General features: G+C 38.5%; 1 long non-coding RNA gene and 2 pseudogenes across 3 annotated transcripts; 2 read left to right on the top strand and 1 right to left on the bottom strand.

The window, feature by feature from the left end:
* The first annotated feature begins 478 nt into the window (after positions 1–478).
* Positions 479–69,024, top strand: LOC309978961. The gene is made up of 3 exons (XR_014327170.1): positions 479–1,008; positions 65,827–66,420; positions 68,067–69,024. It is a non-coding gene; the product is annotated as an uncharacterized lncRNA (long non-coding RNA).
* A 22,866-nt stretch (positions 69,025–91,890) lies between these two features.
* Positions 91,891–109,310, top strand: LOC309978960 (RNA/RNP complex-1-interacting phosphatase-like; annotated as a pseudogene). Its single transcript, XR_014327189.1, has 9 exons — positions 91,891–91,991; positions 93,394–93,469; positions 94,460–94,591; positions 96,195–96,318; positions 99,865–99,925; positions 105,412–105,458; positions 106,072–106,147; positions 106,376–106,554; positions 108,856–109,310. The product of XR_014327189.1 is annotated as an RNA/RNP complex-1-interacting phosphatase-like (transcript).
* LOC309978957 (RING finger protein 11-like) lies at positions 101,403–102,352 on the bottom strand (annotated as a pseudogene). The gene is made up of 2 exons: positions 102,009–102,352; positions 101,403–101,785 (listed from the first exon to the last, which is right to left on the bottom strand). The product of its transcript is annotated as an RING finger protein 11-like (transcript).
* Positions 109,311–122,005: the final 12,695 nt, after the last annotated feature.

Genomic DNA, 122,005 nt, shown 5'->3' with positions numbered 1-122,005 from the left:
ACAATAAACCTTTCAGTCTCCTACTTTTCACTCTGATAGGGTACTTGGAACCATATTTTGTAAGGTTTAAGTTAGTTGTCATAGGGTACCTCTTTAATTAGAAGTAATTCTGAACTGTCTAGTTCCATGCAGTTTTATATACATATATGTATAATTATTGTTTTATGATTTATCAAACTCAGTTGAAAATTTGCATCACTGATATACATTAGAATTTAAGCATTTGCCCAGGTATTCAAGGAAAAAAATGTACTTGTCTTGTAATTTCCATAGGGGTACTTACTTTCACATCTTCCCTTCACTTTGCAATCGAAAACATGGCAGGGGAAATATTATCTTACTGGTCTTTGAGTTCCCCTTAGCTATCTGCAAGTCCTTAAACAGCCTTTGTGGCTTAACCAAAATTCTCTTCCATCTTCATTCCGCTAACAGATGTTGGTCTAAGCATGTACTTATACTAAAAAATGCATGACCACGTTGTCTCTACACATCTATAATTTTATGTTAACACTATCATTATGTAAGCTATACTTTAATTGTAATTATAACAGATTTTATGTCAACACACATCCATTTCTAGTGTTCATCTGGTGTTCAAGGGGAGAGCAGCATGTCGTAAATTTTATCAAAATATAACATCTGGAGAATAGAACAGAGGGTAATTGTGTAATTCTGTATTCACGCTAATTAAGTTCAGTGGAGTTGGCATAATAGAATTAAGATGAAAAAAAAAAAAGACATTGAGGTACCATGGCTCCCTCTCCTAACACACCCTTTTCGTATCCGAGAGCAGAGACTCAGCACCTTTCTGTACAGAAATGGAGACAGGAAGAGGCCAGAGGATGAATGACAGGCCCGAATGAGGTGGAACTTTGAAGAGCAACATGGAAATGAAATACTTCTTTTGTATTTGGTAGGTGGGGAAAATGTACCAGCGTGTATGCCTACTGGGACCACGTTTTCCAGAACAGTTAAGCCCAGTGTCAACTATGCTGTCCCACCTTCCTCGTAAGTAGGAACATACTGTTACTTGAATCTTTGCTTCCTGTTTCTTGATACCTGGTTGAGAAGATTATCACAGGAACTGCATCTTGTTAGCAAATACACTGTTTTGAAATGATTGACACTCACTGAAGAGTGGCAACTCCAAGCTTGCTCTCTCTTGATCTTGGACTATTTAAGTCTGGAGTGCAGGAGTGGGTTATGGGGAAAGACCATATGAAGACATATGAAAGACCATATGTCTTCAGCATAATGGTTATAGCATAATGGTTAGGAGTGTAGGTGCTGGTTCAAATCTCTGCTTTCCACTTGCTAACCATATGAGCTTGGGCAATTTACCTGATTACCTGAACCTCAATACTCCTGCCTATAAAATGATGTTAATAATATTTCATCCCCATAGACTTGTTTTCAATGTTAAAATGAAGTCACTTACACCAAGCACTTAATACAATGCCTAGAGCATAGTAAAGTCTATTATTATCACTATTACTACTACTACTACTATTATTATTATTACTATCACGATGCCAGGTGCTATTTTTCCTATGCCTTATTCCATTATCTTCTGCCCTGTCCCCCCATTTCTGTCTTGTTTCTGTACAAGGGTAGGTTTGTCACAGAGCATTTTCTTTCCCTAGTGTCTGACTCTTAGTCATCAAGGTGACTGGTCCACGACCCGGCATTCATTGCTGCTCGTTGAAGCAACCCATTTTGAGAAGGGGAGTTGGATATTGATGCCAAGTTGGGTCAAGGAGAGAGAATTTTCTCTCTTCTGCACTCAGAGAGCTAAGTGAAATATTCAGGCCTCAGAAGGAGAATCAGGCAAAGGGCAACATGCTTAATTTCATACCTTAGTGATTAAGAACAAGTCAGACAGGCTGGATTTGAACTCATTTCCGTCATGTACTGACAACGGGATCTTAGGTGCTTTTGTAACCCATCTGAGGCTCAGTCAACATCTGAAAGAGACGAATAACATTATCAGGACCTAGCGTATAGCCTCGTTGTAATAAGTGAGTAAATCCTTTCAAAACGTTCAGCACGTTGTTTGGCATATAAACACTTAATAAAATTTAGCTTCTTTGACTACTACCGCTGCTAATATTATTAAGTAGCTGAGCAGATCCGAGGCCCATTTTTTTCTTAGATTGCACATAATCATTTGGACAACCAGCTCACATTGATCAACCGTTGCTTATATATAAACCCCCATGAACCCAAAGGTGCTTTAACTCTCTCCCAGTCAGAGCCTGTTCTGGGGGCAGAAGCAACACCGGCACTACCCCCGTCATCTTTGCCTTTATTGTCACTACACTCGCCTGCCGTACTGAGCACTTTCTGTTTGCCAGGCACCAAATTTAGCCCTGCGTATGCACTATAGCATATAGTTCTCACACTCAGGTGGGAGACATTATCATCATCCCCAACTTTCAGATAAAGTCGCCGAGGTGCTGGAAAGGTAAGAAACTTGACCCACAGCAAGAGATGGAGCCGGAGTATTCAAACCCTTCTCTCTGACCTCAAGAACCCTTAAATATTAGCATACTACTACATCCTGGTAAGAAAATCTGCTTCCAGCCACTCTGGTGAGAGTAGAAGTGATTCTCAGTCCCCACATTCCTCTATTGCCCATGCCACCCTAGCCTCAGGACTAGGGGGGAAAGGAAGTGATCTCTTCAAAGAGCAGCCAAAGGGAACCTACTCCCTTCTGCCTTTTCGTAATCAACTAACCAATATTTTATTTCCTTCTTAAGAGTCCGCACATGTTCCTTTTGGTACTTAGCTTGGCCTTTTAGGATTCTGACATTCTGTACGTGACTCATCCACTGTATTTCATGTTAATTTATTGAGGTCAAGTATAGGGTCTTACTCATCCTGCAGTCCAGTTATCCCCTGTCGCATCTAACTCCGTTCTTTTCTTCTCGTAGGACATCTGCAGATATTTATTTGAATTTTGTTGAATTGTTCTCATCAATAGTACATTAAAAGTTATACAGAAAGTGCTTTCTTATAAGGAAAACCATCTAAATAGATTTCTAGCTCTTTACTTTTTATAGCACTGTTGTAGAGATTATAGATCTCCAGGTAATATTTTTTAGATAGAGTTCTTCATATCGTCTTATTTTTACATATAACGATAAATCTGAATTTTCTCTATCAAACCTCCGAGACTTCACCGGCTTGTAACTTAGCTTGTTGATTATGTGTTGCTGACTTTTCCACTTACAATGATATTTGATCCTGGTAAGGATGGGGCTGGGTGGGAAGGTACATCTTAGGGCCATAAATTGGTTTTGTAGAGAACTAACGTAAAGATCTAAAGTCTCATCATATTTCTGCAGAACTCATGAATCATTTTATTATAATTCCATTCATTCAGGGAGTATAAAACCATTTTCAAATTGTTATTCCTAATTTGTTCATCTTCTCTTCCTTAGTCGTAGTGAGAAGAGAGCAGGCTGAATGGACGAAAGTCATTATGACCACTGGGGCCACTAGGGTAGGCATCAGTCCCAGAGTTTTGTTTTCATCTCTCCGCTATTAATATTGACTAATGTCTTGAGTGCTTACTTGGTGCAAATTACTTAGCCGACCATGGCAAATGGATTGTGTCATTTCATCCCCTGATAGTCATACAATTAATGTATGTATTATTATGATATCTCATAATGCATACATGGAACAGAGCCTCAGAAGTAGTTATTTGCTCACGAAAATATGGTAGATGTGGAATTTGGGCTCAGGTCCGATAGACTCCTAAGTCACTCCTAGTGATTTTTACCACTAAATTAAAGTTGTATACCTCGGGAGAGTAGATAGTTTCTAAAATTTCCTCAGCTCTAACGTTTTATAATTAAATTTTTGTCTGATGGCAAGCTTAACAGTTAAGATGGGTAGGAAGGAATGCCAGCCTGTTGAATGGAATTTCCCTGAAATAAGCCTGTTTTATGACACCAGTTCACTCATTCATTCACTCAGCATGTATTGAATGTTTGCTCTGTGCAAAGGCATTTTAGGCATCACAGTGGAGTGAGCGCCCCTTCCATAGACTCTCCTGCAGCACTCAGAGAAGTCTTGGACTGGTTTGCCTGTTATGGAATGGGGCTTGGTGATAGAAGCCTGGTTTGTCCTCCACTGATAAAACTAAGACATACTCATATGAGTTTACAGGCATCTTGAAGCCGTGAGATAGTAACACACATGAATCTTACCATTTTTGCCTGGGATTAATGATATAAAGGCTTTGGATTTGGGTATGGAAAATGGGTGCAATTATGGGTGTGTTGGTTCTACATATATATGGACATCACGTGTCATCAGCCTGCAGCTACCTGCCGTTCCTCACTACTCCTTTTCACAAACCAAACAAGTACCTTCTTGTCTCTCCTGTGGATAAGCTCTTGACAGTGGCACTAGGGCCTCCCTCAATAAGTACATCATTGGCTAAACCAGTGGTTTCTCAGATATGCTCATTGAACAACCCTTAAGGTGGATTGACATTCCACTGCCTGGAATAGAATATGGTGTTCTTTAGAAATCGGGGGGAAAAAACAGGCCACCAGACGTACTTTCTTTAATTTAAATTGTTTTTATATATATATATATATATATATATATATATATGAACAGTTGTTATATATGTGTATGTATACTCGTTCATATATATGAATGATTTAAAATTGAAGAGAGATATATACACACACACACATATATATATATGTATATTTAAATTTTGGCTTCTGTTAGCAAGTAGTAAATTAAATTATTAGCAGATCCATACTGCAGGGAAATAACCAATCAGATTTCATTCAGTAGCTTGCTTTTTTGTAGATTTATGGTTGTGATTTTATATCTGCAGGTATGTTTGCTGAAGAAAATATTTCTACCACTTTACACAAAATTAAATTCATTTAATACCAATGCGGCATGTCTCAAATGTCTTAATACAGTTTTAATCTTTAATCGCATCAGAAGTATGAAATTAGAAACATACCCCAAAATCATTTGAAGATATAATTACTTTCATTTCCCTTATACTTTTGAGACTTTTGAAAAATAAGTATTTAGTTGTACTTATCTGTTTCTGTCTCTCTAAGGATAGCAAACACTGAAACACAATTCTTTTTAAAAGTCAATATTAAAAATATATTGTCCAAGATGATCAAAACTAAGGAAGTGGCAAAGAAATTCAAAAATTTAAACTTTCAAAGGGTGCTTTTTTTGTGAATGTGTAGTACTTGTTCTTCTGAAGGAATTAATCTTTTTAAAAATTTAACTTATTTTTTATTGACGTATACTTGGTTTATAGCATTGTGTTAATTACTGCTGTACAGCAAAGTGACTCTATTCTACATATGTATATACATTGTTTTTCATATTCTTTTCCATTATGGTTTATCACAGGATATTGAATATAGTTCCCTGTGCTATATAGTAGGACCTTGTTGTCTAGCCAATCTATATATACCAGTTTGCATCTGCTAATCCCAAACTCCCAGTTCATCCCTCTCCCACCTGCTTCCCCCTTGGCAGCCACCAGTCTATTCTCTATGTCTCTGATTCTGTTTCTGTTTCATAGATAGGTTCATTTGTGTCATATTTTAGATTCCACATATAAGTGGTATCATGGTATTTGTCTTTCTCTTTCTGACTTACTTTGCTTAGTATGATAATCTCTAGTTGCATCCATGTTGCTGCTGCAAATGACATTATTTCATTCTTTTTTTTATGGCTGAGTAGTATTTCATTGTATATATGTACCACATCGTCTTTATCCATTCATCTGTTGATGGACATTTAGGTTGTTTCCATGTCTTGGCTATTGTGAATATTGCTGCTGTGAAGATCAGGGTGAATGTGTCTTTTTGAATTATAGTTTGGTCTGGATATACGCCCAGGAGTGGGATTGCTGGATCATACGGTAGGTCTATTTTTAGTTTTCTGAGGAACCTCCACACTGTTTTCCACAGTGGCTGCACCAACTTACATTCCCACCAACAGTGTTGTAGGAGGGTTCCCTTTTCTCCACACCCTCTCCAGCATATGTTATTTGTAGACTTTTTAATGATGGCCATTCTGACTAGTGTGAGGTGGTACCTCATGGTAGTTTTGATTTGTATTTCTTTAATAATTGGCAGTGTTGAGCATCTTTTCATGTGCCTATTGGCCATCTGTATTTCTTCTTTGGAGAAATGTCTCTTTAAGTCTTCTGCCTCTTTTTTTGATTGGGTTGTTTGCTTTTATTGTCATCAAGTTGTATGAGCTGTTTGTATATTTTGGAAATTAAGCCCTTGGTGGTCGCATCATTTGCAAATATTTTCTCCCATTCTGTAGGTTGTCTTTTCATTTTGTTTATGGTTTCCTTTGCTGTGCAAAAGCTCGTAAGTTTGATTCGGTCCCCTTTGTTTATTTTCATTTTTATTCCTATTGTCTTGGGAGACTGACCTAAGAAAACATTGGTATGATTTATGTCAGAGAATATTTTGCCTGTGTTCTCTTCTAGAAGTTTTATGGTGTCATGTCTTATGTTTAAGTCTTTAAGACGTTTTGAGTTTATTTTCGTGTATGGTGAAAGGATGTGTTCTAACTTCACTGGTTTATATAAGGCTGTCCAACTTTACCAACACCACTTGCGGAAGAGCCTGTCTCTTTCCCATTATATATTCTTGCCTCCTTTGTCAAAGATTAATTGTCAAAGATTAACTGAGGTGTGTGGGTTTATTTCTGGGCTCTGTATTCTGTTCCATTGATCCATATGTCTGTTTTTGTGCCAATACCATGCTGTTTTGATTACTGTGACTTCGGAGTACTGTCTGAGTCTGGGGTGGCTATGCCTCCAACGTTGTTCTTTTTCTTCAGGATTGCTTTGGCAATTCTGGGTCTTTTATGGTTCTGTATGAATTTTAGGATTATTTGTTCTAATTGCGTGAAAAATGTCATGGATAATTTGGTAGGGATCGCATTAAATCTGTAGATTGCTTTGGGTAGTATGAGCATTTTAACGGTATTAATTCCTCCTACCCAAGAACATGTGATGTCTTTCCATTTCTTTGAATCATCTTCACTTTCCTTTATTAATGTCTTAACAGTTCTCAGCGTATAAGTCTTTTGCCTTCTTGGTGAGGTTTATTCCTAAGTATTTTATTTTTGGGGTTGTGATTTTAAAAGGCATTGTTTTTTTACATTCCCTTTCCGATATTTCATTGTTGGTATAAAGAAATAAAACCAATTTCTGTATGTTAATCTTGTATTCTGCTACCTTGCTGAATTCGTTTATCAGTTGTAGTAGTTTTCATGTAGAGTCTTTAGGGTTTTCTATATATAGTATCATATCATCTGCATCTAATGACAATTTTACCTCTTCCTGAAGGAATTAATCTTGAAGTTCTACTAAGACTTTTGGGGTACCTGTGTGGTTTTTTTTTGTTTTGTTTTTTTGTTGTTGTTTTTTTGCGGTACGCGGGCCTCTCACTGTTGTGGCCTCTCCCGTTGCGGAGCACAGGCTCCGGACGCGCAGGCTCAGTGGCCATGGCTCACGGGCCCAGCCGCTCCGCGGCATGTGGGATCTTCCCGGCTCGGGGCACGAACCCGTGTCCCCTGCATCGGCAGGCGGACTCCCAACCACTGCGCCACCAGGGAAGCCCTGGGATACCTGTTTTAATGAGCCACTACTTCCTGCCTGAGATTGCACTATGCACCAGAGATTCTAGAATTAGCATAATAAAACGAATAATGCAAACAACAGCAACAAATCTTCACAAACCTTCCTTGCAAGGAAGTAAAGTCCACTGGAAAAACAGACAAGTGAAACACACATTCAAAATGGCAGTGATTCTCAAACATTTATGTGCTGAAAAATCATGACAAGCATGATAACCGGGGCAATTACTAGAGCCCTTCTCCAGCTGGTCAGGTGTAAGGTCCTGTAACTCTATTTTTGGTGAATGCCTCCAGGAGAGTCTGAGACAGATGTTCTCAGTTGTCGTCAACCTTTAGTGTGCATCAGATTTGCCTGAGAATGTTGTTAAAACACAGATTGCTGGGCTCCAGTGCCAGAGTTCTAACCAGTTCCCAGGTGTGGCTGATATTGCTGGCCCAGGGACCACATTTTGAGAACCACCTTTCAAAACTCTGCAGTATGCGGTTGTGTGTGTTGTGAATGAGACGGGCCCAGAGAACCAAAGGAGGGCAAAGGGACTCTGCCCTAAATTAGTCAAAGGTAACAATAGCAGCTAGAATTGATTGACCCAAGAAAAAATTATAAGAACTTTACCTGCATGTGCTCATTTAATCCTTTCAGTAAGGTACGTAGGTGCTACTTAGTGTTCCTCTTTTACAGGGGTGTCCAGAGAAGGTAACCACTTTGCCCACGTCCTAAACTGGTAAGTAACAGATTAAGAATTCAAGTCTAGGAAGTCTGATTCCAGAGCCCACACCTCTACCCTTTCTGCATGTAGAGAGGAGTAAAGGGTTGTCAGTGAAGCCTTCCTGGGGGCCCTGGCCTCTGAGTGTAGATAGAAGGATGAGTGGACATAACGATCATTATTTGTGTGTGGTGGGGGTAGGGGAGGAAGTATGAAGGCTTCCAGAAGAGCCCACCCTCCCCGTGCATCTGCTATAAGCAAGTCTGATGATCAGGAGTCCGGAACATGAGTATGACTATGGGATACTGAGAAGGGTTCTAGAACCCTGAGGTTAGAGTTCTGGATCAGTTAGTAGGTAACAGAAAGTGAATGAGTGATTTACCTTACTTTCCACGGGTAGCAGGAAGTTTGGAGATAGACCCTCTAGCGTTAGTCCAGCTGCTGAAGGGCATCACCAGGGGACTGGGTTGCTTCGCTCTTACAGCTTCCACATCTCTAGCATGTCCACATAGCTTCAAAGTGACCCCAGAATCTCCAATAGTGTTCCAACAATTTGGGCAGGAAGAAAGAAAAGGAAAAAAAAAAAGAAATTAAGAAAAAAAAGGCAGTGTCTAATTCAGAGAGCAAATATTTTACCACAGATGGTCATTGGACTTGCACTTAGATCTCATCAGCTCGGATTTTAAACTGGCCACCTTAGCCTTAAGGATAATGGGGTCTCCTAAACCAGGCTCTGATAGTAAGGAATAAGGAGAGAGTGGTACTGCTTAGCAGTGCCTGCTGTCCCAAACAAATATTATCCCCAAACTATTTTTTTTATCCTATATTTTACTTTAAAGAATGGAGGGGAAACATTATGTATCTGTAAATAGCCTTTTAGAAAGGGTACAATTATATAGTTATACAACCCCCTGGAGGGCTCCTTTCTTCTAAAATCTCTTTAAAAACTGTTCAAGGTTAAGGACATTTTTATCTTAATTTAGTAACTTGCAGTCGATTATCTTGGAATGACATCCTCTCTCTGCAGATGTTCTGTCAGGCTTTAGAAAATTCTAGAAGTGGACAGAGAAGTCTTATGGTACATGTATTTGCAATATGCACGTCTTTGAAATGAAATCCATTTAGGGACCAAAAGGCATTTCATGTCTTTGCTATACATTTTCACGTATTTGCCTTTCCAGAATTCCTTTGAGCAAATCTGTTAGATGTACCCCATCCGTTTCTCCCATCTGAATTCTTTATTACTAAACATTCTTCAGTATGCTCTCACTCCCCTCTGTCAAAGGCGTTTCTCTGGGTCCTCACCCTTCTCATCTCACATGTGAATGCGTATCTTAAACTGAAGCAACAGTCTGCTATGACTTCTCCATAACTTGAAGAACCCGTCTTTGCGGGGAAAAAAGTAGACTTACTAACTTAAAAGGTAAAATGCGCACAATATTTCTGAGAATTAAAAACTAAGATAAAAACATAAGCAATGGAAAAAACTTAACAGTGGATCCTTTTCAAAGACTTTATTTTACAGAGAAGGCAACTGAGGTTTAAAGAAAAAATGCGTTAGTTAAACACTAAATAATAAACCTTAAACCTCAGTGGAGCAACACACGGACAGTTCATTTCTCACTCACTCAGGAGTGTAGTATGGACTTTGGTGGTCTGAGGGTCACTTTTCTGCTCAGTTATTCAGGGACCCACCACCTTCATCAAGTGGCTCTACGTTTGTCCTAAAGAGGAAAGGAGAGAGGAAGCTGCGAGCTACAATTATCAACTCGTTATCCTTCAGACATAAACTCTTCAGGTCACCTCTGGTCACATTCTTTGGGATGGAACCATACCCAGATGCGAGCGGAGATGGAGAATGTTGCTCCTATCTTGGTCCTAGTGATGCCTCTACAGGCTGGAGGAGCTAATTAAAGTGTAGTCAACAGCTCGTTGTTTCTGCCACAATGAGTGATTAGCCTAAGACTGTGGATTAATTATGTGTGTGTGTCACATATACATATAATACACACAAACATATATATGTGTGTGTATATATACATTTTTTAGCATGAGTTGACACATGGGGCTTCTGCCGTATCAAATGAGTACAAACTGCCTCTTGTTGCTTTTTCTTAATTGAAGTTGACTACTACTATCTATTTCCCTTCATTTTGCTACCTCCCCCCCGCCTTTCAGTATTATATGAAAATTCTGAAAGAAAGAATTTCAAAGTTTCCAGTGCTTTTAAAGGTAATAGAATACTCAGACCTTAACAATTTTCCTGTGTGAAACTTTTGCCAGACTAAAATAGTTAACTTATGAAAAGTAAATTTAGAAAGATACAAAAGAGAAAATAAGCTGATTTTTTTTTTTTTTACACAAATGCCCTGAGCCAGGGTGGAAAATAAATGGAAAACTGGAGGAATTTAGATCCTTTTGTTGTAAATTTAAATATTTTTAATTGTAAAAATAATACAGGCTCGTTGCAGAAACTCCAAAATTGAAAGGATTTAAAGAAAAAAGGAAAAATAACTCAAAATCCCATTTCTGATAAATCATCTCTGTAACATTTTTGAGGGTATCTTTGGAAACTTTTTTGTGACGGGGTGCATATAAATACAATGCAAGTATAAAATACCTTTAATTATTATATCAAACTACAAAACAGTTCTATAACATTTTTATTTAGTAATATAAGTATGGTTACTCATCACCTAATAAAAATCTGCAGCATCATTTTTCATGGTTGAACAGCATTCTATTATTTATTTAACCAGTCCCTACTGTTCAACATTTAGATTATTCCTGTTTTGCTTTGCAAAACAATGAGACAAGCATCCTTGTTCATATGTCTTTGAGCATTTGTTTATTTCCTTAGAATGGACTTCTAGAACTTGAATGGCTGGTTGTCAGTTCTGGTACATACTGACATATTGTCTTCCAGAAAGGTTACCGTGCTTTTTATTTCTACCAAGAATTTAACATCCAGTGTGGTTTCTTACACACACTCATCAGTACCAGTATTATCAATATCAATACCAGTATTATCAAGTTTCTTAAAACTTTGTCATTCTAGTCAGTAAAATATGACACCTGAATTATTTTATTTGTATTTCTTTGATTAATAACAGCAAGGTTGAACATATTTGCATATCTTTATTGGCTGTTAATACTTTTTAGTTTGTGACTTTATGACATCCATTTTTCATTGATGTATAACAACCTTTTATATATCAATGTGTTTATTTTGTTGTTTGTTGTAAATGCAATTTTTTCTCTTCATTTATTAATTTTTATTTTGTGTGTGTTGAACTGCTTTAATACTGTCAAGTCCATTCAAAAACCCTTTAATGAACACAACAAATGTGGAAAATCAGTCATTCTCCTGCATTTTGTAATCAATTTATTTCCTTTTGGGCAGTACGGAAATGTAAGTTCTTATTTCATCTTATGGTTGGAAAGAATCTATTCCCTCAGAAAGGGATTATAGTCTCCATGATGCAGTAATGGGAGATTTTATAGGGTAGGCAGGGTCTACAGAAGAAAAAACCCTAAATCACACTCCATTGGTGGTTGCCTTATTTATAAAAATGGCATTTGAGGTTGTGTGACTGCCATCAGGTAAGCAAAATTAATTTTTAGCATGAAGTACTCCTATCAGCAAGAACAGCCTAGGATAGGCTAGCAGTAAGAAGTGAGGGGTTATGGGATTGGGGCATAGCCTCTGTTTCCTCCAATGCAGCTGGAAATTTAAACTCTGGGGCTCCTGCTTGATCCAATCAGCCCAGCTATTATGTGTTGCCAGGTAGGGTGAGTAGACTCAGAAGTACAAGAGCTCATCCTTGGTTCCCTCTGGAAATGAGCAGAGAATACTGTGTCAAGCAGAGGTGATCAGTCCATGGTCTGGAGACTTGGATCTCCTCACATAGTCCTTAAAGTCAGGGTGAGACAAAATGCCAATACAAATCATATTGATGACAGTATCAATGAGGTGACATTGAGTCCTTTGACCCAACGTGTGTCTGCAGTGTGCCATCCGTTAGTAAATGGGCAAAGCCATTTGACAGATCTATCTGATACAATGAATGAATCTGACACTCATATTTTGAAAAACTGAAACTGTATCCATTTGTCAAGAACAGTGGCTACTTGTTCTGCTTTATTCCCCCTGGTAGAACTAGGTGACATTGCAGGCAGTAAGATGTTCCGGCATTTCACCCTGGAGTAGCCCCAAAACTGAAGAAGCTGTCTTATCAGTAGTTAGCTCCTTGTCACCAAGAATATTAAAGTAGATTTGTATGATTAGCAAATTAAAGAGACTGTAGTGCCTACCACTACTGTATTCACTAAGGCACCCAAGTTATTCTAAAGAAATCCTAATAATACATTAGGACCGTTTTGAATATTTTTATTTGATTAGCCGTAATCTTCTAGTTTATAACATCCATCACCATTTTGACCACTGAAACTTGGCCTTCTTTTCTTACAGCCTAGCCCTGTGGTCTTGGGCTAATCACTAACCCGCTTAGATACAATTTTCTTCTCTATGAAATAGAAACAATATTATATGCTTTGAAGGACCGCAGGAAGGTGAGCTGTAATGTTTATCAAGTGCCTAGTAAGTAACCTGGCCCATAATAAATACTTGGCTAATTGTAGATGTTAGTTTCATTTTTAGTTTTATTTCCAAACATTGCTCTTTACTTTTGGAACTCTAAAATTTGTTTTGAGAGTGGAGGACTTGTTGTTTGGATTCCTCCAACACTCTCTGTATATTCTGTACTTCTATCCCTACATCATTTATATTAATGGAATAAATGATCTTTGGTCTGGTGATTCCAAGGTGACGAGGAGCTAAGTGTAGGTTCAGTATACACCTGGAAGTATGGATTTTCATGCCCAGTGCAAATGTGGGAAAGGCATTATTCCCACATTATAAAGGGGGTAAAGACCTCCAACTTGAGGAGACTCTGGGTTGAGAGATGAGAGATTTACAGGTACTGTGTTTATCCTACAGGGTACCACAGGGGCTTTTATGTTCTGTAGCAAGAATTTGCACCTTATACCCTTGTAGTTAGAAGTAAAGCATACCACATAACTAATATCTAGTAAGCATTAGAGTTAGAATAAATACCATTTATTTAACGTTTCCTTTGCGTTAAGCATTTTACAGTTACAACATATGGATGGATACTATATTGTAATGGTTAAGAGTGTAGTTTTTTGAGCTGGATAATCCTGGATTGGAGTCTCATCTTTATTGCCTGTTTTTTTTTTTTCTGTTTTATTGAGGTATAATTGACAAAATTGTAAGATAGTCAAAGAGTATATCATGATGATTTGATATACATATCTGTTGTAAAAGGATCCTTCCCATCACATTAATTAATACATCTAACAGCTCATGACACCTTTTTCCTTTTTTTCTTTTTTTGGTGAGAACACTTAAGTTCTATTCTCTCAGAAAATGTTAGTTATACAATACAGTATTATTGACTGTAGTAACTATGTTATACAGTAGATCCTCAGACCTTATTCATCCTGCAGCTGAAAGTTTGTACCCTTTTACCAGTCTTCCCCTCTTTTCCCCACCCACACCCCAGCCCCTGGCAACCAGTTTTCTACTCTGTTTCTATGAGTGTGGCTGTTTTTCTTTTTAGATTCCATATATAAATGATATCATTCGTATTTATCCTGTCTGGCTTATTTCATCAGCATAATGTACTCCTGTTTCATCTATATTGTCACAAATGAAAGGATCTCCTTCATTTTTTAAGGCTGAATAATATTCCATTACCTCTTAAATGAGTGACTGTTGGTACATTGTTTACACTTTCTAAGCCTCAGGGTTTCTTTTCTTCTGTAAAAAAAAAATATATATATATATATATATATACTAACAGGTTATTTTCTGATATGTGGAATGTTTGTTGAATCAACAAATAATTAGTTGAGATCATAAATGTGACACTTAGCACTGTATTAACATTTATTAATACTCTCCCTGTTAGTTTCTACAATAAATTGTATAATAAGTAACAATAATAATAGTACTACTAGTAGTTTTAGAAAATGCATAGGATGTGCCAGGCATCATATACTGTACTATCCTCCTTCATGTGTACCACAAGTTACATGTGGATATCATCTTCCACGTTGTTTGCTTTAAAGAAAATTGAAGCTCGGCAAGATTGAGTAGCTTGCTCCAGATGTGAACTCAGGTCTGAATCACTCCACATATAGGTTCTTAATGACTCCATGTCTTTAATTCCACATCTGCATTTGTTTGTTGTTGTTGTTTTTAACTTTCCAAGTATCTGATCTGAAATTCCTTTCTCTTTGGGGAGTTTTCCACTTTGTGGGTCTTGGTGAGAAACAGAGCCTTCCTCTCGTTATATAAGCTGAACATGTCAGATACACTGTTTACTCACATGCTCAGTCTCCCTTACAGATGGAAAACAGTCGGGCGACCTCAGGTTGGCCAACTGCCCCCCTCTCTTGGATTTTGAATTACAAATAAATGATGTAAAGAAGCAAGGCCAGCAGTGCTGGGTCAACCTCCTGTTTCCTGTTCCTGCTTGGTAGCAAGGCCAGCTAGGACTTATAACATCCCTTTGGCCTGATCCTATAATTGCAATAGCGTAGCCTTGGCTTTCGGTTGTTTAGTCTGCTTCTAGTTACTGAGACCTAACCATAAACTTCCAAAAGTTTCCTTTTCTGCTCAAATTAGCCATATCTGGTTCCTGATGATTACAAATAAGACCCTTCCTGATATACAATAGTGACCTACTTATCCAGGCAGATGTAACATCGTCCTGGCAGGGACAGAGGGCAGGCAAGTTCCTTGAACAGGTGAACAAGAAGAAAAAGACCTAAGAAGGAAGAATTGAAGCCGGTTCTGCTTGTGTTATAATTCTACCCTCAGCTGCCTCTGTTTCACAGACCACATGCTAAGGACCATGTCCTTTCGCCTGTAACAGACGAGCAAAGTAGACCCAGGCCTTCCAACCCAGAGACCAGCTGAGCTGTACCGTGGACAATCTAGGATGTGAAAGACTTCACTCAATGTGTTTGTCACTTGACACATCGTCCCTCTCTTTGGGAAGTAGCTTCTTTGTGTGACAAGAATATGCTAAACCAACACTTAAGTGGACAGAGGTGAAAGATGCCAAAATTAGCTACAGAAAAAAAGGCGTAAAGACTTGTATTTTCTGTTATTTGAAGGTGTTAAGACCCCACATAGAATATGAGTCCTTTAAAGGAAAGTTGTGAATGGCCCAGGGAATGTTGAATTTCCATGTGGCAATATGTTCTTGATCGGTCATGATGATGATGATGGTAGCATCAGTAGCATTTATCAGTGTTTCCTGGGTGAGAGGCACTTTATCCTAATGACCTTTTATCCCCATGACGACCCTGTGAAGCAGGAAATACTGTTTCAGCATCTTCAGGGTTTTTCTTTTTCTTTTTCTTTTTTTTTTCATCAGGAATTTACCCTAGATCACAGTTGGGTGGTAGAACGACCAGAACTGGACACTAGCCTTTCCTGAATTCCCAGAGTGTGATCTTAGCAGTTGTATTGCCAGATGCAGAGCCATGTAAATGTTGCCAAAGCAATGAAACGTGTACCTATTTCTAACAGATTCTAAGTCAGAAGCTCTGGGGTTAAGTGCAGAGCAGTTGAGTGTGATTGTCTTTACAGACAGTAGATAACTTAAGAGAAGTTATTTAAAAGTATATTTGCATATTGCACTACACTGTCATATCTGTGACTGGTTAGCTATTGAGTAACTAACACAAATCCCAATCCCATCTCTAATCTCATTCATCTCTTGTATGATATTTGACCTAATCGAGGCAGTATTTTTTTTTGTTCTTTCCCACAAACACACATCGAACATCCAAAACATGCTTACCATTTGTGAGCATATTCTCTTAGTTATTTAGGAGTTGAGTAAGAGTGAGAGAGAAGGGCTTCCCTGGTGGCGCAGTGGTTGAGTGTTCTGCCTGCCGATGCAGGGGACGCGGGTTCGTGCCCCGGTCCGGGAAGATCCCACATGCCGCGGAGCGGCTGGGCCCGTGAGCCATGGCCACTGAGCTTGCGCGTCCGGAGCCTGTGCTCTGCAACGGGAGAGGCCACAACAGTGAGAGGCCCGCGGACCACAAAAAAATAAAATAAAATAAGAGTGAGAGAGAAAAAGACACATAAATATGAAATACGGTCATCATTTTTTTAATATCCTTTATGTTGTTAATCCCTCTTAGCATTTACTGCCATTCACTCATTTGTATTATTTGGGGTATAGCAGTTTATTCACACAGCATTTTTACATATGGCTTATCATTTGTATTCTATTTGAATAACACTAATAATTATAGACTATTGACAAACTCATCAGACCCTACATATTCATTTCAAAATCATGAAAATAAGGTGGAAAATGAGGTGTAAAGTGGAAAATCTATGTGTATGTTTTCATTGGTGGAATGAGGAGCTGCCTGAATATCACTCCTTTAGCTTTTCCTTCAAATGGTGCACTTTTTCCTCCATGCATAGGAGTCCCTTCCATTAGGTAAACAGTAGTCTTGAGGGCAAACCTCAGAAGTAGAAACAGGAGAACTTTTCAGTTATGGTAAAATCAAACATATTTTTCTTCAGTAGTGAAACAAAAATTCTTCATGAGAAGTTCAACCACCGTGAGTTCCATGGTGAAAAACTTTCCACTTATAGATGCAACTTCCCCCAGAATTCTGAGAAATGTCGGTTGTAGAGAGGGGTGTTGCATACACCTGTTTCATTTCCCTCTGACTTTTCCTTCTCCTTTCTCTATTGACATTAAAATCTATAGTGAAAGCACATAGTAAGCAGCCTAGGACAATTGATATGACATTTGATCTAAATCTCCAAAGTCTATTTTAGATGGGGATGCTATGAGAGTCACAGGAGGGGAAAAAATCTAGAATTATTCTTATGTGATCAAATGTACCAAAATAACAAAAGCAAATCTTATTTCTAGCGAATAAAATCACATTCCTTATATGATGTCATATTATGGCAGAAAAGAAATATATGCGTCTATTTTCTTCTATATTAAAACTGCTAAGGAGTGGGGACCAATGAACTAAATCAATTGTTTTGGGTTCAAGTTGTAGTTTTTAGTAGCCATCCTTCTTAGCAAGTTTTCAGAAGCAAATGTAGTTCGTTTACTATCACCACTAAATGTGCAATTGTGTAGATTTGTGGAAAAAAGTATTATCAAATATATATACTTCAAAATGATTTGTGTAAATTTATCTATTCATATTATTATTCTCCCCAAGTAAATCAAAATCTACTATATACTGTGTTTTTCTTCCATAGCTTAAAAGGGGAATGTACGTTGAAACTTATTCAAATATTTATTTGGTGTCTACTAAGTGCCAGGCACTCTGCTAGGCAGTAGAGACGTTGTATTAGAGGTGGAAAATGTCCTTGACTTCCAGAACTGATACCCTTGTAAGAGAAATACTGGGTCAAACTAAGTCAACAGTTTCTTTGCTACAGAGCTTTTTACGAGTCTTGTGAATTATGAGTCTCTGATAAGGAGATGTAGTGGACAACAGATCCCAAATTTATTTGAAATCTTTTCCTTCATGGACTGTCTCATAGGATTTATGATCCACTGAACACACCTTGAGAGACACTAGTATTCTGCAGTGGTTAGTTAATTGTTTTCTATTAAACAACTATATACTGAATCCATGATATTATTATCTGGATTTTTTTGGAGGATACAATGATGTACATGGCCACTGTGATGATAAGGGGGTCCAGTTTAGTTAAGAAGAGAAACCACAGGAGCTGTAACTTAATGTAACAAAGAAATACACACACATATACATATATTTATATGTAAATTACTATTTATATAGTATACAGTGTCTTCTGAAGGAGATAGAGTTGTTTGTAACTTGGGATCTCCCAGGAGGTTTCACAGAGAAGGTAGACCCTGAGCTGGGCAGAATTTCAGTAAGTTAATTTGGTTCTGACCGTATGATAAAATCAGGTATCTGCACTGGTCAATCTGACCTTGATGGAACAGCATTCCATTTGCAGGGAATAGTGTGATCAAACATGCAGTGGTGGAGATTGCCAGATTGTAATATTCCAGTACCTGGAAAGTGTTGGAACATCTGCTTTCTCCACGGTCTAGAAAAGTGAATCTCGAGTGAAATGCAAGTATAGTGGAGGCCAGTGCTCTTTGCTTTGTACACTGCTGTGATTCTACAGCATGCAACAATGTAGTGATCTGTTTCAGATTGTCATTATTCGAGAGGGTTCTTAGTAACAGGAGTGGAAAAGGAAGACCTCTCTTCCTGTGTTTCTGCCCTATGCTCTTAAGCCAGAAAAGGTACCAACATCACTGACCTGACCTTGTCTCAGGTATCTATCAGGATCTACTAGAATCATTCTAGTGAAAGGTAACTAGACGTCCAAAGGACTTAAAAGATACACTATAACCTTTGTATACTTTATATACCTGGTGAAACAAAAATGTCACCTGAGTGGTCCCCTTCCCTAGAAATACCGGTATGTTTTTCCAGTGCATGGCAGAACTTTGCAGGTAAAACTGGGATAAAGGTGAAGAACAGTCTTAAAATTCTAGTCCTTGAACAGCACCCTAACACACAACAGGTTTTCAATAAGCTTAGCAACAGTATTCACAAATAATGACCATCAGCGTAACTGCTCTTTTGTGCCAAAATACATTACCATATTACTTTTTTTTCCTTCAGCTTTACAACTTGGGTTCTATTATTGTTTCCATTTTACAGATTAGGAAAGTGAGGCTCAGAGATGCTAAGTCACTTGGGCAAGGTCACAGAGCTTGTAGGAGATAAACCTGCACCCTTACTGTTGGATCCTACAAAGCAGACCATAATTTAAGTCCTTCAAAATATACCTCAGAACATTTGAGTAAATTAATGAATAAATCCTCCTAGTCAGAATGACCAGATCATTATATTAGGTTCAGCTATAAATGGAGGAAAGTCATAATCATAGTTGGATGGTTAATACCGTAATTTACTTGCTTTGAATTTTCTAAATGATGTTTAGCTGGTAGTTTCATGATGATAACCATCGAATAAAAACAGGCATATTTTGGTGTTTGGAATAAGATCTCATATCGAGTAAAATACATATTGATTCCTAGACCTATATGACGTGAGTAACAGATGACATTGAGATGTCATCTAGAAGTACTCCTGTGCAGTTCATCATGTCAACCCAGCTAATAATTTTAGAATGTTCAGAGTGAATAATATATGCAACCATAATGCATATTTCTAATCAATGCAAATAGTATTTTTCCTATGCTAAACCCAGAGTTAAGTTATAACACGCATCATAAGATTAATGGGCCATTTTTTCTTCGTCACTTTGCTAAATGACTTAGTCTGGAAACCATTCAGAAGGTTGCGAATTGGAGCTGAGCAGTAGTAGTGAGACTGTGCCTCTGATGATGAAACTATTTCCACCCCGACCCCTACCGCTCCCTTCTTGGGAAAGAAGGCAACATTTCTCCTAGAAAAAGTCACAGGTTCATAAGCTGGCTTGTGTAATACGTTTGGAGGAATAGTGTGTCTTTTAAGCAGGGCCTATCTCGGCATATAAAATAATTTTTACCTACCATTTAATGAAATTAACACTCACTTTGAGGCTAGGTCTTTTGCCATTTGACTCCTGGATCACGTCTATGGATATATTTTTTTCTTGAGACGAAGTGTGAACCCAATATAGTATCCATCATTCAGTCTATCTAGCTGATGGACATCATCTGAAGCACAAGCTCCCTGAGGCCAGGCACTTTATCTGCTCTATCAGTGTAGCGCTGATGCCTAGTGTCTAGCTTTTGGAGATTCTTAATAAACGTTTGTACTGAATAAGGTATGTATATGGTCAACAAAAGTTGGCTTCCCATTTTACAGTCAAGAGTATCCTACTCATGGTCTGTGAACACTGGATAGCAGAATCTTACTATGTTATTTTTCTGTTCCCTTTGCAAGTTTCCTGAAAGGGCATTCCTGTCCTTAGAATGTCCATCTCCTCCCATCTTCCTGGAGAATAACTCTTCTTTCTTAAATACTTAGCCCCATTATTGACTCTTTAAGATTGAATGTATTACCTCCTTACAAACAGGAAAATGCAGTGCTTTTTTTTTTTTTTTCGACAATTTATCACCAGAAAATTATTCTGACACCTGAAATTCTGGACCGAAAATGCCTGGACTAGTGGTTCTCAAAGTCTGGTACCCAGACCAGCACATCAGCTGCACGTAGGAATTTTTAGAAGTGAAAGTCTTGGGCCCTGCTCCAGACCTACAGACTCGGACACTCTGGGGGTGGGGCCCACTACCTGTTTCAGCAAGCTCTCTTGGTGATGCTGATGCATACTCAAGTTTGAGACCCACTGCTTAGACCTAGAACTTAAGGTTTAGGCTTTGGACAGGTCTGAGTCCTAAACACTACTGAGACACTGGAGTGACCATGAGCAAGTTACTTCTGGGAACCTCTTAGCATCTGTGTGCCTTGCTTAGCTAATAGTGATTTAAATTAATTAGAATAATGCACACGGTGTACTCAAGAGAGTAACCAAAGCATGCTTTATGTTCCATAAATTCTAGCTGTTTACCCTTATCATCAGTCAGAGCTTACTGACACATCCTGAAGACATTCTTCTAATAAGTGTAATAATGTGGTTTGTAAAATTAACAGCTTAGAAGAGCATATTACGAAGTTCATCAGACAGGGTCTCAGCAGGAAATCAGGGGTACCTCAATAAGGATAAATTGAGCCCAATGTAGAGAATCAAGAGACAGTGTAGTGCCCTGTGTTCAGTAAAAGTGTGGCTACTTTACAGGAGATGAAAGAGAAAGGAAGCCTTGCTGGAGGGAGAGTCCTCCCCAAAGATGCTGTGATGCGCCACAGAGAAGCACTATACGTTAGTTGGGGGATGCAGCCAACTCCCAGCAATTTGGCAAGAATTAATACCCTAACTTCACTCCCCTCCTTCATTCCCTACAATCTTCTATTGGTTCTCTTCATTGGTGAGCCAAACAGAAGCCAGAGCAAGGACACTTACTAGGATAGGCCATGCAAGCCATCCACATAGAGTTGGGTGGAGAAAGGATGTGGAAGGGCAAATAGGACATATTTCCCGCAGGTGGTGAGCGAGCTGTAAAATCACTCGCCCTTCTGACATCATTGCCATTGCAGGAGCACGGAGGAGCAAGTGGTTAGTTCTGACTTGGCAGATCCAGGAGACTGCAGGACAGCACTGGTATATGAGTTGGGCTTTAAAGGTAGATTTGAATTTTAATGGAGAGTATGGAGTAAGAAATGGTGAAGAACCAAAGGAAAGGGAGATTCATTGCAAATGGAGAAAAGAAAAGTGGCATAAAGACAAGAAAAGTCAAGACTTATGGAAGAGATAGCAAATACTCTGCGTGTGACTGGAGCAGAGAATGGGTAGACGAAGGCTGGAAGTTAAGATGAAGTCATCCTTGAATAACATTAAAGTTTCCTCCTTTAACCTCAATTTCCACCTTCTACTCCCTTCACTAACATTGGAAAATTAAAAGTGAATTTGACTGGGTTGGTGGCAATGGCAGTATGAAGCAAAGAGGGGAGAATAAGAGTAAAAAATTTAGTAGTACCTTGGTGAAGCTGGGTAAATGATGGGTGGTGGTGTCACGTCAAAGCGTGGGCAAGTGATTGTGACAAATATAGGCTTATTTCTTGACTATATGACTTCAGTTAAGGTACTTAAGCCCTCTAGGCTGCAGTCTCCCAACCTGTAAAATGGGGATAAAACCTCGCTTCCTCCAAGGTTTCTGTGAGGATCTAATGAGAAATGGAAGTAAGAGTTGAGTCCAGTAATCTGTTTTTAATACATATAAACTAATGTGAGGATAAGGGTAAGAATACTTGCTATCATTTATTGAATACTTATTATGTGTCCAATATTGTGCTAGTCTATTTACATATCTTTTCTCACTTAGCTTTCTTTTCTCTTATCTGCCTTTCTATAGGCAAGCGATAACTGATGGCTCAGTTATGAGGAAACGCAGTTGTGAGGAAAATGTCGGAGGGAAAATGTACCAGAAAGTTAATTCCTAATGGATCTGTCAGCCTTAAACAGAGCATGTCTGTGCTAAAATGTGTAAAATATCTGGGCTAAAACTACTCAATTGGACAAGTTTTGATAAAGTATTAACTTAATGAATAGGCATAAACAGCTTGGAGCTTTTTGGAGGGTATGTGGTAATATTAGTATTGGTGTGATGACTTTTGAAAGTTCTATGGCGTATAGAAGTCAAAAAGAAGACCCGGAAAGGGGGAAAACTCTCTCTGAAAGTTATTGGGGAAGTCTGGCTAGTAAGACTCCAAAAGGGAGAATCAGTAAGAGGCCAGGTTATTCATAGGCCTTCTAAGAATGTGTCCATGAGAAATATTTACGATGATTGGATGCCGGAATAAAGGAGAACACTGGCTCCATAAATGGTAACTTATTTTACACAAACAGGCTAATGATAAAAATAATGAAAATCTGATGGATTTTTGAGAGTTTCATTGACCAAACTGAGACAAAAGTGCATAACAGCTAGATGCTCATAGTTTTGATCAGTTCACTTTGGAGTCAAGCCAAGATAGCACCTGAAATGGTAAGGGACGTTTATGCAAGGTCACAAAGATTTTTGGTGGTGCATTTGGGATATAAACCCATTTCCATAAGAATTCCTTCAGAAGTCAAATGTTTGCTTGTCAAAAATAGCATGAACTTACTTCCAGGAAAAGTTCTTAAGAAAAAATAATTTGAGTAATGAAGAACACTGATGTAACAGTTAATTTAAGAACCCAGAAATAGAGGTAAAGAGTAAAGCAATTATGGGTTAAGAGTCTGCATAAATTCCCCTGGAAGGGGGATATGGTCAGAGATGGCAATTTGAAAACAGTGAGTCACCAAGAGTAAAAGTTTAAATTACAAGCTGTTTTGGGGGGTCTTCAAGAGAGATTTTATAGATTGAACAACAGCCGCAGCAAGGATAAGGTATAACGCTGTCATGTAGACTGCAGCCTGAAAAGAAAGCATTGCAGAAAAGCCACATCACCCTGAATTTATATTTCCGTGCATTTGAACAGATTGGAGAGCAGTGAAGTTGCTTTCAGAGTGAGTGATGTAAGTCAGCCAGCTTGTGAATAATACGAGATATTTTTGCATTTACATTAACTTATGTCCGTAAATAATGAACTTTAACAATGAACAAAATCCATAATCCTGATAATGCTAAGAAAACTGGAAAGATACCTTTACCTTGAAAAGACAGGATAAAGAAGACAGCATAGAAATTTAGGGAGATTGCAGTTTTGGAAAAATTATATTAACATTTATTAGCTGCTACAGCTTTGAAATGTGATGATTTAAAGAAAGAAGTAGACTGTTGATTTCTAAAAGGTAATGTGTTGGCTGAAAGAGCAGAGGATCTTGTTGAGACCTAAAGTGTTCTTTTAAGGATATATTTCAATGTCATTTCAAAAAATAAACACACTTCCCATAACAAAACAGTGAGGTTAATGGAATAATGCAGGTGAAAGCTTTTTGGCCCGAAGGAGTTCCATCCTTTGGAACAAAGTTTTATCGTTGAACACACCATGACCCAGGCCTGTGAGTGCCAGCACAGTGGCTGTTTTTACAAGAGCTGGTACAATATTCACAGTAGTTCTGGCCTTAGCACTAGGCAAGGATCATTCTTTTTGTATCTTCCTGATTGCTTCCTCTACAGAAATGGGATAATCCCTCCTCTTCTAAACTGGAAAGTAGTTTTTTCCCTCAATAAAACTAGTTTCTTCTCCAGGTTGAGCTTTTCCAACTCTTAGAGGTCTAAAATGAATGATAGGAAACATACTATATTTGCATCTATTTTTATTTAAGAGTTATCTAAGGAGATTTATCTAATTAAATAGGAATTTCCTAAGAGATGCCAAAATAAACAATCAACAAGTTTTCTTTAAAGATCTTATATAACAAGATCCACCTAAGAGTTAAAATATAAGTAGGTATACAATTTAACTATTTGAAGATAATTTTTCTTCTTACCACTGAAGCAATAAGCAGGTAGTAGTACAATTTGGGGAAAACAATATTTCTGGCTTTTGTTTGTTTTATTTTAATTTGTGATATTCATGAGATCTTTTGTGAATCTTTTGGGTATATAGTAAAATTAATGGGTTTTTAACTTTGTATTGACTCGTATTTTTGTAGGTTTAAAATTTTTCTTCTGGCTTTAATTTATACTATCTCCTTTTACTTTTTCATTTAGAAATAATGTATTTTTCTCAGGATTGCAATCTCAGTGCAGTCCTCTACTTTTCTATTTGTTGGACGTTCTCTTAGACGTCTACATTTTTGTCTAGTTAGTACAGTTCTAGTTTTTTATACAATTGATAAGAACTCTTTAATCTTATGAATTCTTTATATTTTCTCTTTGGAGACAAGATTTATAGGGATTTCCTTGGGCTTAAACTAGAAAGAAAAACGAATTTGCATATGAAATGTTGAAGACTTTGTTACAAAGTGGGTTAACATTATATGTATGTTTGAAATAAACTACTTCAACCAGAGCATCTAGCTGTTAACCTCCAGATTAATATCTATCATAAAATATGTGCATGCTTCCAACACATGGCATTGCCTCCTATTACTGCATGTCCAGGAGAAATTGTTTTGTCTTGTAGCAAAAGGCATTAGCTCTTTGCACTTTTTTTTTTTTTTTTTTTAATGACAGCTATCCAAAAATCAAGCTGAACCCTTGTATGTGAGGACAGAAAAGGACAATTTTTAGACAGGTCTAATATCCAGTTGTACCTTTCAGTCACTTAGAGAGAAGGCTTAGACCCCAGAAGCCCAAAGTCACAGGTTTTTTAGGATTATGGTGGTATATACCTCCAGTTTATAGGAAAAAAATGCGTTGTAGAAAATCCAAGTTAAATTAGGACTAAAATCCAAGTTAAATCTAGAACTAAAGTTTTACTGCCCCAAATACTTGTAAACTCTAGGTTACTGCTCTGTTGTCCATTTCATCAGTTGCAGAATATTCAAGTTAGTCTTTCAATGCTAACAAGAACATAAAACTGCATTATGTCTAAAAGCAGAACATGATTGCCAAGCCAGATCTGCGCATTACCTGAGAGTTTGGGGGGCCACCCAAGCGGCATCTACTTGTTTGCTACTGACCTTCAGTTAGACTTGCTCAAGAATTGTTACAATGTAATAACATACACGCTTATGTACTCTTGAGTTTATTGAAAACACACAGCAAATGTGCACACACACACACACATACACACCAGCACACCCGCACGCACCTACTCTAGAGCCTAGAATTTTAAAAGTCAGAACTTTTTATTTGCTTCTGGATTAAGATGGACCCTGTATTTCCTCAGCATGCTAATTAGAAACTCTATAAACAATTCAAAACCAGCTTCTTAAAATTCTGTTTTACAAAAATTGATGTTAAATATTGTCCTCAGAGAGTTCTACTCTGACTTTTCAAATTGTTTTTTTCTCCCTTCATGGGATAAACAGTTAGGGTTTCTTTTTGTGTGTTTTTTATCTCTCATTGTAAAAAATCCTATCTTAAAAGCTGATTTATTATTTCTTCCTTAGCATGGGTGACATGGGAACAAAGATGATATTTCATCAGTCTTGTTTTTATTTAAGTTGAAAGGTTATATATTTCTACTATCTACTGCAATAATGCTAAATATTTTTATAGTGCTTGTAAATCTTATGACATTATATTTTTAGTTTGTATTTAAGGCATTTACTCAAAAGGGACCATACGCCTCAGTTCATGTTACTCTACCATCAGTGTGTACGGTCACTCTATTTTCTAATACTTTTAAGATTGGTTTTGGCCCCGACGTTCCTCTGCCAGATTTATTTCCTTTATTTTCCCCTATATAGCACCATTTGAGCCATTTAATATGTAATTTCCCAACTCACCTTTCATAGTTATTTTAAACATGTGTATATATTTGAAATACCGAATTGTTTTGTATTTTCTAATTTTTGCAAAAGTAGTATCGACTAAAAATCACATCCTATTCTTTTATTTTTTTCTACACAAAATTATTGTTTTAAAATTTGTCTGTGTTGCTCCATAGAAATTATTGCTTCTGGCCACTGTCTAATATTCCACCATATGTTAATACCATGTTTTGCTTATCCGTTACCCTGGTGATACATACTTAGGCTATTTTCAACACTTTATGTCCACCATAAAGCATTAATACACTCTTTCCACATGTCCCGTTGAGTAACAGTGCAGAGTAACAGTGCAGCCGTGGAATGGCTGAGGTAGAAGTCATATATATGCCTTATTTCACAGATTCCTCCCCAGAATAGCTGTACCATTTTCCCCTCACCAGCAATACTTGGAATTTCTCTCTTGCCATATCCTTTGTCACCACATGCTGTTAATCTGCATTTTAAAAAATTAATTTATTTATCTTTGGCTGCATTGGGTCTTCGTTGCTACACTCAGCCTCTCTCTAGTTGCAGCGAGCGGGGTCTACTCTTCGTTGCGGTGCGCAGGCTTCTCATTGCAGTGGCTTCTCTTGTTGCGGAGCACAGGCTCTAGGCGCGCGGGCTCAGTAGTTGTGGCTCCCAGGCTCTAGAGCGCAGGCTCGGTAGTTGTGATGCACAAGCGTAGTTGCTCCACGGCATAATTTGCATTTTAACTTCTGGAAATTTGGCATGTGTGGATTCATATGAAGTAAGGTGTTTTAATTCTGCATTGCTCTGATTCTAGAAAAGTTAGGTCTTCATATACTTTCTTGCTATTCATGTTTTCCATTCTGTGAATTGCCTATCATGACCTTCGCTCATTTTTCTATTGAGTATTCTGTGTCTTTAGAGATGTAGAAGTTTTTGTATTCAGATGTTGAGTCCTTTATTGGGTTTTAGATAATGTATATGTCTTCTACCCATCAACTGTTTTTCAGTCTGACTTTGGTATCCTTTATTGTACATAAAATTCTAATTTTTTATTAAAGTATAATTGATTTACAGTATTATGTTAATTTCAGGTGTACAACATGGTGATTCAATATTTTTATAGATTAGGCTCCATTGAAAGTTATTATAAAATATTGGCTATATTCCCCATGCCCTACAATATATCCTTGTATCTCATTTATTTTATACATAGTTGTCTGCACTTCCTAATTCCCAGTCTGTATCTTGTCCCTCTCGCTTCCCTCTCCCCACTGGTAACCACTAGATTGTTTTCTATATCTGTGAATCTGTTTCTGTTTTGTTGTATTCATTCATTTGTCTTATTTTTTAGATTCTACTTATAAGTGATATCATTACAGTATTTGTCTTCGTCTGACTTATTTCACTAAGCATAATACCCTCCAGGTCCATCTGTGTTGTTGCAAATGGCACAATTTAATCATTTTTTATGGCTGAGCAGTGTTCCATTGTGTATATATGGCACGTATTCTTTGTTCGTTCATCTGTTGATGGACACTTAGGTTGCTTCCATATCTTGGCTATTGTAAACAATGCTGTTATAAACACTGGATGTGGGTGCATGCATCTTTTCAAATCAGTGTTTCTGTTTTCTTCAGATATATACCCAGGAGTGGAATTACTGGATTATATGGTTGTTCTGTTTTTGTTTTTATTAACATCTTTATTGGAGTATAGTTGCTTTACAATGGTGTGTTAGTTTCTGCTTTATAACAAAGTGAGTCAGCTATACATATACATATGTCCCCATATCTTCTTCCTCTTGTGTCTCCCTCGCACCCTCCCTATCCCACCCCTCTAGTGGCTACATCAGTTAACATTCCCACCAACAGTGTACCAGGGTTCCCTTTTCTCCACATCCTCGCCAAGGCTTGTTCGTTTTGTTCTTTTTTATGATAGCCATTCTGACATGTGTGAGGTGATCTCTCATTGTTGTTTTGATTTGCATTTCCCTGATGGCTAGTGATGTTGAGCATCTTTTCATGTGCCTGTTGGCCATCTGTATGTTTTCTCTGGAAAAATGTCTATTCAGCTCTTCTGCCCATTTTTTTAAATCAGATTTTTTATATTAATAAATTTATAATTTTAATATAGTTAAATTCATCACTTTTGCCTCATACAATGTATGTTTCTTTATTTTTCAAAGATCTATTTCATCTCTTAGCCTGAAATCACAAATATATTCCCGTGCAATTTCTTCTGTTCTCTCTAGATTTTATTTTTCACATTTAGATATTAAAACTATTGTATTTTAGTTTTGTACATTAGGTGGAATTATATAACATAATGGTTAATAGAATGATTTCTGTGGGGTTTAAGTTCCAGCTCCACCATGTACTTCTTAGGCTAGCCATTTTATCTCTCATACCTCAGTTTTTCCACCTGTAAAATGAGGATAATAGTTTATGCCTTGTGGATTTTTTTGTGAAGATTAGGTGAGCTATATAGGACTGGGTACAACATAAGTGATATCACTAGGTTAAGATCCAGTCTCATATCTCTTGAAAATGAGACTGTTTCCCCAAAAGCTGTAATTCAACTTCCTCCATTGGACTATGATTCCATCTCTTTCATGTGCCGACTTCCTCTCTGTATACAGCTCTATTTCTAGGCCACCTGTTTGATTTGTTTTCTTGTTTGCTGTTTCTTCCAAGGGCATCACACAGTTCTTATCTATCATGACTTCCCAATATATCTTAATGTGTAGGGCACATTCTCCATTTTGAGCTTATTTTTCAAAACTACCTTAGCTGTATGGAGAACTTTATTCTTCCAGATACATTTTATTTTATTTTAATGTTTTTATAGGAGATAGAGCAATCTGCTCTTTTTTTTTTTTTGGCTGCGTTGGGTCTTCATTGCTGCGTGTGAGCTTTGTGTAGTTGCAGCGAGGGGTGGGGCAGGAGGCTACTCTTTGTTGTGGTGCGCAGGCTTCTCATTGCAGTGGCTTCCCTCGTTGCGGAGCACAGGCTCCAGGCTCGTGGGCTTCAGTAGTTGTGGCTCGTGGCCTCTAGAGTGCAGGCTCAGCAGTTGTGTTGCACCAGCTTAGTTGCTCCGTGGCATGTGGGATCTTCCTGGACCAGGGATTGAACCCATGTTCCCTCCATTGGCAGGCAGATTCTCAACCAATGCACCACCAGGGAAGTCCCCCAGATACATTTTAGAATCACTTTTTTATGCTGTCCCTCAAAAAAAGAGAGGTTGGCCTTTTATTACAGTTGCATTTAATTTTATAGATTAATATAAGGACATTTATATTATTATAGTAAGTCATCTCATCCATACCTGTGATATATATTTCTTTTACTCATGTGTCCTCTAATAAAGTTTTCATTATGAAGATTTTCTGCATAATTTATTAGGCGAAACCCCACACTCTCTATAGGTTTTGTTACTATGGTAAATTCATCTTGTATTGTATCTGGATATTGATGGTATGGAGGAACACAATTGATTTTGGTGCATTAATTTTTTTCCAGCCCCTATGTTGAGCTCTTTTCTTAGATTTAATAGCTTATTGATTTTCCTGTGTTTCCAATGAAATACATAATCAAAACAATCTATAAATATGACATTTTTATCTATATTCTTCTAAACCTTCTCTCTCTTTCTATTTCTCTCAATACACAGCTCCAAAAAGGTCAGTTCCAATAGACCAGTAATGTTAGAAATCTTTATCTCAATTCTCTCCTTAAAGGAAATGCTAATTTTTTTAAAAAATTAGTCATATAATAATTTTTGTTAGTGTATACATGTGCCATGTATTTTTGGCATATAGCCTTTATCAAGGAAAGATAGTTATTATTTGGATCTAGTTTTATAAAATTTACCCTACCCAATAGATTTTGAACCTCATGGGATGCTTTTTATCTCTTCTATCTAAAAAGAATGATGATATGATTTTCTCCTTTTATTTAACTAATACAGTGAATCACATGATTTGACTGGCTGATACTGAACCAACCTTGCATTCTCAAGGATAAACCCACTTGACCAAATCGTATTATAGTATAGATTAGCTTTTGCTGTATTACAAACCACCTCAAAACTTAGTGGCTTAGGGAGATCAGCTTGGTGCTTTGTGACCACCTAGAGGGGTGGGATAGGGAGGGTGGGAGGGAGGGAGACACAAGAGGGAAGAGATATGGGAACATATGTATATGTATAACTGATTCACTTTGTTATAAAGCAGAAACTAACACACCATTGTAAAGAAATTATACTCCAATAAAGATATAAAAAACAAAACAACAACAACAAAAAACTTAGTGGCTTAAAATAGCAATTACCTGGCAATTTGGGACTGGATTCATCTGGGTAGTGTTTTACTTTTGGTTTTATCTGGGCTCCTTCATGCAGTTTTAGTCAACTGATGGATCAGCTGAGTGAGAGCTGGTCTGAGACAGCCTCACTCACAGGTTTGGTGGTTGGCATGGACAGTGGGAGCACCTGGTCCACTTGTCTTCAGAACCTAGTGGGCTAGTCCTCGGCAACTGAGCCATCAAGCTCTTTTGCTATTGTCTCATCATGTGGGTTGAGTATGCCAAAGCCCAGTCCTGCTGAAGTGGTGACTCAGGAATGAGGGTGTCAGAAGGGGATTGTACCATAATTTTTGAAACATCCTATCACAATGTTTTTAATATACCTTAAAACTCTGTGGAATAATATTGTATTTAGGCTTTTGACTTATATTTTTAACAAGGAAAATTTGATTGTAATGTTTTTTTATATTGCCCCTGTTTGGTATAATATTCTTCTTGCACCTCTAGCCCCATTATTCTAGCTTGGGGTACTTAAAATGTATTGAAGGGGATAGAAATGAGTATTGCATCTTAAATAAAATAGTCTTGGACAAGTGGTTCCCACTTATCACTGAGGTTGTTCAACAGGCTGCACTCTCACAGTGGACTATTGAACCCTTATGCACACCAAGCATTACATCTCACTTATACCTTACTAGCATTCTTGTACTGGTTCCTTGATTTTAATTTAAAAAGTAATAAGTCCTTGAAAAAATACAAAGTAAGAAGCAAAAACCCTCCATCACCCTAGTCTCTTTCCCTCACAGGGGAAGCAACTATAAAGTTAAGATGTCAATTAAAAAATATTTACAAGATGAAAATGATTCTTAAAAGTCCTTGGGGGCATTTAATCGTTGAAGGGTATGCTGAAGAAGGTAAGTAGCAGTTTGACCTCCAATCCAGAGACTATTGGCAATAAGTGTAAACAGTGCTCTAACAACATGGCCTAATAGAACTATAGAACTAAAGAAAAAGCTAGGATTAGGATTATTGGGCCCGAATTCACATTGTTCCTAATGAAGAACCTTAAAATCATGAAATATTGACTGATCTCTAATTCTAAGTCATTCCAGAATGCTATTTTCTATGTCGAGGAGTGGAGTTTGAGAGAGAAATAAGAAGGAATAAAGTCCAGTTTGGTTTTAAAGAATCATGGAGAAATGAAGATTATTTCTTTCATAATTTCCCTGTAGATAGAGCTCTTCTATGACTGACTGTTTCACTAAAGCAGGGAAATACAGGGGGTTATCCAGAAAATCATATCAGTTTACTTCCAGTCAGTCCTCTTCTGGGCAAACACATCTTCAACTTCATTTGTGTTATATAGTATTTTAAATTATGAATTGTTTTGTCTTCTCAGGTCAGTTTCTTTTAGCCACGTGGGTTTGTTCTCTGTTTATTCCTTCCTCCTTCCCTCTCTTCCTTCTTCTCTCCTGTACTCCCTTTTTTATTTGTGAATTGGAAAGACGATTTCCTTATATATGCTAAACTATGCAATAGCAAAACCCCAAAATATAACTAACGTTTTATGAAGAAGACAATAACGAAAAAAAATTATAGTGGAAAAATCTTAGGAAACTGGAAGGAATTTGGGGGTCTTTCTGTCTCGAAGTAGATTTGGAATGTGAATTTCAGGTTCTCTTTTTTAATGCAGGGTTGCTAGTTGAGCCTTTATTTTGTTTCCAGAAAAACAATCAGCTTACATATTTTTTTTAACAAGGTTTTCTTCACCTTTGGAAATTAGTAATGATTAAAAAGAATATTATATAGTTAAGCGATGTCTAATTTTTTTCCTCATGGGTTCACCGTAGTTCAGGTTATAGCCCTGACCTGTTTAATCCTCCAACAATCCTGAGAGGGAGCAAAGGGGCAGATGTTCTTTCCTCATTTCACAGATGAGAAAACTGAGGTTCAAAGATTCAAAGTGAGGTTAAGTGCTTCTGCCAAGGTCATTCTCTGAGGTGAAGCCGGAGCCAGGAATAGCACCTCATCCTCTTGTTTTCTCTCATGTGATTCTCCATCCGCTGACCCACTCTCACTATAAAAACACACTGTACCAGGCCTCACACAATCCCTGAAACGTCCTTTTAGTAGGACACTATGGTAGTGACAAGATTGAACAGATATAAAGAATGCTGTAAAAAAGGACCTGTCTTTTTTGTTGACTCCATCCCATAAACTTCCACAGCCACACTGCATGAGAAACATGAGACATCCATTAAGATCATGTTCCCATTAGTTCCCAAAATCTAGCTAGAACTAGATTTGGCAGAAATTGAAGACACATCTTGTGGCCTGACTGCTGAAAATGAGTGTCTCGGGAGTCAGAGAGGCATCGCTGCTCAACGAAGTCAAGAATGCCCTTTGCTAATTGTTTCTCCTCCATTTCTGAGGGAATTTAAATTCATGATCGGCACCATATATTATACTTCAATACTATTCACCATCCATCTTGTACGTATTTGCAGGAAAGAATGTTGCCCAAGTCATTATATCCCGCCATGATTCACAGTCGTATGACCTTAGGTGGCAGCTCAGCAGGAGGTTACCGGTGCCTTAAATCATCCCTGTTGTGGACATACAAGAGCGTGACCTCCGACTTCCCAAGCTGTCTCTTCATGAAATGAAAATGGAACTGAGAGTTTAGGGGAAAGTTTTGAAAGTGTCTGGCTCTTGTAGTCATCTAATGAGGTCCTCATTTCTAGCTGTTAAGCATGCCCTTTAATTGGTGGTCACTCGAAAATCAATGATAATATAACTGTCCAACTCTTTGGAGCTATTTTTCTCTCTGCTTTCTATCCTGCAAGTGCACGATAAAAGAAACCACCATTCAGTCACTTACTATTCAGACATCAGTCTTCCTTTATGTGCTCTTTCAGGAAAGACCTGGGTTGTATTTTTCACTTGCCTTTCAGGCAGAGAGTAGAGTCCTTGGCACAGATTAAGTCCTCAAAAATGTTAGATGCGTGGATGGGTGGGCAGTGGATTGCAGCACATGAGCAACTACAGTAACATTGTGATTTTTTACTGTACATGACAAGGAAATGACCTCAGTTGGGGAAATAAATGCCTAGCACATATGCCACCACTTTCCCCTTCCATCTTCATTACAGTCCTTACTAATCTATTATGACATTTTTTCCCATTGGGTCTAGACATGACCTCAGGATGCTTGTAGAATATAAACAGTCCTGTGCAATGTAAACCTTGTATAATGTAAACAATGCTTTACTGTTTGATTTGAGTTGGGACACGAGAAGAATCCTATTTTCCGTCCATAACATAGACGTTGGGAATAACAGCTAATGCTTATGTAAACATATAGATTCATAGGATAGAAAAAATAATTTTTAAGAAATGACCTAGTACAGACTCAGGGGAAAAATGTATGTTAACTTGATTATAGAAATTTGGTTCAGCCACTCAGCTTCAACCTTCAAAAATCATGTCACTTTTTATTTTAAACCAACATATGAATCCAAGGTATAGCAAAATAAACCATAAACCTTGCAGAACAGGGCCCTTCTAGATACGATCTCGTTAGGACCTGATCCTCCATGGTTGTATCTACACAGAGGGGTAATGCCAGGTCCCCTACTGGGAAGTTGAATTGGAGGAAGAGATAGACATAGAGGTACTATGGATAATTCTAGACTGACATGGTCATCAAGAAGTCCTATGAAAAATAATTTCTGGTGAGTATAGAGTAAATCAGCAATGAGAAATGGAGAGGATTGGAATTAAGTAGACTCATCACTAGTCCGTGGTTATTACCAGTGTACCAGTTTAGCAATGAATTACTCAAGGTAGTTGATGCTAGGTAGTCTAACAAACACTCCTGAAAGCCAAGTGTCTTAACTTAATAAATGTTTATTTCTCTTGTCAGAGACCAGTGTGAATTAGGTGGTTCGTTCTTAGCAGATTGCTTTCAAGTAGTGAATCAGGAACCCATGCCCCCTCCACCTTGAGGTGTTGTCTTAAATGCATGACTACCTCAACGACAGCAGAAGGGAACATGGGCAATCATGCATAATATCTCCTGGCTGGGCCTGAAAGTGGTAGACCCATACCCTTTCAACAAGAATGCAAAAACTTGACCTCTGCCTGGCTCCAAGGGAGGTTAGAAAAGGTCATTGTTCTGTGTGTCCAGGAAGAGGAGAATGAAATGCATCTCACTGTGTCATCCATAGCTGAAGGCGGGTAATCTGTGAGAGAGAGCAATGTTTGCAGATGGTGATACATGAAGATTGAGGAAGATTGATTTCTCAATCATTGAGGAGTACTGTTCCATCTAACTGAGTTCGGAATGGTAATAAAGTCATCCACTGAAAACTTACCAATCTAGTTTGTGTGCAAGATGTTATGAATTATAGTCTTACCGTTAATTTAGCAGACCCACAAATATTTACATCTACCAAGCACCGTGCTGGCAACTGCAGCTTACCAGTACTTCTTTCCTGGGCCCTGGATAATTTCCAGTAGCTGGTATCAGGATCTAAGCTATCCACTTGATGTGGACACTCGTCCCCTTGTAGCCCTCTCACAGGAGCCTTTAACCATTCGTGGCCAAAAACAAAGGAAATGGGCAAGAGTTACTGCTCTGCTTATCAGAAAGTGTCTCCTAAAGTCTTGTCTCCTAAATCATTTTTCTGGCCCCTTTATAGTAATTCTTTATTCACATTTCTTGGCCTATTGAACGCTATAATCAAATCCTCCCTCAATTTTCTTTTTTCTGAAGCATATAAAACTACATTTTCTTCAGCCTTTTTTTAAAAAATTGATAATTATCTTGTTTATTTGTATTTGGAAAATCTAATGAGATCACATATTTAAAAATCACATACTATCAAAAGATAAATAGTAGTAGTAATTCCTTCTGGAATATTTTTGCCCCTCATCCAACCAACGTTAGGTCCCTTACCCCTTTTCTTAGGAACTTTTATTAATTTCTTATGTGTCTATCCGAAGTTTTTTGTGGCAAAGGTACATGTGTATGTTTCAGAGGTTACTGTTGTCATGAATTCACAGAAGCCAGAGCCTGGAAAGCATTAAGTGGTCCTGAGCACCCCATTTCCAATGAGAGAGCGTAGCAGTGCTCAAACGGCTGGGTGTCCTATAATTCAACTCAATTCTGGCACTATCTACCTGTAGATAGCATCAGATCTCACATGTTAAGGGCTCACTCGGTCCAGCAGGAATGCACACACACACTTCAGGTGCCAGTCACCAAGTATATGTTGTCACCTGTGCTTCTGACCCTTGTGCCACAGATCAGAGGTTCCAACGACCCCCTTCTTAGCTTTAATTAATTTGCTCAAGTGACTCATAGAACTCACAGAAATATTCTATTAACTAGATTAACCGGTGTATTATAAAATGATAAAACTCAGCGACAGCCAGGTAGAAAACATGTATAGGATGAGGTATGGGGAGAAAGCATGGAAGCCCACTCTCCCCAAATCTCCATGTGCTCACCAACTGGGAAGCTCCCTGAACCCTGTCCTTGGGGGTTTATGGAGGCTTCAGTACACAGGTGTGACTGAATAACTCATTGGCCATGGGCGGATTGAGCTCAATCTTGAGTGGCTCTTCCCTGCCCTGAGGGCAAGGGGGTGGGACTGAAAGTTCCAACCTCTAATCACAAGGTTGGCTCCACAGGCTGCCTGCTCCCATCCTTAGGTGTTTTCCAAAGATCACCTTGTTAACATAACAAAAGACACCATTATCATCTCATCACATAGGAAATCCCAAGGGTTTTAGAAACTCTCTGGCAGAAACTGGGACAGAGACCAAAAATATAATTCTTATTACTCCCAAATCACAGTTATCTAGGTAAATGTTTGTATCACCCCAAACAGGCAGTAGTCACCAGGGAAAATAAGTTAATTGCCAGTCTTTTCTATTAATTTTTAAAAATCAGATTTAAGAAGAAAATTTTTTTAATGGCCAGTGAAAATGTCTCTTACTTTAGCTCTTGCCTTTTTCTACTTATTATTTATTTTTTCAATTTTTAGTTTAGTTTTGAAAAGTGTCTTTAAGTTATTTTAAGGTTAGAACCGAACCTTCCAGGGTTAAAAAAATATTGCGTCTCTTGAAAGAGATTATTTTAGACTTAGTGAAACGGATTTGATGCTAGAGAACATGTGACATCATACATTTGGAGTTTTTGAAATGGTTTACATTATATCAGCTACATTTTAAGTCCAGCAACTGTAACCAAAAAAAAGAAAGAAAAAACCCTTCTAATGAAGGCAACTTTGCAGATTGATGGCATTAGATTATCAATTAAGATCTCAGTTTTAAACCAGATTTTTCCTCTAAATAGTGATCCAAAGAACACTAGTTTTACGGTCATTCTAATTAGTCAGACAGCCTTCTGATTGTTTAGTGCCTTCACTTGAAGTTTGTTAAATATTTTGACTATCACCTATGCTCCCATGGGACATTAGTGAATGTGAAGTCAACAAAAAAGAAAAGTAAGAAAAAGGATTTTGTAGTAAAATAAACTTGAGAAATCCTGGGTTCAGTAAATTTAAACATGTTTCGTGACTGGAGGACTTTTGAGATGTGGAATGAGCTATAATGTGCTCTGTGAATTTCACTGTTAAGTAGAGTTTTGTCTGAAGTGTTTTTAAACTTTATTTGGCTCTACAACCCTTTGTCAGTGGAACATTTTAAAGGACTCTGTTTCTAGCAACTTTGGAAAATGCTGTTCTGGTCTCAGTTAAGCCCTTGAAATCTTAGCATTTGGAAGGAGATCCACACACAAGCTCATCCAATTTCTGGTACAGAAATCTACCATGTATCCATGCTATAGGCTCACTCAGCTGTGGATGAGTATTTTGATAACAAAATGCTCACTACCCATAAATCAGCTGATTCTATAGTCGGCATGCTGGTCTGTTAGGAGGTTTTAACTTTTTAAGTGCCTTTTACTATTAGAAAATTTTAAGTTTTAAAATTTTGTCTATTGGACCTAGATCTGATCTCTGGATTAAGATAAGTCCTACTCAAGTAAAAGAATCCTTATTTTTCAAGGATGATTTGTACATGAAAAAAAAAATCCATATACTTAAAATCATCTGTAAATAGTGACTGAAGAGTAATTGAAAATACATTTGAAAATAATTTTCATTTGAAATTTATGTCAAAATATGTTATTATATAAACGAATCCAGTATATTTTCTCTTATAGCCAGTAAAATTTAGGTTAAATTTTAATTAAGCACAAGTGCTACAATTAAGAAAAAGAATTACATTCTGTTTCGAGTGATTATTTCAGCAAAACTGGTTTATGGGACAGTAAACTGTCCTTCACTGCATGTTCAATGTTAGCAGCTCAAACAGGCTAATTCTGGTAAAAATTCAACAGTTTTCCAAGGCCTTCTCTTAATTATTTGATACTCAATTGTTTTTTCTTTTACTTCTATTGTATCTCTTTTTTAAATTGTTAACTACACATCCTCATTTATCAATGGCTTTGTATGTTTAACCCAGCAGATCTCTGGTATTATTTACAATGGCTTCATGATATTATATCTTTAAAATTCAGAATTTCACTTTAAAGTTGATTTGAATTTTATTTCTATTATACGGTATTATGTTTATGTTATGAATCCATCAGTGAGTAATTTTCTGAAACAGGATGAGCAGTTTGCTGACTTAGAAGGGCTGGAATCTATAGACACCTTAAAATTAGGATGTAGATAACAAATAGTTGGATGACAAGAAACCCTGTTATATGAAAACAGGAATGATAATGAGTGTTCCAAATCTTATCTTTTCTGTTCTTACTTTTCTCCAAAGGTTAGTTCTAGAGTCCTTAATTCTCCATTCAGTATTAAATGATTGACTATTTGCAGCCATCCCACCATTCTCCCCACTTCTAGGTCTGAGTTTGATAAACCTTTTGGTTTCATCCTTTATTTGTGAAGTAGTGTTCCTAGTCAAGCCAGAAGGCTGTTCCATTAAAGGTTTAGCATTTTAGTGATTTTAGTAGTAAGGGTAAGGATAAGTGGTCTTCAGCCTGTCACAGTCTTCCACCCAACCTTTCTTCATATGAATTTCCTGCAGTAGAAAAATTAGACAACCAGGCTGAATGATTGAGTCCCTGACTATGACTAGCAATGAACTACTCAGCCCTGGCTTCCTGGGCATGCCATCCTTCAAAAACAGCCTGCCAGATGGACTCTCAATCCCCTAGCTTGGCATTCAAGATACTCATACTCTAATCCACCAAAATCCACTTCCAGTAGTTCTCCCCACTTCTTTCATACAGCAAATATCCATTCACCCAACTGCATTCAATTATCTGGAGTGCAGGTTCTTTTCCTTATATTCCAATATATCCCTATTTCATCTGCCCAGGAAGTCTTTCAACTTCTTCACAATCTTAAATCCTACATGGTCTTTACTTTCCTACCTTTACAACTTGACCTTAAGAAAATTTTTGCTTTCCAAGATCTATAAGTCAATCAATCAATAAACCATTAATAAGTTCATAGGCTGCTTCAATACAGTTCTCCTCAATACAAATATAGTTGTCAATCCTTAATAATAACAGCTTATATTTGATCACATAGAAATGTATTTTAACTCACATATTTGTTATCTAAAATGATAGTATAGCACTCTTCATTTTGTTGGTTATTTTCACATATTTTAATGTCAGTATCACCTCTTTGAAGACTTAAAGTATATGTTGTCCATTTTTTCAGTATTTTAGTGTCCTGCCCTGTTTTACACTTAGTGGGTGTTCAATAAATGACTTCGACACTTCACAGAATGGAGAAAATTTTCCCAAATCCTACAAGCGTTGACCCTCTCTGACTTTGCACATCACTTGTTAATGGCAGCTGGGTAGTTGTGTTTGATAGAAATTCAAGAAAAAATTTCTACATGTTTCAAGACCAAAGCCGCAGTCATATGAGGACCTTAGTCAGCATCATGAATATATTTTTAAACATATACAATGGAGAATTGCACTTTTATGATTTTGTGATGAATCACATGTAAAACAGTCATTCACGTTTTATTTATTTATTTATTATTATTATTTTTAAATATCGTTATTGGAGTATAATTGCTTTACAATGGTGTGTTAGTTTCTGCTTTATACCAAAGTGAATCAGCTCTACATATACATATATCCCCACATCTCCTCCCTCTTGCATCTCCCTCCCACACTCCCTATCCCACCCCTCTAGGTGGTCACAAAGCACTGAGCTGATCTCCCTGTGCTATGTGGCTACTTCCCACTAGCTGTCTATTTTACATTTGGTAGTGTATATATGTCCATGCCACTCTCTCTTTGTCCCAGCTTACCCTTCCCCCTTCCTATGTCCTCAAGTCCATTCTCTATGTCTCCGTATTTATTCCTGTCCTGCCCCTAGGTTCTTCAGAACGATCTTTTCTTTCTTTCTTTCTTTTTTTTTTAGATTCCATATATATGTGTTAGCATATGGGATTTGTTTTTCTCTTTCTGACGTACTTCACTTTGTATGACAGACTGTAGGTCAATCCACCTCACTATGAATAACTCAATTTCGTTCCTCTTTACAGCTGAGTAATATTCCATTGTATATACGTGCCACATCTTCATTATCCATTCATCTGTCGCTGGACACTTAGGCTGCTTCCATGTCCTGGCTATTGTAAATAGAGCTTCAAAGAACATTCTGGTACATGTCTCTTTTTGAATGCTGATTTTCTCAGGGTATATGCCCAGCAGTGGGATTGCTGGGTCGTATGGTAGTTCTATTTTTAGTTTTTTAAGGACCCGACATACGGTTCTCCATAGTGACTGTATCAATTTACATTCCCACCAACAGTACAAGAGTGTTCCCTTTTCTCCACACCCTCTCCAGCATTTATTGTTTGTAGATTTTTTTGATGATGGCCATTCTGACCGGTGTGAGGTGATACCTCATTGCACTTTTGATTTGCATTTCTCTAATGATTAGTGATGTTGAACATCCTTTCATGGGTTTGTTGTCAATCTGTATATTTTCTTTGGAGAAATGTCTCTTTAGGGTTTCTGCCCATTTTGGGATTGGCTTGTTTGTTTTTTTGATGTTGAGCTGTATGAGCTGCTTGTATATTTTGAGATTAATCCTTTGTCAGTTTCTTCATTTGCAAATATTTTCTCCCATTCTCAGGATTGTCTTTTGATCTTGTTTATGGTTTGCTTTGCTGTGCAAAAGCTTTTAAGTTTCATTAGGTCCCATTTGTTTATTTTTGTTTTTATTTCCATTTCTCTAGGAGGTGGGTCAAAAAGGATCTTGCTGTGATTTATGTCATAGAGTATTCTGCCTATGTTTTCCTCTAAGAGTTTTATAGCGTCTGGTCTTACATTTAGGTCTTTAATCCATTTTGAGTTTATTTTCGTGTATGGTGTTAGGGAGTGTTCTAATTTCATTCTTTTACATGTAGCTGTCCAGTTTTCCCAGCACCATTATTGAAGAGGCTGTCTTTTCTCCATTGTCTATTCTTGCCTCCTTTATGAAAAATAAGGTGACCATATGTGCGTGGGTTTCTCTCTGGGCTTTCTATCCTGTTCCATTGATGTATATTTCTGTCTTTGTGCCAGTACCATACTGTCTTGGTTACTGTACCTTTGTAATATAGTCTGAGGCCTGGGAGCGTAATTCCTCTAGCTCTGTTTTTCTTTGTCAAGTTTGCTTTTGGTATTCAGGGTCTTTTTTGTTTCCATACAAATTGTGAAATTTTTTGTTCTAATTCTGTGAAAAATGCCATTGGTAGTTGGATAGGTATTGCATTGAATCTGTAGATTGCTGTGGGTAGTATTGTCATTTTCACAATGTTGATTCTTCCAATCCAAGAACATGGTATATCTCTCCATCTGTTTGTATCATGTTTAATTTCTTTCCTCAGTGTCTTAGCGTTTTCTGCATAAAGGTCTTTTGTCTCCTTAGGTAGGTTTATTCCTAGGTATTTTATTCTTTTTGTCGCAGTGGTAAATGGGAGTGTTTCCTTAATTTGTGTTTCAGATTTTTCATTATTAGTGTATAACAATGCCAGAGATTTCTGTTCATTTATTTTGTATCCTGCTATATAACCAAATTCATTGATTAGCTCTAGTAATGTTCTGGTAGCATCTTTAGGATTCTCTATGTATAGTATCATGTCATCTGCAAACAGTGACAGCTTTACTTCTTCTTTTCCAATTCGGATTCCTTTTATTTCTTTTTCTTCTCTGATTTCTGTGGCTAGAACTTCCAAAACTATGTTGAATAATAGTGGTGAGAGTGAACAACCTTGTCTGGTTCCTCATCTTAGAGGAAATGGTTTCAGTTTTTCACCATTGAAAATGGTGTTGGCTGTGGGTTTGTCATGTATGGCCTTTATTATGTTGAGGCAAGTTCCCTCTATGCCTACTTTCTGGAGGGTTTTTATCGTAAATGGGTGTTGAATTTTGTGGAAAGCTTTTCCTGCATCTATTGAGATGATCATATGGTTTTTCTCCTTCTATTTGTTAATATGGTTTATCACATTGATTGATTTGCATATATTGAAGAATGCTTTCATTCCTGGGATAAACCCCACTTGATCATGGTGTAGGATCCTTTTAATGTGCTGTTGGATTCTGTTTGCTAGTATTTTGTTGAGGATTTTTGCATCTATGTTCATCAGTGATATTGGTCTGTAGTTTTCTTTCTTTGTGACATCTTTGTCTGGTTTTGGTATCAGGGTGATGGTGGCCTCGTAGAATGAGTTTGGGAATGTTTCTCCCTCTGCTATATTTTGGAAGAGTTTGAGAAGGGTAGGTGTTAGCTCTTCTCTAAATGTTTGCTAGAACTCGCCTGTGAAACCATCTGGTCCTGGGCTTTTGTTTGTTGGAAGATTTTTAATCACAGTCTCTATTTCTGTGCTTCTGATTGGTGTCTTTATATTTTCTATTTCTTCCTGGTTCAGTCTCAGAAGGTTGTGCATTTCTAAGAATTTGTGTGTTTCTTCCAGGTTGTCCATTTTATTGGCATAGCGCTGCTTGTAGTGATCTCTCATGATCCATTGTATTTCTGCAGTGTCTGTTGTTACTTCTCCTTTTTCATTTCTAATTCTATTGATTTGAGTCTTCTTCCTTTTTTTCTTAATGAGTCTGGCTAATGGTTTATCAATTTTGTTTATCTTCTCAAAGAACCAGCTTTTAGTTTTATTGATTTTTGCTCTCGTTTCCTTCATTTGTTTTTCATTTATTTCTGATCTGATTTTTATGATTTCTTTCCTTCTGCTAACTTTGGGTTTTTTTTTGTTCTTCTTTCCCTATTTGCTTTAAGTGTAAGGTTAGATTGTTTATTTGAGTTGTTTCTTCCTTCTTGAGGTAGGCTTGTATTGCTATAAACTGCCCTCTTACAACTGCTTTTGCAGCATCCCGTAGGTTTTGCGTCATCGTGTTTTCATTGTCATTCGTTTCTAGGTATTTTTTGATTTCTTCTGTGATCTCTTGGTAATTTAGTAACATATTGTTTAGCCTCCATGTTTTTGTATTTTTTACAGTTTTTTTCCTGTAATTGATATCTAGTCTTGTAGCATTATGGTCAGAATAGGTACTTGATACGATTTTAATTTTCTTACATTTACCAGGGCTTGACTTGTGACAAGTCAATATATGCTCTATCCTGGAGAATGTTCCATGAGCACTTGAGAAGAAAGTGTATTCTGTTCTTTATGGATGGAATGTTCTATAAATATCAATTAAGTCCATCTTGTTTAATGTGTCATTTAAAGCTTGTGTTTCCTTATTTATTTTCATTTTGGATGATCTGTCCTTTGGTGAAAGTGGGGTGTTAAAGTCCCCTCCTATGATTGTGTTACTGTTGATTTCCCCTTCTATGGCTGTTAGCATTTGCCTTATGTATTGAGGTGCTCCTAGTTTAGGTGCGTAAATATTTACAATTGTTATATCTTCTTCTTGGATCGATCCCTTGATCATTATGTAGGTGTCCTTCTTTGTCTCTTGTAATAGTCTTTATTTTAAAGTCTATTTTGTCCGATGTGAGAATTGCTATTCCAGCTTTCTTTTGATATCCATTTGCATGGAATATCTTTTTCCATCCCCTCACTTTCAGTCTGTATGTGTCCCTCGTATGTGTCTGAAGTGGTTCCTTTGTAGACAGCATATATAGGGGTCTTGTTTTTGTGTCCATTCAGCCAGTCTATGTCCTTTGGTTGGAGCATTTAATTCATTTACATTAAGGTAGTTATTGATACGTATGTTCCTATTCCCATTTTCTTAATTCTTTTGGGTTTGTTATTGGAGGTTTTTTCCTTCTCTTGTGTTTCCTATCTAGAGAATTTCCTTTAGCATTTGTAGCAAAGCTGGTTTCGTGGTGCTGAATTCTCTTAGCCTTGGCTTGTCTGTAAAGGTTTTAATTTCTCCATCAAATCTGAATGAGATCCTTGCTGGGTAGAATTATCTTGGTTGTAGGTTTTTCCCTTTCATCACTTTGAATATGTCTTGGCACTCCCTTCTGGCTTGCAGAGTTTCTACTGAAAGGTCAGTTGTTAACCTTATGGGGATTCCCTTGTATGTTATTTGTTGTTTTCCCTTGCTGCTTTTAATATTTTTTCTTTGTATTTAATTGTTGATAGTTTGATTAATATGTGTCTTGGCATGTTTCTCCTTGGATATTTCCTGTATGGCACTGTCTGCGCTTCCTGGACTTGATTGCCTATTTCCTTTCCCATATAAGGGAAGTTTCCAACTGTATTCTCCTCAAATATTTTCTCAGTCCCTTTCTTTTTCTCTTCTTCTTCTGCGACCCCTATAATTCGAATGTTGGTGTGTTTAGTGTTGTCCCAGGGGTCTCTGAGACTGTCCTCAATTCTTTTTATTGTTTTTTCTTTATTCTGCTCTGCAGTAGTTATTTCTACTATTTTATCTTCCAGGTCACTTTTCTGTTCTTCTGCCTCAGTTATTCTGCTATTGATTCCTTACAAGGAATTTTTAATTTCATTTATTGTGTTCTTCATCATTATTTGTTTGCTCCTTAGTTCTTCTAGGTCCTTGTTAAACGTTTATTGTATTTTCTCCATTCTATTTCCAAGCTTTTGGCTCATGTTTACTATGATTACTCTGAGTTCTTTTTCAGGTGGACTGCCTATTTCCTCCTCATTTGTTTGGTCTGGTGGGTTTTTTCCTTGTTCCTTCATCTGCTGTGTATTTCTCTGTATTCTCATTTTGCTTAACTTACTGTGTTTGGGGTCTCCTTTTTGCAGGCTGCAGGTTCGTAGTTCCTGCTGTTTTTGGTGTCTGCCCCCAATGGCTAAGGTAGGTTCAGTGGGTTGTGTAGGCTTCCTGGTGGATGGGAGTGGTGCCTGTGTTCTGGTGGATGAGGCTGCATGTTGTCTTTCAGGTGGGCAGGACCACATCCTGTGGTGTGTTTTGGGGTGTCTGTGACCTTATTATGATTTTAGGCAGCCTGTGTGCTAATGGGTGGAGTTATGTTCCTCTCTTGCTAGTTGTTTGGCATAGGGTTTCCAGCACTGTAGCTTGCTGGTCGTTGAGTGGAGCTGGGTGTTAGCGTTTAGATGGAGATCTCTGGGAGAGCTTTCGCCTTTTGATATTACGTGGTGCCGGGGGGGGTGTCTCTCGTGGACCTATGTCCTGAACTTGGCTCTCCTGCCTCAGAGGCACAGGCCTGACACCCTTCAGAGCACCCAGACCCTGTCAGCCACACGGCTCAGAACAAAAGGGAGAAAAAAAGAAAGAAAGAAAGTAAAAAATAAATAAAATAAAGTTATTAAAATAAAAAATATTAAAAATTTAAAAAAATTAAAAAGTAATTTAAAAAAAGAAAGAAAGAAAGAAGAGAGCAACCAAACCAAAAAAGAAAACCACCAGTGATAACAAGCCCTATAAACTATACTAAAAAGCAAAAAAACAAAAGACGTACAGACAGAACCATAGGACAAATGGTATAAGCAAAGCTATACAGACAAAATCACAGAAAGTCCACCGCCTCAATTTTGGGATGATTCACTGTCTATTCAGGTATTCCACTGCTGGGATAGATTTCCCTTTTTCTTCTTTGTTCGCACAACTCCTGGGGCTCAGCTTTGGATTTGGCCCCGCCTCTGCGTGTAGGTCACCTGAGGGCGTCTTTTCTTCACCCAGACAGTACAGGGTTAAAGGAGCAGCTGCTTCGGGGGCTCTGGCTCACTCAGGCCGGGGGGAGGGTGGGATACGGAGTGTAGGGTGAGCCTGCCGCAGCAGAGGCCAGCGTGATGTTGCACCAGCCTGAGGCGCGCCGTGCGTTCTCCCGCGGAAGTTGTCCCTGGAATTCGGGACCCTGGCAATGGTGGGCTGCAAAAGCTCCCGGGAGGGGAAGTGTGGACAGTGGCTTGTGCTTTCACACAGGACTCTTGGTGGCTGCAGCAGCAGCCTTAGCATCTTATGCCTGTTTCTGGGGTCCGCGCTGATAGCCATGGCTCGCGCCCGTCTCTGGAGCTCGTTTCGGCAGTGCTTTATTAATCCCCCTCTCCTTGTGCACCCCGAAACAGTGGTGTCTTGCCTCTTAGGCAGATCCAGACATTTTCCTGGACTCCCTCCCAGCTAGCTGTGGCACACTAGCCCCCTTCAGGCTGTGTTCACGCAGCCAACCCCAGTCCTCTACCTGGGATCTCACCTCTGAAGCCCGAGCCTCAGCTTCCAGCCGCCACCTGCCCTGGCAGGTGAGCAGAGAAGCCTCTGAGGCTGGTGAGTGCTGGTCAGCACCGATCTGTGTGGGATGCTCTCCGCTTTGCCTTTCGCACCCCTGTTGCTGTGCTCTCCTCCGTGTCTCCAAAGCTTCCCCCCACCCACTGCTCCCTGTCTCTACCAGTGAAGGGGCTTCATAGTGTGTGGAAACTTTTCCTCCTTCACAGCTCCCTCCCAAAGGTGCAGGTCCCATCCCTATTCTTTTGTCTCTGTTTTTTCTTTTTTCTTTTGCCCTACCCAAGTACGTGGGGAGTTTCTTGCCTTTTGGGAAGTCTGAGGTCTTCTGCCAGTGTTCAGTAGGTGTTCTGTAGTTGTTCCACATGTAGATGTATTTCTGATGTATTTGTGGAGAGGAAGGTGATCTCCACGTCTTACTCCTCTGCCATCTTGAAGGTTCATTCATATTTTAAATACTCTTCAGAGCACAATTTTTAAACTTGTATTTCTCGAAACATAATTATTTAATAATTAAGAGGTGTCAAAATATTACAGTTGGTTTTTCTTGTCATTCTGTTTGTTTGTTTGATCCCATATTGTATCTTGGAGATTTGGGGGCAACTTATATTCTGTAGCAGTATACAGTATATATGCACAATGTTTTAAAAATCTGATGTATAAATATTGAGTTTTACTGTCACCTAGATGGCAGATATGCAAAAAATAAATTCATTAAAATATTTCTAATATCCTGGTTTTAAAATAGGGAGCACTTTCTCAACGTTCACCTCCTCACATAGTCATTAAGTTTCCTACTTTAACAAAAGTCACTTGGTTCTCTGCGCGCCAATGAACTTGAATGTTAAATTTACAAGTTCATGCTAATGTGTTCTCTGCTAAATTTGGGAAATTTTCTTTCTGTGTATCCATTGATATTTCACTATTTATCATGGTGGTGTAAATGCTTGGGTTAGCTTGACCTAAAGGCATCCAAATTCATGGAAATGAATGTGGAAATGGGACGATATAATTAAATATCACAATTAATGGGCTTGATGCTCCTATTTCATTCTTCACACAAACATATTAAAAGTAGATTTTTTTTTATTACGTAAGACTTGGTTCTATATATAGTTCAGCCAGAAGTAAAATTATTCCTAAATCACCCTGTCTCTCAACCTAATGCATCAGCTTCAGCCTGTACACATAATGACAGTCAGACCTTGATTGGCTTTTTTCTCTCCCAACTGGTGATGTAGACAGCAAACAGGAAGAGTCTGAGAAGAGTTTGTGTATAGACCCAGAGAAAAATTTTAACATGGCACTGTTGTTTATGTTATGATCAACCAAATTTATTGATCCAGTCATTTATTTATTTGTTCTTACAAAGTCCTGTATTCATCCATCCAGCACATTTCCTGAATACTTAGCATGCACCAAATACTGAAACTACAGTAATAAGCAAAACAGACATAGCGCACGTAGTCCCGGATTTCATAATTTGGAAAGCACAGCTGGACTAGAGTTACCCTTAGGAAAAATACGTTCAAATATAATTAGATAATCACACAAATACGTGAAATGAATAATAAACATATGATGCTGTAAAAGCAACGAGACCCAGTATTTTCAGGAGGTCAAAGAAAGGCTTTTTTGTGTCAGTGCCATTTGAACTGAGATGGGAAGGACGCATTACCTAAACAGTGGCGGTGATGGGGAAAGTAATCCCTAGCTATCTGACCTCAGACAGGTTACTTAACCAGTTTATGCATCAGCTTTCTCATCTATCAAATGACAAGGTTAATAGTACCTACTTTATAGGGTCTGGTGAGGATTTGGTAAGAGTTTAGGACTATGTTCACTACATGGGCTCTATGTAAATATTACATATTGTTGTTACATGGCATTTTTACCCATAGTTTGCTAAGTTAGAAACATACTGAAGAAAATAAAAATAATTAAGTAATACGGAATGTTGATTTCAGACTTATTCAAAGTAAGATGCAAGTGATAAATAAAACTTTCCATACAAAAAGTCACAATTCAGGTAGGGAGACAACATGGAAAATGTTGAAAGCGATGAAAATGATGATGTGAACTGCTTACAACATATGTATTATGAAATGACACCTAGGAAAACTGGAAATCAATGAAGTTGTGTTAATTGCTATTTTTTCTGGAAAGGGAAGATGGATGCTTGCAATAAACTTAAATGAAAGATTTTTAAAAATGGTGCCCTGGGAACAGAGAGGCACAAAAGCATGCTCATAATTTTGTGGCTTGGGCTGAAGCATTTCTCAAATGTCCTTGAAAGTTTCCAAAGACAGTCTTTCCTCAGGAAAGTATTTCTCCTGTGAGTAAATAATGTTCTTGCCTCGAAATGAAATGCAGTAATATATTACATTGCAAGTGAACTGTTAGCAAGACTGGCAGCAGAAGTTCAGAAACAAATGTCACATTGCAATCTAGAGTTTGAGGCTCTGTTTCTGAACTTCCATAACTTCTAAAGGGATGCCCTTTGTATGAAATCAAAATAGTCCAGAGAAGAATTTTGACTTCTCTTTACTTAACTATTAGAAGGATTTATTTGGAATTATGATTGTGTCATGCATGTTCTGCCTTAACTTTTCTGTGGTTGAGTTGCACAATTGATAAGCTAAGGTTTCTTTTCACCATAAAAAGGCTCCTTTTAAGGAGTCCTATGATAATGACATTTAAAATACTTGCTTGCTTTTGAAGAAAGCTTCATGCTTGGGCTTCCCTGGTGGTGCAGTGGTTGAGAGTCCGCCTGCCGATGCAGGGGACACAGGGTCGTGCCCCGGTCCGGGAAGATCCCACATGCCGTGGAGCGGCTGGGCCCGTGAGCCCTGGCTGCTGAGCCTGCGCATCCAGAGCCTGTGCTCCGCAACAGGAGAGGCCACAACAGTGAGAGGCCCACGTACCGAGAAAAAAAAAAAAGAAAAGAAAGCTTCGTGCTTTCCAAAGTGCTTTATAAACGCATTTCTATGAGGCAGGTGGAACATGTCCTGTCAACAGTATTTTACAGAAAAGAAAATGGAGGCTGTAAAGGAAAGCTGCTTGGTCAAGGTCATTCAGTGCGTTAGGCGAGTTTTCATCACAGGAGTCCTCACAGTTGAGCAGGGAATCCAGCAGGGAAAGCTTAAGGCTTTAGTCTATCTTTACACAAGTATTTTTGCATAAATGAAAAATTTACCGAAAATGAAGTGCATTAGGTACCTAGTACTGCCTTCTTGTTCCTTAGAGTCTAGTGAGGGATATAGACTGAGCATATTCTATCCCAATGAAGATAACTTAGATTATTCTGAGGATGATCACTTGGGCTTCAGAATCTGAATTCCAGCTTGACCCCTTCCATGAAGGAAGTTACTTAATCTTTCAGAGCCTGTTTCTCCATCCCTTAAATGGCAATTTGAATGCTCTCTCATATGTTTATTAACTCATTCACTTAACAAAGCACCTGCTAGATCTCAAGTACTCTGCTAAGAATGGTGAAGCTTTTCTAGGAAGCCAGAAGGCATCCTCCAGTGGATAGCGGAGGTCAAGAGAGGTTAGAGTTAACATTTGAATTTGACAGTGGGAGAAGATGAAAGGTTCACACGGCAAGGAAAAGAGAAAAAGACTATTATACAGGTTAAAGAGCTAGACCTGGAGATATTTGGAGTGACAAAATTTCTGAACTTTGATGTACCATACTTCCTGCCTCAGTTTCCACATCTTGGAAATGGGAATAATGATTAAACATGTTTCACAGTATTCATTTGGTAGAGATTAAATGAGGATTAAATAAGCATGGAAAGTGGCATAGGACAAATTTGATAAATTATTATGCATGAAAGTGTGTATAAATAAAATCAATTGCCATGACCCCTCTTCGTACCGAGTGATCACAGCACGCTTTAATTTTCTAGCTGAGTCTGGATATGGATTCGTAACTTTATTCAAACAGTGTATCAGGCACCACTTAACCTTTGGATTGGCTGGAAATTTTTGCTCCTCTGCTCTAATACAATTTAATTTTAATTTTGGTTTTTAAGGTACATGGGTATAAATAAGAAGAGTGTTAAAGAAATGTATTTCAGATTTTAAATTCAAAAATGTAGAAAAACTTTCTTTTACTATTTTTCATTTTACCTTTGGGTGCACTGATCAGCTACTTTTTCTTCTGCACCCAGGCAAAAGGGATTCTGAAGAAAGCACTTTAAAATTTTGATTTCATATATAAGATAGTGGGAGCCTCTGCCTGCTTGATTTACATCTGTGCTCACCTTCCACTTTATGTGGGAGGGGGCGTACGAATAAAGGAAACTTTTATATGATCTCAAGTTATTTAATTCCTGATATTATATTTAGCCATGGTAGAGTGTTATGATTTGCCTACAACATCCATCCTTCCTTTTCTTGTACCTTACCTTGTTCAGAGAGGACTTGTGCCTGTTCTGCTTTGAATTTCTCAACCAGTTCAGCTGCTAAAATCACAGGTGAAGCTTAGTTTCTGCTGATTTAATCCACCCAATCGAAATAGTTTCTCATTTTATTCAGCAAATATTTACTATGCCTTCAAAAAAGATTTTTAAAAAGATGCATGGTCTTATTTGCTAATGCTGCTGGGAATTAATTAGTTAAGTTTTAGGTTCACAGTAAAATTGAGCACAAGGTACAGAGATTTCCCACACATTCCTCTGGTGGGAATGTAATAAATTGGTACAGCCACTGTGGAAAACAGTACGGAGGTCCCTCAAAAGCTAAAAATAGAATTACCATATGATCCAGCAATCCCACTCCTGGGCATATATCCAGACAAAACTATACTTCAAAAAGATACATGCACCCCAATGTTCGCAGCATCATAGAGGCGTTATTTACGATTGCCAAGACGTGGAAACAACCTGAGTGTCCATCAACAGATCAATGGATAAAGAAGATTTTATATATATATATATATATATATATATATATGTATAAAATATATATATAATTTAAATTTATATATTTGCATATAAATACTACTCAGCCATAAAAAAGAATGAAATTAATTTTGCCATTTGCAGCAACATGGATGGACTTGGAGGGCATTATTCTAAGAGAAACAAGTCAGACAGAGGAAGATAAATACTGTATGATATCGCTTATATGTGGAATCTAAGAAATAAAACAAACTAGTGAATATAACATAAAAGAAGCAGACTCACAGATATAGAGAACAAACTAGTAATTGCCAGTGGGGGAGGGGGGAAAGGCAATTTAAGAGTTGGAATTGGGAAGTGGGAAGTACAAACTATTTGGTGTAAAGTTGGCTCCAGGATGTATTATACAACAGGGGGAATATAGCCAATATTTTGTAATAAATGGAAAGTAGTCTTTAAAATTGTATAAAAATATTTTCTTTTTTAAAAAAGATACTTCTTAGCTGATAGAAGCTTTAGAAGTCTACAGAGGCAGATAATTTTTAAATTGCAGCATGTAACTTCTGGAGCCTGGCTGACATTCTCATAGGAAGCCGCATGAAAATTACTTTCAAAGGCATTCATCACCTTAGCTTGCAGGAATCTGTTCCTTCAGTGTGTATTAGTCCATGGTGCATCCTTACTTTGACTTATCTGTGAGGTTCACTTCTCGCCCCCAGGAACAAAGCCTGCAGAGGGGCAACTTGTTTGGCTTGGGAGCCTGCCCAATACGAAAAGTTTGCAGGCAAAATCAGAACAGCTGCAGGAGGAGAGATGAGGGTTGCCGACAGCTAATGATTCAGAAAGCAATTTGCACGAGAGCCTTCTGCTTAACAGGAGGCAGCATGTGCTGGGCAGTGGTTTACCATCCACTGCCAAGCTGGTTTCTACACCCTGAGTCCTCATTCCATCAAAACACGTGTCCTGAGGGAACGCCCAGTCACCAGCTTCCACTTACCTGAGTTAGCATGACCTGCCATCTAGAATTTCAGAGAGCTTTTCATTTATTAACTCACATGAATCTACTTTATCCTGAGGCTCTGGATACTAGTCCCATGCAAACTGACTTAATAACAAACATTTAAATGCAAATCCAAGGTCATCTAGATAATATTCTTTGACAGCTTATTGCATATGAGGCACTGCACTGTGCACTTTTTATACCATATCGGACTTCATAACAGACCTCTGAAGTGGGTGGTTAAGTTTCCTGCCAAGGGATCCATACACAAGAAACGATAATCAGAAAAGACCAAAGTATTATTTATTACTAGTGAGCTAGCCGCTGTTACTTCATTTTGGAATTCTAATTGAGGCTTTCCTTCTCTCTTTCTCTTGCCCCCAAATCACAGATGACTAGGTCATGGGACAAGCTTAAGCTAACATACCTTATTCTGTGAATCATAGGCTGAGCTACTGGGACAGAGCCATGTGACACGTTTGTCACTTTCAAATGTAATAATTCTACCCATTGCTCCATAGATGTTCTGGTTACTGACCAATAACATTAACAATTCCTCTTCCAAGAATAGGATGGAGGGGAAAGGCACTGGATCTCCTATGCCTCCCAAACATGTGAAGGCCGAAGCATGGTGGGAGGAGAAGCATATCTCTTTGTAATATGTTTTATTCCCTGCTTTATAGATGTGCATATGGAAGATTAGAAAGGCTGAGTAACTTGTCCATGTCATGTAGCCCATGCTTGTAACTTTTTTATTATACGACTTATCCTTCTCACCTATCAATTTGCCTTTTATACTGATGTCCTGAGAAACAGACCACTGTATGGTATAGAAATGAACAACCATAAATAAGCTGGAAATGCATTTCTATTTACATTAACTAAGATAGTCACTTGTTTCTTTTAAGTGAGGTCCTCCACCTTTTTAGGGACCTGAGTAAACTAATGATGTGCTTCCATTGATTAAACAAGAATTCTCCAATATTCCATAGAAGAATCATACATTTCTTTAAGCCCTGTGTATGCTTCTAGGGTTTAGATTCTAAATCAAATAGGTTTCTGTTTTTCATTTAAAAAAAAACGAACACAGGATTTCACTTGTAAATTTATTAACTTTTTTTTTTCTGTCTAGCAACAAGCAGTGACTATTGTTGGGTTGGTGGACATAGTAGAGATGGCCATTCAGAAAATCACAAATTTTAGGAACTCTAGCATTCATGTAGCTCAGAAGTGTAAGAAGAGACCAGAGGAAGATCAACATGCTTTAAAGTATATTACAAATCAATATTGAAATAGAGCTTAACATATAATTCATCTGGAAAGAAGCTCAGAACATGATTGCCAGTTATTTAATATTCTGGTCAAAGACAATGGAAGCACTATTAAAGTATGGCATTTTGACTGCCATTGGAAAGGTCAGGTTTCAAACAGCAGTGCACTAGTTGTGCTCAAAATGACTAAAGAATGGTGACTAATTAAGTGAAGAGGAAATGGGAGACCTGCATTCTAATCTTGTTTTGGCCACTGATGGGAATCATGTGGACTTTAAGCCCATCACACAGTCATTTACCACCTTGGTTTTCTCACCTGTAAAATGAGGGAATGACTATAGTTCTTTAATAATCCTTGATGATCTTTAGCGCTATGATTCTAGAAGCATCTTGATTTAATACAGTTTGAGGATTTATGTCTAAACTCTAGCAAGCAGAAAAATGTTCTTTTATTTCTAAAATGGACTTGACATTGCGTTAACAGAGCAAATGAAATCTTTTGAAGATTGTTCAAAGAATCACCAACTTAAAATTCATCTCCATTGTTGGTTTTTATTGTCTGTTTAACTCTTACTAGATCTATAATAGTTTTATTTGTTTTCCTTTGCACCTGGACTGGCAGCCTGTGTGGTTGGAGAAACACATCACCATTTATTTTAGATACTTTGTTATCAGAGCCAACTCTGTAATCTTTGCTCTGCCCGTGAATTATTTATTTAATTTGATGTGTTTTTTCCTGGATTCATAGTACATGTGTAAATGTACATTTCCTTTTGTCATGATGCTTCTTTCCATTTATGGGACTGTAAATACAGCTGACTAAACCTCTCTAGTGGCCGAATACATATCAGGTCTTTTGTGTGAAGGATGCTAGCTAATCTTCCCGTTCATAGGCTGACTACATTTTTATTCATTTGCTTTTTTTCTACTCACCCCTGACAGTAGTATCTGTGGAATAAATAAAATAATGATACCTACTACTTATTTAACTCGGATCAGAAAACTTGACCTTTTCCTAATTTTTTACATTTGCTAGCTTTGTGGCAATATGCACCCCTATTTTTCTCTGAATCTCAGTTCACCCTCTACATGGGAATAATTTTGCCTACCATACAACGTGGTGATCATAAAAGAAATTCTACCCATCTACTACCATATTGGGGAAAAATATTTGGATTGACTTTGACCAGACTTGGAGGCACATGTTTGCAGTGGCCTGTTTGAAAATACTGACTACATGGGGTACAGTGGGATACTCTGAAGGCACCTTACACAGGTAGATAATATCTCTCCCAGGGCATCAACGCTAAAAGTGAGAAGCATTTTGATTTCTCATCAAGAAAGAAATGTTCTATGATGTTAATGGTTCTTAACTTTTGGTGATTCATTGAAATCTCCTGGGGAGCTTTTGATAATCTTAAAGCCCAGCCTGTAATTTATACCAATTAAATATGAATTTCTGGGGGTTGGACTGAGGCATTGGTATATTTTAAGGTTTGCAGAATGTAATGGTTAATTTTAAGTGTCAACTCTCAACTATATCCTGAGATACACAGATATTTTGCTAAACATTATTTCTGGGTGGGTCTGTGAGGGTGTTCTCAGATGAGATTAGCATTTGAATTGGTAGATGGAGTAAAGCAGATTTCCCTCTCCAGTGTAGGTGGGCCTCATCCAATCTCTTGAGGGCCCCAAAAGAATAAAAAGTCAGAGGAAAGGAGAATTTGCTCTCTCTGCCTGAGTGTTTGATCTGATCCCCTGCCCTCTGACTGTGGCTTACGTCAGTTCTGAAAACTACACCCCTGGATTTCCTAGTTTCCAGCTTCTATTTAATATACAATATATTTAATATGTTTAATATCAATTACATATGTTAAAGCAATTACATAGATTACATTATGTTTATTATATATCTCCTATTGGTTCTGTTTCTCTGGAGTACCCTGACTAATATGGTGCTTCCAATACACTGTAAATATTGAGAACTACTATATATGTTAAAATACTATGGCTAAGGTATTGCAAAAGTGGATGCCCTGACAGTGCAGTTCTGCTTCTTAAATGGGCAACTCAATGAGGATAAGTAGCAATGTAAATTATTTTTTTCATTTTAAATGGTGGCCAGTCATATATATATAAACACTTTGGGAGGCTATAAGACACTAATTAAAAGAACTTACAGGATATAAACACTAAAACCACATCGACTCGCCACTCAGTAGAAGGAATTCTAGGCCCAAGATATAGAAACCTCCATACCTGAATCATTGGAAAAGATGTAGAAAAGACTCTAGAACGATTGAAATTTTCAGAGATCCCTTGTGACCCTTTTGGAGGTCATGATATCAGGACTCACTGTCCCCTGAGTCTTGTTTTGTAATACAGAGAGGGACCCACAGTTACATAGTAAATTGACACCTGAGACTTGTTTTTTTTTTCAGCTAGAAGTGGAAAGGAGAAATATCTTTCACTGAAGCAGAGAGTAGAGGTATAAGTGGGGAAGACAAGGTAAAGAAAGAGAAAAGAAAAGAATCCATTTAGAGAAGACTTGCTCTTGGGGCAAGCCCTGGACATATAGTCATTTATATATCCTATTTCAGGATACATTGCATGCTTTACTGTAAGTAAGCATTTAATGATTTGTCTTCCACATACTTTGCTTCATTAAAGAGATTCACTTCTGCTGGCATTTTGTTTCATGGGATCCCAGGCCCTTAGCATAGTCCCTTAGTAAAGTGTGGAATGAATCAGTCAATATGTCCTCAAACTCAGTACCCTTCTCAAATCAGTTACCTGCTTTATACCATAACTGAGATTATATTATCATAGTGTTAGGACTCAAAGGGAAATATGATCTCGATTTTAGAAGTTGACGTCATCTGTTTTATCACCTCATCCAGTGTAAGAATTCATGCTATAAAAGTACTGGTAATCTGGCCTCTGTTTGAGCTAAGTGAGTTAAGTCATCCAGCATACGAACAGCTATAATTTCTACAAAGTACTTCCTTATAGTTGCCTTCCTGAAGCATGTCACCCATTGGTCTTAGCTTGACCTGATGGAACTACAGAGAAAAATATTTGAGTTTCAAATACCCATGTTTGCACTTCACATCTTTGTAGTCCATTATCACACAACTGAAGTCTACTTTTCTTCAGGAAAACATCTAATGTTTTTTCCTAAAAATCCTGTGAAAGTATGTCTAGGCCCTTCCCCATCTTGTTTATTGATGTTTGTACTTGCTTTTGTTTTCTAAAATACTCCCAAAAAGGCAATGCTCAGAACTGGATCTAGTGCTTCTGACATGGTCCTTTTGAGACAGAATGAGACAACATATGCAAAAAAGGAAATCTATATTTCTATTAAGTATAATTGTCTAATTCTTATATCATAAAATCTGCATGTGTTTGTTTCAAAAATAAAAATACAGAATAGTATAAATATACAATATTTTATATAATAGAATATAGATATAGAGTAGTATGGAAAAACCCCCCTGAAGTCATTCAAAATAACCCATTACCCAAAGAAAAGTACTTTCAGATCCATTCATCTCTGCTTTTTATCTCCCTGTATTGTGTGTATGTTCATTTGTGTGAACATCACACAAACATACTAATATATACACATAGTTTAACCTAAATAAAAACATAATGTTTTAAACCCGTTTTAAAATTTAATGTAAGCATTGGCCATTATTACATAGTTATAAATTTAATTCTGCATCAAAGTTTGCAAACTCTTGGCTGACTAGTTAAATTCAGCCCGTAGACATTTTATTTCCCACCCCTCAGTCCCACCCCCGGGCCTGCATAACATCTGAAAAGCCTAGGCATGTTGCAGCTTCTCCTGAAAAGTGGACAGTCTGGTGATACTTGGTGTGCAGCCTTACCTGGATGTGGGGGAAGTTGAAGCGCAGGTACATCGTACATCTGATGCCCTGGGAGGTGTTCTCCAACGAGAGCTTCATCGTCAGCGTTTCCTGTTTGATGCAAACAGCCTGCAAGAACAGCCCCTCCTGGGTGAATTTGTGTTCCCGGAACATGATCATTTTAATAGCTGTAGCTCTAGGCAGTGGTTGTACCACCATTCATTTCATAAATCCCCTTTCGGTAGACCTTAATGTTGGTTCCTTGTTTCTCCTATTATAAATAGTGTTGCAGCATATATCTTTTTCACCCAGTTGCTTGATAGTCTTATGATGAGCTCCCAGACTAGATGTGGAATTGTGTGGCCAAAGTAGACTTCGAGGTCTCAGAACTTGTTTTAGTCTTTTAAACATCATGAGAAGCACAAAAACAGCCTTTATTTTTCACTTGCACTCTGTTAAGCAAACACGTGACCACTCTATATGTAAAAACAATTTTAAAAAATAGAGTTGTTCAAAAATAAATAGTAATTAAATTAATATTTTATGGTAGAAAAATTATAAAATACAGAAAAATGTAAAGGAAAAATACAAATACACTTGCAGAACTCTGAGATAAATATTATCTTTTCCATTTTTGCATTTTCCCACTTATATATGCATATATATTTATATAAACATATATATTTACATATATTTTATACATACATTATTTAATAAGGATAAGATATACTGTTTATATAATTTTTATTTCTAGTACCTTTTCACCTAATGTTATCATGACAATTTCCCACATGATCTAATATTCCTCATTTAGAAAATTTAAAAATTATTTAATATTTCAACATATGATATCACTTATTTAAACAATGCCCTATTGTTGGAAACAAATTATTTCCAAGTTTTTCTTTTTTACAAATAGTATTCCAGTTAATGCCATGGTACCTAGATTTCTGTGAAATCCTTAGAATAAATTTCTACACATGTACTCACTAGGTCAAATATCCAACTCGTGCAGACAATTTTTAAAAAATCTATATTCAGACCTTTACATTCACAACTATATTAAGTATATTGATTTCATTTGTTTTGCTCTTTTGTTTTCACCCTGTTGATAGATAGGTAGGCAGATAGAGAGAGAGGCATTTCTTTTAATTTAATACGTCTCTCATTGGTCTTGTTGCCTCATGTCTCTGCCTCTTCTAAATATTTTTGCACAGTTTTGGCGTTAACTGGGTGTTTTGCCAAAAAGTCAGTTCAGTGTTCCTCAGATAGTTGTTCAATACTGCCCGCCTCTTCAGGTGCTGAAAAAGGAAATTCTAATGATTTGTTAACACTTGTTAATATAGATAAGATTAAGGCCCCAATTTTCTCATGAAAGCTTACTACTTGGGACTGGTTTCACAGAAATATCATAACATTATATGCAGTCAAGTTGCACTGATATTCCATATGAGGAAACAAAATCTGTGAAAGGATTTAAATATGAAAATAATTATGTAAATGATAAGTATTATTTATTAGTAAGTATAATTAGTAGTTGTCAAGCAGATCCTTTTCTCCCAAAGAGCCACAAATCTTTCAAAATGAATGCTTGCAATTAATAATATTTAGATAGGGGAAAAATGAGTTTTTCTCAGCTTTTCCATCATAGCCTAGCTACTGCCAGGCAAACAACTTGATAGAATCAGTGGAAGCTTAAACAGGTGATAATCTCCTCTTGCTCTCCAATTTATCACTAAATGGCTTTTCTGTGGATTGCAATCATTGAACGGTTGTAATTGTAGCCTTCTGCTATATTTACCATTAGAAACTTTCGTTTTACATGGAGCATGCTGTTCTAATAAGCAGTGGGTTTTTCACAAACTGGTTTATCATTCACAATGATTAGGTTCCCCCTTATTTGAACTGGTGCATAAAATGCCACTTATGTTTTTTTTTTTTTTTTTTTTTTGCGGTACGCGGGCCTCTCACTGTTGTGGCCTCTCCCGTTGCGGAGCACAGGCTCCAGACGCACAGGCTCAGCGGCCATGGCTCATGGGCCCAGCCGCTCCGCGGCATGTGGGATCTTCCCGGACCGGGGCACGAACCCGCGTCCCCTGCATCGGCAGGCAGACTCTCAACCACTGCGCCACCAGGGAAGTCCCTCCACTTATGTTTTTTTTTTAATTTAATTTTATTTATTATTTTATGCAGCAGGTTCTCATTAGTTATCCATTTTATACATATTAGTGTAGATATGTCAATCCCAGTCTCCCAATTCATCCCACCACCACCCTCCCCTCACCACTTTCCCCCCTTGGTGTCCATACATTTGTTCTCTACATCTGTGTTCTCTACGTCATGTTTTTAAATGATTTTTTCTCTTTGCCTTTCCTGTTAGTGTGACCGGAGGTGGGGTCTAGCTGCTCGCCGCTCAAAAGCAAGTAAAGAGGCAAGGTTGGTGGAAAGGAAAGTTTACTTTGTTTTGGGTGCCGGCGACCAGGGGGTCTGGGAGGGAGGACGCCTGTCCGAAGGCCAACTCCCCGCACCCACCCAATGAGGGGGCAAGAGCTTTTATAGACGGAGGGAGGGGGGCTACACGCAGAAACAGCACAGTCAGCTCTGACCGTCATCTTGAAATTGGTCATCGGTGGTCTGACCAGTGTCATCTTGATTGTTTTAAGTACAGTTAGTCTTCAGTTCCAGGGTCGGTTCGTTCTCATTTCTTTGAGGCCAGTTCTCAGAATTGTGAATTGTGGCAGCTTATGTCATGCCTACAGTCTGGTCATCATGTACTTAACTTCTTCACCTAGTGGGGTTTCACAGAGCTCACAGGATATGGCTCAGAATATTATCTATAGCCATTGAGGAGGAACTAAAGGTCCTTAACTTTGCTTACTGATGAATTATTATTATTTTTTGCTTCTGCATTTTCTCACTTCTCTGATTAAACTTAATTTTGGGCTAAAGTTTTTCCACAGACAAAAAGCAGGCAGAGGACATGGTTAGGGGAAAGGATCATAGGGTCCTGCTCTGTCTCATTAGGAGTCTCATTTAGGTGCAGAGTTAATGTCTGCATCGCTTGGCCTCTGCTAGAAGAGGAGTGAGGTGCACGGGACGCCCACGGCCTGCTCAGAAAGCCTACAAACATTGGAAAGGGATGGCGGTATCTGCCACACTGTCAACCTGTTCTACTCGGTGTGCTACTGCCATTATAGCACATGCTGAACTGTCAATAAAAATCAGTCAAAGCATTCTGTGTAGCGTAGGGAGGTGTGGGAAAAGGGGTCATTCCAGTTGCATAAAGATGATGCATCTGGTTGGCAAGAGGGCCCATATTCATGTTTAAATCATGTATGGAGCCTCTGTCCTCCTTCCTGGTCCCCGTTACTCATCTGTTCAGGTCTCCCTGCCTCCCTGACCGCCTCCCCCATCTTCCCAGCTGCTCATCCCTGTACTTGATTCAGAGTATCTATGAGAGTCGGCCCTGAGCTGCAGGGCCTGATCTCTGCAGAAATGGATTGGTCTGTCATGAGCCGCACAAAACAAAACAAAAATCAGGAAACGAGTGAAAGCATCTGTGAGCTAAAGTGGACTAATTATACCTCGGTACCCTGTTTGTAAAGATATATAGCAGACTTCCTGCCATATTATCACCCAGTAAGTGTACTTTTTTTTTTCCTTTTAGTGAAGAGAGAATGCTTTTATGTCAATCTATTCATGCTTAAGACTCACAGTGCCTATTGTCTATAACTGTGAGATACAACTCGGGAAGGATATAGATGGAGTATTTGGCTTCAATAAAGTGGGTGGAGCAGGAAATGGGCCCTACACCTGGCCTTGTTTACAACGAGTGACTTGTTCAAATGAGCATCTACACCAGGAAAAATTAATCAGCATATGTAACCATAAGGAAGATGGAAAGTGCTGATCACATACATTGCTCAGGTGCTGTCAGAGAGATTCCGGGGCTGATGGAGGCTATACAAGCCCTAGCATCAGATGGGAACAACTCTCTCCCCCACAAGCTAGCCCGCTTTCCCCCTTCCTAAAGGCAGGCCCTTACAAATGTGGTGTCTGGGGTGGTCCTCTAATTTTCCCTAATCTGTGTGTGGCTGTGGAATGAGATAGAGCTAACGTGCAAACAAAGGGTAGTGAAAATGACATGAGCTCTGGAGTGAGACAGAACTGCATCCAAATCCCATCCCTATCATTGATTTAGTTACGTAAATTGAACAAGTTCCTTAAATTCTCTGAACTGCAGTTGCCTTGTCTGTGAGGTAGAAATCAGGTCAGTCTTTACTGGGTTATTGTATGCATTATAAATAATATATATAAAAGGCCTAGCACGGCACTGACATAAAACAGACACTCAAAGTGGTAACTATTACTATAACTCAGGAAAACTACTCTGCCCAACATAGGCAGTTCTAAAGTGAAACAATATATAATAAAATCTTATTCAGAAGAACTTATAAGTAGGCAGTGGATTGGGTAGCTATATCCTATGGCTAGGTCTCAGTGCATCAATTCATATCCAAGGAGATTCTCAACATGTAGTAGATGCAACGTATTTCCAATTAATATCATCATAAGAACTAAACTTCTGTATTTCTTTGGTTTCTAAGAAATTTTCAACCTTAATAATATGTTAGAGTACTTCTGGGTTTAGCTCTTACTGAATTATAAATGCTATCATTTTATACCTAAGATGCATGGTTCACTCAGTGCAGGTGGGGGAAAACTGAATGTTTTAGACTGGCTAACTCTGGCTTGCTGAAGTTCTGGTACACGGACTAAGTGGTGAAGTCAGTAAAGCTGATGAGGTTTCATTTCTAAATGTACTAGGACTAGGTCAAGATGCTAGTTTCCAACTGCATATATCCTTTCTGATGATGATCTTTTTTTTTTTTTTACTTGAGTGTAAAGATATTCTTTTCTCTGTAGTTTTGAGAAAATATTAGCTTGGCTGTCCCAAGCTAACATATGACGTTATGTTAGCTAAAAACTATGGCGTTATGAAAGAGTGACTTCAGTGACTCAGTGCTTCCCACTTGGTAATTTCTCTCACCCTCAGGAGTAGCCTCAAATGCTAACTCCCATCAATTACTGGATGCCCCATATTTTCCTAGCATCATTATAATCACTCCTATCAGTTCAGCACCTGTAATGAGCCAGGCTGCTTATCCATTTACAACCTTCACTGCTTTATATATATTAGCTCAGTTTGCTACCTCTTGTCCCCCTCAAGCCAATATCAAATGTTTATTAATTAGGTAAAAATGGTATTAACCACTTACATCAGGAAGGGCAAAAGGGTATCATCTTGAGTGCCCATTTTGAATGAGTGGTAATTGTTGGCAGAAGCACTGAATTAAGAAAAAAATTTAAGCTCTGTCCAGCCTTAGGGGGCAAGAATGCCGTGATTGATTAGCAATGTCTGCCTTGGTTAAAAGAAAAAAGAATAGAAATAGGTTGAGTGACTTGCAGGACGGAAAGGATGGGGATTCTCGGGCTCAATTTCCTTGCTGTTTATAAGCTTCTTAAAGACACAGGTAATGTTTCAACTTTCCATCATGTTGCCACAGTGTTCATTTCCAAATCATTTATTTCTTCACTCCTCCATTTATTCCTGCTGAGTTCTCCTGGACTCAGAAACTTCACACACTCTATTCCCTTATGTTGAGCCTCACATACTTCCAAGTGGCTTCCAAGTGGCCTCCAAGGGTGGCCTTGTCCTGTTTATCCCGAGAAATTCCCCCAGGTTAATATGTGTTGCAACGTCTTTCTCTTTTATACTATAGAACTTGTATGAATTTGTAATCATTTGTTAGAATGTTTTCTTGTTAATTTACTGTTTCCCTCACTGAACTCTAAATTCCATGAGCCCAAGAACCGCATCTCTCTTTTTGACAAGCCACCTTATTTATACCCGGCACACACATCTGGGAAAGAGTAGACATTTAATAAATATTTGTTGAAACAGCAAATCCACTAAACTTTGGAGATTCAAACTTAATAACACATGGATCCTGGCTTCACAGAACTCATATTGTAGTGAAGCAGAAAGTTGATTAAGTAAATGATTATGATGCAATGTGATAAAAGAAACATAGACGTAAGGAAATATCACTGCCTGCCTGGATCAGGGGGCAGGTATTGGGGACGCATTCTAAAAGTGATGTCAGGATTGAAGAGTAAGGAGTAAAAATGGACCTTTTAAGAAAAATCAAGCGCTGCAACTTGTGCGATTTGAATTTGATATGTTCCACCATTAAAGTTTTTTTTTAAATCGAGCAGGGTATATTAACATGCATCTGTAGTATTGCCCTAAAAGCATTTTAAAAGAAATATGGATGTCTTACCTACAGAGGCACACAATTAGGCTTTTCCCTCAAGGTATTCTTAGTGTTAACACTTTATATTGCTTTTTACTTGATGTACCCACTAATTGTTCTGATCCAGTGGCCTTGATGAAATTTTTGGTCATTTGCAAAGTGTCAGTGGGGATTATGTGAGCACGAGTCTTTCAGAATTTTAAGTAGAAAATGGCTCAAGCATCTCCTACAGTTAGGGTACATGTGGTTACAGTAGAATAATTTAGAGAAATGAAATTGGGTTTGTCCTTTAGGTTTAAATATATGACTTGGGGATAATAAAGGAAAATCATTACTAGCACAACAAGGGATATTTAAAATAAAAGATGGTTTTAGGTACACCACTAACTTTATTACAGCGTCAGTGATAAATTGTTAGGTATTATATTGATGGTAGCAGGCGGTAACATGTCCCTTTGTAGTTGAAGCTTTTTTTAAAGATTATTTTTTTTTAACATCTTTATTGGAGTATAATTGTTTTACAATGGTGTGTTAGTTTCTGCTTTATAACAAAGTGAATCAGCTATACACATACATATATCCCCATATCTCCTCCCTCTGCGTCTTCCTCCCTCCCACCCTCCCTATCCCACCCCTCTAAGTGGTCACAAAGCACCGAGCTGATCTCCCTGTGCTATGCAGCTGCTTCCCACTAGCTATCTATTTTACATTTGGTAGTGTATATATGTCCATGCCACTCTCTCACTACGTCCCAGCTTACCCTTCCCCACCCCCGTGTCCTCAAGTCCATTCTCTACATCTGCGTCTTTATTCCTGTCCTGCCCCTAGGTTCTTCAGAGCCTTTTTTTTTTTTTTTTTAGATTCCATATATATGTGTTAGCATACAGTATTTGTTTTTCTCTTTCTGACTTACTTCACTCTGTATGACAGACTCTAGGTCCATCCACCTCACTACAAATAACGCAATTTCATTTCTTTTTATGGCTGAGTAATACTCCATTGCATATATGTGCCACATCTTTATCCATTCATCCGTCGATGGACAGGTTGCTAGTTGAAGCTTTTTTGTACAAATAAGCTGGAGGGTTTTGTTTTTGGCTCGATTATATATTTATTCTTTTATAAGGCAGAGAGGAAGAAAGGGAGGGATAGACTAAGAAAGTATGGAGCAAAACATTTCCTTAAATCACATTTAAAATAAGGTAGAGTGTAGTAAAATACAGGAAGGTAGACTGAAAGGCAACAGTTTATAATTATATCACTTGACAGAGCTGTAGTGCTTTGTGTAAGCCTTTAAAACTTCCCCCAAACATGTTCATTCACCTTGATTCAATCATGTGCACCGAAGAAGTTCCTTGTTGGGTTGGTAAAGCAGAATCATATCCAGGCTCTAGCTAGAGCCAAACACTATTGCAGTTCTGTACAAACCTGTGTGGTATGTACAGATAGAAACAATAATATGTAAACCTGTTCCCCTTTGGTACATTGATCATTTACTAAACTTATTTCACCTGTACCCACCACCCCTCCCCCCCCACACACACAAAGCACTAATACCCCTGTAAGATATATTAAATGTGTTGATTTGGATAACTAGAAGTTGATGGACAGAATTCCTCCAGCAAGAGGGAGTTTTAGGTGGAATGGAAGAGAAACTCATCGAAACGCTTGAATGGTCCTTTCCTTGATTCCACAAAATGAGTAAGACTGATCGAGTTCCTTTAATATGCAGCATCCATATTGCATTTGTTCTTACATTTTATGCTGTAATTAAATACAGAGTAAAAGTTATTGAGTGAATATTAAGTTTATTGGGTAGCTGAGTTGATAATTGTATTTTATTTTTGTGCATTGGAAATCTATGTACATTTATATTGTAGGAATATGGCAATGCTCCAAGAAAAATGAGAAATTCACTGGTAATTTTCCACCCAAAGAGAGCCATTGTTAACGTTTTAATATTATATACTCTTTGTGTCAGTTTGTTTTTTAGTCAAAAATGCATCTTATTGCTTGAATTTGCATTTCACTGATTATGTGATAAAAACTCCTTTTTAGGGCTTCCCTGGTGGCGCAGTGGTTGAGAGTCTGCCTGCCGATGCAGGGGACGCGGATTCGTGCCCCGATCCGGGAAGATCCCACATGCCGCGGAGTGGCTGGGCCCGTGAGCCATGGCCGCTGAGCCTGCGCGTCCGGAACCTGTGCTCCGCAACGGGAGAGGCCACAACAGTGAGAGGCCCGTGTACCGTAAAAAAAAAACAAAACAACAACAACTCCGTTTTAATTTAATTTTTCTTGAGGTAACATTGGTTACCGCCTCTCAGCTCGAAATTCACTGTTTTGTTACTTGCTCTGTGAAAAGTGCTATGGGTCCTTTAAATAGTTTTTCTTTGGCCAGCCCGTGTGATGTTAGGCTTTCCTAATTGATGGCACCTAAGGAAGGTGTTGCTTCGTGATGCCCCGGTGCTTGCTGGGAAGGCTCTTGGTGGCGTCTTCAGCACCCACTCACTCCTGCAGCTCCGAGGGCGTCCTCAGCCCTGCTCCCGGGGCTCAGAACTTCTCCGGTAGTCGGCTTCAGCAGTGCGCAGAGAGACAGAAGCTGTCGTCTTCCGTCAGCATCTTCTATCAAGCAGTTTTGGAGTAGCGCCTCAGGTGAGAAATCTCCCCGTGCATAGTTTTACTGGAACCCTAGAATGTGGATTTCCAGCAACTTACAGAGGGCATATTTCCAGAAAGTTCCACCAGGAGACACCACAGCAGCTTCTTTACCATCCAGTGAGCCACAGTCATGCTCTTTTCAACCGGGTCTGGACCTCAGTCCTGTGGGCAGGGAGGAGGAGGTCTTCTTTTCAACTGGAGGGTTAGCGGCTCTCCTTATTTCTGCTAACTGTGTGTTCTGGCGTTCTCTTTACTTGTCGCTGGCCATTCCTTCCTTACTCTAATCGTCTTTCATAATTAATAGTTTTTTCATTACACTTTCCATGCTCAAATTACTGTTTGTTTTTCTTCTGGTTGGACCCAGATTAATAACTAAATAATCTAATATTAGTGTGTTATTGTTTAATTTTAAAACCCATTTTTCACATGTTTTTGTTTCTACATCATTATTTTAATGGTTTCATAGTAGTCCATGTAGTAGTAAATACTTCATGCCTATTGTTATACAGTTTATAATATATGTTTTCATTTTCACAATTGTAGACAGTGCTTTAGTGAACATCTTGGTACACATCCTTTGCTCCTATCCATAATGATTTTCATTAATTCTCAGTCATTTGGACATTTTAGTCAGAGGCAAGTGATGAACACACCACGTCAAGTGCTTTATATATTTCCAGGGGAACACTGAACATATTATTTAGCGCCATAGCAAAACATCAGAAAAAAGTGAAGAAATCATGATTTTTATTGTCTTCTGCCAAACTCTCATAGCAAGAATCTGAAAAATCTCTGGTGAAACACAACTGAAACTAGATTTGAGATTGAGCCATTAAATCCCAGTTATCACCAATCACTTCTGGCTGCTTCTGATTAAACACTTTCTTTGTGTTTACGATTGGGGAATCCACCTCATGAAAAGAATGGCAAATGGGAAAGAAGTAAATGATTCGGAATATCTTGGTCGTTCCTGGGAGAGCGCTCTGACAAAGCAAGCGGTTTAGCTGAATGTCTTAAGCAAACTGAGCTTGGCTGATTTCCTGTGCTTACAGAAAAGAACCGCTGTAGCTTCAGCTGGAAACCCTAAGCCAGTGGCTCAGTGGTTGTTTTCTTTTGACGTGCGTGCATCACAGGTATAAACAATCTGCGATGTTGAGCTAAACGTACCTAAACTGCTGAGGATTTTTCAGGTTAATTTAAACCAACAGGGAATGATCCTGACTGGCAACAATAGAAGATTCTCTCCCAGCAGGAAGTGCATGGGGGCATCCCTTCTAGATCAGACATGCTTCAGAGACTGCTTCTGGAAGCGGTCGTCTTAATTGAATGTTTGTGTCTGAATGTTTGTTGCTCACAGATGTTTCTCACCAATACTGTTGAGCCTTTTGGTGGTTTCTAAAAGAGGCTATGTTAATCTCAGAACAAGGAGATACAACATATATGACGTGTAATCACACTATAATGATAAAAATAGACACATGCCATCATTGTTGTCATGGGCAGTATCAACAACACAACACAATCACTGTAACTTACTGGCACCTGTTATGTAGACAACATGTCTCTTGTCCATGGATTAGTGTAGTTAATCCTCACAAAGCTCTTAAGAAGTAAGTACCAATAATATCCCCATTTTACAGATGAAGACACTGAGGAAGAGAAAAGTTAAGAATTTGCCTATGATCAGTTATCCATCTGTTCAGCCAGTGCACAAATTACACTGCCCAACTCCAAGATCAGGTGAGTACAATGGCCTGAGCACCATGCTTTACTGCTTCCCACATATTTAGGAGCTAAAAGAAATCAAGTAGTGGACCTTAAAGAAAATCTTCCTCTACCTTCGTTCAACTCTTTTCGCTTTCATTGTGGTGGAGTCTGTGAGAGACTTAATGTATCATGTAGAATTATCAAGTTAAATGACTGCATTTTTCCCCTTAATTGACCATTTTGAATTGAATTGCTTGGATTTATCAGATTTTTTGTAATGCAGTGTGGTCTACAATAGCTATTGCCAGCCTCTTTCCCACCATCACTACACCTGAAAAATAAAATTCACACATATGACATTCTATCATGTGCTTATCCAGAATTAATGCACAAAGCTGCATAAGTAAAAATCTGTGGTTTATGCACAGTTTCTTCCAGGCCAGCTGCTGTGTATCCCAGTCACCCTAGGGTCTGCAGTTAAGGACCTACAAGTCTAGAGAAACTGAGAGAGACGTGTTGGCTTGGCCAATAGATCTTGAGCACCTATAAAGTGCAAGGAGCTGGATCACTGTGGTGGACTTGTCGGGGATTTAAAAATAATAAGACAGCCTAGGAGACAGGCTTTGACACCACTGACAAAAATACACTTCAATTACCAGGCAGTGAGAAAAGGAGGGACGTGGGTAGAGGAACATGTCAGCAGGGTGTGCTGCGTGTGGCCCATCTTCAAGTCTCAGTTGAATTCTACTGTTCAAATGTGGGCCATTTGTGGGAAATTCTGTACCATGAGGGTTTTGCTTAATGTTTAAAAAGTCTTACAAAAAGATGAATAGGAGACATAGCAGGTGGCAAATCAGAAAGTTGTGTCTTGTAAACGGGAAGGTCAATCCAACCTCCAAATCCCAAAATATATCAATATCCCATAATAGAGAATCACTATCAGGGAACTTGCTGTTTGTTTATTAGTGGCAGCATGGCATAAAATCAGGATAATTCAGCGTTTAAAATCCCTACTTTGTTTGAATTTATAACTAGTATAAATACTTCTAAGATTATATACATTTAAATTTTTTCTGCAACAAGTTAGACAGGATCACAAATTCACATGATGCTCAAAAGAACACTCAGAAATATTTAATGAAAACCTTCATTCTAGTGATGAGGAAACTCTAGCTCAAATAAGAAGCAAAAAACCATACTCAAGCAAACAAATCTGTAAAAGAGTTGTAATCAGAAATATTCAGTTGTCCTACCTCCTAATTTTGTGATCCATCTGCTTCACCATCAGTCAAAAAATCTGATTCTTCGAAGAAAGAACTTTGGCTTGGCTTTAGAGAGTAAGATTAAAAAAAAAAGAAAAAACCAAACACTTAGGCAAAGGAACAACAGACAAAATTAAGTAAATCTGGGATTTTTTTTAAACCAGCGTTGTCTGCATTGTTATTTTGGGCTCAGAGCGATGGCTTGATGCCAAATTTAAATGGAAAGCATTATCTACTCCATATTTATAAATCTTTAGATTCTGCATGTGTCATGAAAAATGTAAGTAAATTTTATAATAGTAAGGTGTGTGGGATTAATTTGTATTCTATGTTGAAAAGCTCCACGGTAGGTAATTAATTCATGAAACACTAGCGATTGCTGCCTTAAGGGCTATATTGCTAGATAAAATTACAGACCTCAAATCTTATGATTACACTGGTATCTATTTTTTGTGTGGTCTAGGGAATATATCATCTTAAATTGAATATTTACCTAATCAGTAGGCTAAGGGTATGTTCTGGGTTCTGCCCCCTTCGACTCTAGAACACACTGTCTAGTTGTGAATATTAATATGCTGCTTATATAGTTAGGTACTACTGCTTACTGTTTTCACTTCATGGCGCACTTATTAAATGATACTTGTATGCTATACTAGAATAAACTAGAGGGGATCTAAATGGAGCTTGGTAAAAATTGTATAGCCTTTATATTAAACAATGATAAAGTAAAACAACTAATATAAATAAAAATTTAAAATAACAAGCCATAATAAAGTATAAAGTATTGGGAAAGATATCAAATACTTAATTTACATAATTTTCAAGTAATGCTTTTCAGGATTTTTACTGAGAAACTTGTAGTTGCTTCCACAAACATAAGTGTTTTTTGGTTTTTTTGTTTGTTTTGTTTTGTTTACCAGGTCTTATTCTTGAAGTTGTGACTGTAATTCTAATCAATGTTTTAATAACATCTCTCTATTTTTGATCGTCACATTAGACAAAATTTTAATCATTTTTACGATCAAAAATTTTAAGCCTGTGTTTTTCAAAGAATCTAGTTTCTTCTTTCTTTGGCACAGAAAAACTCATTGCAGTATCATCTGATGATGTGTATGAGACTGATTTCGTTCCAAGTTGGTGGTTGCTTTTGTTAGGTATGTCCCAATAATGATGGTAGAAGGCACAGACTGTGGTAGAGCCTTCACATCCACTAGGCGGTCATATCATCTTTACATGAAGAGAGAGATGGGCGGGGAACCACCTAAACCCACGCTGACAAGGTCTCTTGGGACTCCCGCCCCTGACCTGCTGTATCTTTGCTCTGGATCATTAGTTCTTGTAGCAATCCTAGCAATCTCTTGTTCACCATGAGCATTGGCATACTCGCCGCTGGCTGTTGCACAAGTTGATGCCCGCTGGTTGAATGGCAAGAGAACTTTGATGGACCCATGGGTGTGGCGTTTCTCACTGTGTCTGCCATCCGAGACCACTTTTGACCTTTTGTCTGACTCTCTCTCTCGGGTAACCTTCCTGGGAGATCCTAGAGAGGCTATTTGTGGCTGAATGTGAATAGTTCCAGGGTTCTGGGTAACCCAGGCTGTACCAGGCAGCCCCAAGGGTTGAGGGGATCATTATCTCATGTCCCACTTACAAACATTAGATTCAGAACTGTATACCTAAGCAGACTGCTTGGTACCCTCTGATTCAGGTATGTGACTTAAAACAGCCTTGAAGAACTTTGAAAGTAATATAAAAAATGGCAAACTTCTCTATTTTACCCTTTCTTTACCTAGACTAAACCTGCAGCCTCACAGGAGCTGAGAACATACTTATTCTTTATCTTTTACTTAAGACGCTCAGCAGGAAGGTAACACACTTTGAATGAAAAAGGACAATTCAAGTTAGGTTGGTGCTTTGCCTAAGCCAGAAAGGTTTAGGGAGAGAAATTGAGGATGAAGAACACAAGAGACAAGCTTTTTCCTTTTCTTTTTTTTAACCTCTCATGGTTTGACTTAATTCTATTATTTGAATGATTTTGAATTGATTTGGACACACCCACATTTAAATATAAGTTCAAAAATGCATTCTAAAGTCAAATGGAAAGTAATTTGTGTGGTCTTGTTATGAAAATAATTGTTTTATTCTCTGTACACTCCAGTCTCTCCACTCATTCATTCATACTTGTATTCATCTATTTACACATCATTCATATATTCACAAAATATTTGTTACTGTGGATACTGTACCTGGTATTGATCTAGGTGCTGAGCTGGAAAGGTGAAAAAGTCATTATCATTACCTTGGAGGGTCTCCCAGTCTTGAGGGGAGTCATAGAGGTTAACACATAATTATTGTACAGTTGGACAAGTATCATTATAGTCTTATGAACAGAATATCTGGAGAAAAATATTTTATTTAGTCTTATTATGTATTTGAGTATTCACCTGCCCAAGATGGAAATCTATCTAATAGAGTTTGTGCTTTTAAGGACATAATCCAACATGATATTTTTTATTTGCTGAGATCTTTTCTCCATGAAGTGAATTAGGAGCCCAGGCTTCTTCTATGTCCTGACTCTATTTCCTAGGGCCTCAAAGCCTTTGGAATGTAGTTGGAAGACAGAGGAGAAAAGGGTGTAGAGGCTCTGCTCTTAATCACTCCATCCCAGAAGTGACATTCATTACCTTTGCTCACATTCCATTGACAGGGTATACATGCAGGAGGTGCTGGGTCCTGCAGCCCTGGCAAGTTAACATCTAGCAATAGTTTTACACAGACGAAGGCTAGGAGCTCTTTGCTGAATTGCTCACATTCTCTGGACAAAAGTAAGGAAGTCTGTGGCTGTTTATCCCCTTCTCAAATATATGCTTCATTTTTTTCCATTCTTCTAACTCTAATCATGGGCAGCAATATTTCTTCAATATTTTATCCACTCACACTGTCCAGGGAGGTTTCTTCGGCACAACAAGCAAGGCACACTGGGATTATTTTTATAGCACATTTCCCACAATCGTATCAGATAAAATGCATTACATCTCACCGGGTGACTGCTGAATAATCTCACAACTGTGGCTTCCATGTGAAAGGCAGAGGTGATTAGCTTCCAAGGTGTTTGTGGGCCAGAATTGCTCTGCTTCCCTTAACTAGGTAGTTTAGTAGCTGTTCGAGTTCTTTGAGCTTTGTATACTGTTCCCTTGATTCACAGGAAGAAATCATAGACTTAATAGTCTGGTTGTGAGGATTAAATGAGATATTTTATATAAATCGCTAAGCATGGCTTTAGGCACATATAGAAAGCAATCCATAATTGAGGCTCTTGTCATTGCTAATTAAGGATAGGATATTAAGCGAAAGTGGAAGTGTCCTTTTTGTGGAGGAGGATGATATACTGAAACATTTAAACGTATTATTTGCTGTAACTAATTTCTAATGAGATTTCAATGTGTGCTTGCTGTCTGATTCCCCAAGAGAATGGATTTTCTCCCTCACTTTATCACATAGATATTTCCTGAATAAGGTCCTAATACCTGTAACTGAATTCACTTTTAGGATTGCACTATCCTTTAAGAGGCAGCAAAATATATTAATAAAGAGTGTTAGTTCTAAACTCAGATTTCAAGTTGTAGCTGGGTTACTTATCAGCTGTGTGACCTTGATCAACCTGTTTCTGAATCTGTGCAACCAAAATTATCTGAGAAAATGAACCTGTTTCTAAATCTGTGAAACCAAAATTATCTGAGAAAACCAAAATTCAAAAAGTTTCATGTACCAAAATGTTCAGTGCAGCTCTATTTACAATAGCCTGGAGATGGAAACAACCTAAGTGCCCATCGTCGGATGAGTGGATAAAGAAGATGTGGCACATATATACAATGGAATATTACTCAGCCATAAAAAGAAACGAAATTGAACTATTTGTAATGAGGTGGATAGACCTAGAGTCTGTCATACAGAGTGAAGTAAGTCAGAAAGAGAAAGACAAATACCGTATGCTAACACATATATATGGAATTTAAGAAAAAAAAATGTCTTGAAGAACCTAGGGGTAAGACAGGAATAAAGACACAGACCTACTGGAGAACGGACTTGAGAATATGGGGAGGGGGAAGGGTGAGCTGTGACAGGGCGAGAGATAGGCATGGACATATATACACTAACAAACGTAAGGTAGATAACTAGTGGGAAGCAGCCATATGGCACAGGGATAGCGGCTCGGTGCTTTGTTACCACCTGGAGGGGTGGTATAGGGAGGGTGGGAGGGAGGGAGATGCAAGAGGGAAGAGATATGGGAACATATGTATATGTATAACTGATTCACTTTGTTATAAAGCAGAAACTAACACACCATTGTAAAGCAATTATACCCCAATAAAGATGTTAAAAAGAAAAACACACAATTTAAGTTCTGAAATATGCATATACCCATGGACCTGCCAACACAATGAAAAGAAAGAACATATCCATCACTTGCAAGTGTTTTTATGCCTCATTCATAAAGCCCCTTTTTTCCCCTCACATTCCACCCCTCCACATCCCCAAGTGACCACTGATATGCCTTCTATCGTTAGACATGTGTTTGCATTTTTCTAGAAATTTACATAAATGGATTCACACAGTGAGGACTCTTTAATCTGGCTTCTTTCACACAATGTAATTATTTTGAGAGTAATTCATATTTTTGTGGGTAGCAATAGTTAATCACTTTGCTTTGCTGAGTAGTGTTTCACTGTATGAGTATACCACAGTATGTTTATTCATTTGCCTATTGATGGGTGCTCGAGGTTTGTTACAATTCTATTAAAAATAAAGATGCTGTGATGATCCATGTACAAGTCTTTGTATGAACATACGCTTTCATTTTTCTTGCATAAATATCTAGGTGCAGAAAGGCTGGATCATACGGTAGGTGTATGTTCAACTTATAAGGAAACAGCCAAACTGCTGACTGAAGTGACTGTACCATTTTCCTTCCCACTAGCAGTGTAAAAGACTTGCAGTTCCTACACTGCCTCACCAATACTTGGTGTGGTTGGACTTTTCTAATTTTAGCCATTCAATACGTGTGTAGTGGTATCTCCTGGGGCTTTCATTTTCATTTAGCTAATAATTGATTACATTGAGCAACTTCATGTGCTTATTTGCATCTGTACACCTCCTTGGCAGGATCTCTTTTTAAATATTTTTACCCATATTGTTAATTAAAAATTTTTTTTCTAATTACTGAGTTTTGAGAGTTCTATACGTGTTGGAGACACAAGTCTTTTCAGGTATATAATTTTTTTTTAAATATTTTCTTCCAACCTGTGGCTTTTCTTTTATTAATAATGGCTTCCAAAGATGAAACCCAATTTATCACTTTTTTTCTTTTATGGATCTTGTTTTTGGTGTCATCTCTAGGAAATCTTTGCTTAACCCAAGGTCAAAAAGATTTTGTCCACGTTTTAGAGATTTATGTTTTGATCTGCATTTAGTTAATTCTTTATATGGTGTGAAGTAGGGATCAAAGGTCATACTTTTGCATATGGCTATCTATGCACAGTATCCGTGTGCTATATGCTTCTGGCACCATTGGTCAAGAAGACTATCCTTTCTCCTCGAAATTCGCTTTGCAGCTCTGTTGAATAATCAATTGTTCTTATATGTGTGGATACGTTTCTGGGATCTACATTCTATTAGATTGACGTATTATATGTGACTCTTGGTTATAATATATTCTTTCACGGATGTCTTTCCACTTGCTCATGTAAATAGTCTCCCAGTAATATAGCCTTACCATTTTACTGGACATACCTATGTATACCAGAGATGCATTTGATAAATCGATGGAACTTGCACTCAAACTAGGGTTACTTTCCAAAAACACTTAAAATGTTCAGGTGTAAAAACTATGTACTCTACAGCCTTCCTGCCTCAACCAAGAGTATGTTAACGCATCCCCACAAGCTATTTTGCACGTGTATGGGGCTGTAGAGTCTGGGGAGTATGAGAGTGGTGTGTGCTGTCTATCCCAAAAGATCATCATAGGACACAAAGGAAACATTAAGGAAATAGACAGGAATAGTCAAATGCCAAACGTTAAAATATTTCTCATGCGTTTTTAATATTTACATTGTGATAAGCAAATTATAAAATAAAATACAAAAATTTATAGAATATTTCAAAATGCTCTTTTTTGCCAGATGCAACCAGATACTAGGAATAAATAGAGGAATTTTCTGGAACCAGCTTGTCTTTCCTTTTTTTATCACCATTGAGTGATGGGGTTGTATTTTATTAAGTCTAGTACATGTGGGTGTGAATAAGATGGAACTTCTCTCAAAAAGAGATGAGCAAAGAATATATGTTGTCAAATTGTCTAAAACATTTTTTCATGTTCTGACTAATTTTCCTTTGTATTGGCATTTCAAGGGATTTTTTTTTTAATTTGACTTTTAAGAAACCTTGATAACTTCAGTGATATCCCATGAAGATAATATAAACAACTGTAATGGAAAATGAAAAGATGATAATAGCAACCAACACTGTGATATTTCTTGTCATAGTTCTTTTCTATTTAGGATAGTAACAAACCCCATATTAATTTGACTTTTTGAACTTTGGCCTTTACTTTGGTGGAAGAAGTTCCTTTCACTTTGCTTATTATCTGTTTGCAATTAAAAACAATGAATGGGGGCTTCCCTCGTGGTGCAGTGGTTGAGAGTCCACCTGCCGATGCAGGGTTGCGGGTTTGTGCCCCGGTCCGGGAAGATCCCACATGCCGCGGAGCGGCTGGGCCCGCGAGCCATGGCCGCTGAGCCTGAGCGTCCGGAGCCTGTGCTCCGCAACGGGAGAAGCCACAACAGTGAGAGGCCCGCGTACTGGAAAAAAAAAAAAAAAACAATTAATGACCATACTTTGATATGATCATCTTAGAGTTGTATAGAGGGAGGATAGTTATGCAACTATTTATATATCTGTGGGTTCAAGAAAGTTTAAAGGCTTGATATTTGAATCCTGTGGAATGTAGCCTCCTTTCCCAGAGGGAAATGAACATATACATGTACTAACTGTAGTTTAAAATAAAGCAACACCTGTTCGTAGAGGCACCTTCTATTCCAGGCATGTTTAGGTATAGGGAAGGGGAACAAGAGCTATAAAACATAATTCTTGTCTATAAGGAGTTTACAGTTTAGGGGAGTTGAGGACACTCAATGACTCAACGAGGATGAGCCTGATGCAGGTGGCTACAAGGTCACCCTTGGATAAAGTCTGCTTTAGGAAAGACCAGCTTACTCTTATTCTGTTAAACTCTTCAGTGCGGTGTCCAATAAACCTGAATATCAAGCTCAAAAGCCACTTTAGAAATGTTTCCAGGGGGGTAACAGCCAAGAAGTTAATATGATTCCTACACACTTAACACAACTCACCAGAGGTCTTGAATTCGGTGAGCATATTGACCTCCTTTAAGAAAGATCACCATTTAAATTTCGAATGCTAAGTTCTAAGAGAATGAAGTAAGTAATAAGTGATATCAGGTTCAGAGGTGGAAGAGAAAAGAGGTCTCCCCTTGAGTAGAACATTTTGTTGGATTCTCCAAAGTGGCAAACAATAAGGAGAACACTAACCAGCTAAGACTCTGAAGAAGTTGAGAATTAAGATGAAAGCCTAAGATGGAGGTCAAAATGTCCCCTAGATTTAAGGATACACTTAGGCTGAAAGGGAAACTATTGAAAAAGATGTAGAAAATGCTAAGTATTTTACAAAAAATTTATTAGAACTAATAAAACTTAGCAAAATTTGTTTGCAGAATGTGAAAGCAACATATACGCATCACTTGCATTTCTGCACATTAACAATGAACAATCCGAAAAAGAAATTAGGAGAACAATTCCATTTACAATAGCATCAAAAAGAATAAAATACTTAGGAATAAGCTTAACCAAAGACATGAAAGACTTGTACACTGAAAACTACAGCATTATTGAAAGAAACTAAGGAAAACATAAATAAATGGGAAGACATCTCACGCTCATGAACTATTGTTAAAATGTCCATATTACACAAAGCTACCTACAGATTTAATGCAATGTCTATCAAAATACCCTATTTTTGCAGAAGTAGAAGAAACGACTCCAAAATTGATATGTAACCACAAAGGACCCTCAACAACCTAAGCAAACATGAAGACCTGACACTCTCTTTTGAAATGAAGTTTTCTTGTTATTGTGGGTTATAAATCCAAAGTCCTAAAAGTCCATAAATTATCCTCCTAAATTTACATTTTGGTTCATTTTCAGTGACAGGCCTTTCTGTGCCTGAGTGGCAGTGAGGGCTGCTTCAATATCTGTAGCTTGGACTTCTGTCACTGACATGGTGTGGGTATCTCAGAGCCTTGGCTCTTTTACCAGTCGATCAAGTCCCGCATGAACCATGCTCAGAAGGGCCCCACGCTTGCTTGGTTTCATGCTGTGCTATTGCTGTCTTGAAATTCTTAATGATTTTATCTTTGAACTTACGTTCTGTAAGTAAAATTTATAGGACAATAAAATAAACACATGAGCAGAGGAGACATGTGCAATATGTGTGTCTGCCACCATTCCTGCTGCCCCATTCACATCTAGTTTTCACCCTGCTTATGGTGTGCATTCCATGACATGCTTATTTGGTACCCATTTGGAGTCTTACTGAGTTCCACCAGAATTCTGTGCTACTGCTCATATCCAAGACTAAGTGAAGGTGTTAACAGCTCCGGGAGGCCATGCTTTCCATTTGAATCTGAACTTACTTCTAACACAGAAAGAAAGCAGTTGTTTTTTAAAAAACAAGAATATCCAAGGAATCTTATCATATCCTTTCTTACTTGTGTTACTTCCCAATATTAGCCAAACACTTCTGCTGAAAAAGATGACATATATGAAAAACAGAAGAGAGAACAACCCATAGAACCCATTTAGGGCTCACCCTAATCTAGTATGATGTCATCTTATCTCGATTCTATCTGAAAAAAGAATTTACTTGGCCACATTCACAGGTTCCAGGTGAACATGAATTTGGGGAGGACACTATGCACCCCAGTGCAAATACTTTCAACAACACTTTTTCTTTGCAGTTTGAACAAGAGGCAGTATATTTTCATTTTGCACTGGAGCCCACACATTATGTCACTTTTTACTTTTAGAGCCCATGTTGGAAAATGGGGTTTCATGAGACAGCCAAGTGAGTCTGTCAAGTGAATTCTAGAATTATCCAGACTTACCAACACTTTGTTGCAGCAAGTTGGTTCCAGGCAAACCCATGTGAAAGGGGCATGTCCACAATGGAGCAGAGAACTTTTGTCTCTCTATCACCAGACTCACTCCCAAGATGAAGGAAAGAAGAGCTTAGCAAAGCATGGCCAGTTATTCTTCCCAACTTTGCCAGTCAAGTAGGTCACCTCACCTAGCCAGTGTCAGTGAGTATAAGAGCAGGGAGGTTAAAAGTTATACTACTCAAATTCCCTTCACATGCTGGTACCATTAGGAACGAGAAGGGAAATTGTCACTAATGCTTCCCTGTTTCACTAATGTTTCCCTGTTTTTTTCAATCTCAACCCACTCAACTGTGCCTTTAAGCCTGTAATTAACAGAATATGGCTCTCCCTTCAGGACAAAGAAAAGACCTTTATTGGGACAGTCCTGCTCGTACTTTTATGGGGCTACTCGTTTGAGTGGCTTCTGGGAACTGCTGGTGGACGACTTAGAGTTTCATCTCAGAAGTCTCTGATATGGGTGAGAAATTGCTTTAATTTAAATTAACTCCATGGCTACTCATATCCAATGATCAGAAACAACTTTTTGTTCTACCAGCCATCCACAGCACAGCTAACCATAGAAAGTTGATGAGGTTAAGTGAAAAACTAAGATTAAATACATAAAAGCATCCAGTAATACAATTCAGAAATCATATGTTGCAAATTTGAAAGTACACCTCTGCCAGTATCAAATTCTTCACAGAGAAATTAAAAGGGCACACATTAAACGCTCTTATGAGTTAAGGTCCCAAAGTATTAAAGCCCAATTTTGAAATCAAGTTTCCTTGTTACTGTAGGTTAAAAATCCAAAGTCCTAAATGTCCATAAACCATCCTCCCAGATGTACATTTGGTTCATTCTCAGTGACAGGGCTTTCATTGCCTGAATAGGACTGAGGGCTCCTTCAGTATCTGTAGCTTGGACTTCTGTCACTGACACGGGTGTGGGTCTCTCAGGGCCTTGGCTGTTTTATCAGTTTATCAAGTTTCTCATGAACCATGCTTTTAAAGAGTCTAAGGAGTTACTAAGATACAATTTGATTTTACAGCACTATCCCCAAAATTTAAAAACAATCTCAAAAGCAAGCCAATGCCCCACTCCAAGAAGACAGAAACTAGGCACATGTTTGTTCCCAGAATCCAGTACAGAATTTGACCAAAGAACAAAGCAGAAACTCAATGGCATTTGAGAGAAAGATAAAGTCTCTTTCATTTTAACCTCACTAGGATGTCCATTAGTCTATGCCATTTAACTGAAATTTCTGACTTGCGAACTTCGAACCAGGAGGAATCTTTGAAGCCTGACGTTGAGTTGTCACTATGAATTTGCCACGTGCAGTGCACAGCCCTGAGCATCTGTCACACATGGACTCTTGAGTTATCCTTCCTCTTTGATGACCTTGTGGTTCACACTGCAGTACTGAACTGATTACGGGATCTGTCAAGTGACATTACACCTCCAGTTCTGATGCGTAGATTTGACAGTCCTATGCCGCCATGGCCATTTTCACTGCCTCCTGCTATGGAACTGCATAGACCAAAGGCGGCTGCCTTTAAGAGAACATTTCTTTCTCCAGCATAATTGACAAATCCAGTGTCAGCTTGGGTCCACATGTAAAGGGAGTCATTTCAGCCTACGGTAGACCATATGTGTCAATGCTGACAAGTTCTACAAGACATGTTTTCCTTACAACTGAGTCTTTGTCTCAGTCAAGCCTGCTTGGGAAAAACTGTACCTGAAGAGTAAGGCAAGGTGGACGGCTGCCTGAGACTTTCCTGCCCTGTAAACTCCTGCACACTCTCAAGTCAAGTGCCAGGTAAAGATCTCTGTATACTAAAGACCCTCCAGGTGCCTTATTCATTCCGCTCCAGGTATTGCTCAGTCACCTGCAACTCCCTAACGCCCCTTTTCTTTATGTCAGACCTTTACTTAAGTGACTCGAAAGAAACAGCCACTCTCCCACACCATAAGCTGCAGCCATCAGCCAAAATCAAAGTATCTTATGGCTGGTTGGATGGGTGGCCCCCAAAAGGATATATCCATGTCCTAATCCTTGACTGTTACCTCATTTGAAAAAAAACAGTTTTGCAAATGTCGTTAAGGATCTTGAGATGGGATTTCCATCCTATATTATCTGGATGGGTCTAAATAGAATGACAGTTGTCCTTATTATATAAGAAGGGCAGAGGGACATTTGAGACAGACAGAAGAGAAGATACAGACACAGAAAGGGGGTGATGTGAAGACACAGACAAAAACAGTGATGTGGCTTCAAGCCAAGAAGATGGCAACCACCAGAACCTGAAAGAGGCAAGGGATAGAATCTCCCCTAGAGCATCTGTAGGGAGAGCAGCCTTGCTGACACCTTGATATCGCACTTCTGGCCTCTACAACTGTGAGATAGTAAATTTCTCTTGTGTTAAGCCTCCAAGTTTATTAGTCTCCCAGCAAGCACGGGACACTTATACAGCATGCATTAAACCTTTTCTAGGCTTCAGCAGTTTACTGCACAAACCTAAATATTTTCAAACAGTCAAAGGTCTCAAAATCCCACCATACATTAAAATCCAAGGCACTAGGCTACCTTCCTTGGCAGTAACAAAATATCTTCCACAAGGACAGTTTGCTCTCTAAAATGTCTGCTCCTTTCTTTTTATTTCTCAGTGTTCCCAGGTAATGCACCAAGTGTTAGGGTTTTTTAATTACCTTCCAGCAAGTACAATGCCTTAATTCCATTTGGTTTGGAATAAATTAGGAAACAAGATAAAAGCGAAAAGATGGAGGGCCGAATATTCCTGTTACTGTTGATAGCCCTGGCTTGAGAATCCAGTTTCAATGAAATGATCATATAACAGAACTCCAGAATTGGGCAGATTTACTAACTAGTAATACACAGAATGAGAGAAACAGAAGACACTCACACTCTCAAGGGAGAGAACAGAATTAGTCAAGGCAAGCATGCTTACTTAATTCTTTTCAAGATTTCTATATAAGTCACTTGATCACCCTGGGGCAGAGTCAGTAAAGAAGCAGGGCTGAAATGACCCTAAGAGCTCTCTTGACAGGACTGAAACAGCAGCAGCAGGAAAGGAACATTCCCTCACTCCTCACTACCACCACACCCAGGAGTAAAAAATGATCATCCACATTGACAATGTAAATCAGAAACTATGCTAACTCTGATTCACTCTTAGTATACCAACAGCTAATCAGGAGCCTTCTGCAAAAACATCTTGATTAGTTGCTAATACAAACTCTTTAGAAGCAGACCCCTCCACATGCCTCAAAGGGAACATGCAGACGTGTATGCTTCAGGATTTTCTCACGAAAACCCCACACAGCCTTGTGCTCCAGGGGTGTGAGAAAGTGGTAATGTTGCAGAAGGAAAAACTTGCACTTTGCGTGGAAGCCTGACAGGGGAGTTTTTTCCAGGGCAGCTTTCAGGGCGAACGTTGACCGTTTACTGGAAGCGTTCAGAAGGCGGAGTCTTTAGTGTTACCTGCTTAGACGGGTTCCTCTTCCACGAGGAGTAGCGCTTGCTTCCTGGGTAGTGCAGGCAGAGTCTAGAGGCAGAGCCCTTTCCTTAGGTGGAGGGTCAAATGGAAGTCAAGTGCGAGGTGAGCCCTGTTAAAGGGACAGCCGTGCGAATTAAGAAGAGACATGCCCTTGAAACATGCCCTCGTGCCAGCGTACACGGTGGATTCATCTAGAGTGAAGGCTGTGTGAAATGTGTGTCGTCCTAGCTTCTCTCTGTAGACCATGGGTGAGTCTCCTGAGTGCCAGGCCTCAGAAATGTCACCCATTGTATCGATTCGGCCTTTGAAACTCCTTGGTCTCTTTGGAATAAGGCTACAGTCCCTCTGGAAGGCCTATGCTGCAACGGTTTCCGCACGTTAGTTTACAGCTGCCTTCAGGTAAGGGAGCCAACGGTGAGTTGCCTAGAAATCGTTGCCACTGCCTGAAACGATCCGTATTCCGACCAGAAATACTTTCGTCTTGTCAAATTGAGGCAAAAGGAATTCCGCCTATGTTGTACTCTCTGCCCAAGAGTGCACACCAGAGGGCGCAGTGTGTTAGAACGGTTGCAGAGCTCTGCCTTAATCCTCTTCCTCTTCAGCCCAATGATGAGAAGCGCTCAGCTTAGTATCCTAGTGTGACTAGAGTCGACCGCCTTTAAGTTTGTTTGAGAGGCTGGTGTCCTACTGCTAAAACATACGTGCGTTTTCCCAGGCACAAGGAGGGAACCCCTATCTTAAAAGACATAGGGGTCAGAAACTTAGGAATCACCATCATTGACAGCTATTTCTCCCTCACCCTCATCCTCAACCCACCACCAGTGCTAACAATGATACTGCCTACATACCTCTAGAATCTGTCCACATCTTTCCACCAAAATGACCACCATACCCTGGTCCAAGCCACCATTATGCCCAATTTCTTCAAAAGTCTCCTATCTTGTTTCCTCACTTCCACTCTTTCTCCCTGCAGTGTATTCTCCACTCGGTAGCAAAATGATAGGTTGAAAATGCAATTGGGTATGTTCCACACACTCACCTTCAGCAAAAAAAGTTCAATGGTTTTCTATTACTCTTAAATTCTGAAACCTTAAACATAAGCCTGCAAGATCGAGCTGCTGCCCACACTTGTAGCTCCGTTATAATCACATGCTCCCCCAACAGCCCCACCTTCCTGGCCAGTTCCTCCAGCACAGCATATGCTTTCCTCTTATAGGGTCTTCTGCTATTCCTTATGCTCAGAAATCTGTCCCCAACGTCCGTATCTGCTTAATACCTACTCAACCTTCAGATATCAGCTGAAACATCCCTAAATAAACCTTCTCTAATCTCCATGATGAGATCAAATCCTCCCTAAAATATGTTCTCATGGTACCGTGTTCCTCTCCTTGGCACTTGTCAGAGATGTAATCCTACATGCAGTGTATGATTCTTGAATATCTATTCCTTCTCTGGACAGTTAGAATTCACAAAGGGGAGGTCAAGTCTCTTCACTCACAAAATTTCACAAGTCTTGTTGCTAGCACTCAGCACAGTTCTTAAACATAACACATGCTCAGTAAGTATTTCCTGCATGAACAACCATAAATTGGTACAGTGTAGCAACGTACACAAAATCATAAGGGCATCAACTCTTTGATGCAGAAGTCCCATTCTGAGTGAAGTTAACTGAGACAAAGCATATATATTCAAAAAAAAAAAAAGCATATATATTCAAAGGTGTTCACACAGCAATGTTCATTACTTTGACGTTTTATAATATCATAAACTTCAGACTTTTATGTGTTCATCAGTGAGCAAAGGAACAATGCAGCCTTAAAAAAAATAAGCAAATGGGACCTAATGAAACTTAAAAGCTTTTGCATAGCAAAGGAAAGTATAAACAAGACGAAAAGACAACCCTCAGAATGGGAGAAAATATTTGCAAACGAATCGACAAAGGATTAATCTCCAAAATATATAAATAGGTCATGCAGCTCATTATTAAAAAAACAAACAACCCTATCAAAAAATGGGCAGAAGACCTAAATAGACATTTCTCCAAAGAAGACATACAGATGGCCAAGAGGCACATGAAAAGCTGCTCAACATCACTAAGCATCACTCAACATCCTGCTGCACTTGATTCTTTTATCATAATTAACCCACTTAGAGTCACTACACTGTGTGTTTTTTTATTTGTTGGTTCTTGATGAATACTCTGTCATATTAAGCCTCCTGTTTTTAGCGTACAGAGAATGTTCACCGAAACTGACTGCTGCATGTTGTCAGATAACCTTTTAACATCTGCCAATTTGGTCCTGTATTTTATTCTTTTTCATTTATTAATTAAGTTGTTGTATCAATGTAAATAATTATATTAATAGATTTTCTAAAGTCGCGTTATCCTTGCATCCTTGGAATAACGCCTTTTTGTAGTCCTGGTGTATATCATTCTTTAATAATTATTGATTAGATGTGCTGATATTTTCTTAGGATTTTTATATCTATATTTGTAAAGCGAAATTGGACCTTTTCTGCAAAACCTTGATTTTCTTTTCTTTTTATTTACAAATGACTCGAATTTTGTTGTTTTTTAGATATTTGGTTGATGTAGAAGGCATGTGGTCAGATGATGCAATTGGATGTAAGTATAAGGGTTGTCACTACTTTTCTCTTTTTATAAAATTTGAAGGTAGAAGTGTAGGGGAATTTCTCAAATTTTGGACAAAGAGAAAAGTTTGTAATTCATTTGTTCTGACATAAGATAACCTTTAACCAAAAGTTTTGAAAGGGATGTATCTGGAAATAGCGAGATATAACAGCCTGAATACTTAGTCAGTGGATTTCAGCATTTTTTTCTTTTTAAAATTTATTTAATTAATTACTTTATTTTTGATATTATATCCACTGCACCACCAAGGAAGTCCCTTTTTCTTCCTTCCTTCCTTCCTTCCTTCCTTCCTTCCTTTAAAGCTCCAAGTCATTTAAAATATATGACTTCTTACTAAAAATCTCCAGTTCATATAACCAATGGATTTATAACTTCTCCTCTAAAAGTTATATTTCTGGGACTTCCCTGGTGGTCCAGCAGTTAAGACTCTGTGCTTCCAATGCAGCAGGCGTGGGTTCAATCCCTAGTTGGAGAGCTAAGATCCCACATGCTGCGCACCCAAAGAAATTTTTTTAACAAGTTATATTCCTGTATTATTGAATTTAGTGGTTTAGATTTTCTTTTAATGTTTAGAAGATTTCAATTTATTTACTAGGAACAAACAAAACAAAATGTAAAAATGGTTTTCCTGGAAACTATTTCCATCATTCTCTTCTTCCCTTTCTCCTGCAGACTGGTGTTTTATCCTTACAAGTTCTCCGTCATTCCATAAGAGAGCTGCTCTTCTTCTGGTTTCATAAGAGATGGTGAACAGTGGTAAAACATCCAGTTTACCTAAATTTCTAGAGTACACTTCAGGGAGCGAATTGATGGGGTGGGATGTTGGGGCAGAGTGAGAGATACAGATTCTGGCGAGACTGAGAGTCATTCACAAAAATTACTGGGCTGTGGTGAGGGGAGAACAAAAATAAATCAGGTTCCTGCTGGTGGACAGGAAGCCAAAATGAAGAAGAATGGTGCGTAGCTGGGCAGTGTAATTAGGCCCATAAGTGCTGTGTCTTCTGATAGTAATTATGAACAGAAACCAACTAATAATTACGAATAACATGTAGGTGACCAATCCTTGAGAGCTGAGGCAGAGAGAAGGAAATATGGCATTATACCTTGTCTCTGGTTCATTGAGTTTCCCAGGCTGGATTGTGACCAGTCTTGGGTAAACCATAACTAAATCATTTTTGCTAAGGAGATCAGCCTTTGTGGGGTCCTTTCTCTGCACTCTGTCCAATGATAAAGCCCACTGGTTTATGTCTCCTGGAAAAGAGTTATTTCAAAACAGTGTGTGAAGCACTGATGAAACAGCCATGAGGAACACGTTTCCACATGGCCTCGCACCTCCTTTTCAAAGTGCTTTAAAACTTTTTTCAACCAAAAATCATTAAAAGAAAAGGATTGGGATCAAATCCCGCACAGAGGTAGTGTAAGAAAAAAGAGAATAAGGAGCAGAATAGGATCTCTTCAGACAATAAAATCAAGTTGGAAAAGACAGGTCCACAAAACAGATCAAAACTGTAACCTATTATTTCAAAGTGGGCTAAAAGATGTTAGGAAAAACAATGGAAAAGATGAAAGAACATGAATCGAGGAGGGAATGGGAAGTTATTGTTTAATGGCTCTAGAGTCTCTGTTTAGGATGGTGAAAAAGTTCTGGCAATGGTAAATGCTGATAAATGCCACCTATGGGTGTTTGGTTTTAGTTGATCTTCTTCCATGAAACGGTTTGGAGAGATTCAGAAACTATGCTGCTGCCTCCATCTTTCTGAGGTCCTGCTCAATCTTTAGACATAATTATTTTGAATTTGGATAGTTGTGATGGTCGCACAGCATTGTGAATGTATTTAATGTCACTGAATTGTATACTTGAAAATGGTAGAAATACTAAATTTTGTTTTATGTATATTTTACCATAATAAAAAAAAGATGAACAAACAGCATAAACCAGAATTAGTTAAGATGATAGAACTCAGGACGGAATTCAAAATAAAAGAAAAAACATTCAGAAATGAGGACTAAATTTAAAATAATACAAGAGTGGGGACTTCCCTGGTTGTCCAGTGGTTAAGAATATGCCTTCCAATGCAGGCGATGCAGGTTCGATTTCCAAATCGGAAAAGAAGTAAAGCTGTCACTGTTTGCAGATGACATGATACTATACATAGAGAATCCTAAAGATGCTACCAGAAAACTACTAGAACCAATCAATGAATTTGGTAAAGTAGCAGGTTACAAAATTAATGCACAGAAATTTCTGGCATTCTTATACACTAGTGATGAAAAATCTGAAAGTGAAATTAAGAAAACACTCCCATTTACCACTGCAACTAAAAGAATAAAATATCTAGGAATAAACCTACCTAAGGAGACAAAAAACCTGTATGTGGAAAATTATAAGACACTGATGAAAAAGTTAAGATGATACAAATAGATGGAGAGATATACCATGCTCTTGGATTGGAAGAATCAACATGGTGAAAATGACTCTACTACCCACAGCAATCTACAGATTCAATGCAACCCCTATCAAACTACCCCTGGCATTTTTCACAGAACTAGAACAAAAAGTTTCACAATTTGTGTGGAAACACAAAAGACCCCGAATAGCCAAAGCAATCTTGAGAACGAAAAATGAGGCTTTAGGAATCAGGCTTCCTGACTTCAGACTATACTACAAAGCTACAGTAATCAAGACAGTATGGTACTGGCACAAAAACAGAAATATAGATCAATGGAACAGGATAGAAAACCCAGAGATAAACCCATGCACATATGGTCACCTTACCTTTGATAAAGGAGGCAAGAATATACAGTGGAGAAAATACAGCCTCTTCAATAATTGGTGCTGGGAAAACTGGAGAAGTACATGTAAAAGTATGAAATTAGAACACTCCCTAACACCATACACAAAAATAAACTCAAAATGGATTAAAGACCTAAATGTAAGGCCAGACACTATCAAACTCATAGAGGAAAACATAGGAAGAACACTCTATGACATAGATCACAGCAAGATCCTTTTTGACCCACCTCCTAGAGAAATGGAAATAAAAACAAAAATAAACAAATGGGACCTAATGAAACTTCAAAGCTTTTGCACAGAAAAGGAAACCATAAAGAAGACCAAAGGACAACCCTCAGAATGGGAGAAAATATTTGCAAATGAAGCAACTGACAAAGGATTAATCTCCAAAATTTACAAGCAGCTCATGCAGCTCAATAACAAAAAAACAAACAACCCAATCCAAAAATGGGTAGAAGACCTATATAGACATTTCTCCCTAGAAGCTATACAGATTGCCAACAAACACATGCAACATGGCTCAATATCATTAATCATTAGAGAAATACAAATCAAAACTACAATGAGATATCATCTCACACTGGTCAGATGTGACATCATCAAAAAATCTAGAAACAATAAATGCTGGAGAGGGTGTGGAGAAAAGGGAACACTCTTGCACTGTTGGTGGGAATGTAAATTGCTACAGCCACTATGGAGAACAGTATGGAGGTTCCTTAAAAAACTACAAATAGAACACCCATATGACCCAGCAATCCCACTGCTGGGCATATACCATGAGAAAACCAAAATCCAAAAAGAGTCATGTACCAAAATATTCATTGCAGCTCTATTTACAATAGCCTGGAGATGGAAACAACCTAAGTGCCCATCATTGGATGAATGGATAAAGAAGATGTGGCACATATATACAATGGAATATTACTCAGCCATAAAAAGAAACGAAATTGAGCTATTTGTAATGAGGTGGATAGACCTAGAGTTTGTCATACAGAGTGAAGTAAGTCAGAAAGAAAAAGACAAATACCGTATGCTAACACATATATATGGAATTTAAGAAGAAAAAAAAATGTCATGAAGAACCCAGGGGTAAATCAGGAATAAAGACACAGACCTACTGGAGAACGGACTTGAGAATATGGGGAGGGGGAAGGGTGAGCTGTGACAGGGCGAGAGAGAGTCATGGACATATACGTACTAACAAACGTAAGGTAGATAGCTAGTGGGAAGTAGCCGCATGGCACAGGGGTATCGGCTCAGTGCTCTGTGACCGCCTGGAGGGGTGGGATAGGGAGGGTGGGAGGGAGGGAGACGCAAGAGGGAAGAGATATGGGAACATATGTGTATGTATAACTGATTCACTTTGTTATAAAGCAGAAACTAACACACCATTGTAAAGCAATTATACCCCAATAAAGATGTTAAAAAAAAAAACAACTACAAATAGAACGACCATACGACCCAGCAATCCCACTACTGGGCATATACCCTGATAAACCAATCATTCAAAAAGACTCATGTACCAAAATGTTCAATGCAGTTTTATTTACAATAGCCAGGACATGGAAGCAACCTAAGTGTCCATAAACAGGTGAATGGATAAAGAAGATGTGGCACAGGTATACAATGGAATATTCCTCAGCCATAAAAAGAAACGAAACTGAGTTATTTGTAGTGAGGTGGATGGACCAAGAGTCTGTCATACAGAGTGAAGTAAGTCAGAAACAGAAAAACAAATACTGTATGCTAACACATATATATAGAATCTAAAAAAAAAAAAAAAAGATCATGAAGAACCTAGGGGTAAGACGGGAATAAAGACACAGACGTACTGGACCATAGACTTGAGGATATGGGGAGGGGAAAGTATAAGCTGTGACAAAGTGAGAGAGTGCCATGGACATATATACACCACCAAACGTAAAATAGATAGCTAGTGGAAAGTAGCCGCATCGCACAGAGAGATCAGCTAAGTGGTTTGTGGCCACCTAGAGGGGTGGGATATGGAGGGTGGGAGGGATGGAGACGCAAGAGGGAAGAGATATGGGAACATATATATAAGTATAACTGATTCCTTTGTTATAAAGCAGAAACTAACACACCATTGTAAAGCAATTATACTCTAATAAAGATGTAAAAAAAAAACCAAATAAACCAATCCGTAAATGGGCAGAAGACCTAAATAGTCATTTCTCCAAAGAAGATATACGGATTGCCAACAAACACATGAAAGAATGCTCAACATCATTAATCATTAGAGAAATGCAAATCAACACTACAATGAGAAATCAACTCACACCGGTCAGAATGGCCATCATCAAAAAATCTAGAAACAATAAATGCTGTAGAGGGTGTGGAGAAAAGGGAACACTCTTGCACTTTTGGTGGGAATGTAAATTGCTACAGCCACTATGGAGAACAGTATGGAGGTTCCTTAAAAAACTACAAATAGAACACCCATACGATCCAGCAATCCCACTACTGGGCGTATACCCTTAGAAACCCAATAATTCAAAAAGGGTCATGTACCAAAATGTTCATTGCAGCTCTATTTACAATAGCCAGGACATGGAAGCAACCTAAGTGTCCATTAACAGATGAATGGATAAAGAATATGTGGCACATATATAAAATGGAATATTCCTCAGCCATAAGAAGAAACGAAACTGAGTTATTTGTAGTGAGGTGGATGGACCAAGAATCTGTCATACAGAGTGAAGTAAGTCAGAAAGAGAAAAACAAACACCATTTGCTAACACAAATCTAAGGAAAAAAATATACATGGAATCTAAGGGGGAAAAAAAAGGTCATGAAGAACCTAGGGGTAAGACGGGAATAAAGACACAGACGTGCTAGAGCATAGACTTGAGGATATGGGGAGGGGGAAGGGTAAACTGTGACAAAGTGAGAGAGTGGCATGGACATATATACACTACCAAACGTAAAATAGCTAGTGGGAAGTAGCCACATAGCACAGGGAGACCAGCTCAGTGCTTTGTGACCACCTAGAGGGGTGGGATAGGGAGGGTGGGAGGTAGGGAGATGCAAGAGGGAAGAGATATGGGAACATATGTGTATGTATAACTGATTCACTTTGTTATAAAGCAGAAACCAACATACCATTGTAAAGCAATTATACTCCAATACAGATGTTAATAAAAATGAAATTAGAAACTAAAACTGACAAAAAACATTTGTTATTATAAATAACAATGGAAATTAGTATGCTATTATACCCTTAGAACTACTGTAGAACATGCTGTTCTTTGCTGTTCCACTTGTGGCATGATTCATAGTTTTTCTAACAGGTACAGATCCATATGCTTGATACTGTGCGGAAATGTTATACTTGAGCTCCACTTTTACCTCTCTCAGGCATTTTTTGGAATTGTCTAAAATGTAAATCCATACTGTCAACCTCCAGCATGATACCAGGCACATAATAGAAACCCAATAAATGTTTCACTGTGAGTGGAGTATAAGTTGATAGAATAATTTTGAAGGTTGATTAGGCAGATTAGATTGATTGAAAATCTTTCAATATTTTAAGTTTGCATCTCTTTCATTCCAGAATTTGTATGTCTAGAAATTTATATATAGTTATATACATGTGTAAAGAGGTTCACATTGCAGCCTATCTGAAACAGAGGACAAAACCAGAAAACAAACAAAAAACCGCAAACTGAAAACAACTAAAAGTCCATCAATATTGGGCTGGTCATGTAAATTATGTAATGTTACGCAGCTATTGAAGAGAATAGAATGGATGTACGCAAAAATTGACTGGGAAAATCACTATCCAAGACAGATTGTAGACTATGTACAGTATGTTGCTCTTCTATAAAATACAGGATATCCCTTACGCACAAATACTTACATACAAGATACAGGTGTGTATGTAAGCACTTGGGAAATATGTGAAAGAACCACACAAGAAAGTGGGAGAGTGGGACAACTTTCCATGTCCCGTATGATTGGAATTCTGAAGGGTACACACACGAACTAATGGACCTCTGCTACCAGCCTCCTGCTAAGGAGGGAAATTGCAGGCATCAGAATCCTCTTTACTAATGAAGAATCTCAGTAGGCCGACGTGATGACATCATCTCGACGGGCGATGGTGATTGCGCAGTAGAAGGAGGTCTGCGAGCTGCGTGGGCTTGTGCCTAGGCGCCTATGTTTCGTGGCCTTGTGCTGGCACCGGGGGCGCCGGGTTGGCGACTTTGGCACTCTTGACGTTGGGTGGACGATATCTTGGGGGTCACATGAGCCAGTGGCATCATGCCCGCGGGCGCTGGGGCCAGCGTCGCGGCTTTTCCGGACGTTCGTCGGCCAAGAGGAAGGGCGGAAAGCACATCCTGGAAAGGTAATACGCCTTGGCCCCTGGGCGTTGCCGGTGGAGCTCAGAGCCCTGGGCCTTGGCTTCGTCTCTTGTGCTGTCGCCTGTCACAGTTGCTCCCGCGAGCTGGCCCATCCGTGCTGTGCTAGGGGGGGTACTGGTCGTCTCGCAGCTCAGTTCACAGTAGCTGAAAGGGACAGTGTGTGATGTTCTGATTTCTCCCCATCGTTTTAAAAGGGAGGCTCTGGCCATTGCTCCTCCGGTAAAATGCAGAGTGACTGCTTTTTAAGATGGGACTGTCAGTGTTGGGGACACTCCTTAATTACCAGGATGGAATCCTCTTCAGTTCCTCAAGCTGTGTTGATTTGGCACAGAAAATGTAAGAGGAACTGGAACTAAGTTTGAGTGAAAAAACACACGGGTACCTCCGAATTTTCCATCGAAACAGTTGATTTGTGTTGTCTCTTGGAATGATAAAGGGCATACTGTTGCTTCCTAACTGATGTCATTTGAGAGATCTACCTCTGTACGATGAAATGATTAATTTTGAGACTTTGCTCATATGTGCAGTAAACGCTTTCGTTCCCTAAGACCTTCCTTTCCTCCATCTCATACCCCATTAAGCCCGCTTCAGTTTATCTCCTGAATTTCTTCTGAATCTGTCAGCTCTTCCTCAACATCCTAATACTGAACTTTCCTGTCTGTTGCAATTAGGTCCTAACTAGTGTCCATATATCTTGTTTCCTTCCAATCCATTCTTCACACAAGAAACCTTAAAAGCAAGTTGGAACATTGCTCATAAACATAGCTCAAAACCATTGTTTTGAGAATAGAAAACAAACCGTTGGCCTTTAAGACTTTGCGTGGTCTAGAATCCTCTCTTCTGCTCTGGCCCAATCTTGCGCCACTTTTGCCCTCACTTTCAATGCTTCAGCTACACTGAATTAACCTTAGTTCTAACTCATCTTACAGAAGTCAGTTCAGATATTATTTTTCACTGTGATTCCTAGCATTAAGGAATTTTATCATCAGGTTTTGTATGAGGACTGAAAATAAACTGTGAAGTGGAAGAATTGAGTTTGAGCTATTTCAGTCAGCACGCATGTATTAATGATACCTTAGTAGTCAACAGCAGGCTAGGTTTTATCAGGGATACAGAAGTTCTGGCCATCTCTGGTTTTAGATATCCCTTATTTGTTGAGACCTTTGCATTGTTTTGTTGCCTTTTATGTTTTCAAGATGGGAAAACAGGAACAAGGGAAGTATAGGTTATTATTAGGTGGGGTTGAATAAGTGGAGCAGCAAAATGCAAAGCATAAAGAAGAACGACCTACTGTATAGGGATATGATTTCCATTTCCAATGCGCATCCATCCTATGCAGGGAGACAGCCTAACATAAAATTTTCCTAACAAAAAATATATTAACAGGTGGAAGGACTATCTCCCAGTTGAACAGCGGATGCCTGGGACTCGTTTCATTGCTTTCAAAGTTCCTTTCAGAAAGGTAAGCAAAAGTTAATACCGTATTCTTCCAGAAATCTGAATTCACCATATAGAGCCCTGGCTCTCAACCCCGTTGTACTCCATTTTCCCTTTTTATAGCAAATACTTTTTAATACCTCCTTTACTCTCCAGAAATGGAATTCATAGATAGATACAACCTAATTCTGTACTTAATTGAAAAAAACAACAACAATGTAATGCCCTAACTATAAATAAAGAATAAAGTAATTTATAAGAAAGTAATATGTATCTCAGTATGTAAATGTTTAGAGATGACCATACTAGAAATATAGAAATAGTCAGTTACTTGTACCATGAATGCAATAAACTATGGACTTTGAATGATAATGATATGTCAGTGTTGGTTCATGAATTCTAACAAATGAAGCACACTGGTATGGAATGTTGATCATGGGGAAGGCTGTGAGGGATGAAGGAGAGCGGGTATAAGTGGGAACTGTGTACTTTTTGCTCACTTTTGCTGTGAATCTCAAACTGCTCTAAAACTAGTCTACTAATTTTAAAAAAAGTGTGTGTTGCTGACACTTGAATAACCAAAGAGATCAATGGAACAGGGTACATGTATAAGCCAAATACATGAAAGAATATTTAGCAGTGAAAGCCATCCTTCCTATATGTAGATATTCAAGAAGTATTTATTTTTGTGTCTATTTTCAGGCACTCTGATTGGAGCCAGCAATACAGTGGTAGGCACAATTGATGTGGTACCTGCCTTCTGGGAGTTTACAGTCTGGTTAGGAGACCAAAATGAAACAAAGAAACATAGAAATAAATATAGAGAAGTGAACTTATTTTCTTCCGTCTAATCTCTCTGGAAGAAAGGATTGTAATATCGCTTGTAAATTCCAGAGGAGGAGACTTTACTTTGAATCTCATATGTTAGCATCACAGGGTTTGAATAAATGGATAATACAGTAAAGAATTTTAAACACATGTGCTTTCTTATTTTATTCTTTCTGATTCTTTTCTGAGTTTTGAAAAGAATCTTGCTCCAGAAGAATAATTTTCCCCCTTCGATCTTTTTTAACAACTGCAAGAGCAGAATGAAGAACTTGGGCTGATTATTGACTTAACATATACTCGCCGCTATTATAAGCCAGAGGTAAATGGAACCCATAATTGAAAATGACCTTCTTTCTGATACTGTAATAATTCATAGTAATTCAGTAGTTATCATCTTATGCTAAGTTGAATCCTGGCCCTCTTTCATGGGTTCAAAAAGGGAAGCTAGTGGTTTCCTTAAATACACATTTGTAATTGATGTTTCAAAATGAGATTAAAGATATGAATTGAACTATATATTTGGCAGTAGGCTCTAGATATGCTTAAGAAATTCTATAAGCTTCCATGTTCTATATTTTGAAAATGAACTAAACTTTTACTAAGAATAGTAGTATCCTAAAAAGAAAGAAAGGTATGTCCATTATGTCTTTAGCACTTATTTTAAGCAGTTGCCTGAGCATGTTTAAGCATCACAGTAAAAGACAATTGTTCTCTAAGTTTTATGCTTTCTTTCCCTAATATCTTCTGATATAATACAGAAACCCATGTATCCTCTTGGCCCATGTAGGACATACCAGTTCAAAAGAATTATCCTTCTTCTGACCTGTTCCATGGCCTTGGGAGACAGTAACACCTAATGTTCGTTAAGATTTGTATAGCAGTTTGCCATTTAGAAAGTTCTTTCATATGCATTGACTTAGTTAATCTTCACAGCAATCCTTTGCTGTTGAAGTGGAAGTAGTACTGATATCTCCTACTGAGTGCTTACTCTGCACTAAGCTCAGAGGATAGACAACTACAATTACTAATTTTACAGGCGATGAAACTGACTCTCGGAAAAGGAAGAATTGAAATTTCAGCTCAGTTATTTCTCTTTTTTTTATTGTGGTAAAATATAGATAAATTATATTTATTTCAACCATTTATAAATATGCAGTTCAATGGCATTAAATACAGTCACAGTGTTGTGTAACCATCACCACTGTCTATAACCAAAACTTTTTCATCATGCTTAACAAAAACTCTGTAACCATCAAACAGTAACAACCCCATTTTCCCTCCCACCAGCCCTTAGAAACCTCTATTCTATTTTCTGTCTCTATGAATTTGCCTATTCTAGGTACCTCGTGTAAGCGGAATCTACAACATTTTTCTTTCTATGTCTGGCTTATTTCACGAAACATCATGTTTTCAAGGTTCATCCATGTTATAGCATGTAACAAAAGGCCATTCCTTTTTTGGCTTGATAAATCCCATTGTGTGTATATACCATGGTTTGTTATTCAACGGTTGATTGACACTTGGGTTTTTTCCACCTTGTAGGTATTGTGAATCATGCTGCTATGATCATTGGTGTACAGATATGTGTTCAAATCCCTGCTTTCAGTTCTGTTAGATGTGCAGCGTAGGTAGTAGCAGAGTTGTTGGATCATACGGTAGCTCTACGCTTAACCTTTGAGAAAGTGCCAAACTGTTTCCTACAGTGTCGTCTTGTTTTTAAACAATTATCACAAATTTTAAGCATATACAAAAATATTAAAATACTGTGAGTGTTCCTTGTATACCCATGAACTCATCCAGCTTTCTTATTTACCAACTGATGGCTGTCATGTTTTATCTGTACCCCCACCTGTTTCACCCCATTCCATATTATCTTGAAGCAGCTTGGAAATAATATATATTTTCATGGTTTTGCCTTGTAGGACTTACAAGAAATTATTCCTTATTTAAAAATTTGTACAATTGGGCATCTGGTGCCAGATGATCACACCATTTTTAAATTCCAATGTGCTGTTAAAGGGTTTCTGAAAGAAAATAAAGATAATGGTGAGTTGTTTTTGTTTTTTTTCCTTTACCTGAACTTTGGTATGCATTTTGAGTGGGATTGGGGATTTTTAACATTTTTAATAGTTCTGATATTAGGCCTGTTGTGTTTGGTAACATTAAGGTGGAAATGTCAGATGGTGCTAATAGAGTACGGTGTTTTTCCTGTTTATGGTCACAACAATTTAGTTTAGTTTGGAAAGTGATTTTGGTGAGAAATCTCATCTGAACTAGCTTACTTACCTCTTTTTTAAAAATTTGAATGGAAAATACATAAAAACATAAAAATATTCTTTTGTCCTATTTATTGGTTGAGAGGTGGAAGAAAAGGTTAAGACTCTCAGGGTCTTAGCATATATAAAAGAGAAAACAAAAAGCAAAGGTTCGGAGTGAGACAGATCCCTAGAAGCAAAACAAAACAGAGTGGACCAGAAGAGCGGCTTCCTCATCATATATGTGTTTAAGATATTTTTGCCGCTTTTACACTTCGGGTGCAAGTGAGGAAGAACACTCCCACCTCTTATTCTTATCTTCAGACAGGAAGAACTTAAAAGGCTGGTGTTTTCTTGTTTCCACTTTAAGATCTACTCTGTTAATAGTAGGTCTTAATAGCGTGTGAATTTAAGGATCCACTTGCCTATTTCTAGCATCTAGCTATCAGAAAGAATATCGTATTTGTCATGTTTTAAGACTGAGGAATCTTTTGTCTTTGGAGCACCACTGACGCCCATGAGAAAGTGTTCATTTTGTCCTCTTTCTAAATTTAGCCTGAGGAGTGTGCACTTTATTAAATAAATCTAACAGACAGTAAATATTCCGTGTATATATAAAAGGATGCACATATATACATAAAACAGGGAGTAGGGGAGAAGGAATAGAGATGGAGGTGGGAAGATAAGGGATAGGAGGCGAGAGAGAGAGGGAGAGACTGGAATTTCAAGATAACTTTTCATTCTATAACCTGGTTGCTTAATGCAGGTACTAGCTCTTAAATATCTTAAGCCCTATTCACAGATCTTCCCTGTACTTTAGCTTTAAAATTTGAGAGACTTGACCTTGCGTGTGATAACCAGGGTGTCTAGAAAGGAGGCAAATTATCTGATTTGTGTAAACTGTATTCACAGAAATATTACCTCTTAAGATGTTAGGGTGCAGCTGCCGGCCTACTCACTTCCTCCAGGCTCCTTTGTGTGTGTTCTGTCTGTTCCGCGTGGGCTAGAAGATCCTGACAAGTGCATGAGAACACGTTTGTAAACCTTGATTGTTCACATGTTATACCAAGTGTAGTCCATTGCATATGCTGACTCCTCTGTGGGTCTTCTGCCTGCAGTGGGCCAACTTCGCCATGCTGTCTGCCATTGCAGTCTCAGGACCTTAGTTATGATCCATGGGTGACTTCCTGTGGTATAAGCCCCTCCCACAGGTGCCAGGCTCACTGATAATGAGGAGACTATACTATCCACTCCCTAGAATTGGTAGAGACTCAGAAAATAAATTGTTTCAGTAAACACTGAGAGCCTTATAGGTTTGTTGTTAGGGCACGGGGATACAGAGGTGAGTAGAAGTCTTTGTTCAGTAGCAACTTACAGTTATCTAGGAAGAGAAACATGTAGTGACTATAAGTGGGTTAATTATAATAGAAGAATCAAATGCAGCAGAAATATAGAGGAGAAATTGAGGAAGGCCTGACTGAGGAGACAGCGTTTGAGCTGGGCTTGGGGGAAGAGGATTTTGCCGGAATGAGGAAAGGACAGCCCAGGTATTGGGGACAGGTACAGAAGGCACAGGGCTTGAACTTGTGCTCTGGAGGGGCAGCCTCTGGTGTGACTAGAGGGTAGTGTGAAAGGGCAGAGAATTCATACATTCATTTTCAGCAAATATTTGTATAATACCTTCTACATTGAAGACACTCTTCTAGGAAGTAGGAACAGAACAAAGTTCTTGCCCTTACGTAATTTACATTCTAGTGGGAGAGAGAGATGAATAAATAAGTAAATATATGGAGTGTCAATTGGTGGTAAATGCTTTGGAGAATAACAAAAGAAGATGAAGAGGTGAGGGAATGTGGTAGGTGATCAGGGAAGTCCCCTCTATTAAGATGTCGATTGAGCAGAGCCTTGAAGTGAGAAACAAGCCATTGGATATCTGGGAGAGAGGAGATGGTGTGGGATCGTGTGTTCTAGGAGAGTGCAGATGAGGTGGGAGGGTGTGTTCTGAAGCAGAAGGAATAGTAGGTGCAAAGTCCCTGAGGCATGACTGTGCTTGGCATGTTTGAGGAATAGTAAGGCAGCCAGTGTGGCTGGACAGGGGTAAGTGAGTGAGGGCAGAGCAGTAGAGAATAAGATCAGGGAGGGTGGTGGGGCAAAGGAGGGAGGTGGATGATGTAGGTCCTTGTAAGTCATAGTTTGAACTTATAATTCAGTTGGAGAGACAGAGTGATATTTGTTTATATAGAGTGCTCAATGCTATGCTAAAAACTTGGGCTTTGTTCTGTTCTAAGTGAAGATGTTTAAGCAACAGAGCAATCCAGCCAAGTTTATATTTTAGAAAGATAACATCTTCCATGTGGAGGAGCAGTTGAAATAGACTTTTTTTTTTTTTTTTTTTTGGTGGCACACAGGCCTCTCATTGCCGCATTCTCTCCCGGATGCGCAGGCTCAGCGGCCATGGCTCATGGCCCCAGCCGCTCGGTGGCATGTGGGATCCTCCTGGACCGGGGCATGAACCCGTGTCACCTGCATCGACAGGGAGACTCTCAACCACTGCGCCACCATGGAAGCCTGGATCAGTTGAAATAGAAGAGATTGTTAGAATTGTAGGGCGGCAGTAATCCAGGCAGGAGATGACGAATGCCAGACACCACCTAGTCACAGACATACCTTTTGCAGAGATCAGCTACGTGTTGTTGTTTTTTATTTACTTTCTCATATAATTTTTCCAGTGCTGGACCACGAAATACTGTGGCATACTTGGAAAAATCTGAGACTTGATTCTAGTCTTTTTTCTGTTTGCGTGCTGTGCAGCTTGGGCTTACGTCTCAAGCCTTACTTTTTCATTGTGAAATAAGCACGGTGTTACTTACCCAAGAACTGCACAGGCACATAGACCCATGGCGTGTGAGCAGCAGTGAATGAGAGAAGGAATGGAAGTGCTTTGGGACCCCAAGAGCCCTTCAGAAACTGTTTGTTCTTTTTAATATGGAGCATTAAAAGTGAAGGCATTCCATTTGTTTCACTCAAAATCAAATTGTATTCTTCTGATAGCCTGGTTTTTTTCCACTCCCTTTTTCTATAGTCAAATCAGTTCCTTTGGGGCATTCTCCAGTCCACACTATTGCATCTGATTGGAGGCTATGCAAAATTTCCCAGAGACAATGAATTTTGACTTTATAGTACGTTCCTGCAAAAACACTCTTTTCTTCAGAGTTTTTCCTTTTCAGGATAGTGGTAGTGTTGTGGTAACTAATAAAGTCTACTCTTCAGAAAATTGTATAACTTGTTTTTAGTGTATCTACTTTGCTTACTTAATTCCATATTCACTGTTTTATAGACAGGCTTATTGGTGTCCACTGTACCCATGGTTTAAACAGGACTGGCTACCACATCTGCAGGTGAGTTGTCAACCCCAGGAGGCAGACCTTGTTTAAATTGTACTGTATACAGTAGTAATGTAAGCTAATGTAAGCTGAATGCAAAACATGCAGTCAGAGAAATGTATGAAGTGGAAGGCAATTTTGCCCCCTACTCAGAGGTTAAGACCAGTAATTATTTAGCACATACTTTTTCAGACGTTAAAAATGCAGATATAAGCATATACAATGGTCCCTTGGTATCTGCAGGGGATTGGTTTTAGGACTCCCCATGGATACCAAAATCCTCGGATGCTCAAGTCCTGTATGTAAAATGGTGTAGTATAGTCGCCCTTCCATATCTGCAGGATATGGAACCGTTGGATATACAGAACTGACTGTACATGTGATTTAATGGTATAGTATTTAGACATTCTGGTTTATAATTTACTATATGGTACACATGTTCCTATGAAAATATTTGGAGACCTCAATCTTATTTATTTATTATTATTTTTTCCTCCAAATTTGCTTTATGTAGTTGGATATAAATTAATGAACAAAAACTTAAGAAGATACATGTAAGAGTTTAATAGAACCTGATATTCTAATTCCTTCAGTTTTTTTCAAACTCATCATGGGGCTTATAAGAAAATTAACCAACATGGATACTACTACAGTTGAATGTCAAATTCTTAAGTGCTTATGACATACTAAATTCTTCCCTAATGCACTTATGAAGAACCCTTCAAGAGACTTGTGTGTTGTATGTAGAAAAGTGTTGATTTATTTGAGGAGTGAAGCATTCAGCTTTGGTGGATATATCCTTGTTAGGCTGAGGCAATCATTATCATATCCCTCTTTGCCATGAATTGTCTTATGAATGGTCATATCAGTCTGTTTTGGCAAATAAGTAAACAGGGGAAGGTTGTTATTGTGCTTACGAGAATGATATTTTTCTCTGAAAAAAGATAAATATGCATTAGGAAAATGACCATTTGGACTCTTTTTCTGCTTCCTCCTTGTTTTGTGAGAATATGATACTTGGTTTTACAGCAGCCATTTTGTGACCATGAGATGATTATATGCCAATAACGACAAATGGTAGATTAGAAAGAACCAGCAAAGACAGAAAACAGCAACATCAATAGTAACAACAATCACAGCAAAAGAACAATGGGACCTTAACTTGTGGAGTTCCTATAAAGTAAAAAATAAATGCTCTATGTTTATTCTAAAAAAAAAATAACTATGCAAACAAGCTTAAAACTACTTTTTTTTGTGCCAGTGTTATAAAATGTAGCTTTAAATAAAACCTTGACCCAAATGCCAGCAACTTCAGAAAAGAATTTGGGTAGGGGGAAGAAGAAAGTTATCTCACTTAGGAAAAACAACCACTATCTTTATCCTAATCTTCGACACACAATTGAAACATATATAGCTGCTGTAACACTTTACACAAATCCTATGTACTGGAGCAATAACAAGATCTAAATACAATTATATTTTTAAACACTGGGTGAAGGCTTTACATAAAAATAACATCTTACTTTTCCCCCTAAATTTCTAAAATATCACGTACTTTTCCCCAACATCTGCAGCCGTTCAGGAATTATTAGGAAACTTTCATGCATGATCTTAATTCCTAATCCCCGGCTCTTTGGGCTCAACGACAAAAGATCAAAACCACCAAAAACGATGGTTCTCTTGAAGTCAGGTGAGAGACACTGGCTCAGTTAGTCTCGTAGGACAAAAGCAGTGCTGCATCAACTGTCTCCTTGCAGGAGGGGCACGTGAAGGATCTCATCAGCCAGTCATCTGTACAGCCCAGGTGACCTGCATACACAGCAGAAATCAAATTGGGTTGTCATAAACAAAGTCCATCACACAGATCACACACTCCTGGATCTTTTTTTTTAATATTTGTTTTATTTTATTTATTGATTTCTTTTTTTTTTTTGGTTGCGCCGGGTCTTAGTTGCAGCCGGTGGGCTCCTTAGTTGTGGCATGCAAACTCTTAGTTGCAGCATGCGTGTGGGATCTAGTTCCATGACCAGGGAACGAACCCGGGCCCCCTGCATTGGGAGTGCGGAGTCTTTAGCCAGTGCACCACCAGGGAAGTCCCCCGGATCCTTTTTTCTGATCCATTTCTTCCAGGATCATAAACTCCTTTAGGCTGATGCTGTATGAGGCCTATTCTTTTGAGCTATCCTATTCTGTTCCTCTCAGCTGAGTTGCTAGGCGAGTCTGGCTAGGTGTTGTATGATAGACCAAAACTGGAACTTGATCCAGATATGGCAGCAGTGGCTCCTGATCCAGCTCCGTCCCCTTGCCGAAGCTAGCCCAGTCGGACTGAGACTTGTGAGGCAGGGAGATGTCATCCGAAGTGGGGTACTTAAGGCACTTCCCCCATCTTCTGGGGCTTGAGTGTGTGATCTGTGTGCTGTTTTGACAATCTTCCAACCTCATTCTTTTTTTTAAATGATTATTAATTAATTAATTTTAAAAATTTATTTTTGAATTTAAAAAATTTATTTTTTATACAGCAGGTTCTTATTAGTTATCTGTTTTATACATATTAGTGTATATATGTCAATCCCAATCTTCCAATTGATCTCACCACTACCGACCCCCGCCCTGCCCCACTCTCCCCTCTTGGTGTCCATATGTTTGTTCTCTACATCTGTGTCTCTATTTCTGCCTTGCAAACCAGTTCATCTGTACCATTTTTCTAGATTCCATATATATACATTAATATACAATATTTGTTTTTCTCTTTCTGACTTACTTCACTCTGTATGACAGTCTCTAGGTCTATCCACGTCTTTACAAATGATCCAATTTTGTTCTTTTTTATCTCTGAGTAATATTCCATTGTATATACTTACCACATCTTCTTTGTCCATTCATCTGTCAATGGGCATTTGGGTTGCTTCCATGACCTAGCTATTGTGAATACTGCTGCAGTGAACATTGGGGTGCATATGTCTTTTGAATTATGCTTTTCTCTGGGTATATGCCCAGTAGTGGGATTGCTGGGTCATATGGTAATTCTATTTTTATTTTTTAAGGAACCTCCATACTGTTCTCCATAGTGGCTGTATCAGTTGACATTCCCACCAGCAGTGCAAGAGGGTTCCCTTTCCTCACACCCTATCCAGCATTTGTTGTTTGTAGATTTTCTGATGATGCCTACTCTAACCTGTCTGAGGTGATGCCTCATTGTAGTTTTGATTTGCATTTCTTTAATAATTAGTGATGTTGAGCAGATTTTCATGTGCCTCTTGGCCATCTGTATGTCCTTTTGGAGAAATGTCTATTTAGGTCTTCTGCCCATTTTTTGATTGGGTTTTTGTTTTTTTAATAGTGAGCTGCATGACCTATTTATATATTTTGGAGATTAATCCTTTGTTGATTCGTTTGCAAACATTTTCTCCCATTCTGAGGGTTGTGTTTTCGTCTTGTTTATACTTTCCTTTGCTGTGCAAAAGCTTTTAAGTTTCATTAGGTCCCATTTGTTTATTTTTTTTAAGGCTGCATTGTACCTTTGCTCACTGATGAACATATAAAAGTCAGAAGTTTTTGATATTATAAAACATCAAAGTAATGGACATTCCTGTGTGAACATCTTTTTTTTTTTTTTTTTTTTTTTTGCGATACGCGGGCCTCTCACTGTTGTGGCCTCTCCCGTTGCGGAGCACAGGCTCCGGACGCGCAGGCTCAGCGGCCATGGCTCACGGGCCCAGCTGCTCCGCGGCATGTGGGATCTTCCCGGACCGGGGCACGAACCCATGTCCCCTGCATCGGCAGGCGGACTCTCAACCACTGCGCCACCAGGGAAGCCCCTGTGTGAACATCTTTGAATATATATGCTTTGTCTCAGTTAACTTCACTCAGAATGGGACTTCTGCATCAAAGAGTTTATGTCCTTTTGCTTTTTGTGGATGTTGCTACTCTGTACCAATTTATGGTTGTTCATGCAGGAAATATTTATTGAGCATCTGTTATATTTAAGCACTGTGCTGGGTGCTAGTAAAAAGACTTGTGAAATTTCGTGAGTGAAGAGACTTGACCTCCCCTTTGTGAATTCTAACAGTCCAGAGAGGGAATAGATATTCAAGAATCATACTGTGCATGTAGAATTACAACTCTGACAAGTGCCAAGGAGAGGAACATGGTACCATGAGAGCATCTTTTAGGGAGGATTTGATCTCATCATGGAGATTAGAGAAGGTTTATTTAGGGATGTTTCAGCTGATATCTGAAGGTTGAGTAGGTATTAAGCAGATACGGACGTTGGGGACAGATTTCTGAGCATAAGGAATAGCAGAAGACCCTATAAGAGGAAAGCATATGCTGTGTTGGAGGAACTGGCCAGGAAGGTGGGGCTGTTGGGGGAGCATGTGATTATAATGGAGCTACAAGTGTGGGCAGCAGCTCGATCTTGCAGGCTTATGTTTAAGGTTTCAGAATTTAAGAGTAATAGAAAACCATTGAACTTTTTTTGTTGAAGGTGAGTGTGTGGAACATACCCAATTGCATTTTCAACCTATCATTTTGCTACCGAGTGGAGAATACACTGCAGGGAAAAAGAGTGGAAGCGAGGAAACAAGATAGGAGACTGTTGAAGAAATTGGGCATAATGGTGGCTTGGACCAGGGTATGGTGGTCATTTTGGTGGAAAGATGTGGACAGATTCTAGAGGTATGTAGGCAGTATCATTGTTAGCACTGGTGGTGGGTTGAGGATGAGGGTGAGGGAGAAATAGCTGTCAGTGATGGTGATTCCTAAGTTTCTGGCTCCTATGGTTGGTTAGATAGGGTTTTTAGATATGATGTTAATATTTATCCTAATTTGTCTTTTGTTATTTGTTGGTTCTTGATGAATACTGTGTCATATTAAGTCTCCTGTTTTGAGTGTACAAAGCATTTTGACCAAAACTGACTGTTGTATGTTATCAGATAACTTTTTTTGTTTTTGTTTTTTTTTGGTACGCAGGCCTCTCACTGTTGTGGCCTCTCACTGTTGTGGCCTCTCCCGTTGCGGAGCACAGGCTCCGGACGCGCAGGCCTAGCGGCCATGGCTCACGGGCCCAGCCGCTCCGTGGCATGTGGGATCTTCCTGGACCGGGGCACGAACCCGCGTTCCCTGCATTGGCAGGCAGACTCTCAACCACTGTGCCACCAGGGAAGCCCTCAGATAACTTTTTAACATCTGCCAGTTTGGTCCTGTATTTTATTCTCTTTCATTTATTAATTAAATTGTTGTATTAGTGTAATATTAATACAACTATATTAATATTAATAGAAAATATTAATAGATTTTCTAAAGTTGCGTTATCCTTGCATCCTTGGAATAAAGCCTTTTTGTATTCATGGTATATATCATTCTTTAATAATTATTGATTAGATGTGCTGATATTTTCTTAGGATTTTTATATCTATATTTGTAAAGCAAAATTGGACCTTTTCTGCAAAACCTTGATTTTCTTTTTATTTACAAATGACTCGAATTTTGTTGTTTTTTAGATATTTGGTTGATGTAGAAGGCATGTGGCCAGATGATGCAATTGGATGTAAGTATAAGGGTTGTCACTACTTTTCCCTTTTTATAAAATTTGAAGGTAGAAGTGTAGGGGAATTTCTCAAATTTTGGAAAAAGAGAAAAGTTTGTAATTCATTTGTTCTGACATAAGATAACCTTTTACCAAAAGTTTATAAAAGGATGTATCTGGAAATAGTGAGATATAACAGCCTAAATAATTAGTCAGTGGATTTCAGCATTTTCTTTTCTTATTAAAATTTTATTTATTTATTTATTTATTTTTGGCCGCGTTGGGTCTTCGTTACTGTGTGGGCTTTCTCTAGTTGCCACGAGCAGGGGCTACTCTTTGTTGTGGTACGTGGGCCTCTCATTGCGGTGGCTTCTCGTGTAGCTCGGGCTCTAGGCACTTAGGCTTCAGTAGTTGTGGCACTCGGGCTTCAGTAGTTGTGGCGCATGGGCTTAGTTGCTCCGCGGCATGTGAGATCTTCCCGGACCAGGGCTCGAACCCCTGTCCCCTGCATTGGCAGGCGGATTCTTAACCACTGCGCCACCAGGGAAGTCCCTGGATTTCAGCTTTGATCTGCTTTCTCTGGGAAAGATTTGCTTTTTGTACAGTTATTTCTAACAGTTCATCCGCTCCTCAGTATTTAATAGGAGCCGTGGACATTGCTTAGAAAGACAAAACTACATTGAAAACCTTCAGAATGGTCTCATCAGAAAGTAAGTTGCATTTTATATGTGATATTTGTGGTTAGGAAGATCTATTTTTATATAATTTAAGCTGCACATATCCCTTCTTCTTGTAGCTTGTTTACTTGCTCGAGGAAACCTAAACAAATAGGAATGGGGGGAGGATGGAATTGTTATTTTCACAGGCCAAAATATAGTCACTAAGTTGGCTACTGAATTTTCAGACCAGTAACATTTTGTGGAAACATTCTGTTTGAGGAATCGGGATTCCAGCGTATCCAGAACAAGTGGTTTTGATGACTCAGCGCATATGATGGAACCAGTTCACACAGCTAATAAGTCTGTTAACCAAGGAAGTATAACCTACATTAGACCCCAGGTTACCCAACATCTCGGCATTTCCATACCCAGACCCAAGATTTGCAGCAATCAGAAAGGTATCTCTGCTTTCCCTTTTTCTAGAATTGAAATAGAAATTAATATTATAAATTAGTGCAAACACATTATAATGTGAAGAATTGGTGTTTTCTTGCTGATCAGTGTCAACCAGGGGGTATTGTTTGTTCCATATTTTGCATTTAGGGATGGAAAGTCAAGTATAGGAGGGGGAATAGGTGAGTTTTTAGAGGCAGTTGGGAAGAGGACTTAGAAATTTTCATTGATTCTTAAACTTAGTTTAAGCCAATAATTTGATGTGAGTGTCAGAAAGGATCTTACATTCTTAGGCTGCATTAATAGTGGTATAGTTTTCAGAATAAGGAAGTTTGCTTTATTTAAAGAGTAAATACAAATTATAGGGAAAATGGTAAAATTCCTGTAGAGAAACTTGCAAAGGGGTTGAACACATAAATCACAAACATACTTTTACTTGGGAAACAGGAAAAACCTCAGTACAATTAAAACAACAACAGTTTTTGCCATTTTGCTATTAATTTAGCAAGTTTTTGACAAGGTAGTCCAGTGTATTGATTGTAAGGCTGGACCTGGGTTTGCATCCTGGCTCTGCTGTTCACCCTGTATGTGATCTTGAGTAAGATCTCTAAATTCCTATTTTCTTATCAATTAGATGGAAATTTTACTAATATTATAAATAAATTTTTAATAACATATACCTTGGGATTGTTGTTGATTATTACATGAGTTAATAAAGTACTTTAGCACATTGTAAACTTTCAGTTTTCAAAAAGATGTTTTGACATTTTTAGCAGATGTAAACATTTCAAAAAGGTGTTGCTTATGTTGCCAGGGGCACTGAAAAATGGTATAGCCCTTTCGAAACATAACTGTAATAGCCATAAAAATGTTCATACCTGGTAATTCCACCATGAGGTTACAGAAATACTTAAAAATATGGAAAAATCTACGTGCATTTAATCATTCAGCACATTTCTCAAACTCCCTACTATGTATCAGACTCTGGACTAGGTACTTAGGATACAGTTGTATATGTTCTGGGATGTTAGTCCCAGCATTATTTACAGTAGTGGAAAAATTGGTAGCAGCTTGCATTTCTAACGATGAAGAATAGCTAAGTAAATTATTATATCCATACTATGATATTTTATAAAGCCATTGAAAGTGATAGCTTACTTACGATAAGTGAAAATAATAGGTTATGATTCAGCAGTCAAAAAAAAAAAAAAAAAAAAAAAAAAAAAAAAGATGCTGGGCTTCCCTGGTGGCGCAGTGGTTGAGAGTCCGCCTGCTGATGCAGGGGACACGGGTTCGTGCCCCGGTCCGGGAAGATCCCACATGCCGCGGAGCGCTGGGCCCGTGAGCCATGGCCGCTGAGCCTGTGTGTCCGGAGCCTGTACTGCGCAACGGGAGAGGCCACAGCGGTGAGAGGCCCGCGTACCACAAAAAAAAAAAAAAAAAAAAAAAAAAGATGCTAGGGGGAAAAAGACCAAAAGTAATATTAACCAGTTTACTTAGATTAAGTGGGATTGAGGGGTTTTGGGAGGTGTTTACTTTTCTCAGATCTCCAAATTTTCTTTTGTATGATTATATTAGATTTACTGATGTTACCTTTGAAACAATTAAATTCTAATTTTCCAAATTTGCTGCATGTGCCATGGTTAGAATTTCTACATTTTATAATTAATTTATATATGTGTTTACTTATAAAGTGAAAGTAGGTTCCTGGTTTCAAAAATAAATAGCTTATTCTGTTTCATGTCAACACTGCCACACTTAGAGAGAATGTATCTGATTAGAATAGTATGGGCATTTATCTCTATAGGGAAAGGTGGAAAGGCTTCTGGGAACCTACAGTGTGCCAAGGCATTGTGGTGGGTAATTGAAGTATATCATCTTAATTTACCTTCAAAACAATCCATGAAGATGGAAGGTATTATTAGCTCTATTTTATAAAGAACTACGAAATCCAAAGATTAAGCAATTTTTTTTTTTTTTTTGCGGTATGCGAGCCTCTCACTGTCGTGGCCTCTCCCGTTGCGGAGCACAGGCTCTGGACGCGCAGGCTCAGCGGCCCTCACGGGCCCAGCTGCTCCGCGGCATGTGGGATCTTCCCGGACCAGGGCATGAACACGTGTCCCCTGCATCGGCAGGCAGACTCTCAACCATTGTGCCACCAGGGAAGCCCAGATTAAGCAATTTTATCTGCTAAAATCACACAGGTAGAAAACAGTAGAACCAGAGTATCTATGTATAATTTTATAAAGCTTATTATATATATTTATTAAAACTAATAATGGTGTATTACTTTTGTTTTGTTTAAGAAAATTTTCACAGAATCAAAACATTTACCAGAGAGGCCATATTCCTACTCCTGGTCCCCACGGAGAGGACTGTTTACAAAGGAGGTACTCTTGGAATGTAGAGCCAAACGCCAGTCAAGCAGCGCAGAACAGAAGGTGGTATCCTGGCAATTACTACAGACTACCCTATCCGACCTATTACAGATGGACCAAGTGACACAAGCCTACCCTGGAAATCTACCTGGAGACAGAACAGGACTGAAGACAGCCAGAGTGACGTTTTATAAAATCAGGTCAAATGAGGTTTATAATCTATTTTAGTGCTCCCTTATGTGTTTGAGCTTAAGGAAAAATTATATTGATACTTAGCTCTGCTGATAAATTTGCAGTATTTACAACAGTGAAGGAAATAGTCTGTCATTCTAATCTTAAATTTTTTTAAAGGAGGATGATATTTTAGAACTGATAAAAAGTAATAAAGAACATCGCTTGTAAATTATTTTTAAAAATTCTATCTTCCTTTTCTGGTGTATTTCCTTCTGACTAGACTTGTAATGTTAGAGTGTGTGTGTGTGTGTGTGTGTGTGTGTGCAGAAAATTTTTAGTGTTTCTGTCATGTTCTGTTATTACCCAATCATCAGGATATCTCCCCCCCACCAAACTGTTCAAGATTTCTATCAAAATCTACCTAGGAGATAATCTCTTTAGAACCTAATCACTATTTGTAATTAGTTGTAGTATTTTTGTGATTAGACATTTCTTTCTTTCTTTTGGCAGTCTACTGTTGGATTTGACCAATTTCCTTTCACTGAATTGTCAGATACACCATCTAACACTGGATAAACTTTTAGGGATTTATTGTCAGTTGAGCAGGAGAGACCAATTGGTAAATGTAAATGATAAATGCTGGGTAATTTACCTGACGAGGTAATTGTTATCAACTGGGTGGAGCTACTTAGAAAACTTGAAAACTTTTATAGACTATAAAGGTTGCTTGATGAACAGAATAGGGTGTGACATTTAAAGCCTGGAATATCTGGGGAGACTTGCATGGCTCCTTGTGTTGTTGCTTCTTTGTTGACCATAACCTGCTGCAATCTTTCTCCACTTGCCTCTCACAGTGGAATGGTGCCTTGACCCTGACTTTTTCTAAATTACCCCTTCTGCTAGTTTACCTCTGGAACACACAGCTGGATCATGTGGGAGGTGTTAATTATTTTTAGTTGCAGAGGAAGCCAGAAACCTTTGTTTGCTCAAGAAAGGGTCTAACTGCCATGACATCATAAGCCTTGGTAAATATTTTATGAATACTTGGGCAAATTGGCTGCATTGTTTAAGTCTCTGATTTTGAAGTGTTGTATCATGGGAAGTCTGATATTGCATATGATAGTTGTTTTCTCTGTTCTGTGTTATAAATGAACATCATGTGGAACCTGACCCTAAGGATGTGCTCTAACTCAGCTACTCCCTGGTCTGTGTCTGATGAGCTCAGTCAGGTTACTACCTTTCATCTAGGTGGTGGCTCAGAAAGTTTTTTTCTGCCCGCCACATTTAACAGAGATACAAGAGTTCTTCTTGCCAGAAGGCTGCTCTGTGGAATTGTTCCTTCGCATACATCGTGAACTCTCCCTTGGAAAGATACTGGCGCAGCAAGACAACTGGTGAGGCAAAAAAAGAACCACCAGGGACAGGTATGGGAGTCCAGCTAATCTAATAGTTTTAAGGAGTTCCTGGGCAAGCAGTTTCTGAGGAGGACATTGCCAGCAGAAGTGTCATCTTAAGCACTGCCACCTTTGAAAACCTTCTTTGATCGTGTTGTCCTCTCTGTCCCCATCCCATTTCATTTATCAACACAGCTTATTGAAAACCAGTCTCCTTTTGCTATCTCGTGTCTCATTTATTCTTCAACACACTGTTTTCCCGGCTTCTGCTCACATCACACCACTGAAAGTCCTCTGGCTAAAGGGACAAGCAAATTCTTTTAAAGGTCTTTAGTGGTCTGTTTAAGCTTTTAATTTTTTTATTTTTATTAAAAAAACACAGGTAAGTATTGGGTTGGCCAAAAAGTTCATTTGGGTTTTTCTGCAGGATGTTACGGAAAACCCAAACGAACTTTTTGGCCAACCCAATAGTTTAAAATTCAAATAGTTTTACTGAGATGTCTATGAAAGAGAGTAGTCTTCCCATCAGCACCCCTGCCCTATCCCCTGATTGTCACTCCCCAAGGGCAATCACTTTAAGTATTTTTGCATTATTTTCTACCCAAAGGCAACCACTTTAAGTATTTTAGCATTATTTTCTAATATTTGCCTCCATATTTAAATCCTAGGCTTATATTACCACATCTTGATTTTTCAGTTTCTGATACTGTCTATTGACTTCCTACTGTGGAAGATGAGAATTTAGCTCTTTCACATCATCTGTCCACATACACACTTCTGTTCCCCTCATCTTTTCAGGATAGTTATTTCCCAACTTTTGGTTAATCAATATTCTAAGTTTATGTTATTTGCTAGGTAAGTATCATTCACCTCTGAACCATCGTGCATGAGTATGTTTCCATTCTTACACCATTTTGTCCCCTTCATTTTTGTTTGTGTCTTTTCCTATGAACCTATCACTAATTCATCCTCCAAATCTCTAACACCACTGTAACATTTCTCAGTGTGGATAGGGTAAACACATCAGATTCTTTTTTGTTTGAAATCTTTCCTGGATTGATTGGACTTGTTCTTGACCTGTTCTAGGTTGGGCACTGCTTTTAGTTTGCCAGAGCTGCCATAAAAATGTACCACAGACTGGGTGGCTTAAACAACAGATGTTTTACTTTCTTACAGTACAGGAGGCCAGAAGTCCAAGATCAAGGTGTTGGCAGGGCTGGTTTCTTCTGAGGCCTCTCTCCTTGACTTGTAAACGGCCATCTTCTCCCTTGGTCTTCACATGGTCTTCCCTCTGTGTCTACGTCCAGATTTCCTTTTCTTATAAGGATACCCAGTCATATTGGATTAGTGCCCACCCTAATGACCTCATTTAAACTTACCTCTTTAAAGACGTCATCTCCAAGTACAGTCATATTCTGAAGTCCAGGTGGTTAGGACAACTACAACATATGACTTTTGCGGGAGCACAGCTCAACACGTGACAGGCACGTTGGTGGTTCTCTACACCTGGGGCATAGCTCTTGCCCTGAGATTTCTCTTTGCCTTCACCCTGGTCCTTTCTTATACCCCTCTTCTGTTTCCTGGATCCACAGCTGCTGCATTCATGGTTTACTTCCCTGTTTGGTGGAGCATATACTTCCATGGTTTCCCAAGGATTAATGGGATGTAAATTTTTTGAGGGTTTTGCATGTCTGAAATGGGTTTATTTTATTCTTGCACTGCATTGATAGTTTGATAGACTGTACAATTGTAGGTAAGCACTTTAAAATGCATTTATTCATTGTTTACCATAGTTCATTGTTGCTGTTTGAAGCCTTGTACTATTCTGATTCCAGAACATTTATTTGTGACCTGTAATTTTTCTTTCTGCAAGCTTTAGGATCTTTGTTTCAGGTGTCCTGAAAGTTCATGATATGACTTAGTGTGGGTATTTTTTAAATTCGTAATGCTAGATACTAAGTGAGGTCTTCCAGTCTGGCAGGCTATGTGCATCAGTTCTGGGAAATTTTCTTTTCACTTTATCGTCTCTATTTTCTTTTTGGGGAACTTCTATTAGTTGACTATTGGATTTTCTGAAATGTACCTCTAAGTTAATTAAATTTTTTCTTTTATTTTCCATTTTTAACCTTTCCTTTCTTCTTATTTTTAAATCACAAGAATTTTCTCAGCTTTATTTCCACCCTTCTGTTGATTGTTTAGGTTTTCTTCTACATATTATATACATATTTTTCTGCTATATGTGTTTTTCTTAATAAATTTATTTATTTATTTATTTTTGGCTGCCTTGGGTCTTTGTTGCTGCACGTGGGCTTTCTCTAGTTGCGGGGAGCGGGGGCTCTTCTTCGTTGTGGTGCGCGGGCTTAGTTGCTCCTCAGCAACAAGCGATTCTCATTATGGTGGCCTCTCTTGTTGCTGAGCATGGGCTTTAGGGCACGTGGGCTTCAGTAGTTGCGGCGCGTGGGCTCAGTAGTTGTGGTGCACGGGCTTAGTTTCTCCTCAGCATGTGGGATCTTCCCGGACCACAGCTCGAACCCATGTCTCCTGAATTGGCAGGTGGATTCTTAACCACTGCGCCACCAGGGAAGTCCCCTGCTATATGTTTTTAATCTCCAAGAGCTAGCTCTTCTTTTCTGAATAGTTTTTTTCCCCAGGCACTTCATTCTTTTTTTTTTTAAATGAATGCATTATCTTTTCTCTCTCTAAAGTTATCAGTTTTTAAGTTTCTTCTGTTCCCTGTGTCAGCTGTTTTTGTTTTCTCCTGTTTGTTGATGCCTTTCTCTCCTGTTAGATGTGATCTTGAAATATCTGGTGATCTTTGCCTGTCATTTAGTACTTACGATTGAGGCACTCAGAGCTGATGGAAGTGTATGGTAGACTTGAAATAAGGTGGTCAGGCACCTTGACTTTTTTGTTTAGCTTCCCCTTGCTGCACACAATTAGGTTTTATTTTTCTCCATTCTAAGAGTTAATATCTTTGAAATTTTTATTGTTCTCTCTCTCTCTCTCTGTCTACCATTCATCATCCCTCCCATTCTCTTGTGAGTTCTTAATCTTTAGGAGTCTTATCTTCTTGCTAGGGTTTGAGTAAAGAGTAGAGATATAGGCATGAGTTCAATCTAGCCAGTGTAATGAGACTTTGCCATTAAATTGGTTTTGGGTTTAACCTCAGTCTGGTAAGCTTGATTTTTATGCCTCGTATCTCAGGACTGTAGGCCATTCAGGGCCCTAAGTCATGATTTGGACCCACAAAATCAACTACAAACACTCCTGCTATGGAGGTAGGCCCTATCTAGATCCTGTCTGAACCACATTTCTAATGTGATTCTAACAACTGCCCCAGAATTATGTCCTAAAACAAGCTCATTAATGTTATTCCCCTCTTGGAAACCTTTGATGGCTTACGGCCTTCAGAATCCATTTCCAACTCCTTGTCAGAGCCCTGTGTGATCTGCCTCCCAGCTGACTTTTCAAAGCCTCTGCTGTGTTCCACTCCATTCTTCAGTGTGCCAGCTGTTTCTTGACCACAACATTATACATGTTTATGCCACAGTATCTTTGTCTTTCAGGTTGTTCCCTTGGCTATAATGGCTCTCATATAGCCTCTGTGAACAAATCATTCTTGAAGCCCCCTCTCCTCAGTAAAGCCTTCTCTCCCAACCCTACCCCCTACTGAATTACTCCTTTTTCTACAAGGTACCTTGTATCACTATTTAGCATTTATTTCATTTATATCTCCTGTTATGTGAAACACAGGTTCTAAGAATGGTCTCAGATTCCCTCAACCTCTTCCTCCTCCCTGAAGGTGCCATCTGCCACCTGGACCACATTCCCTTGTTTTGCCTTTGCCAGCAAACCTAATTAGCGCTCTTTAAGCTCACTAGAGCCCAAGTTAAACTCTGGGCCTCCATACCAAGCCCTCTCCATTCTCTGCCATCCCTCCATGTTAGGGTTGGAGGAAATGCTACATATCAGGCCACAACTCTGGCTTTCTGAGCTGCCAGAGAAGGGTGAGATGATGAACAGAAGTGTAGAGGAGTTGGCTCCCATGGAAGGAGCCTTGATTAATGAAATGCGTAAGACAGGAGGAAGCCTGGCAGGCAAATTCCCGCTTCTCTCTCCCTTCTGTGGATTACACCCAGGAATGGTTTTTCCTTTCAATCCTCCCAAAGAAAGTCCAGCCTGCTGAGTGAACACATATACCAAACAACCTGTGTGTCTTTTTGTCTCATTGTGAAGCCTGTTCCTCACCCTCACAACTTTGTTCTTACATACCCCAAATAAAATACCAGCATTTTAATCCTTGCCTCAGGCTCTGCTTTCTAGAGGACATCAGCAAGACAAATGTAACACATTTAAAATTCATAAATGTAGGGACTTCCCTGGTGGCACAGTGGTTAAGAATCCGCCTGCCAATGCAGGGGACACGGGTTCGAGCCCTGGTTCAGGAAGATCCCATGTGCCATGGAGCAACTAACCCCATGCGCCACAACTACTGAGCCTGCACTCTAGAGCCTGCGAGCCACAACTACTGAAGCCCATGCACTGAAAGCCCTTGCTCCACAACAAGAGAAGCCACTGCAATGAGAAGCATGCACACTGCAACAAAAAGTAGCACCTGCTCGCCACAACTAGAGAAAGCCTGTGCGCAGCAATGAAGACCCAATGCAGCCAAAAATAAATAACTAAAATTTAAAAATAATAAAATTCATATATTTATTATTTGTTAATAAATCTGGCAGTCATAGCTGTTAATTTTTCAACCACGCATATGAGACCAAGAAGTACCAGAGCTCTTCCACTGACTTGACATTGAGATCCTACAAATATTTATACCTTTTAGGAATACAGAGATGTCAAGTAACAGTTTATCAAGAAGTACAGATTTCATTTGGGGGGTTATTTTCACATGGCACAGGAATGGTTCCAGTTGCTCACATGGTTCCAGTTGCTCACCAGCACTTATATTGTCAGTTTTTTCATTTCTTTGAGCTGTTCTAATACAGATGTAGTGTTGTCTCATGATTTTTAAAACAGCTTTAGAGATATAATTGACATATGTTACACTGTACAACTGTTAAAGTGAACAGGTTGATAAATTTGACATGTATACATCCATGAGATCATTACCACAATTAAGATAGAATACATCTATTGATATTACCCCAAAGTTTCCTAGTGCCCCTTTGTAATTCTCCTTTTCCACCCCAGGCCCCCTACCCAAGCCACCGGTGATTTGCTTTGTCACTATAAATTAGTTTTATATAAATGGAGTCATACAGTGTACACTATTTTTAGGTCTGGCTTTTTTCTTTCAGCATGACTATTTTGAGATTTATCCATGTTATTTTATGTAGCAATAGTTGATTTCCTTTTTACTGCCAACTTGTATTCCACTGTATGGATATATAGTTTGTCAATTCACTTGATGAACATTTGGGTTGTTTCCAGCTTTTGGTGGTCACAGACAAGCCACTGAACTGGGACAACTTTTTTTTCTACGTCTATTTTTTTTTTTTTTTTTTTTGCGGTACGTGGGCCTCTCACTGTTGTGGCCTCCCCCGTTGTGGAGCACAGGCTCCAGACGCGCAGGCTCAGCGGCCATGGCTCACGGGCCCAGCCGCTCTGCGGCATGTGGGATCTTCCCGGACCGGGGCACGAACCCGCGTCCCCTGCATCGGCAGGCGGACTCTCAACCACTGCGCCACCAGGGAAGCCCTCTACGTCTATTTTTTAATTGACTTTACTGAGGCATAATTTTATAAAATGTACTCTTTAAAAGTACATAATTTGATAAATTTTGACAAATTCATACTCCCTTTTAACTAACACCACATCAAGATATAGAACATTGGCTTCACTGCAAAGGTTCCCTTGGGTGTACTTTTCAGTCACTGTCTCCCACTTGCCCATTCCTAGCAACCACTAATTTGCTTTCAGTCACTCTAGAATAAATTTGCAATTCCTATAGTTTTATAGAAATGGAATCATACAGTAACATAATTTTAGTTTCTTGCTTTTTTGCTAAGCATGTTTTTAGATACATCCATGTTGCAAGTATTGTTGCAAGTATATTCATTCCTTTTATTACTGAATAGTATTTCATGACATGAATTTACCACAATTTGTTTATCCATTGATGTGTTGTTGGGCATTGTGTTGTTTCCAGTTTGGGACTATTATGAGTCAAGTTGCTATGAACATTCACGTTCAAGCCTTTGTGTGGACACGTTTTCACTTCTGGGTAAATACCAAGGAGTGAAACTGCTGGGTATGGTAAGAATACATTTAATTTCTTAAGAAACTGCCAAACTCTTCTCCAAAGTGGTTATACTATTTTATACTCAGACTAGCAACATGTGAGTGTTCCAGTCCTGCATGTCTGACAACACTTGGTATTTAAAATTTTTAAGGTATTTTAAATTTTAGTCATCTTACGGGTATGTAGTAGTATCTCATTATGTTTTTAATTTGTATTTCCCCGATGAATAATGATGTTGAGCATTTTTTCAAGTTTTTATTGGCCTTTCATATATCTTTTGTGAAGTGTGTTCAAAAATGTCTCCTATTCTTAATTAGGTTGTCTCATAATTTTTGAGTTGGAGTTCTTCACATAATCTAGATACCAGTCTTCTGTCAGAACAATTTTTTTTTCATATATATTCCCACTGTGCTCAAGCCACAAGGTTCTTTGCTCTTTCTTAAATAGGCTAAGGCCATATCTGTCTCAGCCTTTGAACACTCTTTGTTGCCTGGAATGCTGCTCTTCAAATACACACAGAACTTGCTTCCAGAACTCCTCCAGTCACTGTTCAAATGGCCCTATTTGGTGAGATCTTTCTTAACCATCCTATTTAAAATAGTAATACCCACGGCCTGACATTACCCCATTTCCTCTGGTTTTGTCTTCATAGCATATAACCACCCTATTTGTAATTTACTTTTTTTTAAAAAACATCTTTATTGGAGTATAATTGCTTTACAATGGTGTGTTAGTTTCTGCTTTATAACAAAGTGAATCAGATATACATATACATATGTTCCCATATCTCTTCCCTCTTGCATCTCCCTCCCTCCCACCCTCCCGATCCCACCCTTCTAGGTGGTCACAAACCACCAAGCTGATCGCCCTGTGCTATGCGGCTACTTCCCACTAGCTATGTATTTTATGTCTGTTAGTGTATATATGTCCATGCCACTCTCTCACTTTGTCACAGCTTACCCTTCCCCCTCCCCGTATCCTCAAGTCCATTCTCTAGTAGGTCTGTGTCTTTATTCCTGTCTTACCCCTAGGTTCTTCATGACTTTTTTTTTCTTAGATTCCATACATATGTGTCAGCATATGGTATTTGTTTTTCTCTTTCTGACTTACTTCACTCTGTATGACAGACTCTAGGTCCATCCACCTCACTACAAATAACTCAATTTCGTTTCTTTTTATGGCTGAGTAATATTCCATTGTATATATGTGCGACATCTTCTTTATGCATTCATGTGTCGATAGACACTTAGGTTGCTTCCATGTCCTGGCTATTGTAAATAGAGCTGGAATGAACATATTGGTACATAACTCTTTTTGAATTATGGTTTTCTCAGGGTATATGCCCAGTAGTGGGATTGCTGGGTCGTATGGTCGTTCTATTTGTAGTTTTTAAGGAACCTCCATATGTTCTCCATAGTGGCTGTGTCAATTTACATTCCCACCAATAGTGCAAGAATGTTCCCTTTTCTCCACACCCTCTCCAGCATTTATTGTTCCTAGATTTTTTGATGATGGCCGGTGTGAGATGATATCTCATTGTAGTTTTGCTTTGCATTTCTCTAATGATTATGATGTTGAGCATTCTTTCATGTGTTTGGTGGCAATCTGTATATCTTCTTTGGAAAAGTGTCTATTTAGGTCTTCTGCCCATTTTTGGATTGGGTTGTTTGTTTTTTTGTTATTGAGCTGCATGAGCTGCTTGTAAATTTTGGAGATTAATCCTTTGTCAGTTGCTTCATTTGCAAATATTTTCTGCCATTCTGAGGGTTGTCTTTTGGTCTTGTTTATGGTTCCTTTGCTGTGCAAAAGCTTTGAAGTTTCATTAGGTCCCATTTGTTTATTTTTATTTCCATTTCTCTAGGAGATGGGTGATAAAGGATCTTTCTGTGATTTATGTCATAGAGTGTTCTGCCTATGTTTTCCTCTAAGACTTTGATAGCTTCTGGCCTTACATTTAGGTCTTTAATCCATTTTGAGCTTATTTTTTTGTATGGTGTTAGGGAGTGTTCTAATATCATACTTTTACATGTACTTCTCCAGTTTTCCCAGCACCACTTATTGAAGAGGCTGTCTCCTCTCCACTGCATATTCTGTTTTTTTTTTTTTTTTTTGGTATGAGGGCCTCTCACTGTTGTGGCCTCTCGTGTTGTGGAGCACAGGCTCCAGATGCACAGGATCAGCAGCCATGACTCATGGGCCTAGCTGCTCCATGGCATGTGGGATCTTACCGGACCGGGGCACGAACCCGTGTCGCCTGCATTGGCAGGCGGACTTTCAACCACTGTGCCACCAGGGAAGCCCTCCACTGTATATTCTTGCCTCCTTTATCAAAGATAAGGTGACCATATGTGCGTGGGTTTATCTCTGGGCTTTCTATCCTGTTCCACTGATCTATATTTCTGTTTTTGTGCCAGTACCATACTGTCTTAATTACTGTAGCTATGTAGTATAGTCTGAAATCAGGGAGCCTGATTCCTCCAGCTCCATTTTTCATTCTCAAGATTGCTTTGGCTATTCGGGGTCTTTTGTGTTTCCATACAAATTGTGAAACTTTTTGTTCTAGTTCTGTGAAAAATGCCAGTGGTAGTTTAATAGGGATTGCATTGAATCTGTAGATTGCTTTGGGTAGTAGAGTCATTTTCACAATGTTGATTCTTCCAATCCAAGAACATGGTATATCTCTCCATCTATTTGTATCATCTTTAATTTCTTTCATCAGTATCATAATTTTCTGCATACAGGTCTTTTGGCTCCTTATGTAGGTTTATTCCTAGATATTTTATTCTTTTAGTTGCAGTGGTAAATGGGAGTGTTTTTTTAATTTCACTTTCAGATTTTTCATCATTAGTGTATAACAATGCCAGAGATTTCTGTGCATTAATTTTGTATCTTGCTACTTCACCAAATTCATAGATTAGCTCTAGTAGTTTTCTGGTAGCATCTTTAGGATTCTCTATGGATAGTATCATGTCATCTGCAAAGAGTGACAGCTTTACTTCTTCTTTTCCAATTCGGATTCCATTTATTTCTTTTTCGTCTCTGATTGCTGTGGCTAAAACTTCCAAAGCTATGTTGAATAAGAATGGTGAGAGTGGGCAACCTTGTCTTGTTCCTGATCTTAGTGGGAATGGTTTCAGTTTTTCACCATTGTGGATGATGTTGGCTGTGGATTTGTCATATATGGCCTTTGTTATGTTGAGGAAAGTTCCCTCTATGCCTACTTTCTGCAGGGTTTTTATCATAAATGTGTGTTGAACTTAGTCGAAAGCTTTCTCTGCATCTATTGAGATGATCATATGGTTTTTCTCCTTCAATTTGTTAATATGGTGTTGCACGTTGATTGATTTGTGTATATTGAAGAATCCTTGCATTCCTGGAATAAACCCCACCTGATCATGGTGTATGATCCTTTTAATGTGCTGTTGGATTATCTTTGCTAGTATCTTGTTGAGGATTTTTGCATCTTTGTTCATCAGTGATATTGGCCTGTAGTTTTCTTTCTTTGTGACATCTTTGTCTGGTTTTGGTATCAGGGTGATGTGGCCTCGTCGAAGGAGTTTGGGAGTGTTCCTCCCTCTGCTATATTTTGGAAGAGTTTGAGAAGGATAGGTGTTAGCTCTTCTCTAAGTGTTTGATAGAATTCGCCTGTGAAGACATCTGGTCCTGAGCTTTTGTTTGTTGGAAGAATTTTAATCACAGTTTCAATTTCAGTGCTTGTGATTGGTCTGTTCATAGTTTTTATTTCTTCCTGGTTCAGTCTCTGCAGGGTGTGCATTTCTAAGAATTTGTCCATTTCTTCCAGGTTCTTCATTTTATTGGCATACAGTTGCTTGTAGTAATCACTCATGATCCTTTGTATTTCTGCAGTGTCAGTTGTTACTTCTCCTTTTTCATTTCTAATTCTATTGATTTGAGTCTTCTCCCTTTTTTTCTTGAAGAGTCTTCCTAATGCTTTATCAATTTTGTTTATCTTCTCAAAGAACCAGCCATTAGTTTTATTGATCTTTGCTATTGTTTCCTTCATTTCTTTTTCATTCATTTCTGATCTGATCTTTATGATTTCTTTCCTTCTGCTAACTTTGGGGTTTTTTTGTTCTTCTTTCTCTAATTGATTTCGGTGCAAGGTTAGGTTGTTTATTTGAGATGTTTCCTGTTTCTTAAGGTAGGATTGTATTGCAATAAACTTCCCTCTTAGAACTGCTTTTGCTGCATCCCATAGGTTTTGGTCGTCGTGTCTCCCTTGTCATTTGTTTCTAGGTATTTTTTGATTTCCTCTTTGATTTCTTCAGTGATCACTTCGTTATTAAGTAGTGTATTATTTATATAGTAGTGTATTGTTTGTATTTTTTACACATCTTTTCCTGTAATTGATATCTAGTCTCATAGTGTTGAGGTCAGAAAAGATACTTGATATGATTGCAAGTTTCTTAAATTTACCAAGGCTTGATTTGTGACACAAGATATGATCTCTCCTGGAGAATGTTCCATGAGCAATTGAGAAAAATGTGTATTCTGTTGATTTTGGATGGAGTGTCCTATAAATATCAATTAAGTCCATCTTGTTTAATGTATCATTTAAAGCTTGTGTTTCCTTATATATTTTCATTTTGGATGATCTGTCCATTGGTGAAAGTGGGGTGTTAAAGTCCCCTAGTACGAATGTGTTACTGTCGATTTCCCCTTTTATGGCTGTTAGTATTTGCCTTATGTATTGAGGTGCTCCTATGTTGGGTGCATAAATATTTACAATTGTTATATCTTCTTCTTGGATCGATCCCTTGATCATTATGTAGTGTTCTTCTTTGTCTCTTGTAATAGTCTTTATTTTAAAGTCTATTTTGTCTGATATGAGAATTGCTACTCCAGCTTTCTTTTGGTTTCCATTTGCATGGAATATCTTTTTCCATCCCCTTACTTAAGTCTGTATGTGTCCCTGGTCTGAAGTGGGTCTCTTGTAGACAGCATATATACGGGTCTTGTTTTTGTATCCATTCAGTCAGTCTGTGTCTTTTCGTGGGAGCATTTAATCCATTTACATTTAAGGTAATTATCAATATGTATGTTCCTATTCCCATTTACTTAATTGTTTTGGGTTTATTTTTGTAGGTCTTTTCCTTCTCGTGTTTCTTGCCTAGAGAAGTTCCTTTAGCAGTTGTTGTAAAGCTGGTTTGGTGGTGCTGAACTCTGTCAGCTTTTGCTTGTTTGTAAAGGTTTTAATTTCTCCATCAAATCTGAATGAGATCCTTTCTGG

Source organism: Leucopleurus acutus, assembly GCF_964270905.1.
Source record: "Leucopleurus acutus genome assembly, contig: HAP1_SCAFFOLD_433, whole genome shotgun sequence".
NCBI classification, from domain to species: Eukaryota; Metazoa; Chordata; class Mammalia; order Artiodactyla; family Delphinidae; genus Leucopleurus; species Leucopleurus acutus.
This window is presented reverse-complemented; position numbering and strand designations above follow the sequence as displayed.